This window comes from Hetaerina americana, unplaced genomic scaffold, assembly GCF_022747635.1.
Source record: "Hetaerina americana unplaced genomic scaffold, ioHetAmer1.1.p SCAF_8, whole genome shotgun sequence".
NCBI classification, from domain to species: Eukaryota; Metazoa; Arthropoda; class Insecta; order Odonata; family Calopterygidae; genus Hetaerina; species Hetaerina americana.
Window position 1 is genome coordinate 29,928,612 of NW_027287427.1, and position 144,179 is coordinate 30,072,790.

General features: G+C 37.1%; 5 protein-coding genes across 10 annotated transcripts; 2 read left to right on the forward strand and 3 right to left on the reverse strand.

Moving 5' to 3' along the window:
• Positions 1 to 14,681: 14,681 nt before the first annotated feature.
• Positions 14,682 to 18,638, forward strand: crim (QVR superfamily protein crim). The gene is made up of 4 exons (XM_071596910.1): positions 14,682 to 14,805; positions 14,994 to 15,128; positions 15,212 to 15,365; positions 15,993 to 18,638. The coding sequence occupies exons 1-4, from the start codon at positions 14,754 to 14,756 to the stop codon at positions 16,114 to 16,116; spliced, it is 465 nt and encodes a 154-aa protein (XP_071453011.1). The 5' UTR covers positions 14,682 to 14,753; the 3' UTR covers positions 16,117 to 18,638.
• Positions 18,639 to 21,452: 2,814 nt separating this feature from the next.
• Positions 21,453 to 34,632, reverse strand: LOC139697764 (NADH-cytochrome b5 reductase 2-like). Of its 2 annotated transcripts, none has more exons than XM_071596602.1 (6): positions 34,460 to 34,632; positions 33,662 to 33,863; positions 33,462 to 33,580; positions 33,110 to 33,314; positions 30,007 to 30,201; positions 21,453 to 22,689 (listed from the first exon to the last, which is right to left on the reverse strand). In XM_071596602.1, exons 1-6 carry the CDS (start codon positions 34,484 to 34,486, stop codon positions 22,517 to 22,519), a joined length of 921 nt encoding a protein of 306 aa, XP_071452703.1. In that variant the 5' UTR covers positions 34,487 to 34,632; the 3' UTR covers positions 21,453 to 22,516. The 2 variants fall into 2 exon arrangements, with proteins under 2 accessions (XP_071452703.1, XP_071452704.1); XM_071596603.1 differs by lacking the exon at positions 34,460 to 34,632 and adding an exon at positions 34,216 to 34,292 and having other exon boundaries at positions 33,662 to 33,859.
• Positions 34,633 to 45,014: 10,382 nt separating this feature from the next.
• On the reverse strand, positions 45,015 to 50,371 carry LOC139697750 (phosducin-like protein). The gene has a single exon (XM_071596579.1). It carries the CDS (start codon positions 50,289 to 50,291, stop codon positions 49,419 to 49,421), a length of 873 nt encoding a protein of 290 aa, XP_071452680.1. The 5' UTR covers positions 50,292 to 50,371; the 3' UTR covers positions 45,015 to 49,418.
• Positions 50,372 to 50,512: 141 nt separating this feature from the next.
• APC4 (anaphase-promoting complex subunit 4) lies at positions 50,513 to 61,512 on the forward strand. Its single transcript, XM_071596342.1, has 4 exons — positions 50,513 to 50,697; positions 52,229 to 52,357; positions 55,448 to 55,623; positions 59,139 to 61,512. The coding sequence occupies exons 1-4, from the start codon at positions 50,586 to 50,588 to the stop codon at positions 61,131 to 61,133; spliced, it is 2,412 nt and encodes an 803-aa protein (XP_071452443.1). The 5' UTR covers positions 50,513 to 50,585; the 3' UTR covers positions 61,134 to 61,512.
• Positions 61,513 to 64,004: 2,492 nt separating this feature from the next.
• On the reverse strand, positions 64,005 to 115,238 carry LOC139697581 (uncharacterized). 5 transcript variants are annotated; one of them, XM_071596347.1, is made up of 5 exons: positions 114,781 to 115,229; positions 78,689 to 78,993; positions 75,684 to 75,815; positions 74,792 to 74,897; positions 64,005 to 66,496 (listed from the first exon to the last, which is right to left on the reverse strand). In XM_071596347.1, exons 2-5 carry the CDS (start codon positions 78,959 to 78,961, stop codon positions 66,327 to 66,329), a joined length of 681 nt encoding a protein of 226 aa, XP_071452448.1. In that variant the 5' UTR covers positions 78,962 to 78,993; positions 114,781 to 115,229; the 3' UTR covers positions 64,005 to 66,326. The 5 variants fall into 5 exon arrangements, with proteins under 5 accessions (XP_071452448.1, XP_071452447.1, XP_071452446.1 ...); XM_071596346.1 differs by lacking the exon at positions 64,005 to 66,496 and adding an exon at positions 70,464 to 71,322 and having other exon boundaries at positions 115,022 to 115,238; XM_071596345.1 differs by lacking the exon at positions 64,005 to 66,496 and adding an exon at positions 70,464 to 71,322 and having other exon boundaries at positions 114,902 to 115,238.
• Between the last annotated feature and the right edge of the window lie 28,941 nt (positions 115,239 to 144,179).

Here is a 144,179-nt window from a genome sequence, read left to right on the forward strand (position 1 = left end):
CGAGGTGAGATGGAAAGATAACGGGGATTACTGGAGTGATAAGTGTAGAATAATATACAGCGGTGGGGACGAGAGCCAACGAGGGGTTGCCATAGTATTAAATGAAGAGGTAGGAAGAAGCGTAGTCAACATAGAGCAGGTAACGGATAGAATACTACTAGTGGAGATAAAAGCAGAACCGACGAACTTAGTTATTATTCAGGTATACATGCCACCGAGCAATCATAAGGAAGAAGAGGTCGATAAGATATACGATCAGTTAGAGGACATGATCGCGTGTGTTCCTGCAGGGAAACATTTGATAGTGATGGGGGATTGGAATGCGACGGTAGGCGAAGGAAGAGATGGTGATGAGGTGGGCGACTACGGTTTGGGCACGAGGAATGACCGCGGGGAGAAAGCAGTTGAGTTCTGCAGGAGACAGGGGTTAGTCATCACCAACACTTGGTTTAGACACCACAAAAGACGCAGGTATACATGGAAAATGCCAGGTGACTCAGGAAGATATCAGCTGGATTATATCCTGGTTAGACACAGGTTTAGGAATAGTGTGATAAATTCCCACAGCTTTCCGGGAGCGGATGCGGACTCAGACCACAATTTAGTTGTTATGAAATGTAGCGTACGTTTCAAAAAGATAAGGCAGGGGCGGCGAGTTAGAAAATGGAATGTAGAAGCATTAAATGGGTTGAAAAGGAAGGAATACAAACAGGCGGTAGAGAAAATCATGGAGGATGGTAAAGGGCTTATTACTATCGAAGAAAAATGGGAAATGATCAAAAAAGGGTTGTCTAAAGCCGCAAAAGACACTATTGGAGCCGTTAACGCTAAAAGGACTAGGAAACCATGGATCACGGATGAGATGATTACAAAGATGGATGAGCGGCGAAAATGGAAGAATATAAATACAGAATTAGGCAAAATGAAGTACAAAGAATTGAACAATAAATTGAGGCGGGCAACAAATAAAGCAAAGGAAGCATGGTGGAAGGCGCAGTGCGAGGATATGGAAAGTGTGCAGAGGAAGGGTGAAATCGGTGCGCTGTATAGCAAAGTTAAATCGTTATCGGGAAGTAAGAAAGGAAGAGCTATGCTAACAGTTAGAGATAAGGCGGGTAAGGTAATAGTTGACGCAGGAAAGATCCAAGAGAGATGGAAGGAGTATATAGAAGAACTGTATAGTAAAGAACTCAGACCAACACAGTTAGACATTGAAAAAGAAAATGACGTAGAGGAAGACAGCTTAGGTCCAGGCATATTAGACAATGAGATAGAAAGGGCATTAAGGGAGATGAAACTAAATAAGGCCGTGGGGGTAGATAACATTCCCCTGGAACTTTTAAAATGCTTAGGAAAATGTGGGAGGAAGAGGCTATATGGGCTGATCCGTAGCATTTATGAGGAGGGAATCTGGCCGGAAGACTTTGTGAGAGCAGTTTTAGTTCCGATTCCGAAAAAGGTAAAGGCCACGTCATGTGAGGACTATAGGACAATTAGTTCGATATCCCACGCAGCTAAAGTTGTTCTCAGGATCATAAACAAAAGGATAGAGAGTAGGGCAAATGATTACTTAGGGGATGATCAGTTTGGGTTTAGGAAGGGGAGAGGTACGCGTGATGCCATTGCAGTAATGAGATTATTAATCGAGAGGAATATAGAACACAACCAGGAGGTATTTGCCTGTTTCGTAGATTTCGAAAAAGCGTTTGATAGAGTGAATTGGGAAAAACTAATGAGTATTCTGCAGAAAATAGGAATAGATTGGAGGGAAAGGAGGCTAATCCGCAACCTGTACATGTCTCAGACTGCTCAGGTGCGGGTGGGAAACGGGGAGTCAGGATGGGCAGTGTTAGGAAGGGGTGTAAGGCAGGGTTGCCCATTATCACCGTTGCTGTTCAACCTGTATGCAGAGGAAATGATCAAAGAGGCATGGGAAGAACTAGAGGTAGGAATGAAAGTGGGCGGGGAATTCGTAAAATCAGTTAGGTTTGCTGATGACCAAGCTTTAGTTTGTCAGTCAGCCAAGGGGCTGCAAGCATTGCTTAGTGAATTGGAAATTCAGTGCGACAGGTATGGGATGAGAATCAACATTAATAAAACAAAGGTTATGCGATTTTCTAGAAAGAAAAAGGCCAAGCTAAACATTAAAATAGGTGGGCAAAAAATAGAGCAGGTAGAACAGTTTACGTATCTCGGTAGTGTTTTGGACCAACACGGTCAAAGTAGTAGGGACGTAAGGAGAAGAATTGCGCTAGGCAAAGAGGCTTTCACGAGGAGGAGGGAGTTGATGACGGGGACTTTGAGTAAGGATGTTAAGAAAAGACTCGTAAAAACTTTGATATGGAGCGTAGCTATGTACGGCGCGGAAACGTGGTCATTGAAGCAGGAGGATAGACGTAGACTGGAGGCTTTTGAAATGTGGGTGTGGAGAAGAATGGAGAAGGTGAAATGGACCGAGAAGAAAACAAATGAGGAAGTACTTGGTATGGTGGGCGAAGAGAGGGGTTTGTTGGGAGCAATCCTATGGAGGCAGGAAAAGTGGATGAAGGGGGTGTTGACCGGCAGTGGGATGTTGAAGACTGTGATAGAGGGTAGAATGTTGGGCAAAAGAGGAAAGGGAAGGAACAGGATAGGGATGTTGGACGGGATGAAGGGCGGAAGAAAGTACTCAGAGATGAAGAGGGACCTGGTGTAGAGTAGAATTTAGGGTTGTGTTTTGTTAGTAGTCACAAAATATTTGTTTGGTAGTTGTGTCCATCGAAAAACCTACCTTAACCGGTAGATTACCTTAAAAAAAAATATATATATATATATATATATATATATATATATATATATATATAATATATTATATATATATCGTGTATACAACTTCTGATTTCTGCTACTAAAATGTGCAGTGCTATCAATATATTTCTCAGTCAACAAATTAATACCAAAAAATAGGTTCCGTTATCAGCACTTAGCACGGGGATTGGATACAATAGTACCTGCTAGGGTATTTATTACAATTACTGGTCATCAATGGTACCTTACATTCACGAACAATGTAGTCTGCGCTTCAAAACTTATCAGGCGGGCATTTGAAAGGAAATGGTGACAAACTAAAAACAGTACCAAGAAGTTTAATTCGAATCATTAAAATGTTGGGCCATCACAGGATAATATTGAACGGGATGAATGAAAAGAGAGGTGAGAATGTTGAAGTTCGTAATCTGTCGAACACCTTCGTGCTTATATATTAATTCCTCAAGTCACGGCTTGAAAAACCGAGGATGGCCTTCATTAAATTTTGGAAACGCTCGGTAACCTAGTTAAATAATTTGTTATAACGCCAGAAGCAATTATATACAGAGACCCAATGGACACGGTTTCAAATAAAGCATTTTATTGATCAAAAAATAAGTAATCTATTTGGAGGAGAATTTTTGCTGACCACAGAAGATAACGCGTAGGATGAGGGACATAATTTTTGGCGGAGAATAGGAGAAAGTGCGATGCCGTGGAGTCAGAGACTTAAGGGACCGCCATGGCGTCTGCATTCTTACCCGCATCTCATTTCATCACACATTCACATATATATCTCCTGGGCCCGCAATCACCGCATTGAAATATCGATCGATGACGAGTGTTCACGCTTGCACATAACCTCGCCAATGTGAGATAGATATAGAGAAGTAAAACTAATGACGAGCCTACTAGCGGAGTAAACCAATAAATCCTGTTTTGTTGAAATTATATTCAGAGCTAAATATCCCTCTTAACAATTCACAACTTCCGAATTACTCCTTAGATTTATTAAGCAAATTTCAGTGTTTTTATGTGCGCGTCTAATTGCATAAAATTGTAAATTATAGTGAAAACTGCTCACACGTCTAACATTCTATTGGTTGTAATTACACCAGAGAAGAATAATTTCCGAAAATAATAAGGTGAGATGGGTAAGTAGCCGATTGCATGTAGAAAGAGAATTCGAGGATACCTAAAAAATCAATATAGAGCAATGCGATTATATGCCCACGAGGCTCCAAACATGGTTAGACGTTTATATTGGGGGAAATGTGTGAAATTTGAACCGGTACATGCTACTCAAATCTCCACTAACTTCTAAAATATTTTTATTAGAGTTACATTAAAAGATGCCTCTAAGCTATAATTACCTCCCATGGTGTATTACCTACTGATGTTGACCTTATGCTCCATAAAAAGTTATTTATTGCCCTCATCGATTGGAGGAAGCTTTTACACAGATTTATAAAATTCACTCGCCCATAAAATAATACATCCAATGGTCCAGTAAAGATGTTCGAAGGCTAAGGGTAAGAGCCCACTCAAGTCGTGAGCCTTCGGACAGGAGAAAGAATGAATTTGAAAACTAAGATATCAAAAAATAAAAAAAACACAATAATAAATTGCCAGGAGTTAAAGTTTTTAGGCACTTTTGCGATGTGCAAAAGAAAACTACTACAAATTCTACCACGAATAGAAAACCGAAACAATGTTATTGATCCCATTCTCTCTTGGTGTCTTTCACATCAATAAGTCTGGGTCATTACGTACGACTGTTATAAAAATTTAAATTCTAGGAAAAAATCAGAAAAATAAAAAAAACAGTTAAATCTGTTGTGATGTGTCCGCTATTTGAGCCTGCTAAAAAATGTGCAAATTCATAATTAGCGAACCTATCTTTGTAAAGAGGCTGACTCAGCACAGTCAAAATTAATCATTATTGTTTTCTGATGAAATAATATTATTTTTTATTTGAGATCCAACTTCAATGTCAACACATCAAGAAAACATCAGCATATTTTTTTACGCTGAACTTCTTTGCTCGTACAAAATCAACCCAAACAAGTACATTGTTTGAGTCAACTTTTTGTGCGATAAAACATGACAAATATTTCCAAAAAAAAACAAGCAAATCTTTATAGGAGACATAGGAAAAGTGGCACGCCCAAAGGGTAATGATCTTTAGAACATTCCAAACAAAGTCGGTTTACGGAAAAATGGAAAGAGTTGGGAAGGGAGCAAGGGTTAAGCGTTTTCACCAGAACCATACCGTTTTCTTGTTAGAAATAAGACATTTTCATCGTCGATTGTTAGCGGGAACGAATCCTCGGTGTTCCATTTCACACTAAAACCAAACAGCAATCGTGTGCGTGGCGGCAATCCTCTTCGCCCAAGCCGCGAAAATTCAAACAAACCCAGCCTACCGGCAAAATCATAGCAATTGTGTTTTGGGATCTAAACGGGGTATTGTTGGTCGATTTCATGGTTCCTAGGACCACAATAAACCCTGACAGGTATTGTGAGACACATAAGCAACTCAGACGGGTGATTCAAACCCGGAGAAGAGGAATGTTGAGTAAGGGCGTAAGCCTTCACTGCAACGCTCGCCCCCACGTCGTCTGTCAAGCCGTCGCTCTCCTGCGCTAGAATGGATGGGCATCATCACCGACTCACCCTATAGCCCGGACTTGGCAGCCAGAGACTACCACTTGTCTCCTAAGTTGAAAGAAAATTTGGCTGGAAGGCGCTTCAAATATGATGACGATGTGAAAGATGAGGTCCAGCGCTTCCTCAGCGAACTGGTTTGACATAGGAACAAAAAAACTGCCCCTGCGCGCATATATGCTTCAATCCGAAATAACAATTATGAAGGCAAATAGAGGCAATTTTCAACCTTTAAAATGTGGATCAATTATTGTATATAAACGTTTCTTTTTATATCTAAAAAATTAGATATTCTTATTTTGCGATTATCTTTGGGTATAAAATACTCAACTAAATTGTGGATGACACCTTCGCTCTCTTCTGTGCCAATCAGCGTCGTTGGATTCAAGATAATCGGCATTGTCTTTCTGAAATAAAAACGAGGCGCATTGCTAGGATGGATTCAAACTAAACTGACGCTAAATACCCTTGAGTCTAGTAGTTGAGGATATAATACGCTTTTAGTTACCTGTGAGTTAATTATGACGAATAATCCTCATTTTCATGTCAGGCAAATGGAACGCATAATTTGCCATGGTAACAGGTCGTCGGATAACCCAAGGAGTGCTTTCTTAAGCCTCTGGTCTCCGGTAACTTATTGCATGACGGCCAAGTTTAATTTGTTTACTCTACTCTTCATGGAAGGAGAGACATTTGGTCTCAATTTCACCCAAATAAAAACCTCTATCTATCTATTTCTTTATTTACCGCTTCGAAAAAAGTGGATAATACTACGCTATTTTCATCATAGGTATTTTGGTCATTTTTTTGCTTTCAAACCACATTTATCACTCTCCCGGTGTTTGTTTTCTGAATTGACACTATTCCAGTAGTTACCAGTACCTTGGGAAGGAAAAAGACGGGTCAAGTTTGGTACAAATCCGTCAATGTATGTCGGAGCCCTAAAAGAAACATACCCGAACACTTATAAGTTAAATATTCAATTGTTCCCGTTACTTATAAGTTAACTAAAATGTATATAGATTAGCAGCAGGCTACCGGATTAGGGTAGGTTTTCGATGGACTCTAGCACCATGCACCGCTGAACTTTAAATCCCTGAATAACATGAGACAAAGCACCCATTAACCCCAAACAACACATTAGGATAACTTCTTCTTTAGCTCTGAATACTTTCCACCATTTTTGATTCCACCCTAAAGGCATATTACTTTCTTGTCTTTGCTTGAGAGTGCAAGGTATTGTAAATTTTCCGATCCTGAATGTCAGTTTTAAAATAATAGTATTGTATAATTATATATTATACACTACAAAGAATCTATCTTTAAAAATGTTTCTAAGACATAATGTTTTTACTTAAAGACCAGATAAATAGGAAACAATATTAAAATTTTTAAAGCTTTAGACTAATCCTCTTCATTAAAATGATCTGTATCAAAATGAATGTGTTTTATCTGCAACTAAATTTCAGCCTTCGTTCCAGTATTAAGGAAGTGATTGTGTGCTAAAATTACCCAAACATTTAAGAATATTCACTTCAATACCTTCAAGACGACTTTGAAATTAGGGCTCTTAGCTCACATATTTTTTATACACCAGCAATTCCGTAAAAACCTACGTGAGCGTTAAATTCCGTCCACCATTATGACTAAATGACCGTCCTTCCGAGGAGTAAGCAGAGAAAATGTCTTCGAAAACTGGTTCAGATAGGCTTAAAAAATGTAGAAATCCATTTACCAAAAACAATTTTTTTCAAATGGTAATGCAACCAATAATTTTTATAATGAATGATTTTCTGTCCAATGATCTATTCTATGATAATTTTCACGATGATTCCATTATTCATATAATTTATAGGTTTACCCTAGCTATTGTTTTAACAGTGAATACTATCTAATGATTCGGACCTCAATTTTAACTTTCACTTTTCACTGCTGTGACATTTTTTCTTCGTAGACGCCTAAATGCAAAATTATTCCCTCAGAAGAACAACGCCCAACGTTTTCACCCGACAGCACGAACCATCTTTCTTTAAAAAAACACCCTTTGTACGTGCGTATCTTAAGGAAACTTGCAAACAAAAAAGCAATCAATTACTCCACCGCCACGTTAAACTGACAAGTTACAAACGTGGGACGCTAACGCAACTCCTTGCTGTGCTCGATTTTCAAAAAATTAATATCCTCTTGGGAAGCCTGGAGAGGGTTAGATTTCAAGCGGAGAGGAAAGAAGGAGAGATGGAAATATGAGGGAGAGTTGCGCGATATGGCGGATCTCATATAGGCCTATGATGGTAAAACGAAGTTTTCTGAATCATGTTCGGAAATTGAGATATGTCATTTCATATATTAGCGCTAGTATGTTTTTAGCATTTTAGTACGATTAAAGCCACCGCTATGATGTGTGGCAGGGGATGAAAACACACCGGACTAATTTTGAACCCCTACCACTGTCGGACAATGTTGTTCTGATCCCTTATCGTCCGTGTGAAAACCGCCATCTTTAATGTATCTATTCTATGCTTAATCTCTCGAATTATATTGACATTCTCGCTTACCATAGTACGATGAGGCTAATAGTACATTTTCAACATCATTGCTAAAAAGAAATCCTTCCAATTTATGCAAAAGAATTAACCTGCAATTTAACCTTCGCTCCGTGAGTGATTCCCAGCCTAGCTGCTCTAATATTTTGAATACGCTACTAAGTTTATAATAACAACGTTTTGCAAATCTAGCTCCTCTGTGGTGTTCGCGATTCAAATCGGTAATCAATCCAACTTCATGAGGATCCAATATACCAGCAGCATATCATATTCTAAATTAGGTCAAACAAGTGAAAGATTAGATTTATCTTTAAACCTTTTCATCAAATTTGCCCAGTACTCTTCTAATAAATTCTAATTTTTTGATAGATGGTCCACATAATCCCCGTACACGTTTCACCCAGGAGAGGTCGTGAGTGAGGGTAACGCCTAAGTATTTAATTGAGTCTACATTCCATTTCGGTATTCCTGATGAAGTAGGCGTTCGGGAGGGAATTGCTCTTTTCCTAGACCCAGATGTCAAGTAAATACTCGTAGAGCGAAGCAAAAATATATGGAGAGCAAATTAAAAACATCGTTTCGATAGTTTTCAGCCATATGGTTTCGAGGGGAGGAATATTATGAAGGGGATCGGGATAAGTGGTAGCTAATGCACTGGTCTCCCAACCCAAAGTCCCAGGTTCCAATCCTGGAGGTGGTTCTATTTTTCAGTAGTATCCGGATCCCAATTATAGATGCTTTGAGGAGAGCACTTTAAGTTAGTACGTCGTCCGTCGGATGGGATGTTAAACTTCTTGGCACCTTTCGTTAGGCTAATACCGACGCCTGGTTTCTCTCCACCCTTCCACCTTTCCCATCCATCCATTATGGCGCAAATGACCTTGGCTGTCGGTTACCTCAACTATAGCCACTACTACTTATTTTCATTAGAATCGCTGCTAGATAAATAAGTTTAAAAAAATAATAATAAATGATATAAAGAAACTGTATAAAATTAATATCTCTCGCTTCGCAGCCGGCCAAAGGCTGTCAAACTAAATACGAATGGGCTCTGAAAACTATATGAGATTTAACTCTATGAGTTTACATCACAAATTTGATACATTGACGCAATTGTAATGCCCAATTTAATAGTATGGGTAGGTTTTAGAGGCTGGGATAGAGGAGAAAGAAGGGCGCTAATGGAAAAACAGCTACCAAGCAGAACTCGGGGAATAGTAAGGGGAAACGTATCTTCTGAGAGCATCAGGCTTTCCGTCCCGACGGTAACCAGGGATGATTATAAAATTCTCAAGAAAATGAAATGTTCCTAGGAGAACAGTGCATTTTTCTTTTAAAGCCCATTCATCAAATCATTCTTTCAGAATTATGATAAGAATGGGAAGTAATGGAATCCTTCATCATTCTAATTTCAAGAGGATCAATCATTTTTCAGAAGCAATTGAAAACATGTCTCAAAGCTAAATGACGCGTGCGGTATATTTGCATGAGTTCTCACTTTCTATCCAATGGATGAGTTCTACTGCGGCGGCATCGTTTAAATTATATCGTAATAATATAGGATTTCAAAAATAATATGAATAATGAAATGAAGATATGTAATGTGCGGGTGCACCTGGAATTGATATTATGATTATATCCTTTTTATAAGGTAAAACGTATATCCATGTTTGTCTGGAATCCAGAGTTCAAATGAATCGGAAAATACTTGCTGAGGTCTTGCAAAATGGCACTGTCAGCCGGTGTACACGCATAATCTGCTCCTTGGCATATTTTCTCATCTTTTGATATAGCAAGCGGTATGGTTATCTTCCAAAAACATCTCGGGTAGCGGTCCAAGCACGAATAGCATGAATCACATATGGAAACAGCACAAATACAAAAGATTTCTGCGATTACACCAGAAAAATTCCGATAGAACGGGTATCAGCAAAGGCCTTTTTCCAATGCTCCTTGCTCTTCGCTATATTTTCTGTCATAATTACACCACCAAAGAAGAAAATATGTCAATACTCGGAAAATGCTTCACACTAGCTCAATACACAAAGTGAAATCCAAAATTCAGGAGGAAATTTCGGAAACTAACTCATTCCACGGGGATTTGGATTGTTTGCTTAAACTTGTCAGGAAAGTTGATTCAATTTTAGCTTAGAACATTCCAGTATTGTTAAGCGTACAATTTCGCACATGAAAATATCCCACTGTGCAGAATACGAACAGTAGCTACATTTGAACAAGCAGATACAAAGCATTCCGGTATCGCTGAAGATGGTGGTACTTATGATGCAGACATTTCATAAAATATTAATTACTATGTAAAAATTTATCAGTGGCAAAAAATGAATGCATACTTTTCGATCCATACACCCGCTAAACACAAAATTAATTTGAACGTCCAAAAAAAAACTTAATTGAACGATTTCTCATAGCAATGATTTTCAGAGGCATAGAAAAACAGGAATTAAAAGATGACTCATGGGAGTCCTAATATATCGTAATTATACCTTTGAAGCTAAGCGATCGTCAGAAATAGGTCGATCCTCGCGAAATTCAACTCAATGATATTAATCTAACAAAAATGTTTCTCGTCACATAGGATGTCATTGAAATGTATAATTCACAATTATCTATTTCCCGCACTCAACGGTACTGTCACCTCCGATGGGTTAATAACTGGTGTACGTATGCAAACACCATCGGGTTCATCGGAATTCTGAAAATATAAAACTTCTCCGATCAGCTATGTGTCGTTTTAAATGTTTTCCACCCTTGATATTTCGCACATTATGACTCATAGACTATTCATTATTATCCCAACCATATCAGGAAAATAGGGCTAAGAAATCGAGCTTTTTTCCAAATCCTTCTATTCAAATTAGAGTTGTATGGGTGACTGGTTTTATTAAGGAGCTCTGAAAGCCGCTTGTATCCTAATGTAAACTCAACAAAAAAACCTTTTCGCGGCAAAGCATCATCCGTTTCCGAAGCAAGATTTAAACTTGCAACATGTGGGTTAGTCGAACGTAATAAATAAATTTTTAATATTAGGGAAAACACTCGAGTCATTTACGTCGGCATTTTATTACCAATTCTAGATCTCGTTACCTGAAAGTGAGCCAATGCGTGCTCGAATTATGCTGTTAATCTGAAGTTTTGATGATGTGCGATAGTTGGAGGGCTGGTAAATAAGTTATTAATTAGAACTTTTCTCCTGTTTTGATTTCACATCACACATTTGGTCAATATTCAAAGTGGCAATATGAAGTACTCAATAGCGGTATCGATTACGTCTCGTTTTTTTTAATGAAAATTGTCGAATTTTATAAATCAATTTTCGCACATTGGGGCGACAGGAGAAATAATTGTTTTTTTTTAATATTTGAAAACCTATTAGCTTCAGCAAATGTAGACTTGTTAATGTGCCTGTGACGTGTGCATACCTTGAGCACGTGAAAGTTTGCCCTTGATTAGCAAGATACTAACTCGACTAGTGAATTACACTTGCTGAACTTTTAAAGGATTTTTCTTCCCCCCCGTTCCTCCACGACCCCATAGTATCGTTTATTGTGATCAAGCGATTGGTTGCCTGACTAGATCTTGGAAGAAGCATGCTTCGAAAGAACATGGTGGAGGCAGAAACCTAAAGCTCTTTTACCCAAAAACATCATTAACATACGAGACAATTCATAACAAATAAATGACGACGTGAAAGCGGTGTTCAGCATGAGCAACATATTTCACTCAAGAATATCCACCTTACATCCGTTCAGTAAGCTCTTTGCTTGTCCCCATTTAGTCTTCAAATATCGCCGCTATGGAAAAAATATAGGAAATACTATCTCTGGAGTACTCGTATATTTAAATTACATCCTACATAAATAGGATAAAGGGTTCATTCAATATTCGTACACCGTGCCGTTGTTATTGCATTCGTGTCTTTTCATTCATCCCACTATCTCAGCGGTATAATACCTCAAATTTTTAATAATTATTCAATCTTATAACACTATTAATATTATAGTATTAAACAAAATGAATTTACTTTTAATTCAGCTCTACCCTATATATTAAATATAAAATTCTATTGAAGGTAATGCTGACAGAACATGTTGAACATCTTTTGCTTAAGTTTCATAGTGAACAAAATTGAGAATTTCTCAAATAGAAAGATCGTAATTGGTAATTGGATAGAGTATTGGGCTATTGACCAAAGGGGTTCGATTCCTTGATGCCTGAAGAATTCTCAGCTTCAATCAAGAAGCTCGTTGCGTATGTAATTTTTCGGGATCCATATCTTGCTGTGAACCCACGGGCGGTGCAGAGAAAGGTGCCCTCTCTACCCTGATGTGCAAATTTCACATTCCGTGTAGGGCTTAATACGATGCGTCCTCTATCATCGCCTGCCAGACCAACCTTCGGGTTGATTACCGCGGTTTTTAGTTGCTCAATTAGTTATCATATTTATTAATCACTCAGCCTTTCGGATAAACTTTCATCCTAAAGTCAACTTCATATTTGAAAACCGAATGATGCACATCGTAAAGTATTGTTGGTCAATTATATACGCTGATGATTGTGCTGATGACCCCTAGAACTGTGTTAGCGGGAGTAATAGCAATTTCTCGTGGTGTCTGTTCCTCAGCGTGACGGTTGCAAAGGCGTCTGACCCTAATTTGGTGGTCATTCGAGAGATGATGCCAAGTTAAAAACCTTATTGAGGAAGACAACAATAAAGCTGAATTATTAGCCTATAAAACGATTACCGACAAAAATATTAGATTTGGTCCTAGCACTACAGACCTCGACCCACCTGGCCTTTCGTCGTCCATCACAAAATCCATTCAAACTAAATCGAAAACAGCTGCACAGAAGAGGACCAAACTAGTTAGAATAGGTAATTGGAAGGCTAGACCGATGTTAACACCAGAGAAAGTAGAAAATAGAAACAGAGATATATTAGCAGGAAATAGAGTTGTTTTAGTTTTAGGGCGAGGTGAGATGGATGGATGGCGAGAATAACTGGAATGATAGTTATACAGTAATAAACAGCGCAAGGGAACAGGGTCAGCGATAGGTGGCAATAACGTTCATTGAAAAGGTTGGATGAAGCGTAATAAATATAGAGCAAGTGAGCGAAAAAATATTTTTGGTTAAAGTAAAAGCTGAACCAACGACCTTGGTCATTGCACGGGTCTTCTGTCCGTCAATCAATCATAGGAAAATTGATAAAGAAGCATTGTTAGAACTAAAGATGAGAGTGACATTCGGCGGAGAATTCGTAAACTCAGGCTTTAGTTTGCCAGCCAGCTCAGCGCATTTGAAAATCAGTGCGAAAGGAATGAGAATAAAATGAATGTAAACGAAACGGGGTGATGCGGTTGTCGCGAAGGGAGAAAGCTGAGCTAAATATTAAAATACGAGTTCATAAACTAGAGCAGGGGGAACAGTTTACCTATCGTATCTCGGATGTGTTTAGGACGAAAATGGTCAAAGTAGTGAAGACATAAGAAGAATTTCGTGAGGCAAAGAAGTTTTCACAGGGATGAGTGAATTGGTGATGGGGACTTTGAATGAGGATATTAAGAAAAGGCCAGTCAAAACTTGATGTGCAGCGTGGTTTTGAACGGCGCGGAAACACTGTCGTCGGAGTAAGATGATAGGAGTAGATTGGAGGCATCGAAATATGCATGTCAAGATGGATGGAAAAGGTAAATTACAAAGAAAGGAAAATAAACGAGGAAGTGCTAAGCTTGGTGGTGGAGGATATGAGATTACTGGGAGATCTCCATAGCAGAGAAGAAAGATAGCTGCGGAGCGTTTTGGGTAGCGATGGGTTATTGAAGACTGATAGAAGTGAGAACGTTTGGCGAGCAAAGAAGGGGTATTAATATGAAAAAGATGATGGACAGAATGAATGGAGGAAGGAAGTATGTGCAATTGAAGGAGATTTTACTCTAGTGCCGGATATCAGTATGTCGTTGTACTGTTGAAAAGTCTGTGTCCATCCAAAACCTACGCTAAGCTGTATAATACTAATGATAATCTATATGGGTCATCAAGATTACCAACTTACTCTAATCGATTGAAGTCTCGCATTTTGAATATATAGGTATCATTATGAGAAAAATAAATATGCATTTTTCCACAGACGAAATCTGTGGAAAAGTGCATATTTTGTTGTTCTCATAATGACGAACTTCCACTACATCTCACCTGAATCTGTTGAATATATATGTAGGTAGCATCATATAATTGCAGCTTGGAACTACCTAGAGGATAAGTACCCTAACGCATTGTTCTACCAAGATATATAAAGTGTCTTACCTAAAATCGGAATAAAACAAAGGCGCCAAACTACGCAAGCATCCACCTCTTCGCCTTCACGTTGTGGGGTATTTTGTAGAAATTGGACAAACCTGCAATTAACCTGTACGTTATGTAAAATTTATGAATCGTCTATACCCTAAATTTGAACCTGTATAGCAACTTTATACACCTTATAATTATTATAGTAATAATAAATTGTAATTGATGCAATAATAAACATGGAAAACGTACCGTGTCTCATAGTATTTAGATGAACTTTCCGTTGGCATATTTGTAACTCCGCCATTTATTTCCACTGTACTTCATGCCATCTGTGAATAAATAACAAAAGTATATTAAACAGCTGAGGTACGAAATGTTAAATTTGTTTACATGATCTGAACAAGTTTTTAAGTTGATTTTATTTCACCCATTATCTCTGTAACCAAAATGTTGAAGTTTTTGTTTGTATTTATAACACTCGCCTACATGACAGACACATGTACGTATCCTATTTTGCAATTTACAAAACTAATAAGCAATTAACATTGGGCGTGGCTTTCAGACCTCATCAGCGTCCGTTATTAATCATTGCATTCAAATAATTATTATCTTAAAGTCGACCCTAAATTAACTGTTTTAATTATTAAATTTCATTAACGACTGACGTTTATTTTTTTTTAATTGTAGGTCACAGCCTTTATTGTTATGAATGTGTATCAACATACCCGGGATGTGGTAAAAATTTTAATTGGGTCTTACACTGGGGAATATACTGTCCAGAGTACAACGATAAGTGTGTGAAACTAATTGAACGCAAAGGAGGTATTATATACAATTGTTTTTTTTAACAAGTGTGATGTAGGTTCTAAGTTTACATTACAAAACTCCCACTTTTATACTTGCAGACGAAGAAACAATTACTCGAGCATGCCTTAGCTCCTTGAATAGCATTCGGACAGATATACCTGCAGATAAGTATGAAGGATGTAGGCCTGCGGCGAAGGACGTGAAGCTTGCAAATTATGTGAATCATTCAATACCGCAACACGACGTTAAAAGGTAATTTAGTGCGTTCTTATTATTATTATTATTTTACAATTACGTTGCAATTAGGCGATTTTCCTGGTGGCAACGGTCTAGTTTGGTCAAATATAACTCTTACCACGAAAATTACATACATACACGCACTATAAAAACAGATAAGAGTTTATACTCTTATATTTATATAATTCTATATCTCAAAATTGTTTCGCAGGCAAAGGAATTTTTTCGGTGCCTCATAAATCTATGGGTACAAAATTCTATTTCAAATTAATGTGTAAAATATACGAATTGTGGGATTATTTTTTTTTAATCCAGGCCGGAATGAGTTATAACAAATATGTAACCTCAAGTGGAAATCTTATTCATGCTGTTCAGACTTAGGGTTCAATCGCTTCGATGTCTATTTTACTAGCAATTCATTGTTCATTATAATCATATTTTGGCCTCACAATCAATAAAAATCACTTCTTTCCTGCATGTGTCGTTGTTTTACTATCAATTACTCTCCTTCCGCTAAAGGTTATAGTTTAATCTGGAAATATGTTAATTGTAAATTTTAGGTACTGTTTTTTAATGGTAAAGTAGTATACTTGGGTGTCTGTAAGGTAGTGGCACACACAAATGAAAGTATTTTCTTTTCAGGGATTACTTCGATGATGTAAACTGGTGCTTCTGTTACTTTGATGACAGGTGCAACTCAGCAAACAGAATTGACATAACATGGTTACTGGGTATGCTTTTTGCCATTCCCCTTCTACTCAGATAAGCACGTCCAATTCTATTGGGAAAATTTTTAATCTTGGTTGAAACAAGGTATATTGTGATCATGTGCTGGCTATACTTTTATTGTGTCATGTAACTTCTGTAGCATGTATGGCTCAAAAATTAGTAATAGAACACAATATTTGAGATCAAACAGTTGACTGCTGTTTGTCAAGTTGTTATTGTTGCATATATTTTTATAAAAGCTTTGTAGCTTGTAGGTGCAATTTTCAGTGTATTTTTAAATGTGTCATAAGAGCTTTGTGGTTTAAACACTTCTCAATGACCAAGTATATTAGTGTTTTTGGAACAATATTCCATCCGGCATTTATTTAGCCATAATTCATGTTAAATTTTAACCTATGTGATTGAAACATTCCTCATTCCATTGGCACGCATAGGCATCCAGTGTCTGCACTTTTGATTATTCCATCCAAGTTTGGTTAAGCCTTAAATAGCATGTTTGCTGAAAAAAGTCCCTTTTGTGTGTGAATTGTTTATGCACCAATTAATTTTTAATGAAAACTTCTACTGGCCGGAATTTATTCCTATTCTAATTTTAGCATACCTGACTTCTGTCCAACATTTTTTGAAGGTTTGAATAACACGTTTGCAAAAGGAATTCTTTTTATCCTGTCAAATATTAAGCCAGGATTGCTGTTCTCACTTCATGCAGTTCTGTGTATTATGCATTTTCATACTGAAATTGAAGTTTCTGATAAGGGTTCATAATCATTTGTACTTGCTTGAAGTGAGAATCATAAAGTATCCAAATGGTGTTTATTTTCTAAATTTTAACAAATTTTCTAAAGGCTTAAAAAAAACAGGTTATCTTTATGATTTCATTTTTATGCAAATTATTGATGCTGTAGTCAAAATGTAATGAAAAATGTATCAAGTGAGGGAATATTTCTCTTCTCACTTCAAGTATTTATGTTTCATATGCTTTTTTTATACTGAAATGAATTTACTGGTAAGTGCTAATAAGCATTTATGCACACTTAAAAGTGAGAATGAGAAAGCATCCAAATGATGTTTATTAGTTTATATTTTTATGAATGTTATGATCATTTTGTTGTCCTGTAAATACATTATAACATGAGATTTGTTCCATCTAATTGTGGTCACGCCTTAGTCCATGTGTTTGTTTAAGGAACTTCAACTGTTGGGTGAATGATTTTAGCACATCTGACAATTCCGTCCAAAATTTTCCAAAGCCACAATTTCCTTTTTTATTTATATTATTGATGCTTTTATCAAAATATAATTAAATTTGTAATAAGTGAAAGAATATTGCCATTTTCACTTCAAGTAGTGACATGTAATATGCTTTTTTTTTTTACTAAAACTGAAATTTCGGGTGAGTGCTCTCAAACACTTCCACTTGCTTGAAGTGAGAATTGGAAAGAATCAAAATGTGTATTAGTTTATATTTTTATAAACGTTTTGATCATGTTGTAGGCCTGTAATAACAATCATCATGTTGTATCATGGTCTTCTAGTTTTTTAAGCATAATTGCAGATCAAATTCCATCGATTTTGCAAATGTAAAATTTAGTTTGAATAAATTTTTTTGAATAATCCTCTTCTCTATCATTGATAAAAAATATTAAGTCATAGCTCTACTGTGGTTGAATTCCTAATTAAATGTGATTATTTGGTGTTGGTAACAATCAAGCATTCTGTGCAGGTACATTTCATCTATTGTAGCAAGAAAGAATGTGATGGTTATTAGTGTTACTCTCAGTAAGTTAAGTCGAGACAGTGTTTGAAATTTGATCTTATATTAATAAATGGTAAAAATATTTTAGAAAAATATTACTGTCAAGGTAAGATTCACTACAAGTCTGCCAATGTTTTAAGAAAGTGCATCTTGTGGTTACATTCATAGCGTATAGGATTTGAATGAAGTCTTGGAATAGTTATCCTATGAATTTTCTATGCAGTAACATGTATTACTCAACCAAAGGACCAAGGAATTAAGCTAGCCAGAAAATTAGCTTGAAAAGAACAAAATAGAATATTTAGTTAGACCTCAAACATGGCACCAATTGTCACTGCCATTCCTTCAGACCCAGAAAATTGTTATGATCAACACTAGAGTCACAGCAAATTGATTTTATTGTCAAGAAAATCATTTCTGGATTACTACTGGAGTTATGAACAGCATGGATGAAGCAAAAGGAATTTTAATGGTTTTAATCTACCTAAAGATTTTTATTTTGACTTTTTGCTATTCGATGTATGTATACTTTGACACATCGGCCTCTCATAAATGAATACAAAAAAAGATACCACTAGTAGTGTAATGTGGTTTTATTCCAGGCAGGAAATATACAGAGCATCTGTATGCACTTCATTGTTAACTGGAGAAGCATAGATGTGTGAAAGAGAGTTTATTGAACTTTTCTCGATTTTGTGAAGTTATACCCCTTGGTACATGTGGCAGACCGTAAGAACCGGGTGAATGAACAGTTACTGAATGCTAGAAATATATTAAAATGGTAGGGCAAGGTTGAGTGAATGGAGCTTTGGAACTGGTTTGAAATAAAAAGCTGCATAAAACAAGACAGTGTGATGTCCCCATGGCTGTTCAATGGAATTATAAATAAATGTCTACAAGACTAGATAGGTGTAATGATGGTTATTATTAAATGGCAGCCTACCATTTAAGGTAGATTTTGGTTAGAGAGACATACTAACTACCATACATTTCTATAAAAAAGTCTCACTTAACCAGACAAAACCTGACTCTTCACTCCCTATACATCACTTTCCTAACATCTACCCTGTATGCCATTCTTTAATATTTCATTGCCATACAACAATTTCAGTGTAAAATCGTTATTACAATTGGGATCCCGGTCAAGGCGAATGATTTTTACTCTGTGAAATGGGTGCATTTTAATGCACTCACTGGATGACTCAGTTAAAAGTTACTGTCGCGATATCTCCTGCAGTTTCTTTGAATTCAATTGGCAATGAAAATGTTCTGCATCCTTTGGATTTCCCTCACCATGCATATATTTCATTGCTTTACCTTTATGTCCGTTATAACTGTTCCTTCTCCACACCCACGTACGAAAAACCTCCCAATCTATGCATTTATTCACTTTGTTTCAATGACCAAGTTTCTTTGCCACACAAAACCAGGCTCCGGGTCAAAATTGCTGGTATGCTTCCCTTAGCATCCTTACTCAATTTCCTTCTCATAAACTTCCTTCTCAGTAAGGCTTCTTTGCCTGAAGTGAATTTTTCTCCTATATCCCTACCACTAGGATCATTTTGGTCTAATACACTTCCAAGATAGAGAAACTTCAATCTTCTTGATTTTGTACTGTTGATTCTCATCCCATGTCAATCATACTGATTTTCTAATGACATCTTTCCTGATGGTAAAAAGGTGATATTCTTCTCTCTGCCAACAGTGCAGTACTGCTGACTGAGAACCCTCTCAAATCTATAGCGTGGTGGCCCTGTTGCAGTTTGATCTCTTTAAAAATATGGGAGGTAAATTTTTGAAAAAGTGCAAAATTCAATATCCAATCAGGAGTTTGATACAGAAACTATGAATTGCTGATGACTGACATTCATTTTAGAGATGAAATATCAATTTGTTTGTCAAGCATGCATGCAGGACCTGGCAAAATCAAAAAACTATAGTCCAATCAATTTAAGTTATATCAATGGCTTGTAGCAGAGTGATGAGATATGATCCAAATAAGATTCTACTCCAAACATAAGAAATGAATGGGGTAAGGGGCTGCTTCATGGGTTCATCATGGACAAGTCTGGAATGGGTATCTTGAAAATGAGAGCCCACACGTAACAGACAGTTTCAGTGAGAAAGCAGAGCAATTGAAAACAAAAGTAATGGCATCAAAAACAATTGTATTTGTTTTTCATAATGAGTGCAAACAGTGAAATAACTGAACATGGTTGATTTTATATATTGTCAGAATTTTTCCAAAACACATGATAAATGAATAGAATTCTAGGCAAATTAATGCCAACAGAAAATTTGCTGTTAGTTTGTGGACCATGCAAAAAAATTGTCTAAATCAGCAAAAATGGTGGTATGAAGAGTACACCTTTCCACACCATCATAGGGAAGTGAAGCTTGGGTATGCCAAATAAGTCATATTATTAACAATATAGTGGTCTTGGTGTTTTGTGGCAATGATAGGGCAAGGAATTAGGGAATCATGAAAAAAACGTATTGTATGCATATGAAACAGACAAATATGAAATAAGTGTGCTTTGCTGGTTTTGTCTTAATGAGAGAATGGGTGAGAATCTGAGCACCATCTGCACATTATAATTGAGTATAGAGTGAACAGTTTAAGAAGAAAGGGCTGACCAAAAAGATGTAAATGTGTGTATTACAATGTTTTGAAGTTTTAAATACTGTCATTGCTACCTGGTTGGTTATTCTTGCCATAGAAAAATGTACCCCTCATCTTGTGATTTGATTGTGGGTAAGATGAACCCTCACGTTAAACTTTGTTGTGACTTTCTGGAGGTGACTTTGCTGATAAAGGAACCTAGACAACTCAAAACATGCGAGTACCAGCCAAACCTCCCTTCATCTCCCCATGGCAGCTATCTGGAACCAGAAAATATTAACAATTTTAGAGTGAATCATCTAGTCATTTGAAAAATAATGAGGGATCCCTTTACTGTTTACTGAATTAATCTCCCAAGAAGTCAGTAAAAGAAAATGTCTCAATAGTCTGGTTCATTAACAGGATAAGCATACTGTAGGTCCTCTGATACTCCTCATTTGGAATTGATGACAAAATTACAAACCTGAATGTAAAAGTTGGAAAAACAATCCTGCTTCAACTAATGATAATAATATGGGTTGAAGAATTACTTCTGATTATTTCTTAAAACAAAGTGGCTTACTAATTGGTTGGAAAAAAGTAAGTAATTGAAAACATGATGGTAAGAATTTTTAAATTTTAGCCATCGTGTTTGGAAAAAAATTGTGCCTCTGTGCCTTTTTACAAGTGAAGCCCACTAAGTAAATTGTTTGGCTTCTGACTGTAGGTTCAAATCCCAGACAATGACAAACCAAACTCGAATCCAGCAGTGCAATTTTCTGGTTACAAAACTCAGTACATAACTTGGGGAAATTAACGAGTAATCCCTACCCTGAGTGTGAAAATTTTGCAAGCCACCAACAAACTATTTCAATAGTTTAGGGTGAGCTTCACTATCAAAACCAACCTACGGGTTGATTCGTGTGCTGATAGGTATAAGAAATAATGCACATAGTAGTAAAATCATCTAGAGACAGCTTTTTAGTCAGTACATTAAATCTGCCTTAAGCTACCATTGTTTCAAACAACAAAGTTTTATTGTATTGATCTAGAATCAGGAACAATAACTACAGGTATTCAACATCTGTATTTAAGGCCAGAGTTTCCAGACACTTGAGCTTTCTACAAAGATCATAATATTTACAATAAATGGAAATCCATCTTTAAAAATATTATGTTCAATATTTATTGTCAACAGATATGTACCTCAAACTATTTCCTAAAATATATTTAAGCATATTAATGAAATAAGTCCCAAAGTCTGTTCCAAAAATATACCGTCAATTATTAAATCTATACATAACTAAGCATGTACAGGTATGTAACATGTTAATAAAATAAAAGTTCACCATAAAAATATCCTTTAAAATTAAATGAAGTCTGAAAGCATATAAATTCATTCATTAAACTGAAAGTAAGATAATCTTAGATTATGTGGATAATGACAATTCAGGAGCATAATTAAATATTATATAATATCACTCATTATAAAAACAAGTAAAAACTAATTAAAAATCAATTCTCAGAAATATTTGGATATAATGGAACAAAAATTTAAAACATTGTGGTCATTCTGTTACTAATTCATACTTTTCACATTCATCTAAAACACTGAGTCAAAGTATAGCCCAAAATCACAAATCGATAAAAAAAATGTAAACAACATTAATGAGTTATGGTCATTAACCTACCATAGAATGCTGATAATATTTTTAAAATATGAAGTTTATTTGCAGAGGCTAAAAAATGCTGTTGGAAAACAAGTAAACAGTGCACACAATGAGAAGAAAATATTTAAACATTAATTCCAACTCCTTAAAAAACTAATAATTACATATCTCTCTCTAGTGATGTGAGCAGCTTTGGGATTATTTCGCTTGACTTGGCACTCATATGTAAGCAAAAGTCCTCCAAAATAAGTAAACGTCTATGTGCAGTCTCAAGCATTGGTATAATGATACCAACAATTAATTAGTTAATATCTAAAATACAGGGACTCGTGCATATGACAATCCTGGGATGGTAAGCATTTGTAAGTACCAATCACATGATGACATATAAACCAACATTTTGCACAAATTAATATGCAAACATAAGATTGGAATCATATCCAAGTTTCTCAAGATTAGGAATGCAGGCATGATTGATCATGGGAGGAGGGCCACACATCAAGACAACTGTGTCACTTGAAGAAGGGAAGAGATGCTCCTTAATCATATCAGCAGAAATAAACCCCTCACTATATTTCCAACCTGGAAAGAAAAAAAGAGGTTGGATCTATTACACTGTTGTATCTATTACATAAAGCTGCACATTCCATACAAAAATAAGTGCACAATGACTGCAATAGGCAAGTCTTCTTATAATTAGTATAAAAGAGTGGGAATATGCCTAGCTTCCATCTAACATGAAGTTGTAACCTAGATATGAATTTAGATACTACACATAAAACCCCCTCCCATGGACAAGGTTGATGCTTGTCAAGCTGCACTTGTTGGAGCAACCATAATTGATCCTGGTAGGGTCACCCATGCCAGATAGGTTGAAGGTTAGGAGCCAGACGAAAGACGCAGTTTTGCACAGCATCTGTTCCTCAGTGAAGAGGATTCAAAGGCTTCAGACCCTAGTGTAGCGGCCATTGAGTGATATTGCCACGTTAAAAACACTATTGCGGAAGGCAATGGGAAACCACCGCAATTATTAATCCCAAGATTTCCATTAGGGACAGCATTGAGAAAATGAGTCCCGGAAACTATGGGACTCAGCTCAATCAACCGTGGGTCGTGTCCGGCAGCGGAAGAGGCAAGGCTCCCGCAGTCATCATCTCACGAAAGCCTTGCAAAGCAAAACTGACAGCAGCAGAACAGAAGACGAAGACCTAATAATTCAGAAAAGGAACTTGGAATCTTTGAATGATGTTGAGAACAGGAAAATAAGAGAATATTAAGTGAGAAATGTAAAGAGAAAATAGAGATGCTTCAGGCCTTTGCGAGGTGAGATGGAAGGATAGCATGGATTACTGGAGCAAGTACTACACAGCAGAGGGGATGAGAGACAGCAAGGGGTGGCAATTATATTGCATAAAAGGTAAAAAGAAGCGTAGTCAACATAGAGCAAGGAGCATATAGAATATTACTTGAAGAGGTAAAAGAAAGACCAATGAACTTCGTCATTGTTCAAGTATACATCCCACAAAGCAATTGTAAGGAGGAAGAAGCTAACAGGGTATACAATGGTTTGGAGGACATAATCGCGGGTTTTCTGCAGGGAAACATTTAATGTTTACCTATTTAGCAATGAGGGATTGGTATGCAACGGTAGTCAAAGGTAGAGATGGTGATGATGAGGGGGACTATGGTTTAGGTAAAAGGAATGACCGCGGGGAGAAAGCAATTGAGTCCAGTAGGAGACACGGGCTAATCATCACCAACACTTGGTTTAGATGCCACAAAAGGAGTAGATATACGTGAAAAATGCCAGGTGATTCAGATAGGTATCAGTTGGATTATATTATGGTTAGGCACAGATTTAGGAACAGCGTTATCAATCAATACAGTTTTCCGGGAGTGGATGCAGCCTCTGATTACACATTAGTAGTTGTGAAGAGAAGCATCCGGTTCAAAAAGATAGGGCAGGTTAGGAAATGGAATCTGAAAGTATTAACTGGATTGACATGGAAAGAGTATCTGCAAGCTTAAGAGAAAATCATGAGTGAGGAAAAGGAGCGGAGAACTATTGAGAAAAAATCGAAATACTACCTTGATCAAAAATTTCCCGGAATTTATTCAGAAAATTAAAAATACAAGTTTATTCATCTAAATCTATATTGTCCCCTTCAAAGTAATCCCCATCGACTGCAACACACTTATGCCAGCGCTTGATTCAATCCTCGAAACATTTTTTATATTCGGTTTTCGGTATGTCCATCAGTGCTTCCTGCGATTTTTCCATTACTTCCTCTCGGCTGCTAAAACGCGTTCCCCGTAATGGTTTTTTAACTCGATTGAACAGAAAGAAGTCACAGGGAGCCAAATCAGGTGAATTCGGTGGCTGTTGGATGGTATTTGTTGCATTTTTCGTCAAAAAATTACGAATAACGATAGCACTGTGCGACGGTGCGTTATCATGGTGCAAAATCCACGAGTTTTCTGCCCACATTTCTGGTCTCTTTCGGCGAATTGCTTCACGCAAACGTCTCATAACGCCCAAATAATACTCTTTGTTTACTGTCTGGCCTTCTGGCAAAAATTCATGATGCACTACACCGTTGTAATCCATGAAAACCGTCAGCATTGCCTTCTTTTTTGACTGAAAACGACGTGGTTTTTTTGGTCTCGGCTCATTTGGTGAACGCCATTCACTTGCCTGATGTCTGGATTGCGTGTCGTACTCATAAACCCACGTCTCGTCTCCAGTAATGATCCTTTTGATGAATGTGGGATCGGATTCAGCCTCGCAAATCATGTCTTTTGCGACGTCAACACGGTCTTTTTTTGCATGAAATTGAGGTCTTTTGGCACCAACTTTGCTGCTACACGACGGAAACCCAAATCATTAACCACAATGTCTTGGGCGGATCCATAGGCAATGTTCAAGTCCTCCGCTATTTCTCTGATGGTTAATTTGCGGTTATTGACCAACATTTCTTTTACTTTATCAATTTTTTCACCGACTTTCGATGTCGATGGTCTGCCACTGCGTTCATCATCTTCGATTGACTCACGACCACTTCTGAACCGCTCGTGCCACTGGTAAACGACCGTTTTTTTTAGAGAATCGTTGCCGAAACACTTTTCCAACATTTCCAACGTCCGTGCGCCACTAAATCCGTTTTTTACGCAAAATTTAATACAAGTTCGTTGTTGCAAATTTAAATCCATTTCTGCAATTGTAAAAAATCGCCAACACACACAGAGATAGATGTACTCTTGGCTACGTAACTTTTGCAAATGTCAAGTTATGACACTAAGATTTAAAGGGAATATCAACAACAGATGTACCAATTTAACAAAAAAAACAGAACTCAAATCGGAACGATGGGAGCGCCACACGGTGGTTATTCCGGGAACTTTTTGATCAAGGTAGTATATCAAAAAAAGGATATCGAAAGCCGCAAAACAACCTAAAGGAACAGTTAATAAGAAACCATTGATTATGGATGGGATGATATGTAAGAGAAGGAAATGGAAGACATTAAATACTAGTTAGGTAGAAGGAAGTAAATACATGTAAGGCTATATCATGTGAGGACTAAAGAACAATAAGTTTGATTTCACATGCAGCTTAAATTGTTCTCAGGATCATCAACGATGGAGAGGAGGGAAAATGATTACTTAATGATCAGTTTGGATTCAGGAAAGGGACAGGTATTTCTGATGTCATTGTAGTAATGAGATCACTGATAGAGAGGAATACAATACAATCATGACGTATTTGCCTGTTTTGTAGATTTTGAAAAGGCATTTGATACAGTGAATTGGAAAAACTAATGAGTATATTGCAGAAAATAAGGATAGATCGGAGGGACAGGAGGCAAATCTGCGATCTGTACATGTCTCAAATGGCTCAGGTGCGAGTGGAGGACAGAAAGTCCGGATAGACAGTGTTAGGAAGAGAAGTGAGGCAGGGTTGTCCATTGTCACCTGTGCTATTCAACGTATACAAAGAGGAAATGATTAATAAGGCATGGGAAGAACTGGAGATAGGAATGAGAGTCCGCAGGGCATTCAAAAAATCAGTTAGGTTTGCTGATGACCATGCTCTATTTCATCAGTCAGCCAAGGGATTGCAAGCATTTCTGTGTGAATTGGAAATCCAGTGTGATAGATATGGGAGGAGAATCAATATAAATAAAACAAAGGTTATGTGGTTTTCCAGATAGAGTAAGGCTACATGAAACGACAGAATAGGAGGGCAAAAACTAGAGCAGGTGGAACAGTTTACATATCTCAGAAGTTTCATGAACCAACATGGTCAAAGTCTTCGGGAGGTAAGGAAACGAGTTGAGCTAGGAAAAGAGGCTTAAACAAGGAGGAGGGAGTTGATGACAGAGATGTTGAGTAAGGATGTTAAGAAAAGACATTTTAAAACTTTGATATGGAGCATAGTTATGTACGGCATGGAAACATGGTCACTGAAGCAGGATGATAGAAGTAGATTGGAGACTTTTGCAATGTGGGTGAGGAGAAGGATGAAGAAGGTGTAGTGGACAGCAAGGAAAGCAAATGAAGTGCTAGCTATTGTGGGGGAGGAGAGAGGATTATTACGAGAAATCATAAGGAGACAGGAAAAGTGGATCAAAGCATATTGCTGTGCAGTGAAATTTTGAAGACTGTGACAGAGGGGCAAGGGACAAGAGAATGTTAGGCAAACAAGGAAGGGGCAGAAATAGGATAGGGATGTAGGACGGAATGAAGGGAGGAAGTAAGTACACAGAGATGAAGAGGGTATTGTTATAGAGTAGGATATTGAGTAGTGTTTTTTAGGAGGGGCAAGATATTTACTTGGCAGTTGTTTCCATCGAAAACCTACCTTAAGACAGATAACCTATGAAAAAGACTGAAAACCATGGGGATCACGGAAACCATGAAATTTTATAATATACCTTTGAAATAAAATAAAATCAAACTTCAGCTGTCAGACTTAGGTTAAAATAACCTGAAACATCAATATTTCTATCATTCCCTTTAGTTTGATCAAGATTATGCATAAAAAGTGTACCTCAAACAGTTTCTTTCTATGCTTGGATGATACTAAGTTCAGTTGCCATATAGCCTGAAGAGTTGTCTTCTCAGTATTTGGCATTTAAATGACAACCCATGTTTTGTATCAATCATAATATGCAGACCTGTTATTACGTGCATTCACAATGGAATATATTAATACTATAAACAGATACTAAAGGAGAAAGGAGACTGAAATGATGATGTGCAGCATCGAAACCATGGCCGTGTTTTATTAAAAGTGTGTGAAAGTGCTAAGTTGTTTTTTTCTCTTTCTTTCACCCTCACCATGAAAGAATTCCACAAAGTTAAGCCTGAAACTGTTAGCTTTGCCCAGCCATGTATATTGAGCAAACTGGAATAAAGGAAGGATAAAGGAACATAAGGCTTGCTTCAAGAAGAAAAATTCAACTTCTCTTTTCCCTAAACACCAACTGGAAAACCAACACACCATAGATTACAACCCTCAGATTCTATATTTTGAAAGCAAAGGTGCCAGGCTGGACATTCTTAAACAAAGGGAAATTCTGAAAAACTGTGGTACATATAATCCATTAGTGAATGACAGTGTGTTTACCTCACACTCCCCTCTCCTCGGGGTGCCAAAACTCATGGGCTTCAGTTCTGAGCCCCATGCCTTTTGCCTTTCCTCCTCCCATCTTCTTCCTTTACCTTTACTCAACCATTCTGGTCACAATTTATGCAAAATTAGAGTTTTATATACCCCTGCCCTCAAGTTTAATGATTATAATAAGCCAGCTGAAGACCACCAATGTAAAAAAACTGCTGCCATATTGAAAATAGACCCAGGCGGAGTTTCAAAGGCAGGGTAATTGGCCGTGATTTTACTTTGACCCCTTAGCAGGGTATCACCCCATCCTCTAAGCTCATAATTGCTTTGGGCAGTAAGCCTCATTTCTAGCAGTATGATATCAACTGGCCAAGTCACTCTGCCTTTGTAATCGCTCAGGGCGGTAACTCATTTTGGATGATACCATTGCACAGGTGAAAAAAACTTCACAGGAGGCAATTAGTTCACAAAAGCTCCCTAAATATCATAAAAACCTTACCTGAAGAAACTAAATAAAATTATTGCCATAAAAATGTGCTATTTTTAATTAAAAGACCTTCATACTCTACTAAATCCCATTTTCAATATCTTTTTAGCTTTCTCTGTTAAAACTACTTCCTTGATGACTTATGCAATCCTGAGAAACTAAATAAGTAATATTTATGGTTCCCAATATGATGAAGGAAGAGTGTTATTTAAAATCAAACTAGGAGAAGGAAGCAGAAAAATGGAATTATTTTGCGGCTTCATATTGTTTTTTCAGCTCCAAATCATCAACGGTGAAATTAAAAAGGAGGTAACAAGCAGAATTTAAAACATTTATCCATACATTAAAACTACATATCAAAATATAATGCCATAGATCAAAAAGCTAGCCCAGATCTCAAGAAACTATGCAAAATCTTGTATGCATATGGAAATAATTTCATAGCATCAACAGTGAAAAGAAGATTAGAAGTTGAAGTGCTACAGAAGAATAATTAAGAACAACTGAATAGGCAATACTGGAGAAGGAATTAAAATACAAAGAAATAAAAGGAGTGCTGCCTGATTGATGGGATCATATGGGGAAAAATTTTTTGAAAAAACACGTAATGCTTATAATGTAGAGCAGCCTCTAAAATCTAAATGACAGTTTTTAATAATAAATTCATAGAAACTATCTTTTAATGATATGATGTTTTTCCCTGATGACTTATTGCCTTAAAACAAATGCCTAATGAGTATACATGTAACAAATTGCATCATAGCACACAAGGTGTCCCAAAAGTAGTAGGACTTATTTTTTTCCAGATAGAAGGATGAACAGGCAGCAGTTTCTCTGGCTGAGTTCAAGGGAGGGAAGTCTCAGGAAAGGCTGGAGGCCGGTGGCAGTAGGCCCCGCCTTTTCATAGTGCCGATCTTTCATTTCCAAAACCTCTATAACATGATCTTGTTACTCTCCGTGATGTACCGGTTATTGGAACAGAGCTACACCATAAAATGTTGCATGAAACTGAGCAAAACCGGGATAGATACTCATGCCATACCCAAGGCAGCTTATGGCGCGAATGCCATGGGTAGATTGGGTGTTCTTGAGTGGCACATGTTGTTTCAGGAGAGTAGAGAAGATTTTGAAGACACAGAACGTTCAGGATGCCCTTGGACCTCAAAAAAAGATGAAAATCTTGCAAGAGTGAAGGCTATGTTGGACAGGGATCGCAGATTAAAGTGTTCGCAAGTTTCTGAAGAATTTGGCATCCCTAACAGTGATGTGCATCGACGTGTGACCAAAAGCATGGGCATGAGAAAGGTGTGTTTGAAGTTGGTGCCGCAAGTGCTCTCAGACAAACAAAAGGAAACTTACATGTGGCTCTGCCAAGAGCTTCTGGACTATGAGATTGAGGATCCACAAAGTTTTTAAACAATTACCCCACTAGACTACTTCCTCTTCCCCCACCTCAAATCTGTTCTGGAAGGACCTCTTCACAGCTTGATGGAAGCATTACAACAGGCCATGATGAGGGAGCATAGCAGCATTCCAGATGACACCTTTCAGATGGCATATGAGGCATGGAAAACCCATTTGCAGCAGTGTGTGGATGCAGAAGGGTGCTGCTTCGAATACTTTTGAATGAATGACTCAAATCTGGCAATAATTTTTTTTAATCAACTCAGTCCTACTACTTTTGGGACAGACCTATATATATTAATGCATAAGTACTTTCTAAATAACAGAAAAAAGAAACATTGCAAAACAATTTTAACATCGATAATTTACCTTTCATACAACTTACCTTCAGTAGGTCGATCAACAGTATACCACAACTTAAATTGATCAGGATGACTCTTTAGAACTTCTTCCAACTCCTCCCTCACTAATATATCTTGTTCTGTCTGATTTGCAAAGAGAAGGGACAGCTCAGTTTTGTCATCTGGGTCATGGGTGATGTGACGGATGAGCTGAAGCATTGGAGTAATTCCAGTGCCCCCTGTGAAAGTAAACAATCATTACAGGTAATTAAAAACTACCCTCACAAAAAATGTCATAGTTTGTCCCAATACACGTATCTTGAAAATGTTACCGATCCATGCATTTTTCGGTATTGCCAGATTCCTTCATAGATATTTTATACAAGCCATTACTATTACCAAGACATTGAACTCAGGAAATTGCTAACCTACCAGTCATGGTACATATACTAGAGCAGTCCCAGAAGCACCCGACCCAACCAAAAACACAAAAATTTTGGAAAAAAATTTATTTATTTTTCAACACAATCTCCTTTCAGCTCAATACACTCTTCCCAGCAATGTTCAATAAGTTTGATACTCTTTTTATAATATATAGAACTGTTTAATTAAAAATAGCAATTTTCCACAAAAATAAAATTTAATGCGACCGGTTTCAATGTTACTACATCATCATCAGGTCTGATGACCTATAGACCTGATGATGATGTAGTAACATTGAAACCGGTCGCATTAAATTTTATTTTTGTGGAAAATTGCTATTTTTAATTAATCATGATATTCCACCATATCACGCCTGAAACGTCTCTTTTTATATAGAACTGTCTTGCTCCTCAAAATAGCCATTAACTGCCGACATCACTCCTTCACGGTTGGAAAATCTTTGAACACTGAGCCATTTTTTCAAGTTTGCGAACAGAAAATAATCCGAGGGGGCTAAATTTGGCAAATAGGGTGCATGAGGTACCAATTCAAACTTTAATGCATGAATTTTTGTCATTTCAGTAACAGATTTGTGAGCTGGTGCATTATGTTGATGAAAAAACACTTTCTTCTTAAGCCAAATGCGGCCACTTTTGCTTGATTTCTTTGCTTGAACGTTGAAATAAGTTCGCCATTGATAGTTTTTCCTTTATCAAGATAGTCAATGAAAATTATTGCATGCACGTCCCAAAAAACCGACGCCATGACATTGCCTGCAGATAAAACGGTCTTTGCCTTCTTATGAGGCGGTTCTCCCTTTTGAATCCATTGTTTTGATTGCTCTTTTGTCTCGGGTCTTAAGTAATGGACCCATGTTTCATCTATGGTTATGAAACAGAGCAAAAATTCTGCTTTGTTGCTGTGAAACTTTGCTAAACACTCAATCGAAACATCTTCACGACACTGGTTTTGCTCAAGTGTGAACCCATCTTGCACACAGCTTTCTCACGTCCAAATTTTCAGTTAATATGCAATGTACTGCACTTTTTGAAATGCCTACTATGTCTGCTAGCTCGCGCACTTTCAGTCGACGATCATCCAGTATCACTTAGGGGACTTTCTTCACCGTTTCTAGAGTCGTCTCATCATTTGGTCAACCAATGCGATGCTCGTCTTGACAGCTCGTACGGCCTTGTTTTAACTCTGGTACCCAATATTTTACTGTTGCAAACAAAGGAGCAGACTCACACAGAGTAGAATCCAGTTCAGCTTTTATATTGGTTGGGCTGAGGCCTTTCAATTTAAAGTATTGCTTCACATAAGGATGACCAATTTTCACAAATTCACTGAAAATGTTCACTATTGATGGCTGCCAAACAAATACTAAACAATGCGGCGAATTCAAACTTGAAACATATGATTTATAAATTGCATACCTTCTCATACAGTGACATTTTTCACACAACTACCACTATCTCTAGGTCAGGCTGGGTACAAATTGGACTACCCTTGTACATAAGGTACAAATAATGGAGGGTGTTTCAGAAAAAAGGTGCAATACTTCTGAAGGCAATAGGAGATAAGATTTTGATCATTTTCCTATTCTATGATCACATGTTTGGGACCCCAGTGATGGAGCACCACTTAACTCTTTTTCCATATCATAGATGAAACAATCCACCTGACAAGAAACATCTTCCTGAATAAATTTACTGTAACAAGGCAGACACCATCTGACCATACTTAAGCTCTAGTAGAATATCACAATTAAATATATATTTTACAACATAAAGCTAACAAAAGACTTGAAACAAAAGATTCAAACCTTCAAAAATTAAAAATGAGGAATAACAGGTTGCTTTGAAAATATAGCAAGGCTAGCAACCACTCTTAAAATAAAACACGCAGACAATTCTTTCCCTCCATATCAAAAAAGGGAAAACAAAACCTTATTGTTGCCAAGTACTTCCCAATCTTTAGTAATCCTTGCAACAAACTTTGAGAAAACCCCAAAACATTTTCAATCACACATCTTAAAGGCTCCACAAGTGAAGGAAGATGATACAGAGCAACACAATGAAACAGAAAGTTAACACGCTAAAGTAAGCTTAACAATTGAGCTGCGATAGCATGACAAAAATATCTATCAACCGTTAATGGTTTATGGGATCTAATAATGTAGAAAGAAGAGCACCAGTGACATAAATGAATGCAAGGACGAAAAAGGTTGTGAGACTTACAGAAAGACTCCACGACACGTCTTTATTGGCATTAATTCATAACTGCACAAATAGTTCAAAAACTATCTCCTTTTTGTCATGTACATAAAGTAAGCATTTCAAGGATATTGTTTTGGTTTTCAGAAACCATGGCCTGTGGTTCGAGGTCAAAAATGATCTCGAGTTTACAAAAATTCTATTCCTTTCTAGTCTGCTTTTCCATTGAGTATCATAATCCACATGAATGCTACCTTATTTGTAGCTTATCTGTTTGAGTAAGTTTACTAACAAGATTTGACATTTCAGACACCAATTTTAACTCTTGGTCAACAATTTCGAGTGAGAATTTGATCAGGTCAGGATGGATGAAAAGTTGAACTAATGGAGTCACTATAATAAATGGTCACAGCCATCAATAAAAATTATAGGCATATATATGGAGAATTATGATATACTTGAAATAGCCTCTTTTAGATAAAAATCTATCTTTTCTGAAATACTATACCTGCTATCATGGCCACTTTCTTCATTTTAACTACAACTGGAGGCAACTTTGTGTCTTTCTTGATAGCAAATGACCCTTGTCCTTCATATTTCAGTTTACCAGATGGTCCCCTTACATCAATTGTGTCACCAATTTTCATATTTTCTAAATGCTGGCTCATTTTTCCTCCTTCTGGGTATTTGGGATGAGTGTTTTTCATATAAACCTTTAGGTGAAAATACGCAAAAATTCATTGCATGCTGAGATCGACAGTGCATCTGTCAAGCAACATGTCCATTATTTAGCAATATGCAATAAAAATGTTGACAATTATAAGACAAGCTTTTCTTTCTTCATCTTTGCACAAACATACCTTTATCACCAATTCCATATGGCCCTTAGACTCATCACTACTCACGGGCGTATATGAACGGATAACCAATTCGCCATTAATTCTAGCAGATAGATGAATATGTTGACCAACTGGCAAGCCTACATACAATATAAAGGCTGTCATTTAATGGGAACTTAATATGTAAAAGAACATACGCTCAAACGGTGCATTAAACTTACCCAAAACATGTTCTGGTGATGGTAAGCCAAACCTAAAGCGCCGGGTGTCATGGTTGATTTCCTCTTTTTCAATCAATGGAAGAGCATATTTCACAGAGGAATCTAGCAGTGTTTTCGGAGGCGCTTTGCGCTTCTTGAAGTGAAAGGCTGCTATAATTACAGTCGCAGCAACTGCCACTGCTGCAATACATACGGAAAGTACCTGAAATAAAAGATATGGTTACAGGACAAATTTTTCTCCATGTGAAATAAAGCAAGAGTCACGTGAAAACCAAAGGCATACAACATATTCAAACAGAATTTCGAGAGCATCAGAAATCCTAATAGCTAATATGAGAGATCAGAAGTGTTTGATTTAATCTAAACTGAAACGGTGGAAAGTTTTTCCTACATTTTATAGCAATAAAATGCTGAAAATGAAAGCAATTAATTCCGATTAAAACCACAAACCTTAACTAAAAAACCATGCAGTTACATATTAAGAATTAGCAACCTAATCCTTTCATAACTATCAAGAGCAAAACCTCAAAATACGAACATCAAAGAAAGTTAAGGTACCTTATACTCTCCCATAGCGATTGAATGTAAAGTTCTTCCTTCGAATCCGTGTTAAATGCAAATTAAAATCTCGTAGGATATTTCACTAAAACAGAGGGACAGGAGTGCAAGTCGAGTACAAAATTCATTATTAGGAAAGGACGTTAACCCAAACATGAAATAACAAATTCATGTAATGACCCCTCAAAGTCGCAAATGTAACATAATTTCTAGCTACATTTATTAGTACGATATCGTTACCTTATCGCTATCTCCTTCCTGGGACATAATGTTTACAAGGTGCACACACTCCACAGATTAAAACCACACACATCCGCGAATACCGGCTCATTCACTTCCCGTCATTAGTTACGTTCAGAACATTCAGTAATCATATGTGGTCAGTACGCAGTTGTCCCTTCATTTTTTTCTAGGTTTGGAATCTGTTCAGGTGAGATATCTGCTTAAATATGAAAGTAACGATGAGAGTGCACTTATTGCAGTGGCTGGTTGGGCATCTTCAGAATGCGTGCAAATTTTACGCTTTGGACCTCTGTCTACGGCTATGCAGCTGAATCGGTCTAAATGAAATATTAGCCATAAATATTTTCTATTGGGCAAAATATATATTTTAATAGAAGATTTTGAATCTGATTTGTAATCGGAATACGATCTGGCTAAAATCTTAAGGGGTCTTGAGGGCGACTCCTCTTTGTTTTGATGAGGGACCGTACTTTTTGTTATGGGATATATTTCTCTAAGCTAAAATTCAAGTGTTAATCCTAGTAGTTCATTAATACACGAAGAGGTGCATCAATTTGCAAAGTAGTCGCGACATGTATAATTGTTGGGCACGATCCTGCGGGGATACACCTTGCAATTGACAGTTATCCTTCCGTTAAGGTAGATTTCCGATGTTAAATGTACTTCCAAGCGCCTTGCCATGAAATATTTCTCGTGTACGTACTATTTCCACATTGGATATCCTTATCTCTGCCTTACCCTAGGCTCCCCATCACTTGGTTCGACATTCCATTATCTTTTAGTACTCCATTGCCACTCGGTGTTCCCTGCATCCTTTTGCCGGCCTTAAATGATTTTCTTCTGACAAACTTAGCAGTTCGAAGTTACACTTGATTTGAGTTCGATGATAACACTTGATTTAGAGGAATAATTGAATAATCACATATGGGGCAGATTTCCTCAGATTCCGTTACATTTCTAGCTTCATAAATAAGCTTTCAAATGCAAAATGTTCGGCTTGGTGGAATCCCAGCTGATAACCAGGTCAAAAAGACGTATTCGCCCAAATCCAAGAGGTGTAGTGGTGCATAACTATGGGAAAAAGGAAACCAAAAAGGGGAAATGTAAAACATAAAACTCTGGGAGAGGAGATAAAAAACGAGGGAATGCATAGAATATTGAAAATGTCAAGCAGTTGATTATGGACAAATGTAAGCATTTTATGGTGACCAAATCAGAATTTAAGAATTGAACTACTTCTCTTATTTATCTATTGTACATTTTCCTTCTTCCTCCACACCCACATCTCAAAAGCCTCCCCTATTAACTCTTATCCACTTGCCTCATTGACACAGTTTCTGAGCCATATGATACGATGCTCCATACACACCAAGTTAAATTTATTCATTAACCACACTCACCATGTGGGAACCTCTTCTATGAGGAGCCTTGATTACTTGAAGGAGAAGGAAAATAGTTCTATGGCAATACTGAAGGTCAGAATATCTCTTGCTGGGATCCATGATATCCTTGGATTCTGGGAATGGTGCCACAAGGAAGTTATTATGAGTATTAGCAATTGCAGAGTTCTTGCATAGAATAACAGATTTTTTTCCTCTGCTTCTGTGTACCAATTATAAGCAGCATTAGGTATCTGCATCTCCCAACCACACAAATAATATACAGGTTTTTAACAATTGATATAGGCCAGTCCTTGAATATTTTATGATTCTAAGTCAACAATATTAGGCTTTGATCCCAAAATGTGGAGTTTGTCCTACCCTTAATCTAATGTGGTTTCCCAGACTACCGATAAGTAATTAAAAAAAGCCAGTCCCCAATTCTAATTGAGGGAGCCTGACAGATTTTTGATACAGATAGAAGTGACCAGTAAAAATGCAGAAAGATAAGAATTCGGTGAAGAGGGGGACAACCAAATTAAGACTTAGTCGTATGAAGAATTACAGGTGGCTCTATGATACCAGAGAAATTCTAAATGCTCCTGAAAATTTTGTTTCAATTTTTTTTAAGTATAATTGACATGTGCATAGTATTACACTACCCAAGACCAATCTTTTAAGTATTGTGAATCTGTTGTCCAAAATATATTCTTTATTAATCATGGACACAATAATCTGTGATAGATATCAGATGATGAATTAAAAAGTAAACACATTAAAAGTTAAATCATCTTTCACTGCTGTTAACTGGAGATACATAATTAGTGAGAGGAATATTCGTTGAACTTTTTTGAACTATTTTCACAAGTCAAATTCCAGTGAAAATGGTGCTCAGAATGTGGATGCGGTGAATTCTCCAACATTCCAATTTTGGTTCTACCACTTATAAAAGGGACTCAATGACTACCCATGTATATTAGTCAAACTGTAAGGATATTTGAGGACAGAATGAAAGAACCCGAAGAGTGTTTCACTTAGGAGAATCATATACCTCTTTTCTTCGAGTCCTGGTCTGAGAACAAACAAACCAGCAGTTTCTAAGCAGGGATTTATTGCGAAGATTAGACATTCTGGGGACAATTTGACATTATAAAACACCTGGCTAAGAAATTTTTTACTGAAAATGAAGTGTTGTATATTTCACACTCCATCCTCCTCAGTATTGCAGGGATTTATCCCACTCTGTAGATAGATAGATAGCGGTCTTTATTTGGGCGAAATTGAGACCAAATGGTCCCTTCTTCCATTTAACCCATGAACTCTGTACTGGGGCATTAAGCCATAAACTGCAGGTGCAGACCCCTTTAGTGCACCTTTTCTCTCTCTACCCCATTTCCTACCATCTCCTTACTCCCTCTCCTTCCCCACACCTTCCCTTAACTTCCATCTACCTTTCCCACCTCCTCCATGCCTATAAAAACCAGACTTTCAATGTACACTTACCTGATTATCCTAATCAGCAGAAAAATCTAAATTGTATGTTGCCTAAAAAAATCTTGAGGGGAATATAAATGTTAGCAAAGTTAATCTTGTATTTTCAGTGAATAATATATTTGAGTGATATAATCTGTATTCAATAGTGAAACTTAGTATGTAAGCTCTGCTTGTACGACAAGTTACAAACTTCAAGTATTTAAAGTATAAAAATAATAATCTCAACAAATAATTAAGTAAAATAAAACATTTTAATGTAGAGGTGCCAATGCATGAATACCTTCTAAAGATATAATCTTGTTAAATACATAAATTTTTTGTTAATATTTCCTACAAATTTTATCCTCCTCTATTCCTATTGAGTAATCTTTGGTAAAATCCCTTGGGCCGGTTACTTCTTTATGTATGAACACAGATTCTTCATTGTCTAAATATGTTAGCCAAGTTAGTACTTCATCCACTTTTGTCAAACTGAGTTCAGCTCTCTGGGGTAAAAATCAAGGAAATAATTTGTGTGCATTAAAACAAACAGTAAAAACACACCAAACACCTGCTGTCACTGACAACAGCTCCTTATACAGAGGATTAGACACTAGCTATAAATCATGCTCTGCTGCAGAAGCAACTGTTTTCACTGTGGCTCTATTACACTATATTATTATAATATAACTGTTAGTTTCACTGCTACAAATATTTCCATAGCTTAGAGCTGTTTTGAATAGCTGCTTTTCCTAATATTTCCCAGTGAACCATGGTGACCAATATCACTTGCACATACTACCCAATGGAAGAGTTAAATCATTCCATTCAAGTCAGAGATTTTTCTTCCATCTATTCCTATGAATCCAATTTTCATGCACCTTTTTATCTTTGGTACCCCTTTTTACAACCTCCAAAGATTTCTGCATTTCTCAAAAAGCCTTTCACCATCTCTTCCTCCCGTAAATAATTAGAGTGAACAACAAGCCATTTTTTTGTGTAAGATGCAAATAATATGTGCAAGAGAGGGATACAGTTCTCTTTGGCATTTTTCATTCTCACATCGGAGTTCCAGACTGGTCAATGTGCATTCCTCAATATTTGCCCTCCAATAAAATGTCAGAAAACATCAAAAGCTGAAAAAAATTAGTTCATCTCCTTCATTGATGATCTTGGCATGGCATCAGCAGATTAATTATACCATGGAGAAGACAAAATCTTGGGAATTTGAATCTTTGCATGTAGGTTGTGCTGAGTCAATGCATTGCAGTGAAAGTGAGTAAAAATGTCAAGATTTGATCCCATTTATCGGGCATAAAAAGTACCCAAATTAGGGGAATTTAATGATAGATCAAGTATGGTACTAATTTCACCATGGTTTTTAATGAGGGAAAGAACCCAAGCCATGGGAGTCAATATCCATTTCTTAAAATTCTATACAATATTCGAAAATACATCTTCATTTGAGATTAACTTTTTATATTTTTAAAATATGTAATTAGTTTATTGAAGTACAATATTTTCTGTATCATTATTTTTATTATATTTAAATAGGTTTACAAGTTCAACCTCAGAGCAAAGAAGATGGCCTCAAAATATAACCTTTAGGCAATATAACTTTGAAAGTTTAAAGTGACATAGTTATTTTGGTACTGTCATAAACTGGGAGAACTTGGTGATAAGAGATTAATGGCTGGAAATAGAGCTTACTTTGTTATCGTAAAGCTCCTGAAATCAATCCTTCTAACCAGGGCTTGGAAACTCAAATTTCATATTTAAGACCCTTATTGGGGAAGTTGTGATTTACATATCAGAAGCATGGAATTTTTTTGTCACCTAAGAATTTTTCATATGTATTTAAACAGAAAGTTTTAAGGAGGGTTAATGAACTGGTGTGAGATGGATATAAGAACTAATAGAGAAATAGGAGGCATTCTCACAGATGTAGATAAAAACTTATTTGTAAAGTTGCAAATTGATAACAACAAGGGGGAAGAAAGTGTTGAATAGAGAAAAATGGATGGGAATATTGAGGGAGGTTATAGCCCACCCTAGCTGTAGCGCAATGGAAGAAGGAGAGTATATGTATTTTCACATTGTCGTCATTGTACTGGTGGCATTGAAGTCCAGCCTACATCATTTACTGATTTTTACCACAAGGTCATGTGGCAGGAGTGTAAAGACAACATCAATTGCATTTAGCTCTTAGTCTTGTTTGAGATATTAGCTCTCTTTTTATGTGATCACCCATTGTACGAGGGTTGTCAATAAAGTAACTTATGTTTCGGCCTAGCATGGCAATGGATAGGCTAGAGCCACCATCTTGGTGTCTTTACATCCCTACATTAAGTAAGAATCTTGCTATGGTAGTGGGAAAACTGTGGTTCTTCTACTTTGCTCACTGTGAACTGTTAAAATGCACGCTGCAATACAAAATCCCATGAGTTGTGAAGTGCGATCTGTGATTAGTTTTTTACTGGCAAAAAACCACAAACCAATTGAAATTCATAAACAACTTTTGTGAAGTGTTCAGAGACAGAATAATGAGTAAATGCAAGGTGAGGCAGTGATTCAGTTTAAAAATGGCCGCACTGTTGTTCACGACGAGGACCGCAGTGGTTGGCCTATCCTTGTGACAGATGGCCAGTTCTTGGACATCATGGGCATTTGTCTGTTCAATCTTAAACTAACAACACCAAAGATGCATAACAATGTCATTCATCACTTAGTCAGTGCACAGTACTAATGTTTTGATGAACGCCAGCAGCTTTGACATTTATTGCTGGCAAAAACATTATCATTGACAGGGACATTAAAGGGATTTTTCCATCTAATACCAGTTCATTATAATTTGAAGACTTTACTATGCAAGAAACCCAAAATGTCGGCTTTTTTGCATGTTTGACGTTAGGTTTAAAAATGCATTGGATGACTATAATGAATACCAGTTGGTTTCCTTGTAAGATGTCCGAGCCCTATTGGTATTGAAAGGGAAATTATCCCGATTACATGGTTATGCAACATGAATGCGCATATAGGACGAGCGGGTTGCATACAAAACGTGGATACTATTTGGAATTACAAAGTCAATTATTTCATTACATTTCAATATGTTATGCAAATTCCACAAAGTTATGCCTGAGACAACAAATTTTAATATGCATTCATATTACAGTTGAATTTTTTCAATTTCAACTGCAGCAGAATGAAAGTAATTCGAAATAACCAAACTAATGTTAACTAAGGCATATTGATGGTCATAAGTACGTAGCTTTTTGCCGTGAAAATTATTTTAACGATGGCTTAATGGAAGGAAAGTAATTCTAAATAAACCCAAACACTCCAACAACATAGATTATGTGGAGCATCTCTTATTATCTTGTTCGTAGTCCAAGAAGTACTGTTGAACAATTCAAGAGGAAAAAGGCACATACAAAAATTGTGTAATCAGCAAGAAAATTGGCATATTGGATCACATTTAAAAAAATACTTTAATTATGTCTCATTTAAAGAAATGTCTTTCACTAGTAATTTTGGTATGCTTAATTCCTTCATCTAAATAGTGAAAAACTTCATTCTTAACATCTGGTTAAGCTTTTAGAAATCTTCAAATGATGCTGTTGAAGTTACTCCAAATAAAACCTGAAAGTAAGTAGCAAAATCTATCCCGTAAGATTTGGTGCTTTCCCGGCGTATCTGCTTGATGAAGTTCTCTCGGGTCTTCCACCGGGTCAGGGGTTCCATGTTGGCCGATGTTTCGATGCCCGACTCGTGCATCGTCTTCAGGGATGATGATTGCCACTCGGTTTTTGGCCGCCTTTTATACATGCGCGCTCGGACTCAGGTGACTTCCGATTGGTATGCGTTCGCGCACCAGGGCAAGTCCGGTGCGCTTTAAGATTCGAGCCATAAGTCTAGGGCCAAAGAACGGACATTTTGGAGGAACTCAAAATAAGAAAATTGATGAACTCCTTGATGTACATAACACCTAGCAATCCCCCAAATCTCCTGACCCTATTTCTCATCTCACTCTCATGCCCTATTTACTTTCCCTTGTATCTAGCCTTACCATCCATGGACACTTAGCTCAACCATTCAAGGCTACTACTCTTACACTCTCTCCCCTCCCCCCCATTATCTTGGTTCAATCGATAACCTCCTCTCCCTTCCCGATCTTCCAATCCCCCTTTTTATGCTACTAAAATAATATAAACCCCTGCAACCCTTTTCCTCCCCTTCCATCCCCACTCAAGCCCCATTCTCCCACCACATCCATGTATATTTATACAGCAAAAATCCTACAGATTGTACCCAATGATTTTGACTATTTGAAAAACTGGTCATTTGAAAATTAACTTCAGTGTAACTTACAAAGTTTTTATATTTAGTAAATGTGGAGAAACTCAAAATAAGAAAAAACTGTGTCAATGGAAACTTTGTTAATGATAATGTGTTTTCCCTTTTTCCCCTCTCCTTGATGTACCCGGATTACTCGGTACATATATACCCAGTAATCCCCCGAATCTCCTTTCCCAAATTTTGATGGAACTTAAAAAGTTTTTCTTTTTCACAATTCATCATGAACTTCCACAAAGATGAGCTATGAACCATAAAATTTATCCCGTAAGTACTGATATAAATTTTTACACTATTATCTTTGGCACTTTTTAAGTAGCGCAAAGGATTATTCAATGTTAAGAATGCCTGCTACCAATCAAAGCCCTACTTGATTATGAACGGATAGGTACACCATTCTATTCCGCAGGGCAAGCAACCAAGGACCCACAATGACAGGAATCCATTAAGCAAAAAAGAAAACTAATTCATCACTATAGAAAGATTTCATCACTATGTGAATATATGTTGTTGAAGTAACATTTAAAATCAAAACTTGCATATGTATGATGTGCAAAATTGCATAATTAACACAAAAAGGCATACTCAATTTGGAATTCCTTCTTTAAGCTTCCATGAACAATCACTGCAGCCAAATGTTGCATTATACTGCTGGATCAAGACAATTCTTTGTTTATTTTGAGTGAATCTTAACACACAGTCACAACTAAGATGCAATAGAAAGGTGTTGTTGTCACCACTTGGTGCATAAATTATTTATGAGAAGTTTAAGTCATATTTATTTTTTTCATGGGAAAAGCCTTCTGGATGAAACTTTGGTGTATGCTGAAGAACTTTCAGGTTGTCGATTCATTTTAGAGGGATTTTTCACCTGTTTAAGATTTACATTTGTGGGTCTTCCCAGAATACTCTTTCAGGGATCTTAATGGCTGGATTCCCAAGGCTTTTCTCACAACATTAACCTATTTGAATCGTACTTCTTATTCCTCAATAAAGGATTAAATGGATTCATGTTTGTATACATATGTGTACCTACTTCAATAATATCTTTCCTTCATGAAAATTTTCCAAAATATATTTTAAGGAAAATCAGTGTCATGAGGATGGGTTTAACAGAAAAGACTCAATGGGTTACTCCATTTGACTAAAAATGCAATCTCATATTCACTTGGTTCTTGAATATGGCAACCTATAATCTTTTGAACCCATTTTTCATCAATAAATGAGTAGTTTAAAAAAATAATTAGTCAATTGATGCTCTTAATGCAGCATTAAGAATTATAGTAATTTTCCGATATCTTACTATTGTGGATTATGACATATCATGTAGGCAGTATACTGCTTTGTTCTTTTTTTAATGGACACTATCCTTAATAAACTCTATTCGTTTCAACCAATTAATGATAAAAATTTTGCCTTAATGCTGAAGATCCTGAGACATCCAAAGTAGTAACCGCAGGGTGCGGCCCTTAAATCTGGATAAACACGCGTTTCCTCGCCGGATTAGCAAAACCTTCCCTGGACTTCTCCGAAGCATTATACTTAGCCACATTATTGTAAACAGTTGATCTGGCATACCCAAAGAATCGAACTACTTCGAAATATGATGCCCAGCGCAAACACTTTCGATAATAGCAACTCTTCAATTTTACTCCACACTCGTACCCAACATCGTGGCCATTTTAGGGTTATGACTGTTTACTAGATGCCTATTGCTTCCAAAAATGCCAATCGCGACCTCCAGTGAAACTACAATATGGTGGGAAATTCAGACTGAAATTTGTCGGGATTTAAGCACTGCACCCAGTATATTAAAACTAATACCCTCATTCTCGGTAGCAGAAAAGATTCTCTCTAAGCCGAGCATTGAAAATTAATAATGTAATCTTCTCCCTGTGTACCTAAAAGACCCGAGAGACAAAAGAAAAGTAGATGAGAAAAGCTGCAACAGTAATAATATTGACATTTACATATAAGTCTGAGCAATTCTGAGGGATGAGAATGATTAGAAAAAATCAAACAAGAAACAGAGATGGTGGATGATTTGCTAATGAAGAATGAGACAAAGTAGTTACTGACAGATGGAACATAGGGGGGTAACTGTGGTGCTGCCCGGAAACTTTATATCAGGCAGATGATACAATATCTATGCTACCAGAAAATTATACAAGTTGAATTTTAATCCAGGTTTACATGACAACCAGTCATCAGGAGAAAGAAGTAGATATATCATTATCATGATTGGTTAGCAAAGTATACATACATAACTGGTTAAATTACAAGAATAACACAGCTAATTGTTACATGGCAAATGTATGCAGTGGAGAGATCAGTAAAGGAAGCATACTTTAAGGACTAGGAACGGCCAGTCACGAAACAGCACTCTTACAAATTATTAGATTAAATACCAAATCCTCTGCTGTAATCAAGAGCATAGGCACACATGAAAATTATAGATGAGAAAATACCAACAGGGCTATTTGTAGTACAATTAAATAAAGATTTCAGAGGTGTCATCAAGTGACAACTTTCCCAAGGCATGCTGCCTAGGATCTTACTTTATTTGTCTTCAAGTGTTGATCAAAATGAAATAGCATTTAATGTCGGAAGAAGGGGGTGAAAAAGTACCAGACTTGGGTAAAAACATGTTAGCCATTGAGTTAAAAGTTTATTCATCTAATAAAAGGGATCCTCACTAGAATAATTTTAGGTTGGTCACAATAGGGGTGCTGACCCTGGTGGCAGCGGGGTAACATCCTCATCTGCTATTCCTAGGGTCGCAGGTTCAATTCCCGCCTGGGTGGGTTTTCCTCCACCTAGGGCTTGGGTGTTTGTAAATGTGACCAATTATTATCGTTGATAATAGTCTGATGTAAAGGCCAAAATGTGCTGTTTTCGGACTAATTATAAATAAATAAAATAGGTATATAAATGTCTTTATTTGAGCGAAATTAAGACAATAGGCATCAGGTAATATCAACAGAAGAAGAGAGAATGCAAAAACTTCAACAAATCTTTCCATTTGTTTGATGAAATGGAACCGCTCATAAGTTTCTATGATTAAATTTTATTTGAGAGATGGAAAAATGTTTTGACACTGAATTTCAGTCAGGGGATACATATGTATGGAATTATGAGAGCTGAAAGAGATAAGACATGAAAACAAGTGCTTGATAGGGCAAGGAAAATAGGAACTTGGAGAAATTTCAAATATAGAATGGGATTGGATGAATGGCCAAAAATTCAACTTTATCTGGTAAAATACTCATGATGATGATATAATCAGTGATGAACTAACTTTAGAATACAGACTTAGTGGTAGGGTAAAAAGGAAAAAACAAGAGAAATTTTCAATTTTTTATTAATCATTATAATTTTTAAAATCTCACTTCAATAATTTAAACAAGTAATAAATTCAATATAGACATGGGCCACAGAGCTGTGGTGTGCCTTGTTTGTCGATACAACACCTCAATTACTACATTTTAAGTGAAGTGGGCCAAAAACTTTCATTCAGCTGATTTTCATCACCTTCTCATCAACGGGGAGTAATACTGTAAGTATAAATTTTGAAAATTATCATTTTCCAATTGATAACGATTTATTATTATAATTTGGTGTATCCACAATATATTTCTCTAGCTTAACATTTTAATATTACCAAGCAAGAAAAGTTTGGAAATTAAAAAAATGAAGTAATAATATATGCACGTCATTTTGATGGTAAGGATATGAATGATCACATCACCAAAAATCTATTAAAAAAGTGCCATGCAATGTTTCCTTTATCATACTCCATTACAAACAGCTGAATGAAGGGTAAAAGGAAGTAGACCTTGAACAGTGTAAATGTCAGCCTTCTCAGCAACATGTTATAATGAGTTTTGATACTCTTCCCCCTTTCTCGACTATTTCACTGAACTGCACACCACCCTGGTATTCCTCTCAAATGCTCAATTTCTAATAGATTTCCTATCATAACTGGCCCATAAATATCCTCTTAACTAAACTTTTCTGATACCCATACCCCACAGCACAATAAAAAATTTGTGGAAATGTAACCCAAAGCTCCTAGACACACAATTGCATACCACTGTCTTTAATTGCCACATAATGTGTGGAGAGGGGAAGTGGCCTGACTAAATCAAGGACAAAAACCCCTTTTATCAAATAAAAATTAATAATAAAACATAACCAGCTGATAATTATGACAGGTGGAAAAGCATTATTTCCATATAACCCAAGGGTTGCAGGTTCAAGCCCAGCTCCTAGCATGGGTGTATAAACTCCCAAATGGCTGGGACACTGAGAAGCTAGAAAACTAGTAAAGACATAATGGAATGAATGCCACCAAGTGAGCAATTACTTATAAATTTTATCAAGTTTTCAAATCCACAGTAGTTACTCTCAGAAGTCAGTACCCTGGGTTTCTGACCCCTTTCTCCATTTGTGGAGATGACAGGGGCTGGCTCTTAAATGTTGCACATAGATTCTCTCTTTTTTTTTTAGGTATATCGGCCATTAATACCCATAATAGATCATTCTTTAGGTGCTGTGAATTATCATATGTCCAATATCAAAGTTCTCCAGGGTAAAAAATCATTTTTGTGACATAAAACAACTTAAAAAGCACATTGCATGCATATGACAGGAATTAAACCCATGACTTTTGAAAACTTGTTAAGATATACAGGGTGTGGCACTTAAATCTGGGTATGTATGCTGTAGGTTGCAGATCAGCTGAAATGTGACAGGAAAAAATCATGGAAGTTTACCAGGGTAATTCATAGAATCTACATTCTTTTCACACTAGAAAATGTAGAGAGAAGTAAAAACTGATCAACTTTTCTTAGTTTAAAGACTCATTTCATCATTAAAAAAGAAAAACTGTCAATCCTATTAGTAATCATTCAAACAGGAGATATTTATGACATTTTGAACCAACAGGGAAAGATGACCCACAAGAAAAATACAGATAATTTTTATAATCACAGATTGAAAATGAACAGGTATCAAGAAGATGAAAAATCTGCACGCTCAATTGGGTTATAACAGCAATCACAAGGGGGGATCGAGATGGTGCGGCGGCTAACGTACTGGCTTCCCACCCTGAGGGCGCGGGTTCAAATCCCGGCGGTGTTGAATATTTTTCAGAGGTATCTCGATCCCTACTTGAGGTGCTTTGTGGAGGGCACTTTGAGTGAGTACGCCGTCCGTCGGATGGGACGTTAAACTGCGGACCCCTTGGCGCTCTTCGTAAAGAGTAGGCTAATGCCGACGCCGGGTTTCTCTCCACCCTTCATCCTTTCCTATCCATCCCCTATGGCGCAAATGACCTCAGCTGTCGGTCGCCTCCCCTCAAAACTACTACTACTAACAGCAAACACATCACATACTGGAAAGCACTTTACTCAATGCGCACTTAAAGGAAAATTTGTTGGCTTTGATACAGTATAAGCACAGTAACAAGTTTATATTAATCAGGAACTTGAAGGAATGCATCCAAACAAGGAGAGCTGCCAGAAAATTTCATAGACATGATTTTTCCATCCAATTTTATAAATTTCCATCACAAACAATTTATCTTCCATGAGATTTCTAATATCATCTCACAACAACACAACCTTGTAAATGAAATTTTATATGCTTGGGCATCTTCAAAATAACATTAAATTTAGCTTAATTCCAAAGGCATTGTCCTGTGACCATGTTCATGTGTCTCAAAATCATTATAATCCACCATGAAATTGCCAATAGTAACACTACAAATATTTCAGTAAATTATCATTAAGTATAACATAAATACTTTTCACAATAGTAAGTAACATATAATTATAAAATGGTCCCATCGCATCAAGCAGTTTTATGGGAAATTGGTTTGACTAATTTTACTGGGAAGATCACAAATATTTATATTGATATTTGTATTCAATTTCTATTCCTTGATTTTACACTCTAAACAATGCTAAGCAAAACAACTGTCAAGTAAAATTGATTAACAGCTATGGACATGAAATACCTTGTAAACAATTGAAAAATGTACTTTGTTTACATATATCATTAAAATGAGATCAATTTACCAAAAAAAAACTAAACATAATACAAGCAAAGGAAAAATATGATAAAACTAATAATAGTACAAGAAGCACAATTTCAAATGTCACTGGAATCTTAAAATCTTACTTGGAAAACACTTAAACACGAATACAAATATTTAACTACTTAACCATAAACTTTTTTGAAAGACACCCTCTATATGGGATTCATTTCTGCTTCACATAAGTTTTAATAATGAAAAACACTGCCCTGAACTTACATAAGCACAAGAAAAGTGATTATTTGACATATTCTCAAATTCTGAATTTTAAACGCTGTTTTGCAATGATAGCTTACAGACAATATAGCTCACCCATTTCCAGAGATAAGAAAATACTAAAAATGGTTACGTCATTAACCACTAACATTATCTTTGAAAATGGTTACATTTGGGTGTTGTTTTCACGTAATGAATATCTCTTCAGCAAGTCCCTCAATACATTTATTAATTAAACATCAGCATGAATCAATACATGAAACTTGCCAGCAATGACTATTAAAATACCTAATTTTGAAGTTTATATTTCGAAGCGAACACATAGTTTTAATTCAATTTTGAACTTATGCATCACATATAAAAGTAATAAATGGCACATGGCAACTGACCACCAAGAGTAAGATGCATGAGAAATTGTAAATCCATTTCCCATGTGCAATAAATACACCTAGTTCGAGAGAAACACTGTAAGCTCTTTGATCACAGCTACCTTCACCTGCATTTTTTCTTTTAGATGCAAATATCATATTGAACAAGATTGTATGAAAGTTTATCTTGGTAACATCATTTCTACAACATCGGTAGAAAGATATATATTAAAGAAATTTCTACAAAGAGACCGTTCATAATTCATTTTGTATAGTATATAACGAGTCTGTCACAAAAATATTTATAAGCTACCATTTCTCGTAAATCTATATTCAAAGAAAATATAACGAATGTTAGTGAGAAAATACAGCTCCACGATTAAAATGTCAGTCTTCTAAATAGGTTCGTAAGAAACCATTCCGCTAACGCACTCTAACACGTCCTATTTATACTTCATCTAATTAGGTGTATGTAGTATGCCAATTATTGCACATTGAAATACGTAGTTGTAAGTCACGAGAATGAAATACACGTATTAATTTTACTGCCTCTGGTAAAACAAGAAACATTGATCTAGTTGATATATCGTTCTACGTAACCTATCAAATATCCTTGAAACGGCCATGAATTTTAATTGAATCTTCACTTGATCAGCCAAAATTCATGTTACAATATAGACGACAAAACTATCCGTCACAAGATCATATATCTTTCAAATAATTGCACACTTACTTTCAGTCACATCAACTGACATAATGCTCTTATCGGTTCCTTAACTTTGATAGTCAAATAAAGAATTTTCTGTAGCTAGATTTTTGAGCATTGAATGAGATGGCAAATATTAATACTTTTTCTTGAAATGCACTTCAAAAGACGCCAACATGAATGGCCTCAGGTAGAGCATTTTCATATCCACTTGTTTTCAAACAATATAAATGAGCGAAATATAAAATGTCACATGCTCAGCTTTTATAAAAGTTAGAAATATATTTCCATAGAGATCAATATCAGCAATAGAAAGAATTAAAATTTAGAAATGTAATTTTCTACCAAGGAAATCATACATTCACTCAAGGCTCAAATCACTGTCTTCATCATCATCTTCGGGCTGTTGGCTGATCTGAGGAACGCATGTCTTGTCAGGAATCATACCGTGTTCGATGAGAAAACTTTCTACATCACAAGCAAAGAAATCTTCTCCAAACTCGTCAGTCAAGCGAACAAAATTGCCAACGAGTTGGCCACTTTTGTACACAAGTAAAGCTGGCACACCGCTTACTTTAAAATGGTGACTTAATCCAGCAAGGGACCCCTTCATCTTACAGAATTTCACCTCGTTATATTTTTGACTGAGATGTATCAAACAGCCATTCATTGCCTCACATCCATTCACTAACTCTTCATAAATATGGACCACGATTGTCACACTTTTATTTTCTTTGTCAACTGCATCGAGGAATTCTTGACCAGTTGTAAGATTTATCACTTTTCCGAACTTCGGCACATTTGAGGATTTTTGTAGCATTTCATTCATTCTTTTCTGCATATATTCTTGGAGAAATTTATCAGAAAACAACTCCTTCAAATCAGGATCCACGGAGTCCTTCTCGGCCTCAGCTTTCTCTCTTTCCTCATCCAGAGCAGACTGACAAGTAATGGACAATTTTTTGATTAGTTCTAGTCTTTCCACTTTTTCCTCTTCCAATTTCTGTTTCTCTAATTCTTTGAATTTCTGCCAATCACTGATGACACCTTTAGGACCAGTATTAGATGCAGTGCCTGACCATTTTGAAACATCAGGTCCTCTCCCGACCTCTGAAGATGGTACAGCACCCGCATCCTTGTTTTCCGATTCGTCATCCTCTTCTTCGCCTTCACTGCTGCTACTACAATAATATTCTGTTTTCTCGCCTAGTATCTTATCCTCAAATGTTGCCATTTTCCCTCCGCAAATATTCAGCCACCTTACAAGAAATTTTCAGTTGATCTTGGAGTCAAGCGTCTCTGTATCGGTTCCGTTCCTTTTTTAATGGACAAACGACAATCGTAATTTCGTTTGAATTCGAAGGAACAACTTTGATAATGCGGTATCGATCCTGAAACTATGATCGAAAAGGTCGATTATATCATACTATTTTCGATTGGCGCCCTAGGGGAAGGATTCGGTGGAGATATGTGTCTCCTCCTCGGCGTGAATTTATTTTGAAACCGTCCCTATCATATAAAAACCACGATGTCGTCGTCGAACGCAATGCGACAATTGGAAGAGCGGCATGTTGCAAATGAAGTGGAACTGATGGTATGGTCTAACCGCATGGATTTGTTGGCGCTATCCAATGTACGAGGTAAATACGCAAGAAACAATGTAATACAACAGCTACAGAGCCTTGTGACATGGTCACACTGGTATTATCTTCTGAGCATTATCATACCTTTCTTTGCTGCTTTAAATTCGCTGTATGAATTGGTGAGCTTCTTAATGTGAAGTTATAATTCAAGTATCACCCAATACCTCATTCATGTAGCAGTTCGACGATAGAAATTCTTGGTGAAAGGAAACATTTCGTTTCGTTCATTGCTGGTATTTAAAAATTGAAATAAATGAAAAAAATTACCCTGTGAATGAATGAGCCACTCCTGGGAAATTCCGTGGGAATTTCCCCACTAAAAATTTGTCCATCTACTCCTTCGTGTTCAACTTTAAAATTATTTTCATATTTATTACCTCTTGTTTTTTTAGAGTGCTCATTTGCACAATGCGGCTAGACCATTTTGAGGCCTTGCCGTCAATTTTTAATGCTTAGAGCCTGGTTGATTTTGAGTAAAGCAAAAAAAACCGATGAATTTAAAGGCTAATTATGCATTGTGTATAACGATACATTACACGCGCATATATATACTTTTTTATTCCAAAACCGCTTGTTCTTAACATTAACAACAACATGAGGCAGGTTTGTCATACCCAATCTTCATGTAGCAGACAGAAGTACCTGAAATGCAATTGATAACAATGTCTTAGATTATTTTGTGTTATTCACCTAATGGAATTACCCAATTGAATTTGACGTGTTAGCATGGGCACATGTTCAAAGGCCTGTACTTTGGTTTAGCATAGTCTTCTCCATTTTTTGTGATTCCAGTTTTGTTTCCTAGGCAAAAGTTATAAAACATTTTAAGAATCCATGATCCAGTTCTATCAGTTGATCCATTTATCAATTGATTGCTGATGCTTCTCACTTCATGCTCCCATCTGTGACTTGACACTTTTCCTTCCCACTAGAAGAAGAAATTTTCCCTTGATCTCAATTGACTACTGATATATTTTTTATTAATGATGGTATTGATTACGCATACATTGTATGTTTATTATTTGTCACTTCTCAAAAAATAACTTATTTCAAATTTATGCACACTACCTCATGAGCTTCCTTATTGTCACAAACAAATTAGTGTGCTCATCTAGTTAAAGATAAAATCACACAGAAGTGTTCTACAGCAATAATAAAATGTTTCATTCTTTTTAATTAGTAAATTTTTTTGTAGAATATCCAAACACAGATCAAGAAGTAGAATTTTTACATCTCTCAAGTGATAATTTTATTAAAAGAGTTCACTATCATGATGATCACCAACAATCACACCAATTAATCACAGAATAAAAAAAGTTTTTTCTTCCTGCCTATTTTAAATATTCAGTAACACTTAAAAAAATATGAGTTTCCATATATCTATTGGAGTATTTATAAATTTTTGAAAATGATATCATTGATGTGAGTTAATTTTTTTCGAATTATATGTTGATATTGTTGTATTTTATTTATCTTCTGATGTGAAATTTACCGAATGTTTTATTTTTAATTTCTCCTAATATTGTAGCTGAAGTTGCCCTACACCGCCTATCTTGGCAGAGAGTATGGTCCTTGGCTCCACCATCAGAAGAGAGTACAGTAAAAGGAATAGCTTGGAGACCTGATGGCAAAGTCATTGCCATAGGCTACAGTACAGGTATAAATAGAATTTGCTGGGTCAGTCCAATATTATTTAGTCAATACAAGTAAATGATTGGAAACCTGCAGGTGTAGTTACTTCACTCTATTTTCCCAAGCCATTCAGACTCTAGGGCCTCGATGATGCTTGATGTGTAGCTTAGTCATTTGTTTTGCTGGACTATTCTCTTTGTAGATTATATACGAGCTGAGAACCATGTGTGCAATCATGCAAACAACAACATTTTTCCAAAATTTTATCGTATGCCTTTCATCTAAGTAAGAATAAACCATCATGTCAGAGGTGTCAATGTCACCCATGTACTTACGGTACAGATCTATTATTTTCAGTCTCACTATTTTCTTGGTTTTGCCATGTTTATTCTCTCTTAGTGATGTATTTTGTGCTTTTGATTTTGGGGGAAGGATCAGCATGGCAGATATTTAAGCAGCTGAGAATGACTTTTAGTACAATCTCGTACCTACTAATTTTTCACCAACAGTAAGGTGCGCATAGGGTGTGTAGTGATGGCAAAAATAGACAATTGGTTGAAATTTTGTGCAAGGGTCATATTTTGCATTGCCTGGTGGTACAAGTTTTGAATTACCAGTGTAAAGAAAAAATTTCAAAGTGGATGAAAATGATTCCTCGATATTTTACGAAAACATGAATGGAGTGAGAATTGTCTTTCCAGTAGGAAAAAATGGTCGACCTTTTAGTATTGCCCATTTCTAATAAAGGTGCAATGAATGCTTTCATTTCAATTACTGTACCGTCATTGCACGCCACTGCCTCACTCTTGGTCTAGGCAATAAGGTATCTCAGGAAACTAAGAACTGTTAAGCATACCTATTTGTTTCGAGTACTACTATATCCCTCAGACTTATTGTTAATAAACAAATTGAAGTAATCAATGCAGCCAGCGTTAGGCAATGGCACATATTTGGGTCCTGGAATTTCAGCATAGCTGAAGTTGGTAGGACGACAATGATAACTGTTTCCATCAACTATGCTGAACTCGAGTGACTGCGTTGAATCAGCATAATCTCTCTCAACATTATCATCACTACACACATCATCTATCTTACTAGGTTTTTTCCTCTTTATCAAAATGACACTGTCATCGGAATCAGAAATCACTTGGTCTCTCCCACACACTCTCCTCGCCATGATTCTCTGAAGAATAATCATCACCACTTGGGGATAATGGATAATTGACCAAGTTGTCATCTATGTTTTCATCCGAAGTAGTTTTGGTTGCCATTTTAGGGGAAAGAAGGGTGATTTTCTATACATCAATAATATTTTTAAGCATGAGCTTCATGAACCCTTTCACTCACAAAGGAAGAACCTAACTGATTCCCCTTGAAGAAAACGGAAGACATTATCTTCTAATGTCTCCCCATACATTTGACCATATGCTGTCTCTGATGGATAGGAAGATGGAGCAAAGTGTTTACAAAGTCATTTCTTTTCATTGCATCATTTATGTAATTGACTTTCTTTGCTTATTATAAAATTCAAATGTGTTCCCCTCCTTTGTAGCAATTCATGCTAGTAAGCACTCCAAAAATAAAAAAGAAATTATCTTGTTTTTAAATGTCTTATTTATTTAGGCTAAGTGATGCTTAAGTGCATACACATTAAAAATAGAGTAAGTTGCAAGACTTATAAAATCATGCATAATACATACTGAAAGTAAAAAAATACATCAATGATAAAATACGGAATACACTCTTTCAAATTATACCAAAAATATTTACTGTCGATTGCAAATGTTTGAAGTTATTAAGATTTTAATCATGGTGTGCACTCTAGCCGATATATCGACTCATGACACTGAGAGGGTTAAGGTAACCCTTATTCGAGGTTCAGCCCCGGGCAAGTCCTAGTATTTCCAGGTGTTGAGCTTCAGAAGGCTGTGGACAAGTTTTGCCACTGCCTTTGGATGGAGGTGAATTGGAAATGCATATGTGAGTGAGGGTCTGGGACATTCACTAATCCCTTAAATCTCTCTAAGAGTCTATCTCTGTTTATAGGATAGGTTAGTGTTTACCTGAGCAATTCATGGTATCAACCTGCAGACATGGAAGGAAACAAAAAAGTAGTTGTTGAATTTATCCTCATGAAATACAGACTTGGTACAATGTGGAAGGATGGCCATTCCAACATCCAGAGGTGAATCACCAGTAGGAAATTTTGAGAGAAAGGAGATTTTTGGCCTACCTGTTTTCATAATTGGTAGCGCAAAGGTTCTGGGTATAGTGACCATGGCACACATCAGGGCCAGTTAAGAAAGAGTTGACTCTAGGAGATAGGGCAAGGTAAAGGAGATGATATATGGGCAGCCACTTGGTATAGAGCTGATGATGAGGGAGGTCATTCATTTGTTATTTAAATAGTTTTCAGTGTTAAATTCGGGGTCTATCATTGTATTATTTGTGGTTTAAAAGAATTATTAAGTTTCATAAGGTATCAATGCATGTACTAAATACATATTTAGATATTTATGTTTTGGGGTAAAATTAATATGATACCCTAATAGTTCAACTATTAACTCCTGTTCATGACGGTTGATAGCTTAATTGTTTATGTGGTGATTTTATAGTACTATCTATAATTAAGTTTTATGAAAAATTAACTTCGGTTCTGGCACTATGCTAAAAAATATTTTCCCTTAAATTTTTTAAGGAAAATTTTGAGGATTTTTCTACATTTTAACATTTATTCATGCTGTTTGAAAGACATTCTATGCATTCATATTCAATGTGGTCAGGATCTAAGTATATTTAGTATCATAAATAAATCCATCAGCTCTGACAACCTTTACAGACACCCCTGTAGCTGCTACCCTGTCACAAGTTTCACATGTTGGTTGTGATGCTGATTGACTAGAATTTGGATTTTCATTCTTCTACATTTTCTTACACTTATTCATAAATATTTGGCACAGTTAAGTGTAGCTTTTAGGAATCTTTCAATGTTTATGTCTTTATGAATATTTGTTGATTGATATTGGCTGATGCAATAGTGTCATCCATTATATCTGTTCAGATAAAATATGCATTTTAGCTTCAGCACATCTTCATTAAAAATATTAATTTCCAGGTGAATTTTTGTTGGTGGACGTTGAAAATGCTGAAACACTCCACAGTGGGACTGTGGATTCTGAAATCACATGCTTGTCATGGGCACAAGAGGCTCATGCCCAAAGTGAAGATGCTAGTTCTATTGCTGATAAAGGGAGATTTATGTCCCATAGGCATTCTGGGCTTCATGATCTGGTAGGTAATAATGGCATTTTTTTTTCATTTTCCCTATTTCTCATTTATGTCAAGTGTTTCCCATTGCAAAGTGAATTAACAATTTTTTGTGGAGTTTTTCTTTCAATTAGTTGGAGGGAGAGAAAAATTCACAAAAATTTAAATTATATTAGCATCTTCATAAAAGCCTATTTCATATTCTGTTGGTTGTGTTTACTTAATGTGCATATTCATTGCATGCAGGATTGTAAGAAAAAAGCTGAAAAACTTTAATGATAGATCCCATTAACAGAATACAATAGGTAATTGAAAATATTTATGTTTAAGTCAAATGCAGATTGACATCACATCCACAGAAAACCCTAATCTTAATGACAAGCTTATCTCCTTATTCTGGCTAGAGTAATACATGGTGCTGTAAAGATATTCTTTTCACCCTTATTAGGAAAGATTCTGTTCTTGTTAAACCCATATTTTATGAATATTGTCATGAAACTTATTTTATTAAAGAAATGGACAAAAATTTAGCCCCTTCAGTTTGGTGTCTTTTAGTTTCTTGGCTTCCTGTTTAACTTCCTATATGGGACATAATGGGTTGCCTCTTCGTCACTTAGAACTTAATAAACTCCTGACAGAGTACAGACAAAATGAAACAGCAGTTGATTTTTTTGTATGAAAAAAAATCCATCAAGTAACAGTTTTGTTCTTTTGTCAGTGTTTTCCAAATCAGTAAATCCTGGGAATAATACACTTCTGAAATTCATACTTTTTATCTCAAAATATGTTACATGAGAGAGATACAGGTAATTTGATTGAATTAATGTTATCTTGAATATTTCAAGATGGTGTATGTATGGGAGGGTGGGAAAATTTAATAAACTTATATGTAAATATTTGATACGAGGGCGGTTCAATAAGTACCTGTGTTAGAAATGAAGAAACCATTTTTTCAAAAAACTTTTTTTTATTTTTCAACTTAGTCCCCTTTTAGAAAGATACACTTCTCCCAATGTTCCGGCCATTTTTTTAACCCCTCCAAAAAATAGGATTTGTCGTACTTTCCAATATACACCTCTGTCTTGGCGATAACTTCCTTGTTCGAGCTAAATTTTTTCCCACGAGCCATTTCTTCTTGTTAAGGAATAAGAAAAAGTCGCAGGGAGTCAGATCGGGTGAATACGGGGGGTGCGGCAGCAATTCATAACGTAGTTCATGCAGTTTGGTGGCAACAACTCCGGATGAATGTGCTGGCGCGTTATCCTGGTGAAACAGCAATCCCGGCACCCATCGGGCCCACAATTTTTTCATCGCCAACTTATCATGTAAAATATTAATTGCCGTTCCGGTCGACAATACCACGGCCTCTGCTACTTCGCGCACTTTCGTTCATCAATCAACGAGAATCATGGCATGGACTTTTTGAATGATTTCCTCGGTAACCATGTCTTCCGGGCATCCTGGTTTCTCCTCATCAAAAACAGATATTCGCCCACTTTTAAATTCGTTGAACCATTATCTAACTATGGTCAATAATGGCGAAGTGTCTCCATTAACATTATCCAACTTTGCTTTTATCTCCTCGCATTTCTTCCCATCCAAAAACAAAAAGTGAATTACCAAACGATACTGCTCGTTTTCCATCTTAGAGAAAATCACGAAACATGTCTTACTTGAATGGCTGCCAAATCCAAACTAACATTTAAATCAGTCTGAAATTTGTTTCACCATCGTTTGATAGATGGCAGCACACGATGGTAACATAAACTTCCCTCAGGAACGCCCTTTCTTGTCAAACACGGGTACTTATTGAACCGCCCTCATAATAATGTAGCAGCTTGGAGGAATAGGTGTTTTCATCTTAACATTAATCAGATTGTGGAAAAATGTCAGGTGTAGAATCAGAATGGCCACTGATGGACAATAAAGTAAGACTGTTTTCACCTGTGCTGTTTAAATGGTAAGAGAAACATGGTAAGACTTAGGGATATGAATGAGAGATGTTGGGAAGAAGATTAATTAGATTGTGTATTTAAATTCAGTAAGACATTCATTTAGGTAATTTATATCATTGTTAAGTGCATTACTGTATAACTGCATGGGGTATGATGTGAAGGTTAATTATAGCAAAGCAAAAGTGATGAGATTCTTTAGAAGTTTGAAGGCAAGATTAAATCAGGGTTGCTGTATGAAACCAAACTTGTTTTTTCAAAGTGTGTTACAGTTTTCTCTCATTGAGTGGAATCAAACTTAATGGAGAGCCAGAGGGGAAGTGGAATGTTATATTTTGAGTGAAATTCCGGGTGGACCCAAAGTTTCATCAACACTGGAACTCTTGTAGTCACCAAAATGTAGATCATCATAGTTATGCTCATCTTTCTTAATCATGTATTGTATTACTGGGGTACCTATCATTTAATCACGAGTAAATATATTTCTGTCTTCAACACTTTAGTCACTCTAATGTAAATTTCCTAGAGTGGTGATTAACTTACCAGACCTACCAGAAACACCACTTTACCTAAGATCTCTGAACATATTATTTCAATGATCTAAAAGGGAAAATTTTTAGAAATATAGGATAACACATTACACAGGATCAGTTACTCTTCTCCAATAAATTCTTGTAGGAATGAGAAAAAATGCTGAGCTATGAATTTCTCGCATGCAATTAACATTGAGGTCTAAACCTTTTTTTACCTAGTTTTATTGATGAACTAATTGCAAATAAAAGAAACAAACCCACACTCCATTTTTCAAACATCATTTACTGTAGTCCTAGGTTCCCTAGCAGTTGTCAAAGTGTTATTAGAATCAATTTAAATGGAATTCATGGGATCAGAAATGAATGAACCAAATACTGGAAAGGTTCCCAATATCTTATAACAGAATAGGCTGAGAATAGATCCTCCATGGTGAATTTGTTCCCCATCTATCCCCACATCCTTGGTACAATATCCCCTCCTGCATCCCATATGTTTTCTTTTCCCCTCACCTTGCCCATTCTCTGACCATGCCCATTCATGCCACTTATTCAGGGCTTACATATGGGAAAATGTTGACTTCATGATGACTTAGCCACATATAGTCTGGTATCCATATAATTAACAGTGTATAATTGCTTACTTCTGTATTTTAAACAGGAAGTATTGGAGTATATATTGGAAGTTCGTGTTAATAATCCCTATGTATAGTGCAAACATTATATTGAATAATTTATGGAAAATCTTTCCATAAAAATGTACATTTATCAAAGATTTTATATGATATTTTTAAGGTCACGCAATCCACCAGTAGGTTTGGTTTTTTTTACAAAAATGTCAAAGCTGTGATAACCTAGCATAATTGTCTTACTCTATTTATGCATCTAATTATTTTCCAATTGAAGCTATTACAATTTAGCTTTCAAATAAAGCATTCTGGTTATGATCCTCCCTACTTTCTACTCTGTGTTCTTGTGTATGAATATGTAGATGCCTTTGACAGAGTACAAGTTTCTATCATTTCATTGATAAAAGTGATATGTAACTCTTTCATAGGACAATCCCAGCACTTTCCTGTCAAAACTACCATCATTATCACGAAACTTTGGTTCCATTAGTAAGAGCACTGAGGATAGCTCAGAGGATGCCAAGAAAATTCGGGACCAAACACATGTAAATATTCTCATTATCGGAACCTCATCTGGTAAGGTGTTTTTGAGTGTTTTTGGCCTTTTCTTGTGTGGCATCATCAACATGAAAGAGCATTTGAAGTCAAGTTGGCAGGTTGCTGAGATCCTTGATGCTGACTTTTCTAGTGGGCTGGAAACATTGTATGTGGTTGTGTCATGCATTAGGAATGACGATGAAAGCTCTGTGTCTGGGGAGCCCATTGTGGTATTGTTGGACACAACTGTTCTCTCAACTCATGCTGCAGAGCTCCATTCATTGTCACTCATGCATGGCCAAGTGATCGGTGTCATGGGGTATCTTGCACACACAATGCGCTCTGTGGCAGATGCTTGGGAGAATATTCTCTTTGAAATGGACACCAAACTTGCTTCGTATGCTGCAAGTGTCCCTGAAGGTGCAGTTGCTGCTGACTTCCTGGAACTCCTAATGTTTGGATTCCCATCTGATGAGTTGGAGGCCTTTCTTCTGCAGCAGTTGACAGAGAAAGGGCTGAAGCGTTTGGGTCATGCCATTGAACTCAGTTACACAAGTATCCAGCGGTTAGTTCTTCGGCATGCCAGAGGTGCTGGCAATGCACTGGCCTTTCATTTGGCAAGGTTGAAAGGGTTGGCATGTCGTCGTGATAGATTTGCTGTTTTGGGCTTGGAAGAAAATTCTGCAGCAAAAGCTTTGGGTGCTATTGGTGCTTTTCTTGCCAAGGCAGGTCAGGTTCAGACAGTGATTGATCGCTCCATGAAGGACTACAAGGCATTTTTTAGGTGGTTGTATGTAGTCATATTGCGTCTCTCCGATGAGCGTGTGCCCCCAGAAGTTACTCGTGTGACCCAGCAGGATCTTGCTTTTGTTGCCGAGTTCCTTAAAAACTTTGAGAAGGTCGGCCATACCAGTGCTGAGGGTAAACGGGGACATTTTGATCTAGAGCACTTGGGTAAATATCTTTTTGATAAAGAGCCAATTGAAGGAAGGGAAAGGAAAGGGTACTTTGAAAGTGAGTGTCCTAATCAGTGGATGAAACTTTTAAAAGAGTGCCCATGCTTAGAAAAAATTCCAGGAATATACAATCATGATCCTAATACTTCTCTAACATATTGTCATGAACAGCTTAAAATGGCTGTGGAGAAGGCTTTTTCAGGTCCTCAGACAGCCATAGGGTCATTAATCACTGTGTCTAAAGTATTTCCATGTGCTCTTGGAAAGTCTTTGGTTGCAGTGGACCATCCTCGCTGGATTAGTCATATTTGGGGGTCTGATGGGAAAAAGAATGGTTTATACATTGCTTTTCCAGAAGCGAAGAAGTCGTCTGAGTGTTTTTGGTTTGTGGAAGTGTCTGCTGGTGCTGATCCTACCATCAGAGGTGTTGTGTTCAATTTCAGTCCTCATCATAGAGTTTTAGACTTGCAGTTTTACTCTAGAGATATTCTGTCCATACTTTTGGAGCGTAAAGAGGCTTCTGTGTTGGTTCAACTTCCCACACGAATAGTTACTGAGCGCATGGGTCCATGGGGGCCTGGATGGCCCCAAGTTGATGGAGTTGAGAAGCTCTTGGACCCATCCGTTTTTCGCCCTGTTGGCTCCAGTCTCTCAGCTCGCTTTGCTGTCAGTGGAGCAAGAAAGGTTGCAGTAGTATTGTCAGAGAGCCGAAGGCGTGTTCGTTTGTTTGAGATGGAGGTTGAAGAAGAGGACGAGGAAGAAGACGAAGAGGAAGAGGCGACAGGTGTGGTCGAGGATGAAGAAGAGGCTGTGGCTGACGAGAAGTCTGGCATTGAGGCAGGAGATGATGTGCAAATGGAAGGAATCACACCAAGTAGGGATGAAGGTGATGAAGATGCACCTCCTGAGGGAACTTCCATGAAGGTGTGAATGAATCGTCTAATGCTATAACTGACACTTGGAAAAGCTTCTCTTTTAGGTGTCCTATAAACCACTTATAGTCATGAGTTGGAATAAATTTTTCATCATTTCAGGATAAAAGAGTGGACAGCTTTCTATAGAATGAAATCAGTTCTCAAGTGGTGTAGGAAATTTTATAGTTTGAAATAATGCATGGAAAATGTGCCCCAAGTTAATTTGAGATTATATTTATAACCTTGTACATATGCATTCAAGACTGCTGTAAATATATTAACATATGTGGTTTATGTATGTTTCTCATGACATGCTCATAATTTATTGTACAGATTTTTCAAAAATGTAAAGGTACTATTACAGTGTTACTTAGTAAATTGGAATTTTCAATATGTTTGATACTATGCATCATATTTAGTATGACCTATTCCTTTGAGTCTGTGTTTTTATGCTTTTCTTTCCACTTTTTGATTCTTATTGCTCTTGTCCCATGAATCATCAGTTATTTTGTTTACTTTGTATTTCTTGCAGCATTATTATTTCCTATTTCACCCAAGCATTTTAACTCGGCCATTATCACTGGCTACATTCATATTTTATTCACAGAATATTATGAAAGCTAAAAGATAGTGTTAAAAATTATATCATATGCTAGTGTTAATTCTTGTTCTCATATGGTTGAAAAAGATTTTCAAGGCCTCTTATAATTTACTAATTCTCCGTGCACGTAGAAGTATGTCAATTGCTTGTTTAAGTATGTGATAGTCCAGTAAGTAGAGAGCTGGGCTAATGAATGAATGGCCCAGCAACTTTCGTGGTTAAGCAACCAGGAAATAGTCACCTGTGGAATATTTTGTTTATTTAGAATCCGACATCTCTTTGGGTGATCCTAGGTGTTCACTTTTATGTGTGCCTGTGGTACCTTGATACCATTGAAATCATATCGTCTTTTTTGGAGTGAACATTGTTTTCATGCTTTGGAAATACCTATGGTAAGTTCTAGTAATTTACTATATCACATTGTGTTCAAAATCTAAAAAATTGCAGTTCCTCATCATAACAATTTTAAGTTTGTTAAAAGGCTATGCTCAACTGCTTATGAGGCAGATAATCAGCTACTGATGCTGAAAAACTGCATGTATGCATAACTTATCCTCTCAGTGTACAAGAAATTATGTCCAAAATCAATACAGCAATGCTTTGATGCCAAAACTCTGGAGACAGTGAAGTAGGCCAATTTTCTCACCTTTTGCTGACATAAGTGGTGTTCCCCAAACAATTGTCTGCTCCTTTGTGAATAAAAGTGACAGTATCTAACAGTTATCAACCATAAGTCATCAATCCACTCCAAACTGGCTACTTAACAGTAATCTGTGATCATATTCACTCCAATTGTTGACTTCAACTACCTAAATAACTGCTTGTCACAGAAGTGACTGGTTGCATGTTTATTACCTGCCCGAAGTTTCCTTCACCTCCTTATGATGCATAATTCTCAATCAGTACTCATTGTATTTCCCAAATCATAATTTGGGAAATATTTATACTATCACCATTCGTACTATATAGATCATTTAGTTCCTTTTTATGTGCATTGTATTTTAATTTGCAATTTTTTTCAATAAGATGAAATATTTTTTCTTTTGATCTAAAGAATCTTTTCCAGTTTTTAAAATTAGATGTTGCCATTGTAATGAACGTGTGTATCTTTAATAAGCTCCCTATTAAGAATTTTCACTACTTGAATACCCTAGGAATGTTGGCGCCTGAAGTCAGTGGCTCAAAATAGGTGGAGGAAAGACATGACATCAATTCCCAGTTCTACTCAAAAGATATGAATGTTGCAAAAATTCTTTCATTATTTAGATACCTGTTGAGTTTCATTAGGAATTCAGGAATATCCCAGCAATTGTGTGCATTTTGCTAGGATAGACAACTAAGTAAATTAAATGAACCATTAGTACTAAATGTTAAAATTGGAAATATTTTACTATTTCATGAATCATGGTGACTTGAATAGTACAGTGTTGGATTTCAGAGGTCAAAATTGGTCATAGATCCCTGCCACTAAGTAAGGCTGGAAACTACATATAAAATCAGTCACTCAAGGTCTCATCTAACCTTTCACTTGCTGCATAATGTTCATGCATCACTTATATGGCATTTTTAACCAGTATTTCGTTTCATATTCTCCAATAAATCTCTTGCATCTTTCCTCTTTTACCCTGGAATATGCCTCCTCCTAATTGACAAATGAACTCTTTCTATGAAGACTTTCTTTCTCAATTCAATGCAGTTTTGTTGTATTTGTTAAAGAGCAAACAGATGATCTCAACATCCTATAATAGGCATTAAACCACATGGTACTCCCCAGAGTTTTGCCCAAGACTGTTATATAATTTTTAAATTTTACTGTGCTTTATACGAAGGTACAATTATTTAATTTTTCAGAATTTTTGGGGCAGCTCAAGTTTGATAACAAAAATGTTACAGCTTGCTGTAATAAGTAATCAGTGTTTGGAATTATATTTCAGTATTTTCCTTTTTATGCCATGTATACCCACACACTTTTTATTCTTCAAAATTTCCAAAGGAATCTCATCTTTTCAATAATATGAACCCTACTGCAATTCAATGCAACAGTTTCTGAGTGTAAAAATCATTCGCCTTGACTGGGATTCGAACCCAGATCCCTCAATATCCGGTCGAGTGCTTTAGCCACTTAAGCTATCGAGGGTTCGAATCCCAGTCAAGGCAAATGATTTTTACACTGAAACTGTTGCATTGAAATGCACATTAGCGGATGACTCCGTTAAAAGTTACTGTTGCGGCATCTCCCGCAGTTTCTTTGGAATTTGTCCTACTGCAATTATTAATACCACCTAAGGTTAACAATTTATAATCTACACCACTGGCTTATACATCCTCAAAATATTCCGCTAACAGTCTTCAACTCTGCCTTCAACCCGTACAATAAGTAATACCACTTATACTCTTTATTATATTCATTAATTTGCCCTCACCTTACTTTGCCCTTCGTACGAATATGTAAAACATTACTATTATTTCATTCAAAATCATTTTGTGTTCTTATCTATTTATTTTCATCCCTTTCACAACATTTTTGAATTTTCCCTTCATCTTTTTTTAAACATCACACTATCTTCCAAGCTTTTTTACCTTTAGTAGATAGTCATCCTCTTGACTGCCTCTTCTTTGCACTCTGAAAGCCTTTTCTTTACTCCACCTGGTATTCATTATCTTACCTTCTCCTGACCGCCATTTTCTCCACGAACATTTTCCAGGCATTCAATTCTCTTAACAATCTTTCCTTTCATACTCTGCCAAGAATCCACTTGCATGATATATATATAATACACACACACATTCAAACACGAAATCCCACCATATGGCAAACAATTATTCATTCACATGGAAATAGATATAAGGTAAAGGAAAGGAGAGGAACACACAAAAAGGACGAACACAGGAGAAGTGGGGAAGGTTGAATCAAGCAAATCACAAGCACAAAAATATTTCCTAGACCGGGACTTGAACACCAGATCTCTCCACTTGCCGAGCAGATGCTCTAACCACTTGAGCTATCAAGGAAACGTAATTTACACTGAGATCTGCAAGTTATTAAGTAACCAAGTGCCCAGATTACTTGGCCAAGAGCTGTTTCACCCACCAAATGAGAAATACACAACACAAGAGGAAGGGCAGTAGAAGCAATCATGCAACGTCATAAAGGATAGGAACAATGTGTTTTGTGGCACACATAGTCAGAAGAATGAGACGAGCTGATGCGAATATTTTTTCGCCATATGGTGGGATTTCGTATGGAAATTTATGTATCTGCATATATATATATATATATATATATATGTGTGTGTGTGTATATATTCATTCAAATGGATTCACCATTTGGCCCACCTGATTCTAGTTGTTTATCCTCAATCATAGTGCATTCTTATATTTTTGTTTTGTAGCCTCTTGACCTTTATTTGATATTGCCTTCTAATTTTCCTTGCCTTCCCCCCCTTTGTTTCCTCTGATCATCTTTTGAAACTACCAAACAGTGGTCTGTTCCACATGTAGCCCCTCTCATTTCCCTGCAAATGCTTTAATTATGCTTGAATCATTTCAAGACAAATATTACTTTTTCCCTTCAAACACTCATCAAGTTTTCTATTACCATTCACTCATGGTCATCAAAAGTCCTCACCACTTTTTCAGAGGCATCTCTTCTAACACCAGCCTACATTCATGTCTCCTAAATTGCACTACCCATTATTCTTTCACCAGGGCTCCTCTCAATCAAAACTTCTTCCCATTAATACTATTCCTCATCCATTTTGCTTTCAGTCTCATCATTCACTGGGCACAACATTTTACAATAGAAACTGTTCTTTCCTTCTTATCTTTCTTATAAACTTTTACAGTCCAGAAGACACTAGCTCATTTTTCGTTACATTCATTCACCTTACTGACATTTCATTCACAGACTTTTTTTATTATATTGCCCATCTCTCGCATCGGAGGAACAACTGTCCAGTCTTTGCCATGTCCATTTTTGATGAGCCAATGCTATACAACACATAATGGGGTCATTAATTTAAGACTTTTTAACTCTTGAGTAATGGGGTAGGGCAAGGTTACCAGACTCTGCAGTACATATACCACTTTTAGTGTTTCCTGCTAACATTTGCAGCACTCTTAATGGCTAATTTTGGCACATTTCACTATTATGCCGCTCACAAAACTAAAGCTTTGTATTTCTCTAGACCCATTGTCACAATATCTAAAGAAGCCAGTATATAATTTCCCTGCACCTCACCACCAGGATGTATATGCAGTGTTACTGTATATTTTGCTTAAAAATGAATTAATCTTTATCAACTTTACAAAGGGGAATTGTATTAACTAAGATCTCCAATTTTCATCATCGCCTGAAAAATAATGGCTTCATCTTGCCACTCCAAAAAGTTGACAAGCAAAGGACATTGCACATTGTTAGATATGCCCTGATAATAGTGTTCCACTCAGCTGCTTGTTGAAACACTTTTAAATGGTTGATGAAAAGTTTCATCTCCAAGGTTCGATTGTAATTTGGTAACTATTTATAACTGTCACACACTCATGCACAACTTATCACAATAGCACACTTCATGTTTTTGAACCTATAAAAGCATTAAAGTTTGATGTTCATAGTCTTGCTTCCACTCCACCAATTGGTTTATACATTGCATTGAAAGCCTTTGGGAAATCAGTATCCACCATGGAGGTATTGTCACCATCTCCAATGAGGCTTGTGGAGGGTGCCATGAGTTCCACCCCTGCCATGTTGTCCTCAGGAATTTCTTCATCTGGTACTTCTAGTTGTGCGGTAAGAGAATATTAAATGAAAATTTCACCTGATGAAATGGTATCCATAATATTAGTAGTAGTAGTTTTAGGGGAGGCAACCAACAGTTGAGGTCATTTGAGCCATTAGGGATAGGAAGGGTGGAGAGAAACCTGGTGTAAGCATTAGCCTACTCTTGACAAAAGGTTCCAAGGGATCCGAAGCTTAACGTCCCGTCTGATGGATGGCATTCTCGCTCAAAGTGCCCTCCACAGAGCACCTCAAGTAGGATCGGGATACCACTGAAAAATATCCGTCACCTCCAGGATTTGAACCCGTGGCCTCTGTGTGGGAAGCAGTACGTTAGCCACCACACCATCTGGAACCCACCATAAAATTGTGAACTTATTTTATTGCCAATTTTCAACTCATAATTTCAATAATAAGGCAAAATATTTTGTAGCCCCAATGCAATATGAAAACCTTAGTAATTGAAGCCCATTTGTCCACAAATGTACCTATAAAATCCAAATGTTTCATGGTGATGATTCGACTGATTGTAAAATTTCTTTTATTCTATTTTTTCCAAAACATTGTTATTAGAACAGTTTTAGATGGCTGAGGCTATTCCATAACTTTTGGATTTGCTCATTGATATTACATACTGCTTTGCTTCAGAAGTATGTAATATCAATAGCCTACTCCTTCCATTCAGCCATTAATGTTGAATATATAATTCAGTATGTCAAATGTTGTGAGACATATTTAGCAGGAGTCAACCCCATAATTTAACTGCATGAAAATCACAATATATTTATTGGCTTGTCTCTCTTGTTATCCCATTCCATTTTTTGTCTGCTACTCTCTATAACATCAAAATTTTCATTTTTTTAATTAGCAACTAGACAGCACAGATACCCATGCCATGACCTATCAATAATGTGTCCTCTGGGATCTTATTAATTTTCCACTGGTGATTAAATAGTATAGCAACTATAAGTGTGCTTAAGCCTTCCCTGAAGTAGGACTGTAAACACAACATTTCAGAGTTCAACCAACCAGGAATTCAATGACTATGCTAACAAGGCAATTGGTAATTTCTGGTGAGCTGAATACTATTTAATAAACCATATTTAATGAAAGAATTTTACAGGATTATTTATGTATTTATTTATGAAACATGGTTTATGTACATTATATACTTGGTATGAAAAATTTTAAAATCACAGAAAGATAAAAAACCATGCAGTGGTCATGATATTATATTTTAACAATTGTAAGCATGGACACAATTCAAGCTGCTGCATGCAACATATGTTACTCTATATCACAATCACACTTCATTTAAATTTAAACTAACCGAGCATTAATTGAATTTCAACAAAACGACATCATGAAAGTTTTCCATTGACATCATTCAGGATGTGTTTGTACTAATACTTCATGATAAAATTAGCCATCATTGTTTTCACTTTTAATTTACTTACAATCTTAGAAACAAGTGAAATATTTACATATTTAGTATTTTTTTCATTTACACTTAAATTGATGAGGTTTTAACATTGTAATACAATAATTTCCCTCTAAATTATTCAATTCTCTTCCCTAATTTTAGCTATTTTTCACATTATGCAATTTCCTTGGGCAGCCACTTTTTATTCAACTTCCCTTTCTATGAATCTCTATATGCATCAGAAAAACATGCTGTGCCGGAAATTCATTGGTTCCATGATTTGCATTCAATTCAATTTACACATGAACATTCTCCCTTTACACTAAGTACTTTGAAGAATCCATACTAATGTAATTATAATGTGTAATAACTTAATTTCCTTACTTTGTAAAAGAATAAATCATTCACTTCATTAACAACCTTACATGACAATAAATTAAAATCCTATAAATCGTAAACTTGCTGAAAAATATTCATTAGTATCACATCAATTTAGGATTTATATCATATACCGTGCCTCCTACACATTCTTCAAATGAATACTGAAATAACCCTAACTTGTTATTATAGCAAAATTGATTAGTTAACCCACTGGGTTAGCAAATTAATTAAGGCTAATGATGAGTTCAATCTCCAATGAGAATTATTTAAGTAATGCAATTTTTATCCCAAGATGACTACATGAACAAAATCGCCCAGCTTGTTTGTCGCTTCCAAATATGATATGACTGTCTTTAACAGATGTTCTAAATGTTCCTCTATGTATTAAAATTTTCCTTTGAACTCTTCAAAAGGGATATGTGGATTTGTCAACCGTACTTAGGAATGTCTTGGTAGGATTTTTTCATATGAGATGTATGAACCCAAGTGGAAGAGTAGTATATCTTCTGTTGACTGCATTACCTCACTCATACCACATCATTCTGACATAAGTAAATGCCTAAGGGTATTTAATTTAGCATAAGACAGTGACTTAAAATCGATAAAACTTGGACTGCATCATGATTTCTTCACTATCTGGAACTAGTGTTGGATTTGTAGTAATGACTCTCCCATTTAACTGACGGAGGTCTAAAATTTTGGTGATCTTAAATTGAAGAAACACAGACCATAAACAATCCTCTTTCAGGCATTGATATGTCACCATTGGGTTCACCCCTACCTAGTATTTTATTTGCAAATTCTATCACCACTATAAAATGTTTGCAACTTCGGAATTAAAATTACAGGCATGCTTTTCATTTATGCCAACCCCATCAAATAATGTCTTATTCACTTTGAACGTGGTAAAAATTCATATGGAAGAAACCACTGTCCACTGAGATTTGGTGATTGCATGAAAGGATTCAATTTTAATCTCTAATCTATGAACTCATCATACCCCAAAACCTTTACCCCATACCTAATTTTAAGTTTTTAAATTTGTAGTGATGGAATGGAGCTACATATAATTTCCCAGTGTTACTGTGGAAAAACCTGATCCATTAACAGGTGTAGTTGATTGAATTTTTAAAGTATATATACATTTTGAGGAAACCAAAATGAGAAATACTCATTGTAAAATCATGATGAGATCTACAAACCTTTGTTTAAGAAAACTAGGGTATTACAATTTAAACAAGAGTTTTAAATTATCAAATAATAGAAGAAATGTAGTAGACTTTTGATGCCTTTGCATAAAACTGAGAATTTGGTCAACATAATAACTAATCAGTGATATGGTTTTTGGATATCTGGTTTTTCTTGAATATGTTCTAATTTTGAGAGCACCTAAATCGGATTTTGATTGTTCAGTACAATTTTTCTGAAAACACACATGCATAGGGGAAATAAAAACATGTTTAAAAGTATAAATTACAGATTCAGGGGTGATGTGGTAGAACTGTTCCATAATAACAGATGAAGACTGCTACAATTTTCCACTAAATAACATCCATTACTTAGTGAAAAAATTATAGTAGTCTTCATCTCTGTTATTATGTTCAAAAGTCCCCATTTTGAAATCGGAAGATTTTGTTTCCTTTTGTTCTACATTCACTTTACTGACCTTGGTCCTGAAATAGCCAAATATATAGAAACCATAGTTGATGGGAAATTATGGAAACTCATTCAATTGTTCAAATTTCATGTGAAACAGTTTAATGACACTTTTTCAATAGTTAATTTTTTAAGTAACAAAGGGGTACAGGAAAACTCCATTTTTGGGTTGCTTTTGGATTCATTTCCTTGGATGATTATTCTCTTCCACTCCAGTCACCAAATTCATATCCAAAGAGAGCATTGTTGCTTGGAATGCCAGTGAAACTGTCAATTGATGAGAAGGCAGAAGTAACAGCATGGGGGAGGGGTGGTGGTTCATGATAAAAAGTGTCATTAAAATTGAGGGGAGGAGAAAGGAATCAACCCTTATTTCAGAGGTATTGGGTAAAAAATTGTCTATTCTTGTTTAAGTGAAATGGTTGAATTATAACATTTATTATGTTTTAATTCAGTAAAACAATAATTTTAAGTGCTACTATAGCTAAGATGTGATAATACTGCAAGTACAATACTGCCCGGTACAATTTGTATACCTTCATTCATCATTCACCCAAAAAATAACTACATAAAAAGTTGAAATATGGTGAGCATTTTAAGAGTTGGGTCTGATTTTTTAGATGGGTCAGTAGATTGTTTTTTTGGGTGAGGGGGCAGCTCTGGAGAAGGATCACTTCAGGAGCAACAATTATACCGTAGTAATTTTAACAACACCATGGGAGCATTTATAGCAATATATAGGTTACAATATATCCTGGGAAAGGTAGCTATGTATGCCAAATCTATGTTGGGACTATAAGTCACAAAGAATCACCCAAGTTCAAAAATCCCATGTCTATTAAAGTCCCTAGCAATTATTTAATTGTTAATGATCCTCTGATATTGATTTTGGACACAGAAAACAAAACTAGTTCCCTGTGGCACATTAATCACATAATGAGTTTGTATATCCCACCCATTTCTTTCTCTCAAGTTAAATATACCCAAGTTCAAGAAATAGCTTCACTTAGACATTACTAAAACAAAATATCATCCCGGTTATATGGTAAAAATCAGCATTCTTTGTCATAACATATCAAAGCCTTTTGAAACTATTTAATGTCTCTTCCACAAGTAATAACAGATTCATCTCCAGAAATGTTTTATGCATAATTTTTCAGACTTTTTCACTTCCTTTTCTCATGTCACATTTTCCTGTAAGAAATTATCAGAATATATTGAAGGCTTTCCATTTTTTGATCTCAATATTTGTGGTAGATCTGTGTCCACAATTAATGATGTGTCACTGTCTTCAAAGAGGTTTATGGGAGGAGAGGTTAGTTCCATGCCTGCCATGATGTCCTCTTGTGGATCCTCCACAGGCACTTCTAAGTGGCAGATTAGAAAATATATAATTTTTAGTGTGGGAATTAAGCAAATTATAGTGAAAGCAATCATATTAAACTTTTTTGATAATTTTTACAGCAGATCAATCACCCCACAAACATCTACTTTTATAGTTCAAGGTTATAACTCAGACCATTCTAATGTTAGTTGCACACTTTCTATGTTTTGACAAACATGCTACTTCAGAGGTCATGTCAAATAATTATAACTTCATCATTACAACATTTTCATGTGTAAAAAGTTTAAAAAGCATTCAACCAAGCAAAAGTAATATTTTGCCAAACAATTAACCTTTTGTTAAACAGTCAGCCTTCCATCATTATTCAGATATTCATTGATTGAACAGTAACAGTTCAAATTTGTCGCAACAATGCCAGGCCTAACGTTTTGAAATCCATTATGAAATAAAATGAACTCTGAAATATTCCACAGTTTTTTCATGTGATAAAGTAATCCAATGCTTCAGCAAATAAATAAATATATATATATGTGTATATATATATATATGTATATATATCTATGTATATATATCTATGTATATATATATATATACATATATATATATATATATATATATATATATACATATATGTAACACTTCCGTGTTACGTCAACGAAATCATCTCTCTATATATACATATATATATATATACATTCAAACACGAAATCCCGCCAAACGGCGAATAAATACTCATATATACAGAAACAGACATAAGGAAAAGGGATAGGAACACATATAAAGGACGAACACAATGAAGGTGGGGAAGGCGGAATCGAACGGATCACAAGAGTAAAAATATTTCCTTGACCGGGACTCGAACCTCGGATCTTTCCACTTGCCGGGCGGATGTTCTTAACCACTTGAGCTATCGAGGAAACGTAATTTACCCTGAGATCCGTGGGTCTAATATGTTGCCAAGCGCCCCGATTCTTTAGCCAAGAGATGGCGTCAGGGGACTGTTTCACCCACCAAAGGAGAAATAGACAATACACAAGAGGAAAGGACAGTGGTTTAGAATTCATACAACATCATACAGGAAAGGAACAGTGCGTTTCGTGGCACGCATAGCCAGAAGAAAGAGATGAGCCACATTGGCCAAATACACATTCAAACACGAAATCCCGTCAAACGGCGAATAAATACTCATATATACAGAAACAGATATAAGGAAAAGGGATAGGAACACATATAAAGGACGAACACAATAAAGGTGGGGAAGGCGGAATCGAACGGATCACAAGAGTAAAAATATTTCCTTGACCGGGACTCGAACCTCGATATATATATGTATCTGTACATCTCTCTATATATATATGTATATATAGAGAGATGATTTCGTTGACGTAACACGGAAGTGCCGAATAATGAATTGGACAGCACAAACAATATAGACACACATAAAAAGATCACTCACACGTTATTTGTTGATCATTTCGACGGAATTCTGCTCCGTCTTCATTGGAAGATAGAGAAGTAATGTATATATATGTGTATATATATGTATATATATATACATATAGTTAAGTATACTTGGCTATACATGTTCTTCATGCTTGCCAAAGAGAACTCTAAACATCTTAGTGGCCACAGTGAAAGTGGGGAAATTTCAATAATATGGAATACTTGTACTGACTTGAAGGTTTTACTTTCCATACTTCATCATCTCAGTATGCATTCTGACTTTTATATTTAAAATACATTTTTGTATGCATGACACTTCTTCTCATTTGGTTTAAATTATCCTTGTGAACCTCTCTAGCCAAATATGAAATCTTTGAGGGTGTTTTTTTGGTCATCCAATATATATGCCACAACTTTTATGCCTAGTGATTTACTTCCAAAAATGACATAAATAGCATGCGCTAAAACTCTTTATTTCATTTGAGCGATTTCAGATAGTAATTTTTATCATTTTTCAGGAATGCAAATTAGCTGAAAATTATGTTCTTATATTTTAAATATTTGATAACTTTTATAAGAATTATAAGCCTTCTTGAATAGCAAATAAGAAAGTCATGGTATTGGGTAAAAGTTTGTGTAAAATAATCATGATGCTAAAAATGTTTTTAATTCTTGCAGCATGTTTAATTCAACAGCATGGTCATCACAACCAGTGCCAAAAATCTCTACTCTCATTCAGAAGAATTCTGATAAAGATGACACTTGGTGTTTGCATTTAAAAAACACTACAGCCACACCCAGCCACCAAAGCAGACTCATATGTAATGTAGAGGACCTATGAGATCCAACAACACATCTTAAAATTAGCAACAGATTTATTTGTAAATGAAATGAGACCTGCTAAGCTTCCCACTATGTGATAGTGTCAATCACCAATGTTTTGGAGGCTAACTCATCTTAAAAATTCAGGGAGAAGTGAGGCCCATATTAATAGTATTGCCCAACCCAACCAATATGTTAAAATTTTACAAATGATGCGCAGTATTCCGAGACCCTGTGTAAAAAAATATTGAAAATTTTTATGTTGGACACCCTTAGGAGATGGGTCTCAGGATAGGAAAAATATGGGCTTAAGTCAGAAGATTATGACAGAGTCAGCCCAGTTCATGATCAACGTGGCTACACGGTGTATAATCCCAGACTTCTCATTGACTCAATTATCTTGGAAGGTCTCAGATAATTCATATTCATCTATATTTCCAAAATTCATGCAAAAGTGCATGGGTCTCCTAGCATAGACATTAGGTTGAGTTTCTGAAGGTTGAAGTGTCCCCTCGTTTTGTGTTCCACCTTTTCTATTTTTTCCAGCCAATTACCACAAGACCAAGCGGGAAGGAACAATCAACGGCAAAGCATAAGGAACAGAAAGTGAAAACAATCAACATGCATACTATCATGTCAATTACTGATGGCATTCTACTGGTAAATTCTATCTTCAAAAACTTGATTAGTAAAAAAAGAGCATATGCATGATAACTGAACAATCATCCCAGGTGACGACATCCTCAAAACTTACACCAAGCTATTTGGTACCCATCAAATTAATTTTTGTCACTTTTAAAGTGATGTAAAGAAAGATTAGGCGGCTTTGCCATAGAGGAAATTTTCAAATGAACCAAAGCTCAGTCGTTGAGGCTAGAGATCAGAAATCTTGGGATACAGGTATAGTGAAGAATGTAAAAATAAAATGGACAGAAAGAAAAATTGAGAATTCTTAGGTAAGGGAAGAAAGAAGGTTCTTGGGAAAATTTTAGAGAATGCATGATCCACTTCCAGTTAATAATTTCTTATTGATTGGTAGTGGAATGTTGAAGGCTGTGATTGAGGGAATAATGTTGGGTGAGGTGGATCAAGTAAAGGAATTGGCAGTTTGGACTGCTCATTGTTATGTGGTGGGTAAAGTTGGCCTTTGAAGTAAAACGGAGTTTAATTCCTAGACCATCAAGAACTTACCAAAATTCATATTGCTGTTTTTATAGGATACTAACCTCTGAATCTTGATGAAGGCCTCCTCCTGTATCTGTATGCACAATAGGCTCCAACTAGGAGTATTCCAACTACTACAAATGCAATCCAACCTCTAAGTAGATTTGTCTGTGGAGATAAGAACATCAATCAATTACTGATGAAAATGTACAATTAACAATTATTTTTAATATCCATTAACCACCAGTAGTTATTGTTTAAGGAATTCATGAGAGGAATAATCCCTCACCAAATTGAAGAGGTAAATTTGAAATGAAATATTAAGTACCTATGTTTGGCACTTTTCTGTGTAATTCCTAAGTCAAATCAGGAGTAGGACGTGTAAAACATAATGCAAAAGGCGTGCATAGTTCATGTAAAAGTAAGTTGAATGGCAAAAAACAATTCATTTTGTAAAAGAGACAGTATAGTTGTACCGCAGGCAGTGTTAGCTTTATTGGTAGGTAACCTTAATTGACTTCTGCTATCATACATATTTGATGACATTATACTAACTGTAAATGCATGCAATTCTTGGATTTTACATAATATTCAATACAAGGGAGAAGCAAACTATAAATAGTGTGAATAAAAATACTATCGTGGAAATCACGATTGTTAAGTATCATTTCTCTCTAACAAGGGATTAGACTTAATGGGTATTTGTTATGGTCTTTCTTACACCTCAGAGGAAATTATTCATTTATCTTTGCCCCTATTAATATATCTATGGAATATAAGTGCTTACATATATCTCTGATAATTTTAAATACAGACTTGATCATGTATGGACTAGAGAGAAATGAAATGGAACAGTGAATTATATTTTAATATTAAGTAGGAAAAACTTGTGCTTCTGTTTGATTCATGCTTATGATGAATTAATAAGTATGAATGAAAGATTTCTTCACATACTTCATGGTCGGTTTCCCACACCTCCTCCCAATTCTTGTTTACAACCAGCTTCACGGGATGTACAGAATGTACTTGGTCATTCAAGCTTTGGGAAGTACACCTGTATACTCCTTCTTCCTCCTGTCTCACATCCTGCAGATGAGAAAAAGCATTTTCCATCTTTTGGATTGCAGTGTCAACAAACATAGGAAATTTAATTTTCTTGAGATTTCAGATCTCATTCCCCAAGTCCTTATTACAGTAAGAATATTTTTTTTATTTTGGTAAAGGTCATTACAAAACACCTGGTGGATGGTGTATGTACATGTTATAAGACATGTCAAGATGATGTACAATGCTTACAGACTTAATTGGGATACATAAATATGCTATTAACAATTACATTAAATGTAAAATAGACACAAATATCCATTAAAATGACTTAGTATTAATATAAACTAGACCATGAGCATTGCCATAAACTAACAGCAAGGACTCAATGATCTGGGCTACAAGATTTTATCATCACATGTTACATAGTCTGTATCTTTTTAATTTTTGTTTAAATGCAACCCTCTTGGTATCCTTTATACTTATGGGTAATTTGTTATATAATTTGATGCCCATTTCCTTGGGCCCTTTTTAATGGATCTTGTGTCTTCCTTTGGTGTAATTACGAAGACATAATTAAGGGAATAATTGCTAATGTTACTTTAAAAAAAAAAAATATATATATATATAATTAATAGCATAATACATGTGAAAGGGAGTGGCAGTAAATTCAATTCTTGGAATATAGGCCTCGATGGAGCATAATGAGGATTCTCAGTGATTTTTTCAATGTCTTTCTTTTACATTTTAAAAATGGTTGCACAAAAGGCAGCTGAACCCCAAAATATTATACTATAGGTTATATTTTAATACATTTCTCCATAATATAAATTAAGGAGTACTATTTTGCTTGTAGTCTCAGGCAGTTGTCTTCATAAATAGCCTGTGGAACTCAGCTTACATTGTAGGGCTTTTATGTGTGTATCCCAAAAAATAGTTTAACTCTTATAAATTCCTAAAAATTTACATTCCATCACTTGCTCAATTGATTGGTCATCAATTTTTACCGGGAGACTTTCTGTCACATTCTAATTGTATGAAAAGTACACCATTTTACTTATATTTGTCTGGATTTAGCAGTACACCACTTATTTATAGCAAGTGTAACAGACCTTGATTTTTCCACAAGACTGGGATAAGTGTGTGTTGATTGGATTAATATCCTCAGTATGCAAAACTGTTACTATTCCTTAATAAACCTTAAAGCAGTTAGGTAGATCATTGAAATTTAGCAGAAAAAGAAGAGAACGCAGGGTTGAACCTTGAGCCTTTGAAAGCATGGCAGGTTTAAGATGATAGTCTTAACTCATCTACTGACAACACTACCTTTTGAGCTCGATCTTTGCTATGAGTCTTTAGCCAATTTAGAGGGATGCCTCTAATTTCAATTGTATGTTGAACATAACAGTTTCAGGTTTAACTTGGTGGAATTCCTTCATTATGAGGGTAAAAAGAAACTTTACTCTTCCACAATAAAGATTTAATATTTCACGACCATGGTTTCAATGATGCGCATCATTGAAACCATGGTCATGAAATATTAAATCTTTACTGTGGAAGAGTAAAGTTTCTTTTTACCCTCAATTCTATCTTGTTTAATTAGAAGTATATCATGGTAAACAGGATCAAAAGCCTTTTGATTAATCAATTAATGCCCAAGAGTGTCGTATTTAGCATCTAATGAGTCAAGTATGCTGTCAATGGCTTGATAAACATAGTAGATCTTTCAGATCTAAACCCATGCTGTGAAGTGAAAAGCAAGAAATATTTTTCTAGATAAAATGCTATTTTCCTAAACATGGTTTTTTCAAATATTTTAGCCAATGTTTTTGGATTGGCATTCAGTCTGTAGTTGATTAAATCATTAACACAGCCACTGTTTTGTTAATGGGCACTACTTTTGATTCTTTTAATTGGAATGAGAAAATCCCTTGCATTAAAGATTGATTGATTCCAAATAAAAAGTGGAGCTTTAAAAACATTGATAAACAGCTTTAGCAGGAATTTCATCAAGCCCAGCACTGGATTTGTTTCTGAGGGTGGGGACAATAGTTTTTAGATTATCTTCAGAACAGGGCTTGGCAAACATTGATGAGGGTGTTTGCAAAATGTGTATTAGCTTGGAAGCCAGTTGGACAAGGAGTAGATATGTAGTGACTTAGTTTTATTGTATCATCATTTATTGCATGGTATGAAAAAAAACCAATGCATGTGTTATGGAAATAGGTGATCATTTCAGTTTGAAAAAATATTCAATAATATGATAAAAAGTGTACATACTAATTGATTTTACAGTGGTGATCATGGAAATTGTTTTGAGTGATAGGCTAAGAAAGTTGGAGTCATCATATTGGTACTTTTCAAACTATTGGGAACACACTGTAATGTATATATGTTGATAAAAATTTGGTTTTTCTATGCAAGAGTCTAGACTTAGACATAACTTATTCTTTCTCCAGTTGACATTAAAGGTTACCCTAAATGAACTCATTTTGAGATGAAGTCATTGAATGCAGCATAAATATATAAAAATGTTAATATTTGCCTTTTTTAATTGGTGATTGTGAATAGGTAGAAATAAATATAAAGAGGCAAAGAGAAAAACCAGCATAAACAATAGACACTTACTGTTAGATCAAGGAGTCCACAGTTAAATCTCATGTATAATGGAATATTTCCCCTGTATTATAATCAGGTGATTGCCCAAAAATCACCAAAAATTTCTGTCATCTAAAAAATTAAGCCAATGGCACGCAAGGATATGTCTCCATAACTATCTACTTCTGTATTGCAAATTGGAATTTGCTGAAAACAATTCAACAGCTAATAATGCTTCTGAAGAACCTCTTAACCATCCAACTATTAGAATAGGTATGATAGCCTCAAGATGAAAAATTTTTTTTAAGAGGACTTACCCGAATTTTCAGCGTTCCCGTTAAAACCTCATATTTGTATTTGGTTTTATTGACTGGATGCCCTGGCCCTATTATGACATCAGGGTCAAATTGCCAGAAAAGGAAGCGGTTGGATCCATCATGGGATGGGCATGGTAATATGGCAACGTCCCCTTCCTTGACTTCGAGAACTTCTTCCACTTCATGAGCCGTGTCCACTGTCCCATGTGTTGTGGAAATTGCTGCTGCCAAAACAATGAGGGATGTTCCTAGATGAAACACAGTACTTCTCATTTTTTTCCAAGTTGTCAGCAATCTTAGTTAACCTGCAAAAAGTTATTTAGTATGCAGTTCATGACATGGGCAATGATCAAATCTTACATTTAACTTAATTTTCAAGTTGATTAAATATTCGTGATTGAAGTTAATATGTGGTTCTTATTGTTCACCTAATTGACCAATAACTATAATATTTGTTGAGGAAACATCTTCATTTCATGTCGATATTACTTCAATTATTTCCACAATTTGAATTTTGCATTCATTTTGAATGAAACACTTTTTGCCTTTAACAAGTACTTTTGCATTTTTAATTTGGCAGAAAATCAAGGGCAGTACAAGGTCAAATATGCCTTTTGCTTTAAGGATTTATAAGTTTTGATCAAACTGAAGGTGAGATTCCAAGGGATTTGGATGAATTAAGTTTTCTCCCAGTCAGTAATAATCATAATAGAGTGTTAGTCCAGCTAGGAGTAGTGTGATATTGTAATAGGTTCTGCTTTTGCAGTACTTAAAGTATGTTTTAAATAGCTAATTTTAGGGTAGCTGCTAAAAGAAATTCTGTTAAGAGCAGTTTTGTTCACTGCTATTTGTCCACTATTGTTATTTATATTCTATTAAAAACTCATTGTAATGTAGGTAGACAATACTGATCATAGTTTTATATTAAAGAGTTATTCAACATATTCAGGCGAGATGTAGTGGAAGTTCGTCATTTTGAGAAAAACATATTTGTTCTTTTCCACAGATTTATTTGTTATGTACAATTTGTTTCAGTTCATTGAACCATATTCAGGTATGAGACAGGTCTTGTACCTGAAGATAGTTCGATGAACTGAAGTGCATTGTACATTACAAACACATCTGTGGAAAAGTGCAAAATTGTTTTTATCATAATTAAAGAGTTAACTCATTTCACAGCATGCACCATATCTCTTGCTCTGCAACCAAGTTTTGTTCCCCTGATTTTCAAGTTAATCTCTCCTCCCCAAAAAATTATTGCTTTTCACACAATTCAATGTGACTTGAGAAAAGTTTTTTTTTCGCCACACCTTTTCTTCTGATAATCAAAATACTCCACCCTTTAGTTCCGGTTTTTCCTATTGGGATGGATAAGCCATTGCTTTCTTCATGCTAGGAGATCGTATAGATTAAGATAGTAAACTGTGCACAAGATGGTTTTCCACACTTCCAAGAAACTTAACTTAATGATATTCTACCATGTCAAGAGCATGCGTGCATATCTTTCATGTTGTTCCCTATAGGGGACCCTAGTCATGGAAAGTGTGGTATAAAATTATTTAGGATAAATTGCTTTTTTAAATAATATCTTCCATACTGCCTTATCCTTGCATAATTCATTCGTGTCCACCACAACGATACATTGTTTCAGACCCACTAATTTGTTGCTGAAATTTCAAATATTCCTTTCTTGCACTTTCCATAGATTTCTCAGGCTACCTCTTCTTCTCAATCTATTTACTTATATCTTAAAGCGATTCAAATTTCACCCATTAATTCACTATAACGAAGCAGAATAGCACACCTCTTTATACTTTTCTACAACCATTGCCGTCAATCTATATTCTTTTTTAAACCACTCCTTCCTTACTCTGTATATGTACATCCTGTTTTTACCACAAATATTGATCAAGTATCCCACAACACCTATAGGTTCTCATGTTCTGTTGATATTATTCTGTCCTATCAATATTTCAGTTGATAGCTTCTCCTGGCAGAGTCAAGTTTCCCTTTCATACTATAGTTACGGCCATACATTTATGTTTGAAGTAGTACATTTTTGTGCTTTGCCGTTTTTGCTGCCTTGGATACATATTTTCATATGTAATAGGGGTTATCAATAGATGCTATTTTGGATTAAAGAGAGAGATATATACCCTTCTGTTCGTCCATTTGGGGTAAATATGTGGCTACAGTTCATTCTGTATTGTTATTCGCAATAGTTACTGCAACAAGCATTCTTTGGAAGTCTACAGAGAAATTTGAAGAGTTTCTTTTACAATTAGCCATTATGCTGTAGTAATTATGTATTCGGTTTCATTCCTACGTTTTTTTACATTTTACATCAAACTATGTTTTTTAAGGACAGAAGTTTGATATTTTTAAAAATGTTCGTTAGGTAAGTACTCTTTCGCTATTCATTTTTTATCAACAACTAATTATGATCGTCAACGGCGGACTAGAAAGTACTCGCGGTCGCTTTCCATTACCTTTTGTTGTAGTTCTGGACTAATATTTGTTGTTAACTCAGTAATGACATCAGAAAGTGCTGCATACATCCGGTAAAATGTAAGTAGTCATATTTTTAAAATGCTTCTTTAGCCTTATGAAGGGTGGGTTGTCGTTTATCGAGGGAGCCTACGTGCTTTCTGTCTGCGATTGTGAAAATTGAATTTGGTAATATCTTCGATGGATATGTAGTAATCTGATTGTGTATTTGAATTTGAGAAGAAAAATAATTGACACATCTGCTGGCAAATGGAATGCGAAATCCTATGTCAAAAATATGAATCTTGTTGTTACCATCTCGGTCTCGTAGCGGGATTTATGCCGTTTGCTTTCATGAAAGCTTGGAGAGAATAGGAAGCAACAGGTAACTTAAGGTACGGTCACATGCCTATACTTTTATTGCGTTGCAGTACAAAGCACTGTGTTGTGTGATCACCTGCAACTACAAAGATCTTGAGGGCAGCTGGTTACGAGAAATGACGTCTACGTACGAACAATTGTGACATCAGTGGTGAAAGCTTTAAAAACTTCCATTTTCACTCGATGGATTTACATTTTTAGCCCTATGGAAAAGATTTCAGAAATTTCCTTGGAGCAAACTTATATATCACTATATGCTGTGAAAACTTTCAGGGTTTGCAGATACGCTCAATTTCAGATGAAGATGTGATTTTATTTCTGTAAAAGTTTGAGCGTTGTTTTAGAAGCCATTTTAAGGTTCAATTTCCTCAGGCTGTTGTTCGAGTTGAATTTTTCGGTCGCATCATTGAGTGAACCGAGTGCGTAATGTTCTTGACAGTTCCGTAGTTTACCGTAGTTATTTTGCCTCATGTCATTTATTAGTGTGCAAAGACTACCACTTACTATTAATAGGCAACGGACTTACCCCATGCTTTTTTATTAGAAGCTAATTTTATGGATTTGATATTCTCCTTCTGCATGGTTGTTGTTTTCTGAGGAATGATGTCCATCGCAATTCTCAATTAAAAATTAAGCTTTTTGACAACTTAAAAATATCTGCACTTTAAAGACGGTTTTTTATTTTCGTATAATTTATTAATAAAATAAAAAATAGCTGCTTGAAAGAAAATTGAGATGAGGCCAATGTAGTTATAGAAAAAAACCAAGAAAAATGCATACTTCCTTTTATTTTAATACCCAAAATGTTGAATGAGGCCTTGAAAGTTGTGATGGTCATACGTACATGTGTGAAGAACTAATTCATAAAACCCGCTGATGTTTTGGATTTCATTTTGTTTGCTGGGTTATTTTTTTTAAATTGTGCCCGAACAAAATGGCTCTGTGGAGCATAACGTATATTTGTAACATCGGTCACGTAGGAATTGAACGTATTTTCGTAAAAATGAAATAATTTTAATCGAAACGTGATGTAAAAATCAACCCATCAGACGAAATACATTAAAAACAGCGGATTTTATGAAAGTTCTACATAGATAAAACATGTATGACCATCACAATCTCCACGGCTTCATTCAACATTTTGGGCATTAAAATTGAACCACCTTGGTTCTACTGTTAATTTGACTCCTATTGGCAGGGCCAAACTAATAAGCGAAGCGGAGCTTGGTAACTGTCTAGGCAACAAGCGAGGCTTGGTGTCCTAGACCGTTACTCTGTTTGCCTAGAGGTTTTCCCTGGTCGTGCCGCCGGGCAATTCACTACTATCTCGTAGGAGTCTAATTCTACGGAGCGGAGCTGATCATTTGAGAATGTTTTATTTTATCTTCGTGCATACCTCATGATATTTCTTCTTATGCGAGCGGTTCACTTAGAATTGAGTAATGCTGTGGAATACGAGTCATGTAATTCATTCCCAAATTTATGGAAAATAGGGGATATTGTCCCCTTTTGCAAGCACTCGTTACATTAATTACCCACCTCACCTCGATGGAGCTTCTTTTCGACAACTATTTACCATTATTTTGCTCTAATTTCTTACGGTTGATAGTACATGATAGATCTGAAGTCATTTTTTTATTTTTACGGTTATTCCCTGGGAGCATCAATGTCATCCATGAAGAAGGCCTACCTCGAAGGGAAGACTCCGACCACACGTCCGGTGGCCGGAAAGTCGTGGGATTTTGATATCGCGACTTTCTTGTTTCGATCTTGTCTTTTCATCGTCTTTGTAAAAGGCGGATATTATTTCCATCTTTAGCGTTTTTGAACATTTTTATATTCCTCCGAAAGTACGATGGTCTTCCAGTTCCCTCAATTTTCCGTGGTGCATATTTTGCCGCCTAGTGGCAATATAAGACACCTCATGTTTCCAGTGATTCATTTACTTTTCTCATCTTATCCTATAATGTAAACTGCCAAGAGCTCCTTTCTCCAATAGTGCACATGCCATAGCAAGTTCTAATTAATAAATCACTTCTGCATATATTTTGCTAAGAAAATTTTCACTATTCACGCATATAATTTTTTATATTCTTGTCTCTTACAATTCCTTTCTTACTTCAACGCCTGACCCAACAAACCAAACATTCAGTTAGAGTACCTAATTTCTAATTACAAAGTTCTTGCTTCGTGAGCTTAAGTTCTTCGGTCATTTACTAATTCCGTGAGGAAGTGAAAGAATTACTAATGTTTTTTGAATCTTTGCGCGCTGAGTCTCCATTGCAATCTGCAAATCGCCCGCCTTAAACTTCGCGCGCCACCGTACTTTTTGGCGCGTTTTCTTAATCTACAGGTTTATGTCGGTATTTTTTCGGAGTGTACTTTGATTGTATGGAGAAATTGTAGGCTAATATGATTTCATGGGTTCGAATTCTATGAGAAACATGAGGTTTTAGCACCGAGAAAACGATGCGAAATAACCCTAGCAGTCGAAGCAACGAATGATATTTTTTCTGCAATGCCAAGTGATTTAGATCAGAAAATTTAATTCCACTCATTTCCAGGGGTTTACTTCTTGGTCATGTAGATTAATTAACAGACATATCCCATTTTACGAATGCTTTAAGATATATTTCACAGCCCCTACTCAAGTATTCACCGAAGCTCTCTTTTCTCTCGATTCTTTTGTGAAAATTGGTGGGCGAGTGAATTAACGCTAATGGGAGTTGGTTTGGCATAAGTGATTACTTGATTTAATTCATCCAAATGTATGTCATATTCCCATGCTCAAGATGTTTGCATAATTGGCGCTTTTTGGCATAATGGACGGAGGCTGTAGGCTAAACGTTCTTTCATAAAAGTCATGCTTCGCATGTCGATTAATTCTATCTCCCAGGCATTGCCCTTACAGCTATTAAAAGAGGGAAAGTAGCTGGTGATTGATATTTTCTGAAGACATTATATAAACATATATTTTACGAAAGTATGTTTTTTCCATTGCATCCACAATGACTATTTGTTGAGATATGAGGTTTTAAATCTAAAAAAACAGTGGATTTGTCAGGACCCGGAGGAGAACAATTACTGTTAGTTTTTAAAATTTTGATTCCAAAACTGTGGATGTAAAGATAAATATTTGTTTCGGTATTCTACCATTTAAAGGAGTTTTTAGATGAACGCGGACTGAATAAACGATCAATTTCTTTGCCTCTCATTACAAAACAGCCTTACCGGCATTACATTAAACCCTTCTTCCATTCTCCCTTCATTCCATCCAACATACCCATCATTTTCCTATCACTTCCTCATCTGCCTAACCCTCTATCACGGTCCCATCCCATCACTAATAACCCAACATCCCATCACTAATAAAAATGCTCTGCATCCACCTTTCCTGCCCCCCTTGGATTAATGCTAACCAACCCCTCTCTTCCCGTACAATGCCTAGTACTTCCTAGTTCGTATTCTTTCTGTTCATTTCACCTTTTCCATCTTTCTTCATATTAACATTACATAAGCTTCCAATCTACGTTTATTCCAATAAAAAACTCAGTAACTGTTTCCGCGCTCCACATAAAAGTATTGACGAGCCGTTTCTTATCGCCATTACTCGATTTCCCCGTTATCAATTCCCTCCCCGTGAAAGATTTTTTCCCTAACGCTATTTTTCTTATTATGTCCCTGCCACTTTGGCCATCTTGATTCAAAGCCACACAAAATAGGCAAACTTCTACACTTGCTCTAGTTTTTGTCTTCCTATTTTAACGTTTAACCTAGCCTTCCTCTTTGTCGAAAACCTTTGTTTTGTTTATATTGTTCCACAACCCACACTTACCATACTGCTGTTCTAAAGCACTTAGCAATGTTTGCAACCCGATGGCTGACTGGCCCACTAAATCTTAATCTCCGCAAACCTAACGGATTTTATGAATTCCTTACCGACTTCCATTAGATAAATATAAAGACAATATTTATTAACTCGAAATATCGATTGGGTGGGTAGAAAAAAGTGCAGAAAAAACTGATAATTGAAAGTCAACTTTCGATACTAACCGTACGGAATGCTATGCATCCTAGCGATTTAGCCAGCATGGCAGTTCTGTCATCACGTACGCTGCTCCGGTATGGTCAGGAGTGTCGCGAACGAGTCTCGCTCAAATTCAGGTGGTGCAGAATTCTGCTCTTCGTGACATCATGGCACGCGGTCGTTACGCCCGCGTTTCCGAGATGCACGAGGACGGAAAGCTGGAAACCCTGGACGTCCTTCTGCCTAGAATCTCTGGAAAATTCTTCAGAAAAGCGGCAGAAGCGGAAGTAAAAGTAATTCGCCAGGTTGGCGACATAAGGGTCTGGCCATGGGACCGCTACAAGCGCCCCATAGCATCCCAATACGAGCAAGACACCCTTCCGGCAAAGAAGAAGCCAAGGCTGCTCTGAGCGGGAATAAATCAACGACTGACAACGCAGTAGAATTCTTCCCGCCTTAGTAGCCTTGGAGGCTGGAAAGGCGCAATGTAAGGGCTACGCAAGAGCTCTTGCAAGAAACTGCTCTAACTAGGTGAATTGACACGTTTCAGAGGGCACGCTAGACGCTATGTCTCGGCAGTTATCCCAATCAGATTGTCTGAGTCGGTTCGCGTGGGCATAGATCCAAGCGATCCCTTTGCCGCCTCCCGCTTTCATCTCGTCTCTTGGATTGCATTTTTAGGCGAGTTAAGTTTCAGCAGAGCTAAGTTCTCGGCCAGCAGCCTGTGACTATTCTGAGGGTTTTCCCCACTTTAGTCATATGTGGACACCGATTCCACCGGAAGAAGATAATGTTTTCTGCTTCCCATCAGCGCCGGCTGACTTAAATATAAAGAGAAGTGAAAGAGAAATTAATTTCGTTTGCTGAATCTTTAGTTTACCTTCCACTCATTCCTATTGTATACATGTAATTTATTCCAGACATTGGTAGTAATTTAAAATGGTGAGATTTGTAGAATAATTCATGGGATTCCTGAAATTTTTGAGAGCACCAAAAATCTAGGAGAGCATTGCATTCTTTATTGCTTTTGAATACCACTTAAATCTACCAGCCTATCCCTATGTGTTCATTCTGGCGTACTTGCTGTTTATATGTCTGCGATAGCTTTTAAGCTTAAGTGTATAACCTTTAAAACTTTTGATTACAGGTTTTAAATACGTATTTACTTTAAGATACTTATTTTGCATGAACAATATCTTTTACCTTAACTAATCAACTTATCAATCATCATGATTACTGTGCATACATTATCCGATAGCAATGGTACTTTCCTTGTTGGGAAATTTCGTATACGGCGAAGTGCTTATCTTTTAAAATGGTTGGAATGCTATTGAATAATACAATAGTCTCAGAATGTTTAAGGTATAGTTCATAATATTGTATAGTTACTACGAAATCTTGAGTAGTCTTAATGCTTGCCACATGTCAAGGTATGTGACTCATAGGTTAAGCAATCGGTTCTTCCCGTATTGGTTTTTAGCTTTCGTTTAATTAGTTTAATTTTGTAATATTAATGCTGACATCGTAATTCCCAGGGATCAAGTGCTATAGTTAGGAGACAGAGGTTGAAAGAGGTTAATGTTTTTCTCTTAAATCATTCAGAACGATTGGTATGGACAACATTGCAAAATGTCAAGTAAAATAACTTTTTACAGCACACTCCTTCAACGACGATCTTGAAGCATCTACTTATATAAATGATTCAACTCAAGTCGTAATACAATTCATTTAACTGATGGCAGAATATTAAATTAGCCTAGCCACAGTAAAGGGACCAAGTATCCAAATTGGGTTATGCTTACACCCGAAAAGTGATGGTTTCCTCTAAATCAAAATAATGTAACTATGGAAAAAGAATCAAGGAACACCATTATTGGGCCACGTTTTAAGTCACTTGTCTGAAGGTGGACCGACATACTGAAAACAAATTTATATTTAAAAGCCGGGAAAGCAAGCCAACGGAATACCAATTATCGTGGTTGCAAGGTCGAAGAAAAAAGTAATGCATACGCCAATGCGTTAATTAGGAAATAATGAATTACAATTTCGTCACCTAATAGTCAGCCTACGAGTTTCCTTGGGCAAACTCAAATAGTTTTCAAACTCTTAAAGGGTAAATAATTAGACATTGAGAAAACATTTAAATGCAGGCTTCCCAGCGTTTCGTGTGTAGTATTTACACAAAAAAGTGTGCATGCACAAGAATTTTCCTTAAACTTTTCACTTATGAAAATCAAAGGGTGTATTTTGTTGAGGATTAAAATGGACCGGGAAAAAAACTGCTTATGCATAACTGCTGCAGCCCCCCCGAATCTCCCTAGCGGCTGTACTTCTTACGCTACCAAATTCCACCGAACTTCTCTAAGGCTGGAGAGACCTCTATCGTCTATTGCCGCGTATAAATACATGCGTGAACGAGATGATGCGTTTCGTAATCTATGTGCTAGCTCGGGCTTATAATTGTATGGCCTTCGTGTTGTGTCGCATTTACCAATCGTTATAAATGACACTGGGTGGCATTTCTTTTTTCGTGAGGTTTGGAGTTCAAGGCTAGGGAAGTGAAGAATTTGTTTTCATGAGGCTAGTAGGTGTGTCTATTCACATGAGCAACACGGAAGCCGCGGATAGCCCAAGGCAGAGGCGGCACTAGGGCGGAGCCAGCAGGGCAGTAGTTACGGAGGGAATTCTATTGCGGGAAGAATACTTCGCAAATTACCTCCTGCTCAAATACCAGGAAATCGGGACTACTGCCGCATTACAATTATTTTTATTTACCTTGGGCCATAAATTATTAGTTCCGATTTCGATTGTCTGCAAAGAAAACGGAAAAATTCCCACAAAAAATGTTTTCCTCCCGTTTTGCTATAGAACACTCAATCATCGTGAAATGAATATTTGCCTGAGGCAGCGAAAATAGCACTGTGCAAGAATGTACTCATCACGTCATTGCTCTAAAGTTAAACTTGGATATTCCAGAAAGTGTATGAGCGTCGATTAAATGAGGCATTAAAGGAGTGTGTTTGTGATCAAAAATGGAAAGGTAAAGAATGAGTGAGCAATGAAAAAATTTGGTTTGGATGCATCGGTAATAAGCAACCATTAAAGAAGTGGTACGCTGGTTTGGTCATTTTGAGAGATTGGCTGGGAGTCTATTCAAATAGACTTGCAAGGTGTATGTAAAAAGTATCGGGAACAAATTTTTCCTGAAGTGGCTGTGCGTCGCAGCGCGTTGTATATTATGGGGGAAGAGCAAATAGTGTGAGAGGAAAGGGTTGAACGTGAAAGTCAGGTGAACACGCTGTTGAAAACACTCAGGAGAGCGAACATTGGTCTTCGCAGCGTCGATGATTGAAATCAATTGCTTTCGGCTACTGCTGTTTCGTCATTAGGAATGTTTTTCTTCAAGCTTTCGAGTCTTCAAGTCATTGTAATTGTGGTTCGCTGTAGATGCTAATGCTTGGACAAAAAAGTCCCTGACGACCACGCAGCAGAAGCCAGAAACACTCGGACAATGAATGCTAGAAGTCTCAGGAGAAGCAGAAGAGTATGACGCAATGCATGAATTTGATAGAGAGAAAAGAGAAAATGGATAGGACAGGATGGAAGAAATGAGTGACAGGGGATACAATTCCTACCATTACTTAGATCAGTTCTTTTTAAGAGAAATCGCTTCCCATTAACTGTGGGAGAACCTGTCGTTTCAAAATAATTTGATAATTCATCAGTAAATTAATAGAATCATACTAGATAAAATGAAAAATAAATGAATAAATCTAAAGTAAAAAAACACGGTTGTCTTACCGAGCTTTCTTACTTCTTCAGTACGAACGCGTAAATGAACTGATCATAGTGAAAAATACTTTCGTCAAGTTGGAATGAGCTTTCCTCTTCCGGGAAAGATATTGGCCTTATATAACAACAGTGATTAAGTAACACGGGGAAGTGGATCTCATATTTTATGTATATTTAAGAAGGAGAGGTAAAAAGCCGAAAATGGCCATAAGTACTTAAAACCATTGATGCTGATCCCATCCCCGCCTACAACCAATTCGTAATGTTGTACCAGGACCTCACACCGACGCGGGCGCTTAAATCCTCCTCTCGCCTCTGAGATGAGAAAGGAGGCACTCTTTCATACTGCTCGTCAAAGAGAAAGGATGGGATTGCAAGTGAGAGGCAACTAACTCCAACGTCCAGCTCGCGATGACTCATTTATGGGTGAGGGCACTCTCATGACGTGCTATACTGAACAAAATCGGAAGTGATTAAGTCGGTACTCGCAGGGCGCAATGTTCAGGTGTACAAGATTTTCCAATTTCTACGGGCGATGGCACAAACGTATTGGCACCAAAGACCTTTAGTCTCGTGTATATATATATATATATATATATGTGTGTGTGTGTGTGTGTGTGTGTGTGTGTGTGTGTGTGGTGTGTGGGTCGCGGTGGTCCAGTAGGTAGAGCGTTGTACTGCCGATGGGAGGGTCCCGGGTTCGATTCCCGGGCAAGGCACTTTGAGCACCCGCAGCTCCACTCAAGCTAAAGTGATTTTTCGGGTACCAAGTGTTCCTGGGAAACCATAACCGGCACAGGGAAAGGAACTGGCCCCCCTACCCTGATGTGTGAATTTTCACACGCCGTATAGGGCTTAGTACTGGGTGATGTCTACCATCACCTACTAAACCGACCTCCGGGTTGATTACTGTGTTTTTATATATATATATAGTATTCACTCCATGTCAATTATTTTGTATACTTAATTGACTGAATGATTTGTGAAATTTTTCAAGTGAGACAAGTAAAATAGGCGTGGGTTTGGTAGTCACGAGAATTGATGCAGGGTAAACATTTGTAATTAATGCCATGCATAATTTCGCGATGACCTTTTAGATTTTACCCTTTATCCCTATACATCATACGATTTTTAATAATAGCTGCATAACATAGTATTAACGTTTCTGGCGAATTTAAATGATGTGTCATCCTAACTATTGGAATCAATACTTTACACATGAATAGGAATACAATATGACAAAGGAATTAATACATGACAACTTCGTAGTCACATTTTCGAAATGAAAATTGTGAATTATTATATATTCTGCATTAAATGGGTTGCATTTTAACTGTAGTTCCTCCGGAGTTTGAATTGTGTTAACGCCTTTTTCGGGGAAGTTGACATTTTTTGTAAAAATATTCTGTTTTTTTTTACTCTCAAAATTAACCATGATTTTGATTTTCTCTTAAGTCTCAGAATTACTTATTTATTTTTTACATGCATTTGGATACATGTAATTGCTTTTTCCATCCACATCCATACATTTGGATACATGTAATTGCTTTTTCCATCCCACAGCCTTATTTAGTTTCATCTCCCTTAATGCCCTTTCAATCCCATCGTCTAGTATGCCTGGACCTAAGCTGTCTTCCTCTATGTCATGGACTCTTTCTATGTCTAACCTTATTGGCCTAAGTTCTTTACTATACAGTTCTTCTATATACTCATTCCATCTCTCTTGGATCTTTCTTCTCTTGGACGATTCCCTTCATAACAACTAAATTGTGGTCAGAGTCCGCATCTGCTTCCGGAAAGCTGTGCGAATTTATCACACTGTTCCTAAACCTGAGCCCAACCAGAATATAATTTAATTGATACCTTTCTGAGTCACCTGGCATTTTCCATGTATACCTGCGCCTTTTGGGTGTCTAACCCAAGTGTTGGTGATGATTAACCCCTGTCTCCTGTAGAACTCAACTGCTTTCTCCCCGAGGTCATTCCTCGTGTCTAAACCGTAGTCCCCCACCTCATCACCATCTCTTCCTTCGCCTACCGTCGTATTCCAATCCTCCATCACTATCAAATGTTTCCCTGCTGGAACAAACGCGATTATGTCCTCTAATTGATCGTATATCCTATCGACCTCTTCCTCCGTATGGTTGCTCGGTGGCATGTATGTTTGAATAATAACCAAGTTCGTCGTTTCTGCTTTTATCTCGACTAAGGGTTTCGTGGGATGACGACCGCGGAAGCCTTGCCTCCCCCGCTTCCGGGCACGACACACGGCCGATTGGGCGAGCCCCGTAGTTGCCAGGACTCAAAATCTCTGAAGTGTCCATCATATTAATCTTGGGAATGATAATTGAGGTGGTATCCTGTTGCCTTCCTCAATAGTGTTTTTAACGTGACACCATCACCCAATGGCAGCCTTACATGGGTCAGACGCCTTTGCAGCCGCCTTACTGAGGAACAGACGCTGCGTGGACTACCTTTCGTCTGGCTCCTAACCTTCGACCTATCTGGCATGGGTGACCCTACCAGGAGAAATTTTTATTACTCCCGCCAGCACAGCTCTAGGGGTCATCGGAACGCACAAGCCCTTCCACCACGTCTAGGTTGTAGTCCGGGGAGGGGAAACCAGCAGCAGCAGGACAGAAGACGCAGGAGAAGAAGACCAAATTAGTTAGAATGGGAACGTGGAATGTTAGGACAATGATGAGGACAGGGAAATTGGAGAATGTTAAGCGAGAGATGGAAAGGGGAAATATAGATATTTTAGGTCTATGCGAGGTGAGATGGAAAGATAGCGGGGATTACTGGAGTGATAAGTATAGAATAATATACAGCGGTGGGGACGAGAGCCAACGAGGGGTTGCCATAGTATTAAATGAAGAGGTAGGAAGAAGCGTAGTCAACATAGAGCAGGTAACGGATAGAATACTACTAGTGGAGATAAAAGCAGAACCGACGAACTTAGTTATTATTCAGGTATACATGCCACCGAGCAACCATAAGGATGAAGAGGTAGATAGGAAATACGATCAGTTACAGGACATGATCGCGTGTGTTCCTGCAGGGAAACATTTGATAGTGATGGGGGATTGGAATGCGACGGTAGGCGAAGGAAGAGATGGTGATGAGGTGGGGGACTACGGTTTAGGCACGAGGAATGACCGCGGGGAGAAAGCAGTTGAGTTCTGCAGGAGACAGGGGTTAGTCATCACCAACACTTGGTTTAGACACCACAAAAGACGTAGGTATACATGGAAAATGCCAGGTGACTCAGGAAGATATCAGCTAGATTATATCCTGGTTAGACACAGGTTTAGGAATAGTGTGATAAATTCCCACAGCTTCCCGGGAGCGGATGCGGACTCTGACCGCAATTTAGTTGTTATGAAATGTAGCGTACGTTTCAAAAAGATAAGGCAGGGGCGGCGAGTTAGAAAATGGAATGTAGAAGCATTAAAGGGGTTGAAAAGGAAGGAATACAAACAGGCGGTAGAGAAAATCATGGAGGATGGTAAAGGGCTTAGGACTATCGAAGAAAAATGGGAAATGATCAAGAAAGGGTTGTCTAAAGCCGCAAAAGACACTATTGGAACCGTTAACGCTAAAAGGACTAGGAAACCATGGATCACGGATGAGATGATTACAAAGATGGATGAGCGGCGAAAATGGAAGAATATAAATACGGAATTAGGCAAAATGAAGTACAAAGAATTGAACAATAAATTGAGGCGGGCAACAAATAAAGCAAAAGAAGCATGGTGGAAGACGCAGTGCGAGGATATGGAAAGTCTGCAGAGGAAGGGTGAAATCGGTGCGCTGTACAGCAAAGTTAAATCGTTATCGGGATGTAAGAAAGGAAGATCCATGCTAACAGTTAGAGATAAGGCGGGTAAGGTAACAGTTGACACAGGAAAGATCCAAGAGAGATGGAAGGAGTATATAGAAGAACTGTATAGTAAAGAACTTAGGCCAATAAGGTTAGACATAGAAAGAGTCCATGACATAGAGGAAGACAGCTTAGGTCCAGGCATACTAGACGATGGGATTGAAAGGGCATTAAGGGAGATGAAACTAAATAAGGCTGTGGGGGTGGATAACATCCCTGCGGAACTACTAAAAGGTCTAGGAAAATGTGGGGGGAAGAGGCTATTTGGGCTGATTCGTAGTGTCTATGAGGAAGGAAACTGGTCGGAAGACTTTGTGAGATCAGTTTTAGTTCCTATTCCGAAAAAGTTGAAGGCTATATCATGTCAGGACTACAGGACAATAAGTTTGATATCCCACGCAGCTAAAGTGGTTCTCAGGATCTTCAACAAAAGGATAGAAAGTAAGGCAAATGATTACTTGGGGATGATCAGTTAGGGGTATAGGAAGGGGAGAGGTACGCGTGATGCCATTGCAGTAATGAGATCACTAATCGAGAGGAATATAGAATACAATCAGGAAGTATTTGCCTCTTTCGTAGATTTCTAAAAAGCGTTCGATAGAGTAAATTGGGAAAAACTAATGAGTATATGGCAGAAAATGGGAGTAGATTGGAGGGAAAGGAGGCTAATCCGCAACCTGTACATGTCTCAGACTGCTCGGGTGTGAGTGGGGAACGGGGAGTCCGGATGGGCAGCGTTAGAAAGAGGTGTAAGGCAAGTTCCCCCATTATCACCGTTGCTGTCCAACCTACATGTGGAGGAAATAATTAAAGAGGCATGGGAAGAACTGGAGGTAGTAATGAAAGTGGGCGGGGAATTCGTAAAATCAACTAGGCTCGCTGATGACCAAGCTTTGGTTTGTCAGTCAGCCAAGGGGTTGCAAGCATTGCTGAGTGAATTGGAAATTCAGTGCGACAGATATGGGATGAGAATCAATGTAAATAAAACAAAGATAATGCGATTTTCTGGAAAGAAAAAGGCTAAGCTAAACATTAAAATAGGCGGACAAAAAGCAGGAGGAATTGTTTACGTATCTCGGAAGTGTTTTGGACCAACACGGTCAAAGTAGTAGGGACGTAAGGAGAAGAATTGCGCTAGGCAAAGATGCTTTCACAAGGAGGAGGGTGTTGATGACAGGGACTTTGAGTAAGGATGTTAAGAAAAGACTCGTAAAAACTTTGATATGGAGCGTAGCTATGTACGGTGCGGAAACGTGGTCATTGAAGCAGGAGGATAGACGTAGACTGGAGGCTTTTGAAATGTGGGTGTGGAGAAGAATGGAGAAGGTGAAATGGACAGAGAAGAAAACAAATGAGGAAGTACTTGGTATGGTGGGCGAAGAGAGGGGTTTGTTGGGAGCAATCCTATGGAGGCAGGAAAAGTGGATGAAGGGGGTGTTGACCGGCAGTGGGATGTTGAAGACTGTGATAGAGGGTAGAATGTTGGGCAAAAGAGGAAAGGGAAGGAACAGGATAGGGATATTGGACGGGATGAAGGGAGGAAGAAAGTACTCAGAGATGAAGAGGGACCTGATATAGGGTAGGATGATGGATTTTGTGTTTTGTTAGGAGTAATAAAATATTTGTTTGGTAGTTGTGTCCATCCAAAAACCTACCTTAACCGGTAGATTACCTTAAAAAAAAAAAAAATATATATATATATATATATGCGGTTTACAAGAAAGAGAAGGACTAAGTTCAATGTTAAAATGGGAGGGAAAAAACAAGACCTGGTGGAACAGTTTACGTATCTGGGTAGTGTTTTGGACCAAAATGGTCATAGTAACAGGGAAAGGTTAAGAATTGCACTTGGCAAAGAATCTTACACAAGGAAGAGAGAATTGATGACAGGGACGCCGGGTAAGGAAGTTAAAAAAGGCTCGTTAAACCTTTGATCTTGAGTGTAGTTATGTACGGCGCGGAGACGTGGTCACTGAAGCAAGATTATAGATGTAGATTGGATGCTTTTGAAATGTGGGTGTGGAGAAGAATTGGGGAATATGTAGTAGACACAAAGGAAAACAAAGGAGGAAGTGCTAGTAATATAGGGGGGGAGTGGGGATTGTTGGGAGAAACCATATGGAGACAGGAAAATGGATTCAAAGCATATTGATTAGCTGTAGGATGTTGAAGACTGTGACAGAGGTGCAAATGTTAGGAAAACGAGGATGAAATGAAGGGAGGGAGGAAGTATCCGGATATGAATAGGTACTTGTTGTAGAGTATGATGTTGTGTTTTGTTAGGAAAGACAAGATTCGGTTGTGTCCATCCAAAACCTATCTTAACCGGTACATTACCTGCCTCATATGTACATGTATACATTTAATTATAAGCATATAAACATGTAAACATATACGTAGACCTTAGGTCAGTAATATAGTTGGATGGCATGTACCTAGAATGCCTTTAAATAATGTAGTGCTCTTTACAGTATTGTTTGCTCTGCCTTTTCTGTTTTTAAGTTTCCCTTCCATCCCTCATCTCTCTTTGTGGGGGGGCCCCCCCGCTACCTGCTGCGTTGGGTCATATTCCCTACCTGTGTTCTGGGGAGGAGACCGCTGCATGTCCATGTGGTAGTGGAATTTCGCCTTCCTACTTTTCAAATTTTAGCTTGCACGTTATTGGATAATTTCCTACTGCATCCTAAGGTGCAAGTCTTTGTTAGATGATAGTATATGCATTTGCATGCGTGTAGAATGAAAGGATTTTTGTATGAATATATACGTCATGGTGGGTATAGCTTTTCATGTGCTATTTGTTGATTTTGCAACTGGTTTTGTTTCTCTGTACGGGTGGTGACCTAACACCCCCCCCCCACCACACGCCCTTGCGGCAGCTTGCGGGGCATTATGTAGATGTAGATGTACTATTACTTGATAAATTGTGTCCATGTCAAAGGCATTATTTTTTACATTACTTCCTGGATGATATTTGCTCTACAAATTCTCGATTTGAAAGGAACGTTGGGTCGAGTACTAGGTGGGTTCTATCCTTATTGATCACACCCACATTTGGTTGATTACTGTGGTTTAGTATACGCTTCATAACCCTTGATTGCAATTTTTACATATTTTCCATGCTTGCAACAAAGAGAATTGAGGTTATGAAATTGAGGGGCTATTACAGTTTGTCCTACAATAAACCTTATCCACATAGCTAAAAAATTGCTCTGATTAAAAGTGCAATTTTTTCCAACAATTCTAGTGACATTAACACGGTTTTTCCTAGGCAGCTTAATCTCTAACACGGTGGAAAACTCGCGAACACTTCAATAGAATAATGCGCCGGGAAGTTATCCAAGTTTTACGTACTCAATTGACATTGTTTTCAAACTTCAGAGGGAATGGTCTCTTTTTTTTGAGATGTTTTATTTATATTTGGTGTTCTAGTATTTGACCTTTTAGTTCAATCCTTTGAGGATGTTTTTTTTAACACGTCTCCTGCATTCTACTTGAATTTTCAATCAACACTGTTGCAGGTTGCAGGCACTGCACAAACAATTTTCAGTTATTTCTTTGTTGCCATTCGGTCGGCTCCTTTAGGTCTTAATTTAGTTTGTCACAAATGGTTAAATACTCTTTGCACCATGCATGCACCAATTGATCAGCTTCTAGTATATTGATAAAAACCGCTTTACAGCACGTTTAAAATTGAAAAAATAGAATATTTGTGTATTGATTTCATGAATATGAAAGTCCTGATAACACACTTCTTTGGGAGATATCTATATTTTTTATTATTTTTTGTGATTTAGTTTTATTTATTCTTGTTACTCGAACTCTTTCATTTATATGATCTCTGAGCCATTCTATGCCTCGTGTTGGTTTAAAAACAAAAAAATACCCATGATGCAAAGGTGGGCTCAATGTATTAGAGCCAATGCTAGGTATTCTTTCCGCATGGATAGTATGCTACTTGAATATTGTAATGTCTATTAAGCTGTTTCAGCTCTAGTTGTTTCATCGCTTAGATTATATAACGTATGTATCAGTTCCTCATATTTTAATTGACAAGTAGTAAGGAAAGTGCGTGTCTGGAGTGAAATCACTCGCGGCCAAGCGATGGCTTTCAGATATAAACTATATCATAGAAATGAATGAGAATGTTAGCTCCATCCGAAATGCATGTATAGGTAGCAAGACCCGTATTGTGAAACAACATTACTGCGAGTGACCGATGCTATTACGTTTATACGGGAATATTTAGTTCGGGAAACTTTAATTATAGGATTCTCAGTGTCTTTCTGGTTGCTGATCATCTACCGTACATACCAAGCATGCCCAAACGAGCACTATACTTAATATTGGCGGCCGGAGTTCGTCTGCTTCACGTCTCGAAGATGTTACCTTTGCAATGCCTGGTGCAAATAACCCTTTATTAGGGTATGCCGCTAAATACGGAAACAGTGGAAATGTTCTCATGTTTCAATAAGGATCTTTAACGAATTTTTAAAGAAGGCATATTATTACTGTCACTGTCTTCTGGCACCTCTTTTATGTTACTGCTGTCGACCTCCAATAATTCTAAATCTCGTTTCGAATCATTAAAGTTACGTGTATTGCTCTTTAAGTGTTCAATTAGAAGATTACCATTCGTCTTCAGCCATTTCCTCTGAATATTTTACTTCATTATGCGAATGCTTTCATTTACATTTGCCATTTTTCTTTTTCGGTTTTAATTATCGTATGTGATAGCTATGTTTTAAATGTTTTTTTCGCTTGTATGATAGACTGTTATTGATTGTTTCACTTTCTAATAATTTTGATATTCATAGCAAAATTATTGATCGAAGGTCATAACTTTGGGCTAGGTATTGAGTCCCCCCTCCATGTTTATCTCACGAGAAGCCAAGTGCCCGGCCCCGGTGGCGGCGGAGTAACGTCCTCGTCTGCCATTCCAAGGGTCGCGGGTTCGATTCCCGCCTGGGTGAGTTTCCCTCCATCTAGGGATTGGGTGTTTGTAAATGTGACATTGTTATCGTTGTTAATAGTTCGATGTAAAAGCCTAAAATGTGCTGTTTTCGGACTTATACTGAATAAATAAATAAATAAATAAAAAGTGTATTTAGTTGTGGCTAAGAAGGAAACATCCTCGACCACTGTTTATGGAGAGTTGCCATGATGACAACGATGGTAGAAAAAGAGGCAGGGTATTGAAACTTCTGAAGTCGGAGATGCTGAACCTTCTAAACGGACAGGACCTATTTATAGTAATATTTAAATCGAATTAAATTCATAGAAAGTATCCAGAACCGCGTAATTTTCGTAGCTGATTTACAGATTATTCATTATTGGCTAATATTATCAGTCTCGCATGTAGCAACGAATATTTCAAGGTGGGTTAAAATTCACTTTTATCCTTCATTTACTAAATAAATTTGTTAAAGTCGTCCTAGTAAAGTAAAATTGATTAAATTTACGATGAGGATATACATAAACCAAAGACATTGACGTGCGAGTTGAAGAAACAAACGTATGTAGGATATTACTAACTTGTTAGTACCGAATGATTTTACTTCAAATGCATTATTACATACTTATAAGCTAAATACTTGAACTATTTAAAGGGACAGCACTAAATCCATGCCTGTGGCATTTTATGATGACACTAAATTATTAAGATACATAGTTGCAATGGGATGGTGATTTAAATCATTGATCGACACCAAGATTGATGACAAGTATATTGTAATATAAATTGCTGGAGACACTTCCGATGGCGCTGATTAAAAACCCTAATGGTACCAGAACAAGAAACTCAAAACTGTATCATTTGTGGCTGAGTGGGAAGGAGGATGAATATATTCGCGTGGACACCAATCGAATTGCACAAAAGAAATCATGAGAAAACAGGCGAGAAGGAAAAAACATGTAAGGGACGTGTGGGAAGAAAAAGACACTTGGGCGTGAATTAAGGACATGCTTCACATAACACTGGCACGAGTAGGGAATTAGAAGGTAGTAGGCTAGCACCACATGTCACAAATGTTGCTGATAGCACAATCCTGATGGTTTCTTAAGGAACCCTCTGTCAACGTCTTGAAGCCATAATCATAGTGGAGAGATTGAAATGAATCGTTTAATTATGAAATAACAGATCTAGAAATGATGAAGTGAATAATTAAGGCAGGCAATTGGTTACGGCTCGAGAAATGCAGACATCAACGATGCTGTGAAGGAGATCCAGTAGAAGAAATAAAATATTTTTCTCCCAGCTTTGACCTACAAAGATCAAATGGATTTTTTCCCCGAATAATTAACAACCTTAGTTTGAAAATCTGTGATAGAATGAGGATTAAAGCCTTTTCAAAGTTGTATAAATTCAAATTCAAAATGAAGAATTGGCACGGAAATTACCTTTGTTCTCCTCATCATTTTCCACTACATTTCAAGTGGCAACCGGACCGGACTTCCAATTGGGGAATCGGACACGAATTACAGCATTCTTACCGAGGCCTCCTCGAATTCATCTATTACAAACTCCACCAGATCCATCAAATGGTAGCTACTGACAGAACTAGGAACACGCAATTGCTGGAACATCCGGTCCCGTGTCAAATTTATTATCCATGAACGCATCAGTCCCGATCCCCAACGAGTAATCTCCGCAAGTTGTTTTTTCCTTTGTGAATTTTAATTTCCCCAGGTTTCATTAAATGCTACCTTATACACTGCGTTGATTAAATAAACTTTAAATGACGCATATGTGAGCTAAAGAATGACTCTTGCTTATTTCGGAGCAGTTTACATGCGAATGATATTTCTTGAACAGTAGCCCTAGATTGAAACATTAGTTCTGTTTTTTCATTGGAAAAAACACATCTGGATACGAAAATTTCCGGCTCATAGTTGTCAGTTGCGTATCCATGTGCTTTGAATTCCGTTACCACCTCCTTTCATTTCTTTTGCTTTGGCCTCAACACTCACGATGTCGGTCTTCTCACACTCAAACATGCTTATAGGTTTTGAAATCATCTCTATCAAAAGGGTCTTTTGGGCGTCTTTATATCAATTCGGTTTGCTCCCGCTATTAAATGTACACGCAACTGTGCGTAAGTAAAAACTTAATAGCTTATCCACCCGCGAAGTGAAAATGTGACTAGCGTAAACCTGGCACATTAGCAGAAGCCCTAGCAGAAGACAACTGGTTGTGGTACCTGCTAAGACGGATCATTAAGGGAGGCAGCCCTAATGTTCCGGCAAATAAATTGTGGCTTCTTCATACAGTATCTTTTCAAATTCCACTTTTAAAACTTTTAGGGAGATACAGGGTAGGAACCTAAATTTACGCCTGACAGTGGAGAAATCGAGATACAATAGAATATTGACAAATTAAACCGTAGAGCTTAAGGGAAACTCGCGACCTTAAAGATTTAAACGCCATTCTTCTATCTTGCCACACGCGATCACGAGACAACCAAGGCTAAATTCCCAAAAAATGTTGATAGAAAAAACTTTTCCAACTACCTCTTAAGGGAATATCGTAATTACCCGTAATCACACGGTTAAATGCTCTTTCCTGACGATTTCCGTCTCACATCCACCTGTAGGTTCATAAAATATGATGCAGGTATGTTTTTTAACGGCAATTTGTTATAAAGAATTGGCCCTTAAATGCTGGAGTCCGTATTTTCATTGGCGGCATAGAGATGTAAGTATCTGTCAGCTATAAAAAAATATGGGAGGTAAATTTACTTTACAAGAGGATTTTGGCCATCACGACGCACCGAAAAGAGGTATGAGAGAAAAAATAATTTTTGATGCATAAAATATAAAAGTACGAGTTTATCTGAAATATCATCTACTTCTCCGCCGACATGGTAGTCATGGAGATGTTCGATTTTAGATTTCGAATCTAGTTAATTTTATGGCTCATTCCCCAAGAGAAAACAATTGAGTGTTCAAACAATCGGTTTTGTAAATCTCAAAATTTTGTCCATTTCTTAATGTAATAAATCCAAAGTGGATGCGCTTTAGCCTTTCAAAAGCACCTGGCGTTCGCCTTTGCTATTTACAGTCTGTGTGTGGTGTTTGCTTATGTTTTTTATTTATTTAGTATCAATCGGAAAACTTCCCTTTTTGGCCTTTAAATCGGTCATTTAACAATGATATATATGACAATAGCCACAATTACAAACACCCGAGCTGTAGGAGAACCCATATAGGTGCCCGCGACCCGTGGTGCGGCAGGCGAGGACGATAACCCGCCGCCACCGGGGCTTGAACACTGGTGTCTTTCTTAAGCGGTGGACTTTCAGGGGATTGGTTTTAATTGTTTGCAAGCGGTATATTTAATATAAGCAAAACTTTTAATGCATCGCGGAGAGAATAAACATATACTGGAGTAACGTGTTAAATTATTACTTCTGTAGAATCGTTGCTCGGAATATATGAATGTCATCACGCGCAGAATTCGCTGTTTAATTATTTTGTTTCAATATAAATGGTATTTTGGCATTTAGATATGGTGATTTAATTTCTTGTAATAGATTCATTTGATTAAGCCCAGCAATAAACATTAGGGTACTAATATCCTGCCGTATTCACGTTTGGATTTAATTTTATTTTATGATCTGTTTTTATTAGGATCCATTCATTTGCTTCCAATTATATTTTATTTTGAAGAAATTGAATGCCCATAATTTCTTCCACTTTCTACATCAGCCAAGCTTTTCGCCATTTTAATTTGGAATATACCGAGATGAAGAATGGTGAAGGGGGTGTAATGGGCTCACCCTAGATACCTGTCGGCTACTATTGTCGTGAGAGCCTGCGGGCTGAGGAAAAAGAGACCACTTTATATTTATATGAAAATTATGGGGTTCCATGATTTTTTAATTCCACCCGAGTGTTTCCTGTTTTCACTTGGTACTTACTAAGTCACGCAATTACCCTCATGCAAGATATACTTTCGCTAATCTTGATGAGAAAAATTCGGTGGTTTCCACCCAGTTACCTGTAGATATAATTATAGTGCAAATTAGATTTTGCTCTATTCACACTTTTCCTACTGCACAGTACGTTTCAAGGAGTTGTAAAGAAATGAAAAATCTGAGCAGAAAGAAATATCACTTTTTTATAAATTTATCATTATGGTGCCGTTCTGCGACGTCGCGCCCTACTATATCCGCCCATTACCTGACGATTAACTGCGAGAAACGTGGTTAAAGGATGGATCAAAGACTTTTGGCTCGGAATAATTAAGCATCACGGATAAGAACGCATTTTCCATTCCTATGCCACCATTTAGTTTACCACTTAGCTTTGGAGTCAACATATTCAACCAGTTGGATTTTTAAAGGGAGTTGAGTACAGAAATCATCCGCCAAGTCCTTGATATATTCACTCCATGTCAATTATTTTGTATACTTAATTGACTGAATGATTTGTGAAATTTTTCAAGTGAGACAAGTAAAATAGGCGTGGGTTTGGTAGTCACGAGAATTGATGCAGGGTAAACATTTGTAATTAATGCCATGCATAATTTCGCGATGACCTTTTAGATTTTACCCTTTATCCCTATACATCATACGATTTTTAATAATAGCTGCATAACATAGTATTAACGTTTCTGGCGAATTTAAATGATGTGTCATCCTAACTATCGGAATCAATACTTTACACATGAATAGGAATACAATATGACAAAGGAATTAATACATGACAACTTCGTAGTCACATTTTCGAAATGAAAATTGTGAATTATTATATATTCTGCATTAAATGGGTTGCATTTTAACTGTAGTTCCTCCGGAGTTTGAATTGTGTTAACGCCTTTTTCGGGGAAGTTGACATTTTTTGTAAAAATATTCTGTTTTTTTTTACTCTCAAAATTAACCATGATTTTGATTTTCTCTTAAGTCTCAGAATTACTTATTTATTTTTTACATGCATTTGGATACATGTAATTGCTTTTTCGTCAAGTTTCTGGCTTTTTTTGTTATGCCTTAGATACTTGACAATACATATCACAAGTTGCATGGAGGGAAACGTCGTTTACTTTAAAAATTTGGATTGTACTGGGAAATAAGTTTGTTAACACTAAGTAAACAAGCTATGACCAAGATTACGAAATTACATTCTGTTGAATAATTGAGAAAATAACGCACGTAAGAGAAATTAGTTTTCTCCTTGGTATTTTTTAAAGTACGAGGGTCATCCAGAAAGTAGTACCCGTTCGTGAAATAAAGACACAAAAGTAAATATTAACAAACATAAAAAATTTTATTTGAAAGAGGATACTTTAAACTACTTCTCAACATAATCTCCAAGCAAATTAAGGCATTTGTCATAACGTGTGACAAGTTTCTGTATTCCTGCTGCATAGTCCTTCGCCGCCAGCTCATTGAGATACGCGAGGGACCCATCTTGCACAAATTTTTGCATAATGCAGATGGTGTTTAACAATTTCATGAACAATTGTTCGAGAAACATTGGGAAAATGCTCACAGATGTCATCAATTGTGACGCGCCGATCGTTCCTCACGAATTCGTCAACTGAGCTCACCAGTTGGTCTGTAATGACAGACGGTCTCTCCGAACGCTCATCGTCGTGTGTGTTCCCCCTCCCCATGTTGAAGTTGCGACACCACCGCCGAACAGACGACTCGTCCATTACATTGTCTCCATACACCTCCTTTAATTGGCGATGAATATCACATGGGCGAACGTTTCTTGCATTGAGGAATTTAATCACTGCCCTCACTTCACAACTGGCGGCGTTCTCAATTTTTTTAAACATTGTAAACAATCACAGAAACAACACAGGCAATGCTAGCGTCACGCAACTTGGCTCAGAGAAGGCAGACAAGCCACTGAAGCTATCTGACCTCGTCCAGCGGCTACTCGCGTCGTCAGCACTTCATGCGGCACGAACGGGTACTACTTTCCGGATGACCCTCGTATATATTGTAATACACTACCATCCTCTAGATATCACTGTATCTGTAATGAATACATTTTAAAGTGATGTTATTTGTAAAAATATTATTGAAATCATCTTGAAATCCTTCTCGTTAAAACAAATTGTGTTTCGATGCTCGCAAGATGTGCCAGAATATTCACCGCTACTAGTTCGGTGACAAACGACTTCCTCATCGGTGAAGCTACGTTGATTGACTAGGAGTCCTTAATGCGAGAAGCGGTTCCGAAATACTGCAAACCCCTCGCCCAGGCTCATCTCGAAGACATGGCTCGTCACCCCTTCCGTTAGGAACTTCGACTGAGAGCAATTTAGTCTGCCCGTTCGGAACGTACATATTTAAAGAGCTCTGAAGTGAGACTGCTAATTAAACGAGAGAAAACGTGGCTGCCGGGTACAGTTTCCATTCGAAATTAACAGCTCGAAGATTGACATAAAGGCAATTACAAGATTGTGATCGCTGCCTGAATGTATGCCTTTCCGGATATTTTTGTGCCCAATATACAGTTTGAAGTAAATTTATGTATTCAGGCTGATTCATCAATACAAACAGTGCAACGCAGAACTTTTTCCCTCCTAGTTAAATGTCTTCATTCATACAAGTCGATAGCGTTGACTATATCATTGGCGTTAATCAAGCTTCTAGATCACCGTGCCTATTTAAAAATTTGGAGTCGTTCCTTTAGTCTAAGATGTCATAATAGGAAATAAACCTAGTAATGGGTATTTTTTCGACTGTTCCAACTAACGGTTTCCTAATGGGTATTGCATGGGCTCCTTCGTGTGTTCACTGTATAATTTTCTTCTTCAGTTGTTCAACACCTTATGTATACCGCCTAAGAAAACCTACCCTCCCCCCCTCCCTGCCTAGCATTATACCTTCTACCACCATCTTTAGCATACCTCTCACTATCCCGGCTAACCAATTTTATATGCCTTGAAATTTCATCTAGCAACTTAATCTCTTCTTCTGCGATATTCATAACTTTATCGTCGGTAGAATGTGCACTTACATAATATTTCTTTCGGCGCTGTCCTTTAAACGTACTCTTACGAAAATTACATGCCGCTTCTTTTCCAAAGACTTGTGCACACATGGCGAGTACCTATATTTGCAACTGGTACTCATCGCTTGAGTTGGGGCCCAGGGATGTCCGTCCCATTTTCGGTCATGGAGAAAATTATTTTAATATTTCTCAAATGTCACCCAAACTCTGTAATTCCGCTTACCTTGGTAGGGTGTATCGGTAGGGTAGGGATGTCTTGTTAAAAAAAAATATTGTTATTGGAAATAAAGTTTTCTTAAAGTATAGTTTTGTGTTATGAGAAACCATTCTGCCTAAATTAGGTTTGATGAGTTATTTAGCATCTTATGCGGTTTTGTTTGGTTCATGTGGAAGTGAAATCATCGTCTGGAAATTGCAAAAGTCGATCTCGGAATGGTGAAAGTTTATTGCCTTCTTTAAATTTGTCGTTTTTTTCTATTCCAAAATTTACAAATATATGTTTTATCGTACATGTTTTATTTTTATTTTCATACGATAAAGAAATGACTTTTTGATCGCTGTAATAACATGATAAAACTGGGGCCAAAATGTTACATTTAAGGAAGGGATGTATTTCTTAGGCTAAATAACATCCATTAGAGTAATTTTGAATGACAATGCGAGAAAATTGTAAGTGCTTTTTTGCTACTTTCACTGTTGTCACAATAATTATCAGCATCAGAGTGTTAACAGCTTCTAAATGGTTCCTATTTCACCAATCATGATCTTTTCATATCCTTTCTAGCCAACTTTTTATGGTACCAAATGTGTACCAACATTTTTTTTATTTTTTACTAACGTAATGGTTTGCATCTATGAGATATAAGATGCCATACACGATAATGTGTCTATCTAAGTTATCGTGAACAACTGTTTTGCACTTATGCTTACATTTTAGGTATATAATTTGAATTTAGTTAGAGAGATTTTCTTTTATATTATGTAATATTGTAATTTTAATGCACTAGAAAGAAGTAGGCATAATAAGTGATAGTCTTTGGAAATATATTGCAAAACGTTAGCTTACTGAAGGAATTTCTTAAGTGAAGAAAATGAATCGCAAAAACTATAATAAAAGACCTTGGATGTAATATATGAAACAGGTATTATCGGACTTGAGCATGGAGAAATAAGAAGACGAACAATTTGATCGATGGGATAATTCTATATTGAGATACGTCAAACCAGTCCTTAGTGATCGATGACATGACTCAGAAATGAGAGCAAGCAGTCAAATAAGTTTAAAGGGGTCAGGCGAAGCTGGCCCTAGACAACTAGCAGGGGTAGGTGGCGCAAGTGACCTGGAGGTCGCGCCGTGGAGGGCACAAAAATATTGCGAATATTTCTTGCCACTCATGAAAATTAACGCAACGCTGTAATTTGTACAGTTTCAGCTGGAAGTAGTCATACGAGGGGCGTCGCCATAGAGGGGTATGCTGCGGAATCGACATTCGATTCGGGTGACACAAGGGCGTTTGCCGAGAGTGGTTTTGGCTCTAAACGGCGCTTCTTGTAGGCGCTAAAAAGTATCAAATATTCGTTGAAAAGTGCCCTCAAGTTGGCAGCGGTATTAAGCTCTTAGGTCGGATCGATCAAGTGGGGAAGGTTTAGGAGCAGAGATAAAGTACACATGAATTACTCTTACGTCAATTTTGCATTAAGTTTGAGAAGTTTGCCCTCCAGCTTGAACCTCAGGGGCAGGCAGTGAGAAAGATAAGTTTGACGCACTTGTATAAATGCACCATGTGTGATTTGAATACAATTGACAGCAATATGTATTTTATCCGAAAATTTTCCTTGGAATCCATTGGTGTTCAAAAAAAAAGGTCCATCCATTTCCGAAAGGTATAATTTTAACGGAGGCAGGTGGCATGGTTTAGGAGGCCATACCTCCCCTACTAAATGACTACTTTGGGAATTCCTTCTTGCTCATAAAAACACACATTAAAGAGTGCTGAATCGGTCATAGTTGATCAAATGATTGACTGTGAACGATAATAAACGTTTCATAATACATGTGTGTGTTTCCCAGTACACCTTGTCCTTTCTGGTCCAACTATGACGACCTTAATGGTCTCATGTTCGTAGGCGCCCTAAGCACAGAGGTAGACTTAATCCCAAAACCCTCTTAAATTTCTGAAGATCCATAGTCGTCCTTTGTCTACGTCAAGGGAGAACTTTTCTGAAACTCTCCAAAAAATGGCGTCATAGAAGTTAATGTTCATTTGATAACTATTTCGAGCGAAATTAAATTACTTTTAGAGAATTTAGTTTTATTTTTCATTGCAAAGTCAGGATGTAGCTGAGTAGGCCCTAAGATTTATCCTTCGCAGCGTTACATATAAATCATATTATTTGGCACTCACTGTCACTGTGCGTTTGGGAGTTAGGTACTTAAACTAAGCGCACGATGCAAAAAATGTATTTGCAGTTAAAGTTTTACGCTACACATAGAGGAGCCCGGAAAGGTCAGAGCCCGGAAAGAGAGGTCAAGTTCCATGCATTCGCCTTCCTGACGGCTTTAGTACGTGACAGGGAGTTTTTTATTCCGTCGCGGTCAACATCCACCATATTCAGCTGCTGCGGTTTCGATAATGTTCGAGGATATTTCTTAGCATGAATTTTGATCGCCGAAGGCGGTGTAGGAGAGACTTACTTTCACTTTTGGTTTTCCTTCTATAGAGCCCACGGCAAAGATAGAACCTCTTCGAGTGTAATCTAAAGACTACTCTGCTCTATTATACTATGCCTGCTATTTTTTCTGCTCGAATTGTTTCAGAATTATACCACCAAAATGTGGCTATTTGAAAACAAGTGGAGTGGCGCAAGAAACTACCCCGATTTCACAAACTGCGCTAGAGTTAAATTGGCGAGTTTACAGTAGCGTGAACAAAAAATATTTCCATTGAAAGTGGTGGTTGACTTAGTTTTATTTTTAGCTACTGAATTTTAGGTAAAATAGGTAGTTTCCTCTTATATTCTGTCTTCTTATACTAATGCATTGAATTTCTGTGCACGTGACAAGTTTTTACACCTTGATATTTGATCAAATAATATATATTTCGGGAAAGATAAGCAAAGGAAAGTTTTAATTGTTGAATGATGATACAAGCTACTAATTATTATTATTATCTTTATTAACTCCGATGAGAGTCGGTGTAATAAATTTATGGATTACAGTAAGTGTTCTGTGTGTCCAGCATTGAAAAAGATGCCCAACGAGGCAACTGCGTTACCTCCTATTAGAGAACAAGTTCCACCTAAATTAGATACATTAGGGTAAATGGGATTTACTTTTATTGGAGACAAACAAAAATTTAAAGTTTAGGATGAACTAACTTTCAAACCTACATAAGAATTGTTATATTCAAACGTCATATAGTGGAGAACTGGGGAAGCAAGGTAGAGAGAGAGGAAAATATTAGGCATGTTGGACGAAATGAAGGGAAATATTAATGTTCTGCAAATAAAGTATATGGATTTAAAAAATCATTATTGTAATGTAGGGTGTTAGCGGTATTATTGCCGTCCTTGATAGGAAGTTAGAAGTGTAGTTGATCTTATTTCCTGGGAACATCACAAACCCACCTTAATTGGTAGTTTACTTTTCGTAATAATAATAGAATCGTAAGGATGGATAGATAGATAGATAGGGGTATTTTATTTGGACGGAATTGAGACCGAAAGGTCCCTTCTTCCATTTAACCCATCGTCGTATACATATTATATTAAGCATAAAGTTTATAATGTACACATAACTACATATAGACAGACACAAATTCATTATGCACAGATTTGCACATCGAAATGAAAAGGAAAATGATATATAGATATATGTACATATATATATATATATATATATATATATATATATATATATATATATATATATGTTTATATATATGTATGTATGCATGTGTATATATATATATATTTATATATATGTATGTATGCATGTGTATATATATATTTATATATATATATATATTTTATTTATTTATTTAGTAAAAATTGTGCACATACAGCAGGATTGCCAATTTATAGTGACACGTATTAGAGCAACATATAAGGACACAAACTTACAAACATCAACAAGACTATAATTAGCAGTTACGAGAGGCTATATATATATATATATATATATATATATATATATATATATATATATATATATATATATATATATATATTTATATAGAAAAAAATACATACATACATGTATAAATTAAGAATAGACCTACATACGCATACTTTAAGTAAATGACAGTGAATAAGGAGAACAATAAAATAAGGAAAGTCTAAGCAAAGAATGAGGTTTGTGGGAAAAGCTAGGGAGAGTGTGAAGAGGGAGGAAAATAAGGACGGTAAAGGTTTGAAAGAAATCCGACTTTACCTGAATCTTAACGTAACGTACCATGGAAACTACGGCATAATCTATTCTATTTCAAGGATGAAATAGTTATTTTTCAGTATTCTGCAGACGGGAGTCAAAAATTGTCCGAAATGAGACTTAGAAAATTGTCCATTTTCCGGATCGAACCTTGAATAAAATTCAGGAAACCAATTCACTAGGATTTATTCCATCTTTAATTTCATAATAAATATTTCGCTACGGAATAGTGTACCATCTTAGTATAGCTTCTCCGTTAGCTCATGAAGTATGTTCGTGAAATGGCTCATCATAAGATTTTGCCGTGGTTCCAATAACAGCAGAATGAAACAGTTTTCATCTCGTTAGCGTATACAATTTTCATCTTCTACAGCTTTCACAAGTTATTCATAGCTAAATTTACCATTATTTCATTCATGGATGAACGGCAGAAACAAGCAGTGGGTCCATTATAGTATTTATGGTGCATACATGACTAAACTATCTGGCTGAAGGTATCTTTCTGTCATTAGGAAAAATGTCCTGAAAACTCGTAATTAGACTGGGAACTATGTTCTGTGTACTTGTAGTTATGGAAATATCCAGTTCTCTAGCGCTAAACTTAACTGCATCAATGCAGGTAGGCAGCAAATATTGAATATCCGCGTATAGTTTCGGAGGATATCTTAATTAATATAGGATCACCAGCATGGCCTCACTAAACATGCACCAGACAGTTTGGGCCGGGAGGCTCATCACTATGCACTGATGTGTTCCCAAAGGAGTTCAACATTTAATGTCATACTCGCGTATCTTTAGGGATTTGTTTTTGGCAAACTTCCAATTGAGAAGATATATTTAGGTAAACGTGCCCAAGGTTCATAAATCAGGGAATGGAAAACTCAGTTGCCAGTACAGTCAAAACATGAATGGAACAAGACAAAGAAGGGCGAATGAAGAGAACATACGATTGAATTACGTCCCTCTTCTTTATGTCTTTTGAATGAAAACCTATTTTTTGGATTAATCACATGACGAAGTGTTTGCATAAAGCAAGAACAAACAATTCGCATGAGCGCATGTTTTCTTTTTTGAAAAGAGAGACCAGTGAAAGTTATAATACACTAAGTGACCACATCCCGAAAAAACTGAAGTAGGTGCTGATTTTATTGAAATTGCGTGTTTTGCTATTTCCCTCATACGTTCATCTATTGTATTAGAATTAAACTGCATAGGCACTAAGACTCACACAATGCTCAGGTTACTTAGAAAATTATTAAACGACCACTTTGTTATTATGTCAACGCTTCTACCCTGGTACATTTAAAAAATCTGCATCTATGAAGTAGTACCCCACAATATGCAAAGAGAGGGGAGAGAGTATACGAGACCAAAGACCTCTAACAATTTAAAGAGGAACAGAAGCTATTAATAAAGTATTTTTTTAAATGATTTCATCGTTCTGTTTTTGCAAGGAAAACCTATTCTTTGAGTTCATATTGGTTCCGAATCTTGAAGTCTATAAGCCCACATATGCCCCTTTATTCATTTCTCATGCTATACGAATTCATTTCTAGAAATTATTCGCTCTGATTTTTACAAAGGAGATTGGATATTGATATTGGTTTATTGTCACAGTTTTCTATTTTATGTGAATTTTTAAAGACAAGAGTACCATCTAATACTCACGTGTTAGTTGAAGTAAATGAGGTTAGTATGTTGCATTATTCATCTCGTTTTCAACACTGTTAGCTATAGAATTGTTTTGTCTTATTTCATGAAAACTAGAAGATTTAAAAATCTAAACGTGTGAGAGTAAATTACTTAGGATTCAGGGTAATTAGGGATCATTAGTTTATCATTATAGGTTACATTATTCATTTATAAAAAATAATTTCCTGTAACATACACTGGAATAGAATGAAATAATTAAAACATTGAAATTCATCCTTTAATGATTATTAGAATATGTCTTAGCCCACAGAAAAGAACTGGGTGCTTGAGTTTTCAAGGTCATTTAGGTTAGTCGAAATAATCGATCGCATGGGATAGTGAAGCATTATTGAGGTGTCTCTTAACAATTCCAAATTTATAGTGGCAATGGAGGTGGAAAAGTGTGGTTACAAAATGTTTTGTTGATTCTGGCAAGAAGTTTTGTCAAAACATCGATCACTGCGGAAAGTTTCTCAATGTTCCTCGCGCCGGAAATTCCATTCTGTCAACTCAATTTTCTAGTCATGTTTTCTTTGATATTTCCATGCACATATTGAGTTACTATGAGAATAGAGTGTTAATGTTAATTCAATCTGTTGAACTAACTATGCTACATTTTTTCTAAATTGTGCGTCAATTTTGTATTACATTATCGCTGTCATCTATCCATATAATACAGTTACAGTATACTATGACACTATTTTATAGAAAGACCGCATGATTCTGGAGATATCTGGAGTATTCAGGATCTTAAGCTAAATCATAATCCGTATCCGTATTGAAACCCTAATCACTCATTCATCAGCACGAATTTAATATCTTGATATTCTTCGTTTCTGTATGACTTTTTATTCCATTTTTATTATGACGTGCCTATGCTTTTACGAAAAAGTATTGGAAACTGGAATTTCACTGAAGTTTCGAGAAGCTCCCAATGGAATTTCTGATGCTTTCGCTGGTAATAAATGTCTAGAATATCAATCGAAGTGAAGTAAAGATGCGTGGTAAGGGTATCCGACTGGAAATAACAGATCATAACAAAGATAAGCAGGCGCCTAAATATATCATTTATATGATGAAACCGGTCTATTAAAATTTTCGTGAAATCTACAATGTTTTTTTTGGGATAACAGATAAATACGAGAGAAAGATTTCCTCCATAATTATGGCAACCTTCTTTGAACCGGCCACTCCCTTTCATTAATAATAGCATTCGTCCAATTATTCTCACGCATGCAAGCGGGAGATTATTTTTTAGTTATCATACTCGTAATAGAGTTGTCCGAAAGAAATAATCAACCATTTTTAACGCATGCTTGCTTCGCTCATTTCACTTTCCGTGCGCTAGTCGCACGTGTGGTGCCGTGATATTTCTTGGCATACGTTTCTCAGCCTCTGTTACTCATGTTGGATCCCTTGGGCGGCAGCGCAGCGCAATTACTCCCACACCTCCTTTCTACTTTCGGCTGTGGCGGTGTAGGTGATAGGGAATTAATTTATCATAATCATTGTCGCAGCCCGACATTCGACTCGAATATTGGGTTCTTTCTCTCACGGATGGAGACTGTTTCAAATCTTCTTCCCGGATCACGTGGTTTTATTCTATTTCCGTGAGGAGTCCCTTGCAGGATTTGTTGGCGTTGGTCTATGGGGTGATTGTTCTATTAATAACTAACTGGATTGAGTGTGCTTGCCAAACAAAAGAGATCTACGCCCCCTCCTTTTACAAACGTTACAATACAGAACTCGACTGCAGCTAAGTGCATTACGATCCATCGGCGAAGTTAGCTCCTATCTAAATTGCTATGACGAATTTGTGATTGCGAGAGCTTTGAGAATGGAGGAAATGAAAGATTAAGAACATCTTTCCTGTTCCAGCAAATACAAAGATAAAACGATATCATTCCATTATCCTCTGATAGGCGTAGAATTTTTTACTCTTCTCATACTACGTCAATCTAAACGAATAGCCAGGTGGTGACGTAAAATTTCATTCCTTCCGCGAAGTTGAAAATGTAATAGCGAGCGATAATCAAATTCTGTAAGTTTATTATATCGAGACAGAATTAAAAGGGAGTCGGGTATTTTTTTTACGAATATTCCTTATAGCACCGTCTGTTAAAATGATTCTTGAAGCATCTTGTATTGAGTGTAGTTAGTCACGGTCAGTTTGAAGAATAACATTAGCCACAAAATTATTTCGTGTGTTAACCGAGGAACATTGCTATAGGGCATGGAAACAATTCAATATTGGGTAAGTAAATTTATTTGGCGCGCGTCGAAACTCTCCTCGTTATGTTGCAAATATTGATATTTACTTATTATATTCTATGCGCCTGATTAGTCGGAATGTCGAGTGATTTCTTACGAATGCACTTGCTAGTTTTATTTTAATATATTCTACAAGACAACCTCACGCTCTGTCGCATGGAAGCGTATCGGGGAGCAGAGTGTTCAGCAGAGGAAATCGGCGATGGACAGGGGATCTGAGGAGGTGAGGGAAAGGTTTGAAATTAAGGATGTTTAACCGATACATCAGTTAGATATCATTTTTATTAAATGTTCCTTAAAAAGTACCCTTAATCAAGAGTCGATGACGAAATATCTTCCCGTGTTAGTTTTCATTAGAAATGACATCGAAAATCAATGATTTTATACATGGTCTCATGGCAGTGGACTTATACTGGACGAATTTTGGAATAATGATACGGAAATGCATATCCTTTTCCAGAAAAACTGACATCATACGAGTAATGCCATAGAATTCGTAATAGTGTTATCATAACAGCGCCTATTTGCCTTTGTTTAGGTGATATTCATTAATTTGTGGGAAAAGGCAGCCGAAATTATGTAGCTTTGGTAATTGGAATTATTCCAAAATAAATATAAGAGCACGTCAAATATTAATAAAAACTTCACAGTCTTAAAAACAATAGTCACATCATATCTGTTAACGGTATACGCATTTATTCGTGTTAAAATAATTTTCATCACTGCTCATTAATAAAGGAAATCAGGAATAAATAAATAAATATTGACACATGCAGTCACTATCCAACCTCCTTTAAAATAATAAAGGGGGAGAGGAATTATTTCAAAGGATTGAGTGCTTAGGTGGGATTACAAGAAATTAATGTGTGGACAAAAACCGAAATTTTTCCATATATTGGTCGGGATCATACTCTCTCGGTTAGCCGATTACAGTAATGTTAGCCTTTCGGAGATGGGCCGGAAATGTGGAATAACATCTGTGAGGAGTACATATGGACATAATGAGGATTGGGGCGATGCGACCAAGGTTAAGACAAAGTCGCGGCAGGAAACTGATCAGGTGACTGAAAAATATTTGGTGAAATCCTCGGTATGAAACCATTTTTTTCGATGCAGAATGTCATCAGTAGTAATGACACTGGGGTAAATTAATGGATTCTTACCTTGGATTTTACCTAGTTTTTTTCTATTGGTTCCGTCTCAGTTGAAGACCACAAAGTTAAGCCCAAATGCTATTTCATTTGTGAGCCCACGACTGCTGGATAGATTGCAAATTATTCTCACATTGGCACATCACAACTGCACAAAAATTGTCCCCCGATGGTTCGCCACTGGCACTGATGCCCACACGCGCACAACTACTCTTCCATTCATTTCGATCAAGTGCGTGAAATTATCACTCACCGTTCGTCGTCCCGCACGTGGATTCCTATCGTTCCCCGGGCGGCGCCTTTGTCGCAAGTTATCCCTTTTCGCACTTTTTTGGTGTCACACCTCCCGAACACCTCGCAAACTTGTTTCTGAGACGAGAGGAGCCGAGGAATCGGCCTAACTGTCCGACGTCAAAAGACGAGCGACCAATCGTATTCCTCCACCGGAGTGATGTCAGAGTGGGAGGGTGAGGGGCACGTCCAACTCCCCTCCCTCCACTCGTATCCCCTCCTCCACCCTGACTCCTGTCCCCCCTCCCCGTCGGCATCCCCCCCAGCCGTGAACGCGTCCACCTATATGAAAGAGCGAGACTGACGGTAATGCTTGCATCACTATACATACCTACTACCACTTCCACCTACCCATGCCCTTCCGACGGCGGCGTCTCCTCCGCTCTCCTTCCCCCCGCCCTTTTTGGCTCGGGGAAGGGCGCGTGACTCCGGGTGTAAGGGTAACATCTGGTTGTGAGGGAAGGGGACAGAGGTGATGTACGGCGGGGTGCGGGGTTTTGAAACAGCTGAATGGCATACCTTCGCAGGCCAGAGGGGGTGAATATTTTAGATCGGGGGCGGTTGAGGTGGTGGTGAGAGGAGGTCGGCGACGTTGAGCGAAAGGGCGAAATTGTTGGTAGGAGAGCAGAGTAAAGGAGGAAGGTGAAGATGGATCTCCTTTAATCTCCTAGTGCGGTCCATGTTTTTCTTTTATTTTTGTTTCTTTTTCCTCCCCTCCAAGACTCGTGTACTATATTACGCTTTTCTGATCGATCCGGAAAGGAAAAGTGACGGTGCCTCTGCTGTAAATTGGTCTTCTTGCCCTTGTTTATCGCTAGTGCTCGAACTAACTGTAATATATAGATTAGAGTTTATAATCAAAATTCATCTTTATACTGAGCGAGCCATAAATGCTATCCTTTTTCGAAGAGTGGGTTCCTCCGTGCATGGCTCGGAAGGGGAACTGTGGATATCATTTATTTAGTGTGGACACAGGTAATATTGTGAAAGAGTCATAAATTTGTAACTACTTTTTACACTTCTCCCACTGAATGCCCCGTGATGAGATTGCCTCAGGTCTTGATTAGTAGTTGGCATTACTCTTTAGTTTCCTGTAGCCAATATGCCATTGAGTCTCAGATCAACATTAACATCAAAGCACAAAAATTAGCTATGGAGAGGAAAGTGAAAGGATATTTTACGCGCTGGAGATCTTTAGAATATAAACAGAGTAATAGGCAACTAAAATCGATCATTGATACTTATTTTCTCAATAAAATACAATGATGGTTTCCGGTGTAATTTTATGGAGTCGATTCATATTGGGAATGAAAAAATAGTAACTTCGTGATGCCACAGTAAATTTATTACGATAAGACCCGGGTTTCGACGTCCAACGTCATCTTCCCTACGTTGAACGTCGAAACCTGGGTCGTATCTTGATAAATTTTCTGTGGAATCAGAAAGTTACTATTTTTTTCATTTCCAATAAAATAAAAATTAAGATTTTTGTACTATTTAATATTTTTCTGGGGAATGTATGCATTACATCTCATCTTTACTGTCGGAATCGAAATCTTAACTCCTGGATAACATTGTCAAAGTCGAACGCAAACGTAAACGAATAGTCTTTCAATGGTGGCTCTTAAGGAGTTAGAATTGTGTGTAAAATTTTATTTTAAAAGTTAGCATTTCATGAAATATATTCATCATTTTTAAATTTCACAAGTAATCATGACCTTGGTATTCGCATAGTTTCAAATTCATTTATTGTATGCACATACTTAAATATGGGAATGCACAACCACTTTGGGAAAGTGGGTCATTTGTAAAATTGACGATATCTTAACAATAATAATACAGAATTAAATGTGCATGATTTAATCAGGATTTTTAAGGGCATGTGTTTTTATCCCAAAATAACCACATTGCGGAATTTCCTAATGGTATTTCTTGAGAGAAAAAATATACTGAAGGGAATCATTAGCTTTTTATTTGTGTTCTTTGAACTACTGTAATGCACACTAAAATCAGCCAGATCACAATATCTCTACATTTGTAGTGGTATTATTATACAAAAAATATGAAATTATCACGAATATACTCATTTTATTAATTAATGTTATAAGAGTGTCGAAAAGTTATGCCCATTTATATTGAAGGATTATGGTCGGTTATCGACGAAGTGAGCATCATGAAGGAGAATGTTTCCAGACATATAAGTTCATAAAAACGGTTTACTCAGTGAAATTAAGGTGGCGATGTATTGCGATTAAAGGCAGAAATCTGTATCTGTTGCATTTATTCGTTAAACTTTGACTGAATACTCTTCTGGCTTCCTCGATGAAGACATTTCTCCCAGTTTTGGCAATTAAAAACTGAAGAGTTTTTTCGGAATTCTATTATTACCGTCAAAGTAATGAATCGTGACTGATTTGAAATATATGACATTTTATTCATACAATCAAGCCAAGTTGTCTGATTTTGTATTAGTGCTGAGAATTTGTGTCGAACGGGAGATATTTACGACTCAATCCTTCTCAATATTAAAACACCGTTACTATCAAATAATATTAAAATCTGAGCGGGTAATATCAAAACGAAGAGAAAATAATTAATACCAGATCTACGACTTTAAAATAAATCGTCTAATTGACTAGATTAACGCGATATCGATATTTCAATGAAAAATAATTCGCATATTAGCCAGTTCATGAAATGTATCCTGTGAATTTGGTTTGCAGGACAATCGCTAAACGGAAATTACAGAAAAAGATAATAATATGGTGAAGAGATGCCTTGGGCTTTAGTTCAATAGCATGGATTTTGGACCGTCAACCCAATCAAATCTTGCCTTTATCCAGTATCCAATTTTCCCGGTGGGTTGAAATCTAGGTTGATGAAAGGATTTTAAGCAGAAGTGTTATAGTATTTGAGCTAGGGTCACAATTTTTTGGTTCGTGCTCCAGCATCATTTCTGAAAAAGCGTCAGACGTCGACGAAGGTTTGTGTTCTTGCGAATCAGCACATTAAATCTGAAATATGCTAGTATCGTTGTTTAATTTGGGTAATAACATTCGCTAATGGCGCATTTCTCTGCGGGTTTTGTTGGATTCATTTCCCATGAGGACAATGAAGAGTAATTGGGTCCGTCAGTGCCGACAGTTTTGACACACTTAGAATTCACATCCAGAATCATTGACATCTAAACACGGCTTAGATGCCCTTCACAAATTAAAAAATTGACTTCCGAGGAATGCTGCTGCCGGTTTTCTGCATAGTCAAGAAGGTTACCTTCACTTCTTCAAGGAGAAATTGCCAGAGTTGCGTTCACCCGTTGATTCTTAACTCCTTAGAGAAAAACTCGACGTCGTTACCACGATGTGATGCTTTCTTATACAAGAAGTTTCATCAAGTGTACTCAAGTTTTTTTTCCCTCCCTTCGAATTCCTCTCTCTCCCCAAATGTCATGTGGCCCTCAATTCCGACAGGTGAGACCCTCCCTCAGGTTTTCATGATATCTCAAGTCTTATGCCGCTATTTGTTTCCAACTTCATGCCTAATATCGAGTTAATCATTCCTATAAAAGTCTATATTAATGATAAAGAATATATGGTTTATATGTTTCTCTAGTGCATACATAATTCTATCAGTTTAATTGGCATACATATTGATTTAAATAGAATTCCTGGGATGTAACGTTTGGAACTAATATTCGCTATACGAACGTGTTCCTGGACCACGCCTTAGATGAAATGAGGGCAGTGAAATAGTGTTATCACATTTCGAACCCCCGGAGAATTAACTGGTGTTATATCTGCACGACGGAACAGGAAATGTGTTAAATAGAGATGTTCATGTTGCCACGCAATCACAAATAACAAATAAAATCTTAGGCATGGCATGGTAAGGGAAGAGGGTTGTTGGGAGAATTCCAAGGAAGGGAATTAAAGCGAATGCCAAGCATTTTGATCGGCGGTGGAATGTTGAAGACGGTGATGGAGGGGAGAATGTTAAGCAAACGAGGAATGATTAGGAATATGATATGCATGTTGGACAGAATGAAGGGAATGCGGATTTAAAGAAGGGTTTATTGTACGAGGGGATATCGTTAACTTTCAATCATTACTAATAAATAATCGAGATAGAAACTTATTCTTATTTGTTATTATTAAGACTTCTCTACATAGTCACCATCTAGAGGTATGCATTTATCCCAGCGCTTCTCGACCTTTCAAAGGCCGCCATTGTAAAACATCAGCTAATTGCTTCGATAATTATTATTCCCTCTCTTGGATGACGTCATTTGTGTCGTCCAATCTCCGACCCTGCAATGGTTTTTTGAGTTCTGGGAATAAGAAAAAGTCGCTTGAGGCGAGATCGGGAGAATAGGGCGGAAGTGGCAAAATTTCAAAGCTGCATCGCATTGATTGCCGGTCGCGCCGTGATCGCTTCTGAAAAGGAGTCAGTAGTCGCAGAACCCAACGGACTAACACCTTTTACATGTGCAGTTCTTCGTTAATAATTTTCCACACACTGCCGTAACTAAGATAATTCTCATTCATGATCATTTGGATGGTTGCTGTTTAGTTTAACAGGATGAAGTCCATTTTCTTCACACAGGCAGTATCGTCCGTGAGTGATGGTCTTCCATTCCTTGGTTCGTCTGCGAGGGACGTATGGCTAATTTGAAAGCTCTTTTTCCACCTAACAACTGTGCCATATGACGGGCTATCATTTACGTGAACAGCTATCATTTTCAGCCATCAACAGGGGTTTGGTGGTAGACGAGATTACATCTCGTCTACCACCCGTCTCAATCTCGCGCCAAAATAAATACGAATCTATCATTTCATCATGGATTCGCCGGACTCTGTAACCTTTCAAATTAAGGAACCTATTCATACTGCAAGCCTATATCTTTTTTATTTATACATCCTGCGAACCGCTAGGGTGCGTGGCAGGGGGTGAATACACACCAGAATAATTTCACCCGACCATGTCCCTACCGCGGTCGAAAAATGTCATTATGATCCCCTATCGTTCAAGGAAAAAAATGTCATCTTACATCTATCTGTTTTAAGCTTAATCTCTCTAATTTATTAACATCATCCCTCCCACCGTAGTACGATGAGGTTAGAAATACGTTTTCAACGTCACTGCGTAAGAGACCTCCTTCCAATTTATGCAAGAGCTTTAATCTGCAATTTAACCTTCGCTCCGTCAGTGATTCTCAGCCTAGCTGCACTAATATATTGGATACGCTACTAAGTTTATCGTAACAACGTTTTACAAATCTAGCTCCTCTGCGCTGCACGCGATCCAATTCGGCAATTAATCCAACTTCGTGAGGATCCCTTATACTCGCAGCATATTCTAAATGAGGCCTAACCAATAACAGATAACGTTTCTCTTTCAACCTTTTCATCACATTTACCTAGTACTCTTCTAATAAATCCTAATTGTTTGTTAGTTTTTCCACATATTTCCCGTATGTGTTTCATTTACAATAGATTGTGGGTGAGAGTAACGCCTAGGTATTAGAGTCTACACATTCCATTGCGGTGTTCCCAAAGCAGTGGGCGTTCGGGTGACAATTGTTCTTTTCCCAAAAGTTTATGACTACGCACTTTTTTAAGTTTAAATCTAATTTCCAAGTGTCGCACCAGTGTTGCATTGCATTAAGGTCATCTGACAGCGCTGCTGTCTCCTCAGGATTCCTCAGGATCACGGATATCATGATAAACCACTGCATCGGCAAATAAATATATCTTACTGGTGATTACGGAGTCAATGTCGTTAGCGTAAAGTAGGAATAAAAGATGTCCGATGGCACTTCCCGGGGGAACACCTGAAGTAACTTCTACTGTATTTGAACTAACTTCATCGCTCACTGCTCTTTGTACCAGACCATTCAAAAAGTCTTTAATCCAACCCCAAATATTTTTATCCATTCCATATGCTTCTAGCTTTGCGAGTAGTTACTCTGAGGTACTTTGTGGAAGGCTTTCTTGAAACCTAGAAAAATCGCGAGGACTGGAACATTGTTCTCTTCCGAAATAAGAATATCATGAACAAAAAGCGCAAGTTGTGTCTCGCAGGATCTACTTTTTCGGAAACCGTGCTGATTTTGCATTAATAACTTCTGATAATCGAGGTTTTTCACAATCGAACTAACAACTATATGTTTCATAACCTTGCACGAAATGGATGTAAGGGAAATAGGTCGCTAATTGCTGGGTTCCTCCTTGTCTCCGTTTTTAAATATTGGTGTTACGTCAGCCGTTTTCCAATCTCTGAGAACCTTGTAATCTACCAGCGACTTCTTGCATATTATTTCTAGGCTTATCTACGGCTTCTATTTATGTCTCTATTATCTACGGCTTCCTGAAGCAGAAACATTATTATGAATAGTTGTAATTTACGAAATTATGTACACAATGATCGATTAATATACAGAATAAGTTTTATCCCGGTATCTGGGTTATTTTTTAGTAATAATAACTTCAAAATGCTACCCCCCACGCAGTTAGATAGGATGTCACCTTGTGTGTTGTTTAGCAAGGCTTGGAAGTGTAGCGGTATTCGGTCTGTTCTCCACTCAAAATCTACATTAAACCAAGACTACAATGGAAATAATCTAGCGCCAAATTGTTATTTTTTGAAACCTAGGGGAACGGCGCACGATGATATTACATTGTTTCTTGGGCCTACTCAGCACTCTCCAAGTCCGCCTCTTTTAAAATGTCTTAAAGAGTTCCCTGACTTTTTGGGTGAAGAATAGAACTGGCTTTTACGAGTCTCCGGCGATCTGCTTCGGCGAGACGGCCTCCTATCCACCGTGGATGGCGTGTCTGCCGGTGGTCTCAGAGATATGCAATTATGCCTTTTTTTGACTCTCTCCAAGAAGACTAACGGGTTCTAGGAAGGATGTATTTTTTGCGTCGACGTCGGTGGTGAGATTCTCGTGTCACGATATGATGAAACCCAGAGCGATTATTTGACGATATTAGTTGGCAACAAAGGAATACTCTTGGAACAGGTCGGATTTATTAATTTGACGGCCTTGACGAAACGTCAATTATGTGAATCCCTCGATGACCCCTTCCCCCGAGTCCCCTGACCTCCTCCACAAAAACACTATCGCGTGCTTCTGTAATCAGTTTTTACTTGCCGTAGGGATTCAGTTCACCCCTACAATTACCCCACATCTGGCCGGAATTAAAAAGGGTGTTTAAGCGTTTTTGGAATTCTGCGCTACGGATCATCAGATACGCAATACTGCGATTCTAGATATTTTTTGACATAATCTTCTACCATCGTCTTTTTCACAGTGAACTTTTAAGGAGTATGCGAGGGAGTTAAAAAAATCTCCTCCTTGATGCGATTACGAAACGATTAGTCGTAAGGTCTATGGCAAGGCGAGTGTAGTATCTATTTATTTGAAGAAAGCTCTTTACTATGCAGTAAGAGGTAATTCGTCAAATTGCTATTTGAAATGAACTATGCTTAATTTATGAACTTTTAAATGCAATTTTTCACCTCGAATAATAATTTCAATGATTTTCAAACATTTGATTTGACAATATCTACTATTCGGGGCCGGAGCTAATTTTTTTAACAGTGGGTCAATGATTTCGCATAAACCATTAAAATATTTTGAAGTGATTACCTTCACTATTTTTTCATAGTTGTCCACTGTAATTTTTATTGCAGTGGGGTGACCTTTAGATGAAGCGTTCGATGATCTGTTCAACAAACTCTTCCGAGAACCAACTCATCCTTCTTCGGATCCGTCTGTGTCAATAGCCGGCGGACTCATCAGGAAAGCTGTAATTATTTTCTTTCAAAATAATTAGTTTAAAATAAATCAGAGCACATTGAAAGACAACAATTTCTAGGCTGTTCCTATCGTCCAAGTCTCGCAGCCTAAGAAAAGGAGACGCCATGTATAAATATTAACGAATATCTTCCCTATCCTATCCTGTTTACTGTTAATAGTTGCTTCTTCTGTTCGAAAGTCTATTTCTAATCTGCTTACTATATCCCTCTTGCTTTTTTCATCACTTGTGATCCTGCTGCCTGCATAGCAAAACTCATCAACCTGTTTCTGAGTCTTTTTCTTGTCTTTCTCGGGGGTTTTCTTCCCTACGTCGACTGTAGACCATTACCAAAGTTATCATCTTGTTTATCTTGAGATTGTGTTTCTTCATCCCCTCCACCGTATTTGATAGTATGCCTGTAGGATCATCTCTTCTGCCAGTAAGGTGATCTTCTTTACTGCCAGTATAGCTACGTCGTACGCAAATCGAAGCATACCTTTTCTTTCTCCTCGAATTCGTGCGTCAACTTTCATCTTTTTCTTTAATAAACTTGGTGGATGAAAAAAAGGCAGTAATCGTCCCAGTTTTTAGCGAAATTAAATCTTTGGCATACCTTCGTCAAGTTACGTGCGTCAGTTAATTTCAAAATGCAGGTAGTATGTACATTATTATAGATTTTACTCAATCCTTTTAATTGCTTAATTTTAAATCTAAGGCTGAAGCAGTACGATTTGGGAAATCAATTGTCTCTAAATATGATCACATTAAGCCATTATTAATTCCCCCGTTTTCTAAATACTGACGACCTAATTGACCGATCCATTAGACCAAAGCTACTGATACCTACATCCAGGTGCAACAGCGTCTGCCCGTTATGCAGAACTATTACAAATTATCATGTCTTTTCATAATTAGGAAAGTTACATTGTCAAAACTTTTAAGATCGATTGTGGCCCTTAGGTTTACGTCAATGCGTGCAGTGGATGCTCGAGTTTGACTGTATATAGCTCGTGTTCAATTGTATGAAGATTCGATAACACAAAATAAAATTGTTATTATTATTAAATTTTACAAAAATCTATTATTGAACTTTGATTTTTGCAATCAGATTTTTGTATCTGAAACTATATACAAGAGAGAAGTAGCTATTTTGTTGGATAAGAAAAACAATTTAACTATTAGCGTTTGTTTCAATATTTTATTTAAATTTCATTTTAAAATGGTAGACAGGTAATAGAGTAATTTTTTCTTTGGCAGCCAACATTCAAGCCAATTTTAAATGCATGGCGAGGTGAAATTACTGATAGTCAATACAAAAGAGTCAATAGAGCAAAAAAAGGACTTCCTTCGAAACAAAACCCATCTTGTTAGGAAGCAATCCCTTACACAACTAACTAATAATCCGGTTTGATGCAAATTGTGGGAGTGAATAAAGAGAATTTACGCAAATATAATTTAATCTTTAAGGCAAAGTTAGTATGCGTATACCGTGGTATATTCATGTGTATACGTAAAAGAGCTGACATTATACGCATTTGCACACTCCACATATTAATATCAAAAGTTTTATTCAAATGGTGCAGTGAATTACCCTGGCACAATTATATATGCATAGGCACTCATAAAATAAGGAAATCTGGCCTTTAACATGTAACATCGAATTGCCGTTATATTTTAATGATAATTGAAAATAATTACGGTTATTTTCTTCATCGCAGATATGTACTGGAATAAATTGTTCCTTAAGTGCCTCGAGCGTCCTTTTAGCATAAAATAAGAAAAGGCGTCCTCTATCCCGCCAACGCCTCGGCACGAATATAATTTCCCTGATGATAATGTGTCGATCATGTTTCTCTATCACTAGTATTGCTGGTTAATGTAATATAACTATGTAATCAGAAGTGAAACAATTACTTCAAGACAAACATTAAACAAGAATCCGAAGGTTATCTTGGTAGTAAAGCGTATGTGGGCGTCCAAATAATGCTCTACTGTATGCTGACATTTTATACCCAGGTTCGTGTGCACATGTATATGATGCAATTCAGATTATTTCAAAGATATTTTAAATTGTAATTCCAGTCATATATTTTTTAATGTTCCAAATGTAAAAATATATACCTTGCCTCTCAATGATTAACTGCGTGTACCGTAAAATTAACAGTTTTATCAACTTCCTGAGGTAGATATCTTATGATGGGGGAACACAGGGAATTTACAATAATAAATGTATGCGTAAAGGTGCTACGATGTACGCCCAAATTAATTATAGTTGACGTTCTATTGAATACGATCTGGCAAATAAAGGTCGACTTTACTTCAGTGTTACTCCAGGTGGTAGGACTGACAGGGCAGCATTTATCAATGGATAGGATATCAATGAATGGTCGAGTTCACACGCGTCGAGTTCATTCGGGGTCGATGGGAAAGGCATGTGCTTACGTGCATCTTAGCTTCCGTTCAGCTTTCTTCGAACTACCTTCAAGGGGGCTCCAGCCGCTTCGGGTTGTGTGTGTGCGTCTTTGTATGGTACGCGAAGGGCTCCGTGCCCATGAACACGTCCTCCTTTCTAGAGAAATTTAAAGAGAAAGGGGAAAAAAGAGTAACAATCCTTAAACGTCCGTCAGCCTTCTCTTCGTGAGTCACGGCAATGCTGGCAGCGTTGCCGAATCTAAATTCGGACCTGACGGCCTTTCCCGAGGTTTGTTTGTGTATGCACCTCCATAAATCCGACTGGACGTCGTAATCGAACTCGTGGGTTGATAATATATTTTTACATTAAGCAGAACGGTATTTTGTGAGACCCTTATGAATTCGGACCCAGTTGGAACCATTATAGAATGGAATAATAATTTTATTAGCCCTGGGAAATATTACATAGAGGAAGGAATTCGAGTATTATGTTACATTTGAGCCAAACGACTAATGTGGTGGTATATGAACAAGTGAAATAACAAAAATGATTACACCTCAACTTCATGTATCATTTAAAAAAATGCAGAATATTACAAACATTCCGAATCAGTTGATTACAGATTTTATTGTCCATAATATCCAGAAAATTCCTTTTGAAAAAGTTAATGTGTGTACACATTTGAGAAGAATTTAGTAGGCTAAAGCAAATATGAAAATATTAACAGGTTGAACACATATTATAAATGAATTGGTGTACATGTACAAATTAGGTACAGATAAAGTGTTTCGTACAAAGTGGCTGGGTAGTGCATAACTTGATCACATAAATATTTCTGCTCTGCTTTCAAAAACGTGGGTTCCAGCGAAATTCTATGAACATGACAAACTCCATCGTAACTTTGAAAAACTTAGACAAGACCAAGGACATTACATGGATATTGAATTACGAATAATTTGTTCATCATCATCGGTTGTTCAACCCTAATATTGGTTTACTGCAGCCCTCCATCCTACCCTACCTGATGCTAATTAGCTTACTTCCTGGTATTTTTTGCAATGTACGTTCTTCTTTATTTTTCCCATGTATTTATCCCTTGGCATTCCTCTTGGGACTCCTCCCTCTATTTTACCTTGAGTTATATTCTTCACGAATCCATTGTGCCTCAGGGTGTGGCCAATCCATTTGGTTCTTCTTTTCTCTATGGTGTTCCATGAGGATTCGCGTATTCTCCGGTGCACTTCTTCATTTCTTATTTTATCCGTCCATTTGATATTAAGCATCCTCTTCCAGCACCAGGTTTCGAAGGCTTCTAGTCTATTATGGTCTAATGTTCCGATGGTCCATGCTTCTGATCCATAGAGTGCCACGCTCCATGCGAATGTTTCCACGAATTGTTTCCTCGTCTGCAGTTCTATCTTCTCTGAACACAGCAGTTGTCTTTTCATTGTGAATGTCCTCTTACCTTGAGATATTCTTTACTTGTTGTAGTATTCTAGTAATAACATGGGACGGAAGAAGTATTGCTACCGACTTTGTTCGGTGTAAATAATTTCAAATCCACTTTAAACGAAGTCGATGACTAACGGTTTTTCGTATTGATTGAATGAGAATTCCATTGCGGCGATGCAGTCATCATGAATGGCTTCCAAAATCAAATAGCTTTGCACTCTAGGTAACATTCAACTTGATAAGGTTGTTGTTTCGACTTTCAGAGAAAATATTAATGCAGCAAGCAAAACCAAGAATCATTGTTCAATTGGACCTGAGCGGCTAATAATAGGCAATTAGTGAATTTCCGGATGCGTATCTTAAGAATTGATATGGTCCTTGGGCTAATTAAACTTCCTCTGTATATTTTGCTACCTTCTGAGATCCAAAATCATCGACGAAAACTTATTTTCCAGAGAAATTAATGTTGGATAATTTTATTTATTTCGATTTCAAAAAAACTTAACATCATAGACCCCAAGTTACGGGACTCATTACTATCAATTTCGTCGTGCGGAGAAATTCCCCCAAATTTTTAAAAATAAGAAATACCCCTTGAGATGAGGAGGAAAAAAGTGCTCCTGACGGGAATATACAACGCCTATGCTGGAGATTAGTGGTTTGCTTAGCCGAAACGATTTACAATTTTATTGTAAACGCCGTCAGGAATAGCTGCAAACCCCCAAGACAGATAACAAGTATCGGTAAAAATAGTTTTATAATAGGGATGGAACTCGGTACCTGGTAAAATACTTTAAAATTTTCCGCTATATTTTAACATTTTTATGAGAGGTTTTTAAGAAAACTGAGTATATTATTAAATGTCTTTTCTCCGCACATCCGCAGATTTTCTGCTCAATTTGTTAATTAATTGATTGTATATTTTTATAGTTTTGTGTGGATGGAAAATTGTGACCTGTGATATTATTATTTTTTTCATTTTTTTAAGAATCTCAGTTTGTATCATGTTAACTAAAAGGTAAAGTTTTTAATTCACTTGATTGTTAAAATTTATTTGTTATTTAAATTTAATGTCAAATTTATGACATTTTTTCAAACGCATGACTTGTGCATGCTTTGAATATTGCCACTCGACCAGAGGGTCGACTCGTAAATGTTTCTTTTAACAATAGCTGGACAAATACAATAATTTTACACTCAACTTCATAACAGTTCATGCTCACGAAATGAGGCTCCTGATTACGGAGATAGGGAGAGAAGTAAGCATTCCATTTGTTTATTGTGAGTACAGTCCCTGGCATTGGTTCCAAACAAATGAAACCGATGACTAATGGAACCCATGAGGGCTCTGTAATACCTTCAGTAGACATAATGTGAGTTTTCTGATCATGGAACATTTTAATATTGAATTTAAGACTGCTTTTCCCATAAATCTTTCAGTAAGGTGTGGAGTAAAACTCTTTTAAGTGGAGGTATTATACGTGCATTCCTGGATCAGAGAAAGCGCGTGCAACTAGCCTCAAGACACTGTCCACTGTCGATGTTTAGCAGAGTTATGCTGCTCTGCTTCGAAATGATATCATTTTGAGGTAATCTGCACGCTCTTCACGGAATTTCTTGTTCGAAATTTATCAACTGATATAGAATCCATTACAATCATACTTTACTCAAATGATCTACAAATATGTTCCTAGTCCTCGATCAAAAGGCCATGGCATGCGAAGTGCGACTGCACTGCTTGCGTTTTCACCCGAAAAAATCGATTAGAAATTTACGTTATAGGCACCTCAGCGTTTTTTTTATAGTATATGAGCGATGTGAGGAGCTCAATATCTAGTCGCGACGTCATAAACCACTTTTGCGAACAGGTGGGCAACTTTGAAGCCCGTGAGCTCTACCATTAAAAGACTTCCCTTTCGACCAAACTTTTTCGCATCCCCGAATTGTCTTCGGTTGTACATTTTAATTTTTAAATTCCTTGTAGAGTGAGGGAAGAGAAGAGGAAGTGGTGTAGTGATCTCCTATAAACGCGTAGTTGGACAAATTTTTTACGTCAAAATAGGCGGTGAGCGGGGAGATCTGGTGCAGTCAGGAAGTGTTATTAAAAATTGGATGCCAGGAATTTGAAAAGAAAGTATGGCAAATCAAATGATGGGCTGGAGACATTTTACAAAAAACAGCAGAAGCTATATTCAACTTTGAAATCAAAACAGTTAGCTGTTCAAAGTTAATAAGGGAAAAGGTTGATGTACTCACTTGCTTTTCAAAAAATGCATCTTGGTGAATAATTAGAGATCGAGACGAAAATGTAAACTTGTGAGCATCAAAATGTAAAATGTGAGCATCAAAATTAATGACTAACACGTACAGGGTGGAGCAGAATTGACTCTCTAGTTTTAAAATAATCACTGCGTAAATTAGCGGAGTAGAAGTAGTAGCGTTTTTAGGAAAAACCACGCCATTTTTAGTAGTTACCATGCAGTGGTCTGGTGAGCATCGAGGCTTTGTCGTATAAATGTTCTTAAAAAACAATGCTAGTGTGGTGGCGACGCAGATGGCCTTTCATGGGCGGTTTGGTTTCACTCGTCATGACAGGGTTCCTGATGCTAAAACCATTAGAAAATGGATTACTAGTGTACGGGTGACAGAATCTGCACTTCCTAGACAACCAGCTTTGCGGCCTAAGAGTGTGCGGATACCTGAAAACATCGCGGCAGTGAGAGCGTCCATTGAACAGTCTCCATTGCGCTCTGTGTGGAAACATGCTCCTACTCTTGGAATATCGCCCAGAACGGTATGGTGAGTTTTACATTCTGACCTTCACTTACCCCCTTAAAAGATTCAATACAAGTATTGAGTTCAGAAGACTGGGTGAAACGTACGATGCAATGCAATCATAACCTCTGTGATACCCGACACTAATCTGTGATCTAGTGATCAAGCGCATTTTCACCCTTCCGGCTTAGTAAATAAGCAAAATTTTTACTGGGCAACTGACAACCCTCGCAAACTTCACCCATGACCTCTTCATAGCCCCAAAGTGACAGTTTGGTGCGCTGTGTCCTCCATAGACATTATTGGACCTTACTTTTTTGAATCTCGAGGTTCAACTGTTACTTTGAACTCTGTGCGCTATTGCGAGATGCTGGAGAACTTTTGACTCCCCAAAATGGAAGAGACTGGTGAAAAATACAGGTATGAAAATGGAAGAGAATGGTGAAAAATACATCTCCTGTATGACACAGAAGCCTTTTGGTTTCAACAAGAAGGTGCCACGGCTCATACCGCCCATCGTTCACGCCGAATCCTACAAGAGCTATTTCCCGACCGCATGATCTCCTCATGGCTATATGATATGGAAACCTTTTAAAGAGTACACTATTTGGAGATTTGAGATCAGCTTTAGAAAAACAAAATATGCGGTAATGGAATATCTTGGACACGGTATCACAACAGGGTATCGAACAATTAATAGAGCAGATGATACTTAGGCTTCACATTCATAGAAGAATTTTTAAATGTACTGTCGAACATGCAAAAATATACAAAGGGAATATTTTAAACTTGTTCTATTACGAAAACCATCAAGTTAGAAACTTAATTTGCATTTGTTATTTTTAAGACATAACTCGAAAATAATACCCCTATGAATGTATCCGAAGTTTGGGTTAGGATTTAGAAGTGCTCTTAGAAAAATTGCAGGGTTGGAATGATTTCTAGAAGATGTTGTGAGTCTAGGTCTAAGATCGCTGTAATATTACTCTGAAGACCTAAATTTCTTAGCCTCGCCTAAAAAGGTATAGCCACACACTCCAAACTAGAATAGAACTGTTAATAATCCCGCATATAGTATACACCGCTATCTTCATGCTGTCCAACATGCCTGTCTTTCCTTACCTCTACCCTGCTTGCACAACCTCCTCCCTTCTATCTCGATCATAAGTATTTCATCGCCAATCAATACCTTTTGAGGAATACCGATGGGAATAACGATAAAACTAGAAAGTTAATGATTAGGCGTTATCAGACACAGTAGGAGCGAAGAAACTTAAAATGCACGGACATTTAAGACCATGAGTACTATTTAACAGCTTTAGAAGCTACCTAATCATACATGAATGGATTCTGGCTAAAATGAGGAAGGAAGGTAGGCCTACGAATATTTGAAAGAAATAAACAAAAGGAGAATGTATTAAAAAAAACTTAAAATAGAAGAACTTATCGGCAATAAAATGCAGTACAGGATGTGGAATAAGGTCGCATAGACTTTTGACTATCTACTTGGAAAAAAAAGGATGTCGGATTAACAGGATTTCATTTTGACGGGGTGGTGACGGTGTTATTGTTTTTCTCTCATTTGCTTGGTTGTATTTGCAGTGATATTTCGCTTGAGAACCGTTACTGTATCGCAATGGAAAGCACTGCAGTGCGTCCAGGAGTTTCATTTCGATAAATCTCAAATCCAAAGAATAATATCCGGGAAAATTTTAATTTAGTCCTACGCCACCTGGAAAAGTATCGAAGTTTATGAATATAGAACTATAACAACTGTTATTCATTTTGATTTCTCCCTACCTTGAGTTGCTTTTTTTCTCATTTCTCCCCATTCCTTCTCTCTTTTTTTGTTAGTCCACAAACAAAAATTTTGTTAGTACACGAACTCCTGCCCCCCCCCCGGCCCCCCTTCCCCCCACCCCGGAGGGGAGGGTCGAAGAGGAAGCTCCTGGACTGTTCGGGAAGAATGTCCATCGTATCCCTTAAATTTTCTCTCTTAGAAAACGATGCATGTCTCGCAATGATGTTGGCGGTTGCCGACAGTTCATTTTTTCTTGGCATGAATACTAAAATGAAATGGACACGACTCGACATGGATTCTTTTAACGAAAAGCTTTATTTTGAATAGCTCTAATAATAGTCGATTGTGTTCTCGAGGGAAATAAAACTAAAGTCCCATGCCAAATAAACTTTTTTTCTTAGTTAATTCAGGATAACTTAAATTGTTATCTTTCAGGATTATTTTTAGTTCAAGTGAACGCTTCCTAAGTGTATTTAGGATATGTTTGTGCTTCGTTCAATGGATGATTTTTTTCTCCTCCAAAAATTACGATTGCGTATTCGGCATTCACCTCTTTTGTTTTACTTCAAATATCCAGTAGCAAAGACAGCATAAAAGACATATATACGTTCATTAATGGACGTACATGTCTTTTATACTACCGTCGCATACCGTTCAAAGGCTTGCGGGGGCACCTATCTTCGTCAAATACAAACTGATATTTACTATATGGTCAACGACATAAAATGAAATACGCACTGAAAGTGAGGAAAGTTTTGCTAGGATGATGGCAATAATAAAATTGTTTATGTTTAATGACATCGCACGAACAGCTTCAAAATTCTCTCGATTAATAGTAGGATTATTGAAGTACCATTAATTTTAATGAGAGACATTAATTTAACATTTGGGTTTATTATGTGCATTGTACTTCATATTCTTGGGATATAACGCGATACTTTTAAGATGTTTTCCTTCTTTGCCAGAAATAAATGCAGGAAAAAACATTTGAAGACAATTTGCATCAAATACTGTGCAGGCGCAATGACTTGGGCTGTCTAATATTATTCATTGCTTAACTTTCTCAATTTGAAAAAAGCTACTACGCCAGGCATCAGCTCGCAGAACATGTGAATATTCATTTTAATGAAACTCCGTACTTTTACCCGATTTTATTTTATGTCATCATTATTTTCCGGAAAGATATATTTCGTTACAAAACGATATTCTTTCTAGTTTAAACTTATAAATAATGTAATTAGAAACTCCTTTTGCATTCTACTGAATATATTCAACCAGAATTTGTACGAGGTAGAAGTGTTTGTCATAATACTGATCTCTGGAATAACCTCTCTGACGTTTTTCTCGTGCATTCGAAGCCTCATTCCTAGGGAGAGAATTTTTTAAATGAAATCTATTCTCCACATAGGAAACTACACTTTTTACTCAATTTAAGACCCAGATATTGATTTTTTTAGGACTTACATGAGACATCCCACGTATATTTTATGAATTATTCGATGGAGGTTAGTATTTGTGCGTAGAAATATTTGGAAATGGTTTTTAACCTTTCCTCAAGCGAATTAGTCATATTCATAATAACATTATTCCATATATAAGATCTTTTCTTTTCGTTTAGATTTCTTGTTCTAAGTCCTTGCATCACGCGGAATAACCGCCACCTAGCCTGCTTTCTCGTTCTTATTGTGGTTGCGTTCTCTAGGTTGTTGAAAAAAATACTTAAACTGTGTGTATTTCTATTTCACTGCGACCTCAGTCTGTTTGTATCTATTTCGATCGCATGAAATTAGGATTATGATATAAATCTTCTTTAAATTATGCTTAACGTTATAATGACTTAGTTGTTGGCAAAGAGGGAAGCTGAAAATGAGGGCATATGTTTTGAATAAAACACATTTATTGACGTATCTCTTGAAAAATTCCTAGATTTTTCTGTTCTTAAACCACCTGTTTCCAAATTGACAACGTTGTTTCTGTAACGTAATGATATATTATCGAAGAGCATTTGGTGATTTGCTATTTCTAGTGTTTTACGGATGGTCATGATAAAATTACTCATGGCGAATCAATGAAGCGATCAAATTTATTTTGTGCAAAGCAATATTTTCTTCGCCTGAAGACCTCACTCGTGCAGAACTTGCTTCATATCAAAGGTAGATCAGAGAGACGAATAACATTTTATTCGCTTGTCGTGGCCTCTAAAGAGAATGGATTGAAAAGGTATTGAAATACCGATGCTATAACGGTGTATTTTTTTAGGCAATTGTAGTAAGTGAATTTAATGCCGAAAAACGCTTATACCCTAGTGAGATCGTTGCGTTGCATCTACACCGGTATATACGTACATAAAATAATACTGGAATTATACTGATATTTGTGGTGATTTTATGTTAGTGGTTATATTATATTGTAAATACATATTGTTTACTTATTACTCCCTTGCTTCGGAATGGTTCTTTGCAGGTTTACGTAGGTCTTAATATTTCAGCTCACTAAAAGTGACCCAAGCGGAAACGCATGAATCAAATGTTAATGAAAGAAAGAAGGGAATGATCTATTTCAGATTTAATTCATTCGAGAACTCCCTGTGGACCGAGCAGGCCCGACTAGAGAGAAGCGTAGCAACGGCCTGAATAATTGGATTCTCGATGACAATCTCAATGAAATAGGAATCTTCAACGCCTCAACAATGAAAATCTTGGCTGATGCAATAATGGAAATCTCCGTGATCCCAGAAATGTATCTCGTGATTCTAAACAATGTGAAAAATAATAGCTGCATTTCAATCCGAATAATGAATTCTATTATACATACTTTCACCCTGTATCATATTTATTATATTCATATTTATAATATTTTCACATCCATAAAAACTTACAATACACCGGCAAAATAATATATTTAGAACATACCCAAAAATAAATTTAAAATACTTTTAGTAAAGGATGAATTCTGTTAAAATGTACAACGAGTCTCTATCTTGGTTTTTTTGTGAGTTTATTTGTGGTTTATTGTGAGTGGTTTATTAGTGAGTAGTCTTCACGGTGTCGATTTGAAATGCTGGAGAAATCTGTTATCAAAATTTATAGTAATTTTAATCACAATTCTAAGACAGCTAAAGTTAAATTGGAGAGCTCAGAATAGGCACATTCATAATACGAAAGTATATTTTTAAAATGGAAAGGTACAGCTATTTTTTACATTGTTACGACGATGATAGAAAACAAGTAGATTTCAAATAGTTACTATACACCTCAATGCTATAAGAGAGAAAACATTTGTCGATGTGGATGGGGGACCAAAAGATGATTTCCGAGCTATGAAGTGGTATCATTATATATATATATATATATATATATATATATATATATATATATATATATATATATATTACCGTGTAAGTGTTCTTTTATATGTGTCTATTCTTTTCTATTTGTGTTATGTTGTGTCAGCCCATTATATATATATATATATATATATATATATATATATATATATATACATATATATAAGAGAACTAGTATGATGATGGTATTATAATATTATTGCTAATTTATAATAAGGAAGAAGATAACTATTTCGTGTAAAAAGAAACCAGTTGTGTACGCCTTTCGAGTTGCCAGAAGGTGAGTAGTCAATTTCCTATTGTGTTATAGAATGAGAGCTTTGGAGAGTTATTTTTGGGAGAGAGTATTTTTGTAGCCTTCGCAAAAAAATATTCGGACAAGATAATTATTTTGATTGAAATTTATTCGTATTTAGACTTCGAATAAAATTTCTACACACATTTTGTTTGATATTCTTTAATTTTAATTAACCTTGTTGTATCGTGGCAAGTACGTCTGAGCTGAGGTATATTTAGAGGGAATAGCTAAGATTTCGGTTTTGAAAGGCACGAGGTATAATGTATTTTGGAACATCTGGTGGCACACGATTGAGTCCTAACTAGCTCACCGTAGGTAGTGAGCGAGGTGATAATGGATCGTGCATTTGCCACCATTGTATCGTATTATTGGACACTGTGTGTTGAACGTGTTAGCATAAGTTTCTGTTGGAAATATCGTGAAGCGTCTCCGAAAAAGTAATAAACGTTACGAGGAACTCTCTGTCGGAAGATTAAGTTCATAACTTTTTCCAAGACGTTCGAGTGGTATTACCGGTTGAAAAACGACCTATTTTTTCGTGGCCCCTCACAGTGGCCATCATTCAACGGGACAAATTTAAATAACTGTTCGTTATCTGCCCCTGCCAATTTGTGGAAAGTGGCGTTTAGGAATTGGAGATATTTCTGACAATCTCCACGTGTTATAGAATACCATAGGCGGCACAAAGAAAGGATCTGGTGTGTGAATTTCACGCGCAGTTAGGTTTAGTATTGGGTGAATTTTACCGAAACCAAACAAACCAACCTTTGGATTGCCTACTGTGGTTGGTTATTCCTCAAACGATTAGAGGGGAAACTTTTAGATTATGCAAATTGTCGTTGTGTTTGCGTAATGGGAATGCGTATTCGTGCTCGTTGTGAAAGGTACTGTATTCCCGTCATCTCTCACAGGCCAAACCATGCCTGTGTTGTTTACGAAGGAGCCGAGGATTTCTCATCAGTAATTCGTTACAATCGAATTAACGGGAGCAAATTTCAACGCGTCGATTTGAATGCCATTACGAACCGCATCAGCACAGCCACCTCCCTGAATGCTCCTCTTTGTCAAACCTCACTGTTTTACAACGCCTCTGTCCCCCAAGACTATTCCCAAACCGACGTCTGTTGCATCGATTTTTTAAAAGTTTTCAAAATTATCAATCATACTCTTTGATGGCTTGAACTGAGATACGTTTTCAATACACGCGACCGTTTCACTGAGCCATTTATTTCTCTCGAAGCGTTGTCTGAGTGTGGTAGTCGATGGTGCCTCGCGGATGCACTAGTTGTCTCCACGAGATGCCTTTCCGTCATCTCTGTGAGGTAGCATTCTCGGGCTCCTTCTCAATGCTCTGTACGTGGAAGATCTTGAAATTGCCAGCGTATCTTCAAACTCCTCTTACGCGATTCTCTTTGCGGATGACTGCAAAATAATGAAAGAAATTGATGACTATTGGCTTGGGATGGGCCTTCAACAGGAGATACCTCTTCGTCCACTGTATCATCTTATGTTTAACTTGCCTACATGTCACATGCAGACAGGGGTCGCTAGAAGTATGGTCAACCATTCAACCTCCGTTCGGACCCAAAACTACTTATCTTCGCGGTCACTAACTGGTATCAGTGTGTCAATTTGGACAAGTTCTTTCCTCCTAACAGAAGACCTACGTACACTTGTCAGCACTGTTAGTTTTCCAATCTTTTCTCCGCTCACTTGATGAGTGGTGCTCAAGGCGAAAACTTAAGATCAGTCCCTTGAAGTCAGCCTCCATATCGTTCCATTTAAAATTGAAACTGATTTTCAACCGTTATCTTTTGACGGGTCAATTATCTTTGTCACCACTTCTTGCAGGGACATAGATGTCAACTTTGGCAGTAAACTTACCTTCGTCCCTCATCCCGGAGAACTAAAATGTAATGCCATGGTCATTGTTAGAATTCTGTACAGGTTTAGTTTGACTATAGACTGTTTAATTATATTTTAGACTGTTTTATTCAGTACACCACTGGGGAATGTGGCAGGCGGTTATTACACACCAGATCTCCCTTGACCCAAGACACCTTTCCCTCCCAACGCGGTCGGACAAACGTTATTCTGATCCCTTATCGTTCGTAGGAAAAATAGCATCTTAAATATATATGTTGTGAACTTAATCTCTGGAGTTGGAATGACATTATACAGTAGAAATATTGTTATACGATTAGTCTAATAACACATCCACAATCATAGCTATATGACATCCTTCCAATTTATGCCAGACATTAACTCTGTAATTTAGCCTTCCCTCCATTAAGATTCCCAAACTAGATCCTCAGATATTTATGATACGCTTCTCAATTTGTCATGACAACTTTTCACAAATCTGGCTCCTCTAGGCTGCACGTGATCAAATTCCAATTCGCAGCGATCCACTTGTTCAACAAACTGTCTTCACCGTTTGCGTGTTCCCCTTCTTTGAATATGGCTCCATAATTTGGTCAAGTGCCTTTCCCAGTAATTCGAAACTTCGTCAGCGCCCTCCTTAATTTTTTCGTCTCCATCGTTCGCCACCGCATTCCATATTTACGTAATTCGCGCCGTAATGTAATTATGCCCACTCTTGTGGTTATCCGTTATGTCCATCTGGACAACTATTCAAGACCTAAAATCCCTTCATTCTATCACACACGGTATATTTCCACTAATTTATACGTATCCTTCCCTACTTTCTTTCCCATATCACTTGCCCTCACCACCCACAATAGTTATCTTCTACGCCGATCTAATTCCGTTTCTCACTATTCCAGCGGTCCTTGTTCTACCGACTGCCAAAATTATTCAATTCATTCTCCGCCACCAATACCCTCCTGTCGTACTATCACCGGCCATATTTGAAGAATCGTTGCCTCCTCGCACAGTATTTGTCCTGCCAAAATTATTAACATATTTGTTACTACAACTTAATGTGTGTGGCCTTAGGTCACTAATTAGTTCCGTGTTAATATTTTTGTTCAATCGTTGTTGTGGTTTTCCCCATCTTATCCTAAATTACCTGTTCGTTATGTATTCACTGAAAAGGTCTTTGGCGTTGGCGTTTTTTTAATGCTTGAGAAATAAATGATTAATTTAATTCGGGTGACATCAATCTTTCTTTTCCCAATGCATTCAGCAGAATCTCCTTAGGAAGCCTGAAACCCATGCAAAAAGCATATTAAAGGAGTCGAATTGCATACGACGAAATTAAAGTTGGATACATGAAGACGAGTGGCGCAAACGAAGACCAGTAAAAGCCTAAAAAAATAGCAATCTGGCGACATAGTCTAATAAACACGTTAAGTGAACTGGTAACCATGAGATATTGATTTTAACTCCCTCTGCTCCAACCAATGGGGGTAGCTCTCTTCTATGAGTTGAATAAATTCGAATATCTATATGAATCGCAAGCAATCATTTTTACTTAACAGGGGTTGCGGAAACTCAAAATTTCGCATTTACGCAATGTATTTCACATTTAAAGATGATAAAAAATTATTTTGACTTCTCTCTCCTCTTCCTGTGAAGGAAAATCTTCTTCCTTCAAATTATACTGGCCTAATCCTATTGATACCTCGATAAAGACATATCATTCTTGTTAATCAAACGAACTCTCCTACTACTACTCCTGAGCACTCAAGATGTGCCTGTCTAATATTATTCATATGCCTAGAACATTTCCATTACTTTTTATTGCAACGAGGAGGCAAATATCGACTAATCGCAAGGGATGTTGAAAGGAAGACATTTCAGATAGAAAAAGAGTAGACTGATTAAAAACACCGATCGTCAGGCGTGATTGCATACAAGAAGCAACCGAGAAACACCGAGCCTGGCGGAGAGCAAGATTTGAATGACAAGCTGCTAGCAAAGAATCCTCACGTTGTCAACTCCATCCCTCTCGATGGATTATAATTTTGACGTGGTGAAAAGGCTTGCACATTCCGATCACCCGTGGCTGAAGGCAACAATGATGATTGCTCCTGGATGGGTAAAGATAGTCCGCGCAGCATTGTTCCTCAGTCTGCTCCTCAGTGAGTATAAAATGCGTCTAATCCCAGTTGAGCGGCCATTTCAGCCATGGTATCACGTTAAAAAAATAAGGAAAGAAGCGGGAAACCTCCTAAATCTTATCCCGTGAAAAAATAATGACAGATTTGACTACGATTCCTGGTAACTGCGGGACTCGGACCACAGGGCCAGCTGCTGCCGAGATTAAGTAATAAAACATGGAGTAGGAGACGTGCAGAGGAAATATCAACATGCAAGGGAGTGATTGATGAGATGGAAGAGTTGGAGGTAGGATTGAAATTAGATGGGCGAACCATAAAAACAGTCAATGGCTATGATAATATCTGGGTTATATCAGGAAGAACTACGTTAGCCCAAGAAAAATTCTCAAAGGGGAGGGATTTGATGACAGAGACGTTAAGTAAGGATGTAAAGAAAACTTAGATATGGAACGCAGTTTTGTGCCGCTCGAAAATTGGTCGTTGAAGCAAACTGATTGACGTAGATAAGAGTTTTTGAGATGTGGCTGTGGAGGAAAATGGAAAAGGTACAGAGTCAAAGAGGACAGCAAACGAAAAATTAACAGGCAAGATAGGTAGATTAAGAAAGAAGGTTGATAGGGAAAATTGAAGCGCTCAAGAGAAGTTGATATAGGGATTTTTACATGGGAATGGAATGTTGCACGCTGTCATTGAAGGGAGAACGCCAGGCAAGCGAGGTAGAGGGAGGAATGGGATAGGCATCTTGGACGGCATGAAGGAAGGTAGGAGTGCATCGTTGACTGGGAGTGTAGTATGCTACTTTGTGTCGAGTTAGCTGTTACTTAATAATGTCGCTCTTAACTTAGGCTAATCTCCATCAAATTCTACCATAACCGTTTGACTACTATAAATAATACCTATTATGATATTTTGAGATTTTTGACCCGCATCAAGTATCTACTTAACTGTAGTGATAGCGGTTCGACTATCCTTCCAACACTCGTAACTTTCCAACGTTTGTGTAACGAGATTATGTTTAATAATAACTGATAAATGTACTATTTTAATGCCTCTTTTATTATTTTAGGTTAGCAATGTCTTTTCTGGAGGAAAAATAAATAGTGCACAATGTCTAACATATATTTACCCTCTACTATCGAATCTGACAGTAATTCTCCATAATCGTTAAAAGTGTAACTCCCAGATATTTTGCCCGCTGTCGTTATGTCTACACTTACCACTAGTAGGGTGAAGATAGATTTTTCAAGTTATAATTCGATATTTCTTATTCCAGGAATTGAACATAAGAATTAAATTTAGCTGAGTTTCATATACCTTGCACTTCGCAATAATATTGTTGAAATCCCTGGAGAGTGTCCTTTTTGTTACCTGCTTTTATTGCGACAACAGAATGCCGACTGCGCGCGCCTAGCCTTAAACGGTTTTGTTCTGAGCCTATTTACCGCTCTGCCGCGCGCGCAATGCCAGCTAACCACGTGGTCGATAGAGCAAGCGGTTTCTCCCTGGCACACCGCGCGACGCCGGGGGGGACGCCGGGGGGACGCAGTTGACACTGCACCAGTTTCTCCCTCTCCCCCTATCTGCCGCGTCGGCTCGCCGCATGGGCGCCGACACGCCTCCCCGCTCGCCCCCACATGCACGCGCTAGGTCTACTCTCGACGAGTTGTGAGGAGTCAGTGACTCACCCTACGTGCTCGCGAGCACGGAGTGAGCGGAGTGTGTGTGGAGGGCGGGGGCGACTTTCGGCGAGACCCCGCCATTCCACTCAAAGCTGAATACGTGATGCAACGCGCGGAGATATTTCGTTCTCGTGTCAGCCGTCATGAACGATATCTGATCGATGTGGTGCGTGTAGCGTGTGGTTTTTCTTGGCTCATTTTCTGCTATTTTATCTCTAAGATATTCTCTTTACCCTGTGCACGTAACGGTGTATTTAAGATGATGGGGCGGTAGAGAGACAGCTGAACAGGGCGCAAGTATTGTTCATTAAGACGATTATTCTTTACCAATCACCATTGGCAAACTAGCCATTAGAGTAAGGTTTTCGTTACGTTCCCTAATAACTATTTTGTGTCATTTTTAGTATGGGTTTCATTTTGCTTGCCTCATATTACCTTTCCTTCTTCAATTTTTATATGTAATTCCTACTTGCCTCCAAACTGTCTGAAAGGCCCAGAGTCTTTTTTCAATATTGCACATTATTTAATGTATTTCTATCAGTAATTCCATTGATTTCGGTTTACCCTAATTTGTTTAAAGTCGTTGAAAAAAATGGTCAAATTAATGGGGACATAAGGAGAAGAATTGCGTTAGGCAAAATAGCTTTCAAAAAGAAGAGAGAATTGATGGCAGACGCGTTGTTAAGAAAAGCCTCGTTAAAATTTTGATATAAAGCGTAGTTATGTACGGCACGAAAGCATGGTCATTGAAGCAGGATGATAGGCCTAGATTGGAGGCTTTTGAAATGTGGGTGTGGAGAAGGATGGAGAAGGTGAAGTAGACAGAAAGGAAAACAAATGAGGAAGTGCCAGAGATGGTGAGGGAGGAGAGGGTATTGCTGGGAGAACCATTTTGATTGACAATGGGATGTTGAAGACAGTGATAGAGGGGAGACAGTTAAGCAAGCTAGGAAATGGGAGGAATAGGATAGGGATGTTGGACGGGATGAAAGGAGGAAGGAAGTTCACAGAGATGAAGAATATGCATTAAAACACTTATCGCAAAGGTTGTTACAATTTATTCGGGCTTTCATCAGGTTTTCTTCGATAAGACTTGATGCTTATGGTGCTGAGTGAACAGTGATATGAATTTTACTTTCCAAAAGTACGTTGCAAAAATGATGGGTCATCGTGGGTGGACAATGCGGATGATTCTTTTTTAATATCAACCATATTGATTGATGTGATCATCAAACTTGAGAGAAATTTTCCGTGGAGTACTACAATAAGATCAACGTAAAGGTATTAAAATGACAGGAATATCCTTTCAGTTAAAATGCGAGATGATTTTCCATTGGAAGTCAATGTGACTTTTGAGAGTGAAAGAATACCACAGTGCGATCCATATTATGATACATTTGAAAATGGTAAGCTTAAGTGATTCTGCATAGGACGAAACAGTTTTGTCGTAAATATTTTCCAATTGTCGAGAGTCGCTTTCATTCTCAGGCAGACTCAGGAGATCGTGGTCCCATTCTCCACTTGTGGGTATTAATTAGTGTAGAGGATTTTAACATAATTCAAAATGCTGAAAACAAAATGGCACGCAATATAATTGTTTCTCTTCCTTCGGCTCGTGCCTAATAAAGGCATCTGAAAGGACCTCAACCACGAATATGTTCTCAACATCGCGAAGTCACAACTCCATTACTTTCTTGAGCCAACTCGATAATCTGGAAATGAACTACTAGAATATTTATATGTTTACGACCGAGATGAGGTAACACACCCTTTATCCATAGCTGCATTAAAAAAACCGACATAAATACCCCGGGATCCACCAAGAAGTTATGTGGCAAGGGGTGTCAGCACCAAGCGGGAAGGGTGAGTGATAAGGGAGGATATTGGAGAGGAAGGGAAAAGGGAAAAATATTTGTTAAGAACTATCAAATAACGTGCAAACTTGTATACATGCTGGAAGAAGACTTAATTAAAACAAGGGTAAATTCACATAATAAATTAATTATTTGTTATGCCAAAAAAAAGGGAATAAAATTGAACCAAAACAATTTATACGACAGGCTTCAACCATGAAAATACAGGTTACGCAGAATTGAAAAGTAAGAAGGGGTAATTCCGCCAATGCAATGACATGTAAAAAGTAATGAATCGACGGCAAATAGACATATCTTACTACTTAACTCGGATATATTGTCGTTGACGCAAATAAAGAATAAAAGAGACCCGATGACCTTTCTCTGGGGAACACCTGAAGTGACTTCTACTGCCTTAGAGCTTAAATCGTAAATAGATAACCTCCCTTGCCATTTTTTCGCGTTTTTTCACTGTCTTAGTGAGAAATAAATTATCATATTTCTATAGTATGAAAGAAAGTTCTTTCGGAATAAATAAAATAAAATACTTTCGAGTCCATATTTGCAACAAATACGGGCGAAGTTGTTAGAACGTTGTCAAACTCGTAGGATTGTTACCATCCCATATACCTTCTCCCTAATGCCATCCCCACATGCTAATTATAACTATCACACTAGGCCGCGCTTCATTGTTTTCACTATAAAACATCTGCTAATTTGCTAATCCACAACCTGTACATGTCTCAGAGCGCTCAGGTGCGAATGGGCAGTGTTAGGAATAGGAGTAACGCAGGGTTGTCCGGTGCAGTTCAACCAACATATATATGTAGGAAATCAATAAAGAGGCATGGGGAGAATTGGAAATAGGGATGCAAGTCGATGGGGAATTCGTAAAATTAGTTAAATTTGCTGTTGACCATGCTCTGGTTTGTCAATCAACCATGGGATTGCAAGCATTGCTTGGTAAATTGGAAAGTTATTGCAATAGACATGGGATGAGAATCAATATAAGTAAAAAAAATGCTATGCGGTCTTCCAGAAAGAGAAAGGCTAAGCTTAACATTAAAATAAAGGGGAAAAACTAGAGCAGGTGGAACAATTTACGTATCTCGGAAGTGTTATGGACCAAAATGGCCAAAGTAGTTAGGAGAACAATTGCGCTAGGTAAAGAGGCTTTCACAAGTTGGAGGGAGTTGATGACAGGAACCTGGAAAAAGGATGCTAAGAAAATCCTCGTAAAAAATTTAATTTGGAACGTAGTTATGTACGGCAGGGAAACGTGGTCATTGAAGCAGGATGATAGACGTAGATTGAAGGCTTTTGAAATATGGGTGTGGCGAAGGATGGAGAAGGCGAAGTGGACAGAAAGGAAAGCAGACGAGGAAGTATGGTGGGGGAGGAGAGGGTATTGCTGGGGGAAACCGAAACGAGACAGGAAAAATGGATTGGAAAACAAATGGAAAAATGGAAAACAAATGAGGAAGTGCCAGGTATGGTGGGGGAGGAGAGGGTATTGCTGGGAGATTTTGATCGGCAGCGGGATATTGAAGATTGTGATAGAGGGGAGAATGTCAGAGAAACAAGTAAAGGGCAGGAATAGGATAGGGATGTTAGTCAGGATGAAGGGAGGCAGGAAGTACACGGAGATGAAGAGGGATTTGTTGTAGAGTAGAATG

What these genes read in the sequence shown, in the direction of transcription:
- LOC139697581 (XM_071596346.1), bottom strand. Translation starts at nt 78,961, where the DNA reads ATGAGAAGTACTGTGTTTCATCTAGGAACATCCCTCATTGTTTTGGCA. An exon ending in TGTGGGAAACCGACCATGAA is followed by an intron (nt 74,898 to 75,683) that starts GTATGTGAAGAA and finishes TTATCTCCACAG; the next exon opens with ACAAATCTACTTAGAGGTTG. An exon ending in GCCTTCATCAAGATTCAGAG is followed by an intron (nt 71,323 to 74,791) that starts GTTAGTATCCTA and finishes TCTGCCACTTAG; the next exon opens with AAGTGCCTGTGGAGGATCCA.
- LOC139697750 (XM_071596579.1), bottom strand. Translation starts at nt 50,291, where the DNA reads ATGGCAACATTTGAGGATAAGATACTAGGCGAGAAAACAGAATATTAT.
- APC4 (XM_071596342.1), top strand. Translation starts at nt 50,586, where the DNA reads ATGTCGTCGTCGAACGCAATGCGACAATTGGAAGAGCGGCATGTTGCA. An exon ending in TGCCATAGGCTACAGTACAG is followed by an intron (nt 52,358 to 55,447) that starts GTATAAATAGAA and finishes ATTAATTTCCAG; the next exon opens with GTGAATTTTTGTTGGTGGAC. An exon ending in ATTCTGGGCTTCATGATCTG is followed by an intron (nt 55,624 to 59,138) that starts GTAGGTAATAAT and finishes ACTCTTTCATAG; the next exon opens with GACAATCCCAGCACTTTCCT.
- crim (XM_071596910.1), top strand. Translation starts at nt 14,754, where the DNA reads ATGTTGAAGTTTTTGTTTGTATTTATAACACTCGCCTACATGACAGAC. An exon ending in CGCCTACATGACAGACACAT is followed by an intron (nt 14,806 to 14,993) that starts GTACGTATCCTA and finishes TTTTAATTGTAG; the next exon opens with GTCACAGCCTTTATTGTTAT. An exon ending in ACTAATTGAACGCAAAGGAG is followed by an intron (nt 15,129 to 15,211) that starts GTATTATATACA and finishes TTATACTTGCAG; the next exon opens with ACGAAGAAACAATTACTCGA.
- LOC139697764 (XM_071596602.1), bottom strand. Translation starts at nt 34,486, where the DNA reads ATGTCCCAGGAAGGAGATAGCGATAAG. An exon ending in ATATGGAATTGGTGATAAAG is followed by an intron (nt 33,315 to 33,461) that starts GTATGTTTGTGC and finishes TTTCACCTAAAG; the next exon opens with GTTTATATGAAAAACACTCA. An exon ending in GAAAGTGGCCATGATAGCAG is followed by an intron (nt 30,202 to 33,109) that starts GTATAGTATTTC and finishes TTACTTTCACAG; the next exon opens with GGGGCACTGGAATTACTCCA.